Source organism: Sebastes umbrosus, chromosome 22 (genome assembly GCF_015220745.1).
Source record: "Sebastes umbrosus isolate fSebUmb1 chromosome 22, fSebUmb1.pri, whole genome shotgun sequence".
Taxonomy (NCBI): Eukaryota; Metazoa; Chordata; class Actinopteri; order Perciformes; family Sebastidae; genus Sebastes; species Sebastes umbrosus.
Window position 1 is genome coordinate 780085 of NC_051290.1, and position 144179 is coordinate 924263.

At 39.1% G+C, this 144179-nt stretch overlaps 5 protein-coding genes and 1 long non-coding RNA gene across 9 annotated transcripts; 5 read left to right on the forward strand and 1 right to left on the reverse strand.

The window, feature by feature from the left end:
• The first annotated feature begins 2161 nt into the window (after window positions 1-2161).
• Window positions 2162-7481, forward strand: LOC119481785 (lecithin retinol acyltransferase-like). Its single transcript, XM_037759010.1, has 2 exons — window positions 2162-2950; window positions 6922-7481. Exons 1-2 carry the CDS (start codon window positions 2273-2275, stop codon window positions 7072-7074), a joined length of 831 nt encoding a protein of 276 aa, XP_037614938.1. The 5' UTR covers window positions 2162-2272; the 3' UTR covers window positions 7075-7481.
• A 1596-nt stretch (window positions 7482-9077) lies between these two features.
• LOC119481788 (lecithin retinol acyltransferase-like) lies at window positions 9078-14827 on the forward strand. Its single transcript, XM_037759021.1, has 5 exons — window positions 9078-9550; window positions 9696-9801; window positions 11076-11150; window positions 11730-11882; window positions 14375-14827. The coding sequence occupies exons 1-5, from the start codon at window positions 9363-9365 to the stop codon at window positions 14528-14530; spliced, it is 678 nt and encodes a 225-aa protein (XP_037614949.1). The 5' UTR covers window positions 9078-9362; the 3' UTR covers window positions 14531-14827.
• Window positions 14828-15352: 525 nt separating this feature from the next.
• Window positions 15353-37209, forward strand: LOC119482095 (zinc finger protein 850-like). Its single transcript, XM_037759499.1, has 10 exons — window positions 15353-15681; window positions 18840-18973; window positions 21006-21113; window positions 21475-23712; window positions 29292-29304; window positions 30797-30930; window positions 33247-33354; window positions 33729-34329; window positions 34834-34966; window positions 35471-37209. Exons 2-10 carry the CDS (start codon window positions 18881-18883, stop codon window positions 36303-36305), a joined length of 4263 nt encoding a protein of 1420 aa, XP_037615427.1. The 5' UTR covers window positions 15353-15681; window positions 18840-18880; the 3' UTR covers window positions 36306-37209.
• A 768-nt stretch (window positions 37210-37977) lies between these two features.
• Window positions 37978-49303, reverse strand: LOC119481805. Its single transcript, XR_005205272.1, has 3 exons — window positions 49293-49303; window positions 42172-42173; window positions 37978-38165 (listed from the first exon to the last, which is right to left on the reverse strand). It is a non-coding gene; the product is annotated as an uncharacterized LOC119481805 (long non-coding RNA).
• LOC119481794 (lectin-like) lies at window positions 41902-45381 on the forward strand. The gene is made up of 6 exons (XM_037759033.1): window positions 41902-42108; window positions 42249-42357; window positions 42441-42565; window positions 42658-42792; window positions 44079-44187; window positions 45167-45381. Exons 2-6 carry the CDS (start codon window positions 42288-42290, stop codon window positions 45232-45234), a joined length of 507 nt encoding a protein of 168 aa, XP_037614961.1. The 5' UTR covers window positions 41902-42108; window positions 42249-42287; the 3' UTR covers window positions 45235-45381.
• On the forward strand, window positions 47327-64579 carry rbm46 (RNA binding motif protein 46). 4 transcript variants are annotated; one of them, XM_037758947.1, is made up of 12 exons: window positions 47384-47419; window positions 47536-47600; window positions 49468-49650; window positions 50008-50188; window positions 50421-50577; window positions 51169-51298; window positions 53818-53915; window positions 55201-55645; window positions 58455-58654; window positions 59245-59347; window positions 62790-63045; window positions 64034-64579. In XM_037758947.1, exons 2-11 carry the CDS (start codon window positions 47576-47578, stop codon window positions 63041-63043), a joined length of 1776 nt encoding a protein of 591 aa, XP_037614875.1. In that variant the 5' UTR covers window positions 47384-47419; window positions 47536-47575; the 3' UTR covers window positions 63044-63045; window positions 64034-64579. The 4 variants fall into 4 exon arrangements, with proteins under 4 accessions (XP_037614876.1, XP_037614875.1, XP_037614874.1 ...); XM_037758948.1 differs by lacking the exon at window positions 47536-47600 and having other exon boundaries at window positions 47327-47419; XM_037758946.1 differs by lacking the exon at window positions 47384-47419 and having other exon boundaries at window positions 47440-47600.
• Window positions 64580-144179: the final 79600 nt, after the last annotated feature.

Here is a 144179-nt window from a genome sequence, read left to right on the forward strand (position 1 = left end):
CTCTTTGGCCCTCACTGCATTAGACTTATATACTATATACTGAGACTATAAACTGTGTTACCTTCATCACAATGATCACATGTTTTGCGGCTCCAAACATATATTTAATTATTTTCTTTGCCTAAAATGTCCCTCTTGAGAGTAAAGCTTGAGCCCTGTTTAGACCGATTTGGGTGTTTTTGTGTTGCTGCAGTATCACCTGTGAGCAGGAAGTTAATCCATCTTTTGTCTGGAATAAGCTGCAGGTTTTATCCTCTAAATGTTTCCTCCCCAAACGGCTGGAGAGCATTCACACACACACACACACACACGCCGGCCGTCCTCTCACGCTGTCAATCAGCACCGTCTTCACTCAGTCGGGGTCACATCAACACACATCTCATCCTCCTGCAGTCATTCAACACCAGTCAGCGGGGGGGTCCATAATCTAAACCCTTAATCCCCCAAAGTCCTCCTCTTCTTCTTCTTCTTCTCTTTAAGGGAAGAAAAGGCAGCAGGGGGGTGAATGAAGTTTGTTAAAAGCAGCTTCAGTCCTCAATGTAGCAAACCAGTGAATTACCCATCATGCTCGGGGTGTGGCGTCCCTCCAGCAGCATTCAGACGGTTGGACTTCCTGTTCTCTTCTTCATCTTCGGCTGCATTGTGATGAAGTATTAGTTTTCTATCCTTTCACCATCGCCAGTAGACGAGGAGCCTTTCTGTTCGATTTTTATTCTGGTTCAAAATCAGAAAACACATTTATATATTGTATATTTATATATTATATATTTATATATCTGTTACTTATTCGAACTCGGGAACGACTAACTGGGAGCGATGTTGGAGCTCTGCTTGGATGGACAGAACTTAACTGAGTAGTTTCTATCAGACAGGAGGAACATGGACTTTGTAGCTCTATAGTGAGTGTTAGTGGAAGAAGACATGTCAGGCTTTAGGTCGCTGACGGTCGTCTCTGTTTAAAGCTGAGTCTGCAGTTCAAACAGTGTGTGTGTGTGTGTGTGTGTGTGTGTGTGTGTGTGTGTGTGTGTGTGAAGCCATTTGGTGGTTTTGGGGGAAGATGAACCGCTGTGACCTCAGCATTGCTCCGTTTGAGTATCAACCACTCGCTGCAGAGTTCCCATGATGCTCCACACTCACGTCTGTGTGTGTGTGTGTGTGTGTGTGTGTGTGTGTGTGTGTGTGTGTGTGTGTGTGTGTGTGTGTGTGCGTGCGTGCGTGCGTGTGTGTGTGTGTAATTTGCTGTGGTGGAAATTCTGAGTGCATTTGGTTGGCTTAGTGGTGGAGGCCGTGTGTGTGTGTGTGTGTTGTTCTTCTGTCTTTGTGGGGACCGGTGTTTGAGTTCAGACCTGCAAAGTAACCGGCATTACCACGGTTTATAACACGGCAGTGTTGAATACTCCGTTCTGATTCTGGCCGCGGTCGGAGGACGCGGGGGAGACCGTAGCTTTGGTCTCCAGGACCGGAGTCTCTGCTCCTCTGCTCCTCTGCTCCTCTGCCTGCCTTCACTCACACACCACTCTCCTTCTCTCTCTCTCTCTCCACCTCTCACGTGCATGCTGCTCACTCCACACTGCAGAAGAGTTAGTTTAGCTCTGAGAATATCTAGTGAATGTTCAGTGGACGTTTGTGCAGAAATAACTGCTGCAGCTCCTCCAGACCAACAGAGGTTTCCCGTGTCTTGTGAAGTGACGGGGCTCCGCAGAGAGAAACGTTATCGTCTCCGACCAAAACTCCGGCGTCTCCCCCGTTCCCTCCGACCGCTCTCTCAATTCAATTCAATTCAATTTCAATTCAATATGCTTTATTAACATGACTGTTAGGTGAACAATATTGCCAAAGCGTCAGTTCAATAATAAATATATATATTTTTTTAAAAAGAACAAAATAAAAACAAAAACATATATATATACACATATATACAATTTATTAAGCAAATTACAATATATAGATATTTAAAAAGAACATGCATGAAAATGGAAGAAAACAATAAAGAAATAATTACATCAATAACAATATATTGCAATATCAAATGATAAATGTAAAAAAAACAACAAAAAAACCCCCAAAAAAACATGAAGTCAGTCTCTCTCCTCCTCATCCAGTCCATCATGACGTCACGCGGTTCTCCTCCTCCTCCTTTTCCTCCCTGGAGGAGGAGAAGTCTTCAGAAGAGGAGAGAGGGAGAGGACCAGAAGACAGGAATCAGACGCGCAGACACATTCTGTCTCTCTCTGTAGTTGTTCTTCTTCTCTGGTGTTTTCTTTTCTTCATCATGTTGGACACGCTCACCTTCCTCCTGGAGAAGCTCTTCCTCCTCGCTCAGCTCCATCTGTCCAGCCTGCTGCCTCCAGGCGGCTCAGAGCGCGCAGAGAAGCCGCTCATCAGGCGCTCTGAGCGGGATGAAGCTCCTCCGCAGCCCGCTGGAGCCGGACCCGGAGCTGGAGCAGCTGGACCTGGAGCTGGATCTCCTCCTGTCCGGTTCCAGCGCGGAGACCTGCTGGAGGTCCCGCGGACGCTCTTCACCCACTTCGGCATCTACCTGGGCGAGGACCGGGTGGCTCACCTGATCCCGGACTTTCTCCCGCTGCTGCTGCCCGGAGACAGCCAGCAGGTCCAGCAGATGGTGACCAACACCCGGCTGCTGCTCGGGGTGCTCTCCAAGAGAGCCTCCATCCGGGTGGACTCCGTGGAGGACTTCGCGTACGGAGCCGGGATCCTGTTGAACTCCATGGACCGGACAGTGGACCGGACCATGGACCGGACCATGGACCTGGACCTGGACCAGGACCGGGTGGTGGACCGGAGCTGCAGCCCGCTGCCCGGAGAGGAGGTGGCCCGGCGTGCGGAGCTGCTGGTCGGTTCTGTGAACTACAGCCTGCTGTGGAACAACTGCGAGCACTTCGTCACCTTCTGCCGCTACGGAACCGCTCAGAGTCTGCAGACCGACCAGGTGAGAAACACGATGCACCAGCTTTTACGCGCTTTTACGCACGCGGTTGGAGGCGCATGCTTTGATGTAGCTTTTACGCGCAGAGGTTCATTCATGGTTTATTTCATAGGGACCAAAACAATGTACATAGACAACTGAAATACTGCTGCTGGTTTACAAAGCACTAAATGGTTTAGGGCCAAAATACATTTCTGATCTTCTGCTATGTTCTGAACCATCCAGACCTCTCAGGTCATCTGGATCAGGTCTGCTTAGTGTCCCCAGAGTCAGAACTAAACATGCAGAAGCAGCGTTCAGTTGTTATGCACCAAATATCTGGAACAAGCTCCCAGAAACCTGCAGGACCAACTCCAACTCTGAGCTCTTTATAATCAAAGCTTCAAACTTTCCTGTTTGCTGCTGCCTTTTATTAAACCAGATAATGATCTGATACTGAACTAGAGCTTTTACTCCCTAGTGTTTGATTCTATTTTAGCTTCTATCCTAGCTTTTATTTTTAGCTTGTTTTTATTTTCTAATCTTTAATGTTTTTATGTTTTTATAACTGTTTTAATTATGTCTTAATGTTCTTTTGCACTTTGGCGCAATGTTCTTGAATGTTTCTGTAAAGCACTTTGAATTGCCCTGTTGCTGAAATGTGCTCTACAAATAAAGCTGCCTTGCCTTAAAAACAGCTATCTGATGCCAGCATCATAGTGTGCTTATGGATAGGATGCTAATTTGCAACACCTTTTCCCAAAAGGACTTTTTGTGAAAATAAGAGATTAAAACAGGAATGGGTACAGGAAAATAAAGAAATGCTGACTTTGTTTTAGACATTTTTCTGTTTTTTTTTACTTTTTTTAGAAATTTTTCTGACTTTTTTTTTTTTTTTTACTTTTTTTAGACATTTTTCTGACTTTGTTTTTTGTTTTTTGTTTTTTTTTACTTTTTTTAGACATTTTTCTGACTTTGTTTTGTTTGACATTTTTCTGACTTTGTTTTAGACATTTTTCTGTTTTTTTTTTTTTTTTTACTTTTTTTAGAAATTTTTCTGACTTTTTTTTTTTTTTTTTACTTTTTTCTGACTTTTTTTGGACATTTTTCTGTCTTTGTTTTTTTTACTTTTTTAGACGTTTTTCTGACTTTTTTTTTTTTACATTTTTTGTACTTTTTTTGGACATTTTTCTGACTTTTTTTAGACGTTTTTTTTACTTTTTTTAGAAATTTTTCTGACTTTTATTTTTTTTTACCTTTTTGGCAATTTTTCTGATTCTTTTTTTGGGACATTTTTCTGACTTTTTTTCAGAACCACCACCAGTTGATTCTGAATTCAGGACTTTAAAGGTCCCATATTGTAAAAAATGCACTAAAACGGAGCGTTTCAGACAGAGGGTAAATACAGGTATATTCAGGCAGACAGTATGAGGAAAATAAAGTTTTTTTTTAACATTACAGCATGTAAACATGTTCTAGTAGAAACACAAAATAAGTATGAACCTGAAAATGAGCACGATATGGGACCTTTAACTTTGCATCTAAATCCTCTGCACATTTTCTAGTGAAGCTACACTTTCACGGGAATACATCTGCGCTTTTACGCGCCACACGAGCTCTGACAGAGAGTCCTGCTGCAGGAGGTCTCTGTGCAGCAGCCTCGTAAAATGCAGAAAGCTTGTTCTGTTCTGGTTTACGTTGTAATTTCAGGCTGCTGTTCAGATCCGGGAGGTGCTTTTATTTTCTGCACCAGGTCTTTAAAATGTGTTCAGTTTTTAGGGAGCATAGAAGAATGAAAATGAAAACATGGCTCACCAAAACATCAGATAATAAATACATTATGATAGTAGGCTAAATGATGACGTCTGAACTGGACCACAGGAAACCACAAGTTGGGACATAATTAACTTTAATAAAATAAAAAAAACAACAACACTCTAAAAGTCACCAGATGTTTCTCCAAGCAGATGTGATAAAGTAGTGCGGTTTTCAGATGAAGATTGAACATTTCAGGTGATAAAAGCTTAAAAACAAAGAGGCCAAACTCCTCCTCCCTCCTCCTCGCAGCTTTAAGGGGCCAGCGGTTCTGTTTTTTAAACGAGAGGAAAATCTGGGTCGCTCCTCGGAAAACTCCTGAGAACAAGAGCTGCATTCAGACCGGAGCCGCCTGCCAGAAACCAAACAGCAGCCGAGTCAGACTGATGATGATGATGATGATGGAGGAGGAGGGCTCCAGTTTGTGGCTCTCATCTATTAGCATACATTCGGGTCACAGAGGCAACCAGCAGTTTCTCTGACAGACCCTGAAATCTGCTCCGATGGTGTTTCCAGAATCCTCGAAGACTCTTCTAACCGGATTCTGTCGGATTCAAAACAGATTGGAACCTTCTGAGTCGCCACCATCTTGGTCTTCATTTGGAAACAGAGCAGCGTATTCTCTCTGACAACGGTTCCTGTGATATCTTTACCAAAGAGTTATTCCTCCTTTGTCGTTTGTTTTCCTACGAAAGTCCAGCAACACGTTGCGTGCACACGGTCTTTTCAAAATAAACTTCCGACTTCACCGGAAACTACTTGGTTAGGGTTAGGACAGAAAACCAGCTGTTTAGGAGAAAACATCACGGTTGGGCTTAAAATAAATACGTGAACAAAGTAAAACACGTACGGAAACAACTATGGAAAACACGTCACAAATAAAACACGGGTCTCCTGCTTAATAACACATTGACAGGAGAAGCAGAGCTAGACAGCAGAGCTAAAGCTCTAAAGGGGGGGTGAGGGGGCGTGGCGCGCTTCGCCGTCCTGCAGCAGCGAGAGTTTTCTCTGATCAAGTTTCACTTCCTATACTTGCTAACCTAAACATCTGACCTGCCTGCAGTCTGGCAGCCTTCATTAGAGAGAGGGGGACGGGGGGGACAGGGGGGACGACAGGAGCTCTCACCGGGACCTCGGGGGGGCCTCGAGGGGGCCTCGGGGCCTCGGGGACCTTGGGGGCCTCGGGGCCTCGGGGGACCCGACAGGAAAATGAACAACAGCTCAATTCGATTCCCGGTTCTTTTCCTAGTTATTAGTAAAGGTTTGATAGAAGTATCACATGGTCTTCATCAGCTGCTCATTTGTTAGTTTAAAGGTTAAACATCAAAGTTCCTTCTTGAACTACTTGTTAGTCAAAAGCTCCAGAAAAAGCTTGTAAGGGAACTTTGAGTTAGGATTGTTTTCATTCATCATTTGTCCTAATTTGTGCTGGATGAGATTGAGCCAACTGATATTCTTTGAGACAATTAAAATAAATACATAAATAAATACATACATTTAAAAACAAATATGAAATAAATGCAAAGATAAATAAATACATTTTAGAATAAAAATAAATACATAAATAAATAATAAATACAAAAATAAAAAAAACATTTTAAAATAAAATAAATACATACATTTAATAATAAATATAAGATAAATGAAAAATAAATGCAAAAATAAATAAATATTTTTTTAAAAAAAATACATACATTTAATAATAAATATAAGATAAATGCAAAAATAAATAAATACATTTTAAAATAAATATCAATAAATAAATACATACATTTAAAAAAAATAAAATAATAAATAAATACATACATTTTAAAATAAAAAGATATATATAAATAAATATATATTTAATAATAGATATAATATAAATAAAAAATAAATGCAAAACAATACAAATTAATAAATAAAAGGGAAAAATTAAACAGAAGAGTTAATAAATAAGGGAATTAACAATAAACAGAAAACAAAGACAATAACTAGGGCTGTTTGATTTCCATTCATAAATACATACATACGTTTGCATAAAGCAACATATTTGTCCTCTCCCATGTTGATAAGAGTATTAAATATTTGACAAATCTCCCTTTAAGGTTCATTTAGAACAGATCAAAAATGGGATTTACTCTTTTAGTTGATTGACAGCCCTACATATTTTATATTAATTTAATTTCCACTTCTTCCAGTTCTGTGAGTGGCTGAAGTCGCTGATCCGGGACCAGCGTAACGTCGTCCTGACGGCGCTGCTGGGACTTCTGTCCATGGCGTGTTTGGGGATCTCCTGCAGCACCGCCTTGCCTTCCCTCCTCATCCCCTTCACCCTGTGGATGGCCTGCTAGAAGCTGCAGGACGACACTCATTCACCGCCGGCCGGCTAACTGCGGGCTGAGTCGCCATGTTGGACGACTGACAAACAGGAAGTAGTTGACTGTCCTCCCACGTTTTATTGCTGATGACTCAATAGGGACTGCTGCACCATCCGGACGTGATTTCCTGTTTGATGAGAGTGAGCAGAAGAAGAAGAAGAAGAGGGTAGTTAACAGGCTGCTTCTCAACAGACGACCTTCAAACCGCTGAATGCTCCGACTTTAAACTTTGACCAAAGAGGCTCTTGTGTAAATATCTGTAGATATCCTTCTCGACCTGATTGTTTCCAACAGTCACAAACTTTTGTACAGAATTTATTTTTTAAGACGCTGTAACACTTTATACGTGTTTTCTATGTGAATAAAGGGAGTGGACTCAGCGCTTTCTGTGATTCTCGTTGATTGTTTTTGGTCAACAAACAGCTCATCATCAGCATCAGTACTTTACGTTACTACAATCTGGAGCTCCCAATTCACATTTTCTTTCTCTTCTTTAAACTTTACCTTTATTTTAACAAAATTATGATTTTTAATCAGCGTTTGACGTAAAAAAAAATACAAAATACTGAGAAAATCGTACCAATAATATCTGAAAAATCTGATTCAAACAGAATCTCAAATCACATTCAAATATAATAATAATAAAGCGGATAAAATCCATTTATTTGAGCCATGGAAAGCAACATAAAGCTGAAAAGATAAACACAGTTTAAATATATTGTAATTAATATATATTAAACTGCATTTACTTCAGAAAAATAGACATAAATACATTTCTTTTTTCTGCTCTTTGGTATATGAAGAGAATTCATAAATAAAGATATTAGCACTCTATAAAATACTTAATATAATGATGAAAGGATTCTTTAGCAGTAAACAGTAAATGTTATAATCATATACTGAAGGTTTCAGTCGTCCGGTGATCTGCAACCTTTAGCTCCATCTACTGGCACACTGTAGGAACTACAACAACATGTCATCTAGAGCTCGGACTATATGTCCCATGTGTACTTGCAGGAAACATGCACCTTTCCATTTTTCTTCCTTCATTGCAGAAAATCCTAAATCCAGATATGATAAAATATAAGAACAAAAAGAGGAATTTTATTGATAATGTTTTTCATTACACTTTTTATTTTATTTCATTTTAGATTTTTATATTTAATTTTATGAATTTTGTTTTATTACACTTTTTTATTGAATTACATTCTTATTTATTTTATTTCATTTTAGATTTAATATTATTAATTTTGTTTTATACACTTTATTTTATTAAATTCCTATTTATTTTATTTCATTTTAGATTTTTATATTTAATTTTGTTTTATTACACTTTTTATTTTATTACATTCTTATTTATTTTATTTCATTTTAGATTTTTAGATTTAATTTTATGGATTTTGTTTTATTACGCTTTTTATTTTATTACATTTTTATTTCTTTTATGTCATTTTGGATTTTATATTTAATTTGATTAATTTAGTTTTATTACACTTTTTATTTCATTTAGATTTTTTAGATTTTATTTTATTAATTTAGTTTTATTACATTTTGTATTTTAATACATTTTTATTTCATTAATTTTATTCAACACATTTTTTATTTTATTGCATTTTTATTGCATTAATTTTATTTTAATACATGTATTATTTTATTAAATTTTTATTTATTTTATTTCATTTTTGATTTGTTTGTATTTTATTTGATCAATTTTGTATTACCTCTTTATTTTATTTAAATACATTTTGTAATTTAATTTAATCTATAATTTCATTAATTTCATTTTAATACATTCTTTATTTTTATTTTGTTTTAATATATTACATTTTATTTTATTTTACCTTATATTTTTCTTATTTTTTATGATTATATATATATATATACTTTTTTATACTTTTTTTTGTTACATTGTATTTCGATGATTAATACAATCCAGGACTTTTACTTGTAACAGAGTATTTTTACATCATGGTATTACTACTTTTACTTCAGTAAACGATGTGCATACTGCCATCGTCTACCACACCTGTCCACCAGGTGTGTTGGAGACAATATTCATTTTGACATAATCCTTCTTTTTGGACTCATTGGTTGGCAGAATTTAAGAAATGCTGATCCTGGAGCAGCCTGGAGAAGCCCGGGCAGCGTTCACTAATCCCCTCTGAGCCCCTCCCACCCTGAGAGTGAACCCAACTATAAGGAGACGGCCTCGCTCTCCTTCTCCTTCTTCTTCTTCTCCTTCTTCTCCTCTTCCTGTCACCATGTTTCCTCTGCAGCTGCTCGCTCTGCTCTTCATCTCCACACCGAGACCCAGGCCAAGGGAGGAGGAGGAGGAGGAGGAAGAGGGACGGACAGACAGGAAGTACGAGCTGTCTCTGAGGAGGGGAGACCTGCTGGAGGTTCCCAGGACTCTGTTCACACACTTTGGGGTTTACCTGGGGGGAGACAGGTGAGAACACTTTGGGGTCTACCTTTACCTTCCTTTCTCCTATGTCACCTTTTTCTTTTCCTTTCCTGTCCTCTCTCCTATGTCACCTTTTTCTTTTCCTTTCCTGTCCTCTCTCCCATGTCACCTCTTTCCTTTCCCTCTGCAGAGTGGCTCACTTCATCCCAGACATCCTGCCCGTCGTCTCCAGTGACCAGTGCAGAATCAGACAGATGGTCACCAACAGCCGGCTCCTACTGGGAGTACTGGCCAAGGTACCAAAGCTCCCATCATCATCCACAGTTCTGGAGGCAGCACGGAGAGCAGAGAAAGACCTTTTAAACTTATTTAGTTGTGTCTTTAGGGACGTGAGGCTCGTCTTTTTCTTCTTATTGATGCGTAATAATCTTCTCTTAAAACACAAGTATGTCAACAGTGGTGGAGGAAGAACTCAGGTCCTTTACAAACGCAACATTAGAGTGGAAACATCGTCTCAGAAAGGAGGAAAGATGAAGATAGTCAAAAAGATTCCTCTGGGGTAAAAAACTGTTCATGGTTTCAGATAATTGTTTCACGGGGAAAAAAAATGAAAATATATAAATATAAATATAAATATAAATACAAATTTTAAAATTTAATTAAATTAAAATAGAAATAAAATAAAATAATAAAATTTAATTTAATTTAATTTAATTTAATAAAAATACAAACACAAAATTTAAATTAAAATTAAATATAGTAAAAATTTAAATTAAAATAAAAAAATAATACAAATTTAATTTAATTTAATTTAATAAAAATACATAACACAAAATACAAAATAAAAATAAAAAACATAAAAATAGAAATTAAGATAAAATAAAATATAATACAAAATAAGACTAAATTAAATCTAAATTTAGATTTAAACATAATAAAAATGAAAATAGAAATAAAATAAAATAATAAAAATTAAATTAAATTAAATCTAAATTTAAATTTAAACATGATACAAATTACAAAAAATAGAAATAAAATAAAATAATAAAAATAAGATTCAATTAAATTAAATTCAAACATAATAAAAATAAAAATACTTAACACAAAATACAAAATAAAATAAAAATAAAAACATAAAAAGAGAAATAAAGATACAAAATTTAACATAATCAAATAAGATTAAATTACATATAAATATAATAAAAATAAAAGTAAAAATAAAGATTAAATTGAAATAAAATGAAATACAATCAAATTAAAAATACAAATAAGATTAAATTGAATTACATTTATAAAGAAAATACAAAATAAAATAAAATAATAATAAAAATAGAAATATACTGGTAATATTTCCTGATCGTATCTCTTAAGAAAAGTACAATTTTTCCCTCAGAAATATGGAGCAAAAGTAAAAAGGTTGTAAAATAGAAATACTCAACAGGACCTCTAACTCAGTAACTAAGTAACTAACTAACTAAGTAACTAACTAAGTAACTAACCCCAGTCGGTTATGATGTGTGTTCTTTCTGCAGTATTTAAAGAGGATAACTGTGCTGTGTGTTGTCCTCAGTGTGGCAGTGTGAGGGTGGACTCGGTGGAGGACTTCGCCTACGGATCACAGATACTCGTCAACACTATGGACAAGGTGACTCTGGTGTTAGAGAGGGTAGTACTCGCTCCACTCGTTGGGTTTCACTTTCAGTTTCTGGCTGTAAACTCAGGAGAAAAGAGATCAAATCAAACCAGGAACTCATTCTGGAGAGAAACCCAGTCATAGTTTCTCTACTGCTACTTTTACTTCTAGTACACTTTGTACTATTTCTGTTTTAACTTGGGTAAAGGTAACAATACAATAATGTGGAAGTACTCCACTACAAGTACAAGATCTGCACTCTCACTCTTCCTGTACTTAAGTACTGACGTATTATCAGCCAGATGTAAAGTACTCATTATGTAGAATATTATATTATTACTTTTAGATACTTTGTGTACTTCTGGGTGGATTAGTACTGCATCATATCATGTTCAAATAAATGTAGTGAAGGGTAAAGTACAATATTTCCCCCTGGAGTAGAAGTATAAGTAGCAGAAAGTGTAAATACTCCAGAAAAGTACATCAACTTTGTACTTAAGGTGCAGTACTTGAGCAGTGCCAGTAGTAGTAGTAGTAGTAGTAGTAGTAGTAGTAGCAGTAATCCAGGTAACCGTCCTCCCCTCTGAGCAGGTGTGCAGCCGCCCGGCGCTGCAGGCGGAGGAGGTGGCGAGGAGGGCGGAGAAGCTGCAGGGTCACGTGACCTACAGCCTGCTGTGGTATAACTGCGAACACTACGTCATGTACTGTCGCTACGGCACCGTCGTGAGCTTCCAGACGTTTCAGGTACTTCATCACGTACACACAGGGTCCCTGTAGAAACACCTGGTTTATAGACGTTCATCATGTTACCTGATGTGTTGCTGGCATGGTGCATATTTCTAAATTAATTTGTATTATTACCAATTAGAAAACCTGGTGCGGAGTAGTACTCCAGAAATAATGAGCACACAGTACTCGAAATCCGGCTGAAAAGATCTAACTTTATTTAAAGACTGTGGTTACAAAAAATATAAACCTGATTAACCTCATTTATTCTAGTTAGCTGAACTTTTGACCTATAAATCATCTATGAGAAGTACTACCACCTAGTATGGGAAGTACTACCCCCTAGTATGGGAAGTACTACCACCTAGTATGGGAAGTACTACCCCCTAGTATGGGAAGTACTACCCCCTAGTATGGGAAGTACTACCACCTAATGTGGGAAGTACTACCCCCTTGTATGGGAAGTACTACCACCTAGTATGGGAAGTACTACCACCTAGTATGGGAAGTACTACCCCCTAGTATGGGAAGTACTACCACCTAATGTGGGAAGTACTACCCCCTTGTATGGGAAGTACTACCACCTAGTATGGGAAGTACTACCCCCTAGTATGGGAAGTACTACCACCTAGTATGGGAATTACAACCCCCTAATGTGGGAAGTACTACCACCTAGTATGGGAATTACAACCCCCTATTATGGGAAGTACTACCCCCTAGAAAGGGAAGTACTACCCCCTAGTATATGTAGAATAATGTAGCTTTTGTATATAATTATTGTATTTATGTTTCTTTAACCTGCTCTGTATCGCTAAGTCAGATTCCTGTGTACATTCTGATCTGAATCAGGGTCAGATCTTTAAAGGACTGTCTTATACTGTATATACTCTACTGTATACTGTACTGTATATACTCTACTGTATATACTGTACTGTATATACTCTACTGTATACTGTACTGTATATACTCTACTGTATATACTGTACTGCATATTGTATATACTCTACTGTATATACTGTACTGTATATACTCTACTGTATATACTGTACTGTATATACTCTACTGTATACTGTACTGTATATACTGTACTGTATATATTGTACTGCATATTGTATATACTGTACTGTATATACTGTACTGTATATACTCTACTGTATACTGTACTGTATATACTGTACTGCATATTGTATATACTCTACTGTATATACTGTACTGTATATACTGTACTGTATATTGTATATACTCTACTGTATATACTGTACTGTATTCTCTTCCTGCCTCCTGTTGCACATGTTCTGGTTTCCAGCAGCACAAACTGACCTTTAGCTGTGATTTGTTCACTTCCTGCTGCAGATTAATGCTGATCACAGATCACATTAATCGGGTTTAGCCTCCTGTTGCAGCAACAGTCAGGTTCAGTGAAAGCTCTGTTGTTCCTGTGGTTCTGCTCTCGGCTGCAGACGCTCGTCTCACCGCAGCTTCTGATTGCACGTGTGATTAAAAGCGAGACAGACTGTAACTGCGGAAGAAACACGACTCTGTGGTTTTAGGCTGATGAGGAGGATGAGGAGGAGGATGAGGAGGAGGAGGAGGAGGAAGAGGAGGAGGAAAACTGAGGAGATAAGAAGGGCAAAATCTCACAGCTGACTTTAACAAGAAAAGTGACAAATAACTTGTTTAAAAACCTAAAACCTGAGTCCAGGTAGTAAATGCAGTACCTGTGAGGGTTTCTGGACAATATCTGTCATTGTTTTGTGTCGTTAATTGATTTACAATAATAAACATATACATACATTTTGCATAAAGCAGCATATTTGTCCTCTCCCATTTTGATAAGAGTATTAATATAATAAATAAATATTTTAGCACTCTCATCCCAACTGTTTGGCCCACCATTACTGGTATTTATCATTGTATTTATTATTATTACTTATTTTATTATTATTACTTATTTATTTATTTATGCATTTATTTATGCATGCAGAGAGAGAGATTTATGTATTTTTTATTTTATTTTTCATTTGATTTAATTTGAACATTTTATTATATATTATATCATATTTTTTATATATATATTTTTATACTTTTTATTTTTTTAATTTTTTGTGTGTAGAAATACTCTGTTACAAGTAAAAGTCCTGCATTCAAAAAGTATGAAACTATAAGCATAACAATATTTACTTTAAAGTAGCAAAAGTAAAAGCACTCATTCTGCAGAATAATCTATATTATATTATTGTATTAAAATGATTGATGTTGATCACTTTAATGTTGCAGCTGGTAAAGGTGGAGCTCATTTTATTGACTTTATATACTGCTGCTAGTTTAATCTGTAATAATAATACATGTATTATCATAGTGACAATAAGACGGTGTAAGTGCTCCATCTACTGGCTGCTTATTGATCATGTTCACTTCTTGTTGTTATGGAGATGAGTTGAACTGGTTGATCATTCTGGAAGATGTAGTTTGTGTTGACACTGACCTCTCTTCTTCTTCTTCTTCATCAGTTCTGTAAGACAGCGAGGAAGCTGTTGCTGAGTCGGCGTGTTGCCAAGGCGACGGCGGTGCTGGGTGTGTGTGTGCTCCTCTACCTCGGGGATGTGACCTCCTGCTCTGCTGGACTGGCCATCCTGCTGCCCTTCCTCATCTGGATGGCTGCATGAACACATCAAACTGAGAGTGAATCATCAACATCAGGATGTGTCTTCATGTCTACACATGAGAAGAATCTGTAAAAGTGACACAAGTCTAATGAGTATTGTATTTTTGAGTTTTTGCTGCTATAATCATACATTTACTGTAATACTGTTTCTCTGTAACGCTGTTTTAATCTTCAAAAAGAAGCATTTAATAGCTTTTTATTAAATAAATCAAATCATAAAAAATGTGGAAATGTCTTGAAATATAAAATCTAAAATAAAATAAAAAATGTAAAATAGAAAAAAAAGTTAAATAAATAAAACAGCAAATCTAAAATCGATAAAATAAAAAATATTAAATGAAAAAAGAAAAATTAAACGTAAAAATAATAATTATAACATTAAAAATATATAATAAAATATATTCTATGCATATAAAATAAAATATAAAAATTCAATTCAATGGAAAAATAAAATAAAATACACCCCCCCCCCTTCTTGCTCTTATATGTTACCATATTTGTATAAATGATTTTCTTCAATGAAGGCAAAAAATGAAATAATAAAAATGGAAAAGGGGAAACTCTGGTGAGATGTTTAAGGTTCGGCATTGATCTCGAATAGTGAAGGCAAAGAGTAAAGAAGCAAAGAGACAGAGGCTGCCTTCTGCGTCTCAGAGCGACGACTGATATAAATATATGACATTCCTCAGTGAGCATTTCAGTGCTGGTGGCGCAGTGGAGTAAACTCCCGTCTGTCATGCAAGCTGTGATTTTGGTATGACTTCGAATCCCGTAAGACCTGACATTTTTATTCATTTTTGTTTTTCTTAAAGGGATGAAGAGTTCTTCTACGTGACACATGTTTACTAAAACAGGCTCCAAAGACGAATATGTGTATTTAAAACACTTTTATTATCTTACAGGAAGAGCGAAAAATCGTAACAAGCGCGAGCAGAATACAGCGACACGTTTCACCAAACCAGACCAATCCGGTATGTTGGAACATTGTAATGAAATACTAAACAAAGAGGCGGTCACGAGGACAGCTACGTATTCTCTTCCTGCTTTCAACAGCTGCCGTAACTACGACAACCATAGACTCATCCGGATGAAAGTCGCCAGTTAGCAGGGTCGCCTGATAAACCGTGACACCGGTGAACCCGCACAACTCAGGTAAACACTTTAACACTCAGGTAAACACTTTAACACTCAGGTAAACACTTTAACACTCAGGTAAACACGTTAACACTCAGGTAAACACTTTAACACTCAGGTAAACACTTTAACACTCAGGTAAACACTTTAACACTCAGGTAAACACTTTAACACTCAGGTAAACACTTTAATACTCAGGTAAACACTTTAATACTCAGGTAAACACTTTAACACTCAGGTAAACACTTTAACACACTCAGGTAAACACGTTAACACTCAGGTAAACACTTTAACACTCAGGTAAACACTTTAATACACTCAGGTAAACACGTTAACACTCAGGTAAACACTTTAACACTCAGGTAAACACGTTAACACTCAGGTAAACACTTTAATACTCAGGTAAACACTTTAACACTCAGGTAAACACGTTAACACTCAGGTAAACACTTTAACACTCAGGTAAACACTTTAACACTCAGGTAAACACTTTAACACTCAGGTAAACACTTTAATACTCAGGTAAACACTTTAATACTCAGGTAAACACTTTAACACTCAGGTAAACACTTTAACACACTCAGGTAAACACGTTAACACTCAGGTAAACACTTTAACACTCAGGTAAACACTTTAATACACTCAGGTAAACACGTTAACACTCAGGTAAACACTTTAACACTCAGGTAAACACGTTAACACTCAGGTAAACACTTTAATACTCAGGTAAACACTTTAACACTCAGGTAAACACTTTAATACTCAGGTAAACACTTTAACACTCAGGTAAACACTTTAACACACTCAGGTAAACACTTTAACACTTTAATACTCAGGTAAACACTTTAACACTCAGGTAAACACTTTAACACTCAGGTAAACACTTTAATACTCAGGTAAACACTTTAACACTCAGGTAAACACTTTAATACTCAGGTAAACACTTTAATACTCAGGTAAACACTTTAACACTCAGGTAAACACTTTAATACTCAGGTAAACACTTTAATACTCAGGTAAACACTTTAACACTCAGGTAAACACTTTAATACTCAGGTAAACACTTTAACACTCAGGTAAACACTTTAATACTCAGGTAAACACTTTAACACTCAGGTAAACACTTTAACACTCAGGTAAACACTTTAACACTCAGGTAAACACTTTAACACTCAGGTAAACACTTTAATACTCAGGTAAACACTTTAATACACTCAGGTAAACACTTTAATACTCAGGTAAACACTTTAACACTCAGGTAAACACTTTAACACTCAGGTAAACACTTCAACACTCAGGTAAACACTTTAATACACTCAGGTAAACACTTTAATACTCAGGTAAACACTTTAATACTCAGGTAAACACTTTAATACTCAGGTAAACACTTTAATACACTCAGGTAAACACTTTAATACTCAGGTAAACACTTTAATACTCAGGTAAACACTTTAATACTCAGGTAAACACTTTAATACTCAGGTAAACACTTTAATACACTCAGGTAAACACTTTAATACTCAGGTAAACACTTTAATACTCAGGTAAACACTTTAATACACTCAGGTAAACACTTTAATACTCAGGTAAACACTTTAACACTCAGGTAAACACTTTAATACTCAGGTAAACACTTTAATACACTCAGGTAAACACTTTAATACTCAGGTAAACACTTTAACACTCAGGTAAACACTTTAACACTCAGGTAAACACTTTAATACTCAGGTAAACACTTTAATACACTCAGGTAAACACTTTAATACTCAGGTAAACACTTTAACACTCAGGTAAACACTTTAACACTCAGGTAAACACTTTAACACTCAGGTAAACACTTTAACACTCAGGTAAACACTTCAACACTCAGGTAAACACTTTAATACACTCAGGTAAACACTTTAATACTCAGGTAAACACTTTAATACTCAGGTAAACACTTTAATACTCAGGTAAACACTTTAATACACTCAGGTAAACACTTTAATACTCAGGCAAACACTTTAACACTCAGGCAAACACTTTAATACTCAGGTAAACACTTTAATACTCAGGTAAACACTTTAACACTCAGGTAAACACTTTAATACACTCAGGTAAACACTTTAATACTCAGGTAAACACTTTAATACTCAGGTAAACACTTTAACACTCAGGTAAACACTTTAATACTCAGGTAAACACTTTAACACTCAGGTAAACACTTTAATACACTCAGGTAAACACTTTAACACTCAGGTAAACACTTTAATACTCAGGTAAACACTTTAATACTCAGGTAAACACTTTAATACTCAGGTAAACACTTTAACACTCAGGTAAACACTTTAACACTCAGGTAAACACTTTAACAATGAAGTCAAAGTGAATATAGAGTTAGCACGCTGAGCTAGCTCCATGCTAACAGCTAGTTAGCCTGTTAGCTTCGGCCTGCTAGCTGCTAGCGTTAGCATTAGCTCTCTCTAATGTGTGCTCCTGATCTCTGATTGAACCTCCAGACCAGGACCAGAAAACTGTCGAAAGATCTCAGATAAAAGTCAGAAAAATGTCCAAAAGAATTTAAAAAAAAAATAAAGTTGGAAAAATGTCTGAAAAGAATTCTGAAAATGTTTGAAAAAATATCCGAAGAAAGATTTAAAAAAAAAAACATTCTAAAAAATCTTTGAAACAATTCGGAAAAAAGTCAGAAAAATGTCTAAAAAAAGTCAGAAAAATCTCTGAAATAAATTCTTAAAAATCTTGGAAAAAAAGTGAAAAAAGAAAGTCAGAAAAATAATTCTGAAAATGTTTGAAAAAATGTCCTAAAAAGGTATATAAAAGAAAAACTCTGAAAAAAATCTGAAAATGTCCAAAAAATAATAAAAAAAAATCTTTGAAAATAAATCATAAAAATTTCCAAAAAAGTCAGAAAAATGTCCGAAAAGGTTAAAAAAAAAAGAAAGTCACAAAAATGTCTGAATAGTATTCTGAAAATGTTTGAAAAAATGTCCAAAAAAGGTAAAAAAAAAAAAAAAAAGATTTCTGAAAAATGTCCAAAAAAAAGTAAAACAAAAGTCTGAAAAGATTTACACAGTATTAATGTAACACACAAAAAAGAGTCTAATATCTAGCGTTAGCCTCTTAGCTCTTTCTAATGTGTGCTCCTGTTCTCTGATTGAACTTCCGGTCCACACCAGACCAGGAGCACGAGCAGGACCAAGAGCACTACAAGAGCGGAATGGAGGAGGAGCAGCGGAACCCGGACCAGCGGAGCTACAAGGTCCCCCGTAGACCAGCAGCAGGCTCGTCCTCTGATCCCACCGATGTTCAGGTCAGTGGTCATGACTTCATGGCTTCAAGTCGTTCATTTTGGAGACACTGACCGGAAACAACGCAGCTGTTCCTGACTGTTGTTGCTCTAAACAGTCAATTGTTGAACCTTTTCACCGTATTCCGGTATTTGGGTTCATCAGGCGACGAGACAGGAAGAGAAGACGTAGCTGTCCTCGTGAAGGCCTCTTTGTTTCATATCAGTGCTGAAGTGGGCCGGAGGCCTGAGGCCTGGACTACCAAGCAGGGTTTGGGGTTAGCGAGCTAACTTCCGGGTTAACCCTTCAGGGGTTTCAGTACTGGTGTCATGCGCTGTGTCGAGGCTTCGGAGCGCGTGTGGAGTAATTTAGGAAGTTTTTCGTGAAGCGCGAGGCTCGTATCGTTTTAGACCAATGGCGTCACTGAAGATTCCGTCCATATAGAACAACTACCGGACATGTGTTTTAAACAGACATATAACTGCCCACATTTGACATAAGTCCAAAATAATTTAAATGAAGAAGCGGTCTGAAAAATAAAACAGGCCGGTCGGTCCGACTTCCACGTTTGTCAAAGTCAAACTAGTGTCGTGTCGCTCGTAGAGCTGCAGCCTACTGAGTAGTTAGAAGCTTCATTCATAACGTTGATGTTCAAATTATTATTAATACCAAAACATGGCGTTCAGTCCACCTTCTCTTCTCTCTCTCAAACACATTCACAGCTCCTCGTCTCCGTCATCGTCTCAGTCTGAAGTCCAAAAGTCAAAATGTATTGAAGAAACATAGATGTAATTATTATTTCTATCATTGTTGTAGCGGCTGGGTCGGAGACACTTTGTTTGTTTCATATTTACACCGTCAGCTGGCTGTCTGAAGAACGGCAGAACGGACAGCCAGCGGACCACATAGTCACTGAATTTGACAAAAAGTGTATTATTGGATCAGAATCACAGCGGAGTGGAGGCATTTCAACTTTTGTATAATATAAGTTTATATTTAAGTTGTCTTGGCAACAATTCTCACAATATTAGGCTATGTAATATGCTCTTAATGAATTTATTTGGCATATTTCCTAACGGATGTTTTGGCCCATTTAATATGGGACGACTACACGGGATGGCGGCTAAAGCCGGTGTTATCGACGTTATCGAGCTTCAAACTATCGGGTCCAGCGGTAAACAAGAGAGAGGAATAAAAAGTGGAGACTCCTTACCTGTGAAGAGATCATAAAGTCAGAATATGTGTCCATTCCTCCATTATTTATATTCCTTTAGTCTGTAAAGGTCCACCGATCAAAAGAATCAAAACGGTTTGTCATAAAAATTCCTCCAAGTTGTAAATCTTGTCCTGTGAAGTCCACTAATAAATCCAGGTGTCCCCACCTTTCTCTGTTTAGTTTTCACCTCTTTTCTGTTTGGGCGGGCGGCTCGTTGCTGACGGGGAGCTGGGTTTTAACAGGATAAAGAGAGATGGTGCGTCGGCTAGATCAAATGAACCTTTCAGAAATAATGTTATATTATATTCAACAGCTTCATAGTGGTTTCAATAATCAGTCTGATAGGATTTCTCATCTTTGAGGAGTTTTGTGTGAAAGGAATTGAAGGGCCGTCCCAAATAGACGCCGGTTGAGTTCAGTGATTGAAGCAGATAAAAACCCGGCTATTAATCACAGTTTTACGGTATATATACAACACATACATATAGAGATGCACCGATACCACTTTTTTTCAGCCCGAGTACAAGAACTTACATTTGGGTACTCGCCCATACCGAGTACCGATACGAGTACTCCTCTGTGCCAAAAGACCCTCGTTAACAGCCAGCTGATAATGATAAATAATCGTGATCATCATTTTGGCCGTAATCGTTACACCCCTAATATAATACCCCTTATATGTTTATTGATTGTATGTTTATTGATTATATGTGGATTTATTGTATGTTTATTGATTAAATGTGTATTGATTATATGTTTATTGACTATATGTTGATTGATTGCCCTTTTTTCACAAGACAAAGTGTCAACAATAGTCTTTCTGTATTGTTATTTTACAGGTGTTGAAGGAGTGCTCCATCCCGCTGACACGTGTCAGGATCAGCAGTGCGATGTTGGCTGCGATGGACGCCGTTGGACGCTCAGCAGCTGATCCAAAAGGCCAAAAGGTCATCTGCAGGTTCATTTTCTTTGTTAGTTAAGGCCTTATATATATTAAAGAGTCCTCTTCTTCCTGAAATACTCTAAATTAAAATGAATTAGTATGCCGTACGTTAGCATGCGGGACAATTAATAATTGTGATAATTAATAAATGTCAAGGGGGCGTCTGTGGTGACCAATCAAACGTCTACAGAGGGACACGGCCCTCAGTTGGTTGTCACAGGTGGTAGTATATTAGTCAGACTGGAACATTGTGGATTATGTTCCACTGACATGTTTTAATGTTCTTTATGGTTCTAGATAGGTCGCTCCACCATGGCATCTCACTGACTCTCTCGCTCTCTCTGTCTGTATGTCTGTTGCTATAGAAACGGAGAGGAAGAAAGGGACTGATTCATCAGAGAGTTCACACTGGAGAGAAACTACACAGCTGTGATGAATGTGGAGCAGCTTTCACTACATCGGGTAGCCTGAAATCACATCAACGCATTCATACTGGAGAGAAACCCTACAGCTGTGATGAATGTGGAGCAGCGTTCACTACATCAGGTAACCTGAAATCCCACCAACGCATTCACACTGGAGAGAAACCGTACTGGTGTGACCAATGTGGTAAAACCTTTTCTCGGCATAGTTCCCTTAAAATCCACCAACGCAGTCACACTGGAGAGAAACCCTACAGCTGTGATGAATGTGGAGCAGCTTTCACAACATCAGGTCACCTGAAAGAACACCAACGCATTCACACTGGAGAGAAACAGTACTGGTGTGACCAATGTCGTAAAACCTTTTCTCAGGATAGTTCCCTTAAAGTCCACCAACGCATTCACACTGGAGAGAAACCGTACTGGTGTGATGAATGTGGAGCAGGTTTCACTACATCAGGTGAGCTGAAAAGACATCAACGCATTCACACTGGAGAGAAACCCTACAGCTGTGTTGAATGTGGAGCAGCTTTCACAACATCAGGTGAGCTGAAAAGACATCAACGCATTCACACTGGAGAGAAACCGTACAGCTGTGATGAATGTGGAGCAGCGTTCACTACATCGGGTAGCCTGAAATCACATCAACGCATTCACACTGGAGAGAAACCCTACAGCTGTGTTGAATGTGGAGCAGCTTTCACAACATCAGGTGAGCTGAAAAGACATCAACGCATTCACACTGGAGAGAAACCCTACAGCTGTGATGAATGTGGAGCAGCTTTCATTGAGTCACGTTCCCTTAAAGTCCATCAACGCATTCACACTGGAGAGAAACCCTACAGCTGTGATGAATGTGGAGCAGCTTTCACAACATCAGGTCACCTGAAACGCCACCAACGCATTCACACTGGAGAGAAACCGTACTGGTGTGACCAATGTGGTAAAACCTTTTCTCGGGATAGTTCTCTTAAAGTCCACCAACGCATTCACACTGGAGAGAAACCGTACTGGTGTGACCAATGTGGTAAAACCTTTTCTCGGCATAGTTCCCTTAAAATCCACCAACGCATTCACACTGGAGAGAAACCCTACAGCTGTGTTGAATGTGGAGCAGCTTTCACAACATCAGGTGAGCTGAAAAGACATCAACGCATTCACACTGGAGAGAAACCCTACAGCTGTGATGAATGTGGAGCAGGTTTCACTACATCAGGTTACCTGAAAGACCACCAACGCATTCACACTGGAGAGAAACCGTACTGGTGTGATCAATGTGGTAAAGCTTTTTCTCAGAGTACTAGCCTTAAAGTCCATCAATGTAGTCACACTGGAGAGAAACCCTACAGCTGTGATGAATGTGGAGCAGCTTTCACTGAGTCAGGTTACCTGAAAATACATCAACACATTCACACTGGAGAGAAACCCTACAGCTGTGATGAATGTGGAGCAGCTTTCACAACATCAGGTCACCTGAAAAGACATCAACGCATTCACACTGGAGAGAAACCGTACAGCTGTGATGAATGTGGAGCAGCTTTCACAGCATCAGATGACCTGAAACGCCACCAACGCATTCACACTGGAGAGAAACCATACTGGTGTGACCAATGTGGTAAAACCTTTTCTCGGCATAGTTCCCTTAAAATCCACCAACGCATTCACACTGGAGAGAAACCCTACAGCTGTGATGAATGTGGAGCAGCGTTCACTACATCGGGTAGCCTGAAATCACATCAACGCATTCACACTGGAGAGAAACCCTACAGCTGTGATGAATGTGGAGCAGCGTTCACTACATCAGATCAACTGAAAAGACATAAACGCATTCACACTGGAGAGAAACCCTACAGCTGTGATGAATGTGGAGCAGCTTTCATTGAGTCACGTTCCCTTAAAGTCCATCAACGCATTCATACTGGAGAGAAACCCTACAGCTGTGATGAATGTGGAGCAGGTTTCACTACATCAGGTAACCTGAAAGACCACCAACGCATTCACACTGGAGAGAAACCGTACTGGTGTGACCAATGTGGTAAAACCTTTTCTCGGGATAGTTCTCTTAAAGTCCACCAACGCATTCACACTGGAGAGAAACCGTACTGGTGTGACCAATGTGGTAAAACTTTTTCTCAGAGTGCTAACCTTAAATCCCACCAGCGCATTCACACTGCATCGTTGTGAACATGTTTCAGATGCCAGCTAGCTGTTTCCTCCTGCCTGCTCCCCATGCCCTGATAGCTGTGTTGTTGTATTCTGAGCTTCTCTCCACATTGAAGGCTGACCAACAGTAACTTCATGTTCTAAACAACATGTGTGTTTTCGTGGCTATGACTACATACTTGGACCACCAGCAACTTCCCAGTGGGACTCCGTTATGAGGCTGAACTGTCAGAACATCTGGAAGAGTCTTCCAGTCACAAGGAGGGAGAACCAGCCACAAACCTTTAAAAATCTTAAAGGTAAATTGTGGTTTATTTCAACCTGACGTATTTCAATGTTACCGTTGTGACTCTGTGGGTCACGCCAACTTTTCCCCCAGCACCTCTGTTATAGAGGTTCAGGGAAACAAGGACTGGTGCAGAACATTGATATCAAGGACAGCTGCTCGAGCCTCCTACAACTTTCAACTTTCAACTACAATTAACTGACTCGGTCAGATAAAGTGACAACAAGTTAGCGGGACCAATAGAGTCACAATGGACACATTCATGGGAAATGCATCAGGTAGAAATAAAGTGGAAGTTTCCTTTGACATATCTGCTGGTACACCCTAATGACAGGACATTCACCTCCGACACCAGAGACCATCTTTGAACAGAGACAAGCATTGCCAGAAATTAATTTTAACATAGAGGTAATGACGAAACATTTAGAAAATCTATTTTGACCATCATAGTGTGAAATAAAGTATTACTGCTGATCGTTATCGGCCGATTTTCAGTAAAAATATGCGATCGTGAGATCGGCATTAATGCTTTCTAGTCGCCGACTGCTGATAACTCTGTGAACAACAAATCCGTGTTGAAATCTGCAGGACGAGAGCTAGTTAACAGGAGATGCCATTGAGTTACATTATGATGCGTTCAGGCTCTATTCAGTAAAAATTAGTAAAAATGTGCACTGGCAGGGAGCTGTCAGAAGAAAATTTAATTTTGATAATTTATAATTGAATTACTTAATTTTTGTTACCTTATCCTTGGTTCATTATATTTTACAGTGTGATGTTTGTGATGTGAAAGAAAGAATAAGAGGCGTCTTGCCTAAAAAATGAGAGTTAAAGAACAGAATGTTCACTTTGAGGGTGTTCAAGCTGTTAGAAGTGATTTGACATGAGAATAGAAGGTTTTACATTAATTTTTACCTTTGTGTGTTTTTTACTTTTTGTTATCCTATTCATGTAATCCCATATACCAAGCATGTAATCAGCTTTGTGTTCTTATTGCTATAAAGAGGAATGTTTGTAGGCAGGTTCGTGTGCATAGACAAACATGTTGCTGTGTGTGTGGACATCGTGTGCCATGGAAAGTTTAAGTTGCGTGGTAACCTTAAATCCCACCAACGCATTCACTCTGCATCATTGTGAACATGTTTCAGAGCCTAGCTAGCTGTTTCCTCCTGCCTCCTCCCCATGCCCTGATATATGTGTTGTTATATTCTGAGCTTCGCTCCACATTGAAGTCTGACCAACAGTAACTTCATGTTCTAAACAGCATGTATGTTGTCGTGGCTACGACTACATACTGGCCTTTATACCTGTTATATATTTAGTTCTTTACCATGCATTAATCTGCTGAGTATTTTCTGGATGAATTGTTTGGTAAAGACCAGAAACTGTTGACTGTAGTCGACCCCCTGGGCCTGTGCCCCGTAGACCCGTTCAATAATCCATCCACGAGTCGACAGCTGGAGAAAGATCAAGGAGGACATTCACATCCAACACCAGAGACCATCTTTGAACAGAGACAGGGGTTACCATCTCCCCCTCCTGAATACAACCACTGTCACGTCAACGAATGTCCTCAGCCATAGATGTGGTCAAAAGAATGATTTTCCCTGAAATAATGAGTTTCGAATGATTTATTCCAGATGTGTTCCCATTATTGTTTTTATCTGCTTCATACATATTCTCTTGTTCTTATTGTTTCGTAGTCCAACATTATATTTTCCTCCTTTGTGTAGTTTTCACTGAATAATCTTTATTATACATTTATATTCACTGTTATTATTTTCTATGACTGAATGCTGTTTTGAATCTGTTGATGTTCTCATTAAATTAGTCGACACAATGAGATGCTTTGACTCCTCATTTGAAACCGTTTCCATCAATCAGTATTTGTTGAGCTGTTGTAATCGGCGTTGTCAGCATTAACATTGTTTTAGGACTAAGTCGTGAGCTAATTGGACTCATTATCATTAATGATCTTACAGCAGTCAGATAATAAATGACCTCAGTAGTTAAAGCCCACACAGCAGCTGTGACTGACATTTTAAAATGTTCCTAAAAGCAGAAGTGAATTAATCAACTTTAATAAATCTAAATATTTGTTGTGTGTGTTTAAAAGTATTTCATTTCTGTTTGTGTTGCTTTGAACTATACGGCTAACTGTCAGGCTAAGAGTTCCTGTAACTCTGACCCGACGGGAAAGCAATGATTTTATCTCTGATGTCGTATTATTTGACTTTATCAACCACTATCAGTCCAAAGATTAAAGTTTACAGAAAATCAATTGCATATATATACTTTAGTTGTCCGGGTTATGACAAATTGGTCACAATGTAATAAATATATATATATATATATATATATATATATATATAAATTGGTCATAATATATCATTGGGTGAACTGTCATCTGTAAAGTAACTAGTGATGTTACGTGGTGTGCCGAGGCTTCGGAGCGCGTTTCGAGTAATCCAGGAAGTTTCCTGCGATGCGCGTATCGGGGCTTGTATCGTTTTAGACCAATGACGTCATTGATGACATCCGAAGCCTCGCTGCCCGGCCGTACCGCTGACTGGTTCAGGAAATGGTTCAGACCTTCACTGGTTCAACCAATAACACTTTCCAGAAGTGACACAGAACACTAATATTACCCCTACTGCAATTATTATATTATATTACACTACAATACAATTATTGACCAAAGGATTGGTTTACACACATAAGATGCATTACTCACAAAACAATTACAGTTTATTATACATGTATCTTATAAACTCATAATATACTTACTAAATAGACATTTTATTATATATGATATATATACGTATATGTAAATTGATTACATGGTAATAGATTTTTTTTCATTGTTCACAGTCATTCCCAACAGCCTTTACTGGCGCGAGATACATTATATCACAGATCTGTGGTCCCAGTAGACCACAACCAGCACTGCTCCCAGTAGACCACAACCAGCACTGCTCCCAGTAGAGCACCTACACTTACACACCAAAAACTGACAAACTGACAATAACCTGATATTTTCAGGTGGATTTTCATTCATTCTCACTGTGCAATATCATTTTCCACTTGTGCAATTTTGTTAATAGTCTGTTTATTGTCAATACTGTATATAATGCTCCTATTTTTATACTTCCTATCTTTATACTTGGTTCATATTTTGTTACACTTTGTTTAGCTCTTTTTTTACTGTGTTAGCTGATGCATCTTGTTTTTTTGCACTATCCCCTTTGCTGCTGTACACTGCAAAGGTCCCCACTGCGGGACTAATAAAGGAATATCTTATCTTATCTTATCTTATCACATGGTTAAGATCATATCTGCCTGTTTTACACTATTTGACCACCAGGTGGTTTCGTGAGCACATGAAGCCTCGAGCAATGAACCCTTTTCCGAACCAATTTGCTGGAAAGCTTCAAAGCTTCATGAGTAAAAGTAACTACAGCTGTCAGATATATGTAGTGGAGTAAAAAGTAGAACATGTCCATCTGAGATGTAGTGGAGGAGAAGTAGGAAGTAGCGGGAAATGGAAATACTCCAGTGTAGGGACCCAGCATCTGGCTGGTTTCAAGTGACCTCATGACCTCAGTAACCTGATCCTTGACCACAGGACTCATCTCAGTCCTCATTGGCTACAGTAACATTTCACACCTAGGTGTGAAATTCACACAGAACAAAACCAGAGGAATGTTCTTTGTTCCTTCTTTTTCGACTCTTTCTTCTCATCTGCTCATCTCTCCTGACGTGCCAGAGGTGAGCTGCTGCGCTCTCTCTGCTCTTCATCTCCTCAACCCAGGCTGACCTGGTTGAGGTGAACGGCTCTCAAGTCCAGAACTTGCAAAACAGTTCTGGTTCTGATCAATGGCCTGTTAGGAAACAGCCATTGCAACCAAGGAACCAAACGGCAGACGACGCGAGTGCTCTGCCCTTTCCACCAGCTAACTTCAAGCTATCAAGCAAAGAAAGCACCAAACTAACAGCAAAGACGACCTCTTTGACTTGGAACCACAACTTCAACACATGGAATCACAAACCCTTTTCTTCCATGGATTGGTAACGTACTGGGCCTTAGCATTAGCAATCGCACAGGGCTGAGCAAGACTGTCCAACTTTGATTTCTAGAAAGTACTTGTATTGATTTGGTTTAATGTTATTCATTGAGTTTGACTGTGTTGATTTATCTGTATTTGATATCTGGGTAACTGGCTTCGCCACATCTGATGTGTTTAGTTTATGCTTCACATAGACAAGGTCTTGCATGCAACTAACCATCTTTTCTAACCCACTGCATATCTAACACACATTAAGATCACATACAGAAACTGTGAATTAGTTAAACATAAACATACAGCTTCAGATAATCTTAACCCACACATCACCCCCCTCTCTGTCCTTCTTCTCAGAAGAACAAAGAGGTCATGTGGTGACATGCTGATGGCCATCTTCGATTCCGCCATCTTCGATTCCGCCATCTTTGATTCCGCCATCTTTGATTCAGCCATCTTTGTAGTTTTACAGTGCCCGCCATTTTGTTTGTAGGCCATACAGACATTTTGAGACAAGAACCCATCTTGTTTCCCCCCCCCTCTCTCTCTCTCACACACACACACACACACACACACACACACACACTTTGTTTGGTTTGTTTAGTTTAGTTATTTAGTTAGATTAATATTGTGTTTTAAACCTTTATTATCTTGTAAATAAATGTTTGTGGAATATACATGCTGGTCTCTTTAATGTTGCACGAGAGTGAATAATGCCAACCTCTGCTATGTCAAGAACTCCGATATCCTTCAACCTTTACTATCTATTTTGGTTATAGTTATTAATTTAATTATTAATCAACGTTCCAAATTGATAGTTTAGCATATATAATGAGACTATATTAACGTTTTGGTCATTGGTCCCTGATTCCAGGGTGGTGCCCCGTTTATTATTAATGTTTATTGATAATCTTTATTAATATTAATAATTCTATTATTATTTATTAATTAATTTGCTAATAACCAAACCTACTAAAGTAGAGCCCCTACACCAGTAAAGTATCTTGAGTTAAGTTCAGTACTAAAGTACTAAATGTACTGAGTTACATTCCACCACTGAATAAAATCCTCTGTGTAGCTGTAGTTTCCCTTCTGATCACCAGGTGGAGACTTTCTGTAACTTTACACTGAAAAACCATACCGGAAGTACTTGTAACCGGAAGTGTGGTTGTCGGGCTGTTGACGGGAGAGTTGCTTTGTTAGCTGACGAGCATCTTTGATCCGTTTCGAGGCAGAGCTGCAGGTGAACCCGAACACACTCAGGTAAACACTTTAACAATGAAGTCAAAGTGAATATAGAGTTAGCACGCTGAGCTAGCTCCATGCTAACAGCTAGTTAGCCTGTTAGCTTCGGCCTGCTAGCTGCTAGCGTTAGCATTAGCTCTCTCTAATGTGTGCTCCTGATCTCTGGTTGAACCTCCAGACCAGGACCAGAAAACTGTCGAAAGATCTCAGAAAAAAGTCAGAAAAAATTCCCGACAAATGTCCATAAAAAGTAAAAAACAAAGTGGGGAAAATTTCCTTAAAAAGGTTTTAAAAAATGTCTGAAAAAAATTCTGAAAAATGTCTGAAAAGAATTCGGAAAAAAAAGTCAGAAAAAAGTAAAAAAAAAAAATGTTTGAAAAACGTCTGAGAAAAATGTCCCAAAAAAGTAAAAAAGAAAGTCAGAAAAATCTCTGAAAAGTCAGAGAACTCTGAAACAAAGTCAGAAAAATGTCCAAAAAAGTTAAAAAAAAAATCAAGTCAGAAAAAAGTCAAAAAATCTGAAAAAAATGTCAGAAAAATGTCCCAAAAAAGTCAAAAAGAAAGTCTAAAAAATCAAGTCAGAGAAATATCTGAAAAAACCTCCGAAGAAATGTCAGAAAATCTCTGAAAAAATTTCAGAAAAACGTAGAAAAAAGTAAAACAAAAGAAAAAAGTATGAAAATATCTTAAAAGATTAAAAAAAAAGTCAGAAATATGTCCAAAACAAGTTTTAAAAAGAAGTCAGAAAAAAGTAAAAAAAAAAAAAAGTCTGAAAAACGTCTGAGAAAAATGTCCCAAAAAAGTAAAAAAGAAAGTCAGAAAAATCTCTGAAAAGTCAGAAAACTCTGAAACAAAGTCAGAAAAATGGGCAAAAAAGTTTTTAAAAAAATCAAGTCAGAAAAATGGCCAAAAATCTCTGAAAATATTCTGAAAACGTTCAGAAAAGTAATGAAAATGTCAAAAAAATTAAAAAAAAAAAAAAAGAATCCTAGAAAAATGTCCAAAAAAAAAAAAATAAACTCTGACAAAATGTTAGAAAAATGTCAAAAAAAGTTTAAAATAAAATCAGAAAAATCTTTGAAAAAAATTCTGAAAAATGTCCAAAAAAAGTAAAAAAACAAAAACAAGTCAGAGAAATGTCCCAGAAAAATCTCTAAAAAAAACCCTGAAAAAAAACTCTGAAAAATGTCCAAAAAAAATAAAATAAAAGTCAGGAAAATATTCTGAACAATATCTGAAAAAAGTCAGAAAGACGTTCAAAAAAGTCAGAAAAATGTCCAAAAAAAGTAAAACAAAAGAAAAAAGTATGAAAATGTCTTAAAAGATTCTAAAAAAAAGTCAGAAAAATGTCCAAAAAGGGTCAGAAAAATGTCTGAAAAGATTTACACAGTATTAATGTAACACACAAACAGTCTAATATCTAGCGTTAGCCGCAGCTCTTTCTAATATGTGCTCCTGTTATCTGATTTAACTTCCGGTCCACACCAGACCAGGACCAGACCAGGACCAGACCAGGAGCACGAGCAGGACCAGGAGCACTACAAGAGCGGAATGGAGGAGGAGCAGCAGAACCCGGACCAGCGGAGCAACAAGGTCCCCCGTAGACCAGCAGCAGGCTCGTCCTCTGATCCCACCGATGTTCAGGTCAGTGGTCATGACTTCATGACTTCATGGCTTCAAGTCGTTCATTTTGGAGACACTGACCGGAAACAACGCAGCTGTTCCTGACTGTTGTTGCTCTAAACGGTCAGTTGTTGAACCTTTTCACCGTATTCCGGTGTTTGGGTTCATCAGGCGACGAGACAGGAAGAGAAGACGTAGCTGTCCTCGTGAAGGCCTCTTTGTTTCATATCAGTGCTGAAGTGGGCCGGAGGCCTGAGGCCTGGACTACCAAGCGGGGTTTGGGGTTAGCGAGCTAACTTCCGGGTTAAAGCCTGGTTTATGGAAACTTTATCACTAATAATAAAGTGATAGATATATGGAGATCTTTAAATTAGGATAAGAGACAGTTTATTTGGTTTAAGTCTATTGGAATGGCCAACATGTCAAACAGCCCTCCGAGTGATCGCTGTATTACGAGTATTAGGACCACACTGTGGGGAACAAAGCTGACATTACGAGGATAAAATCATAATATCAGGAGAAAAGAAGTCGTAATTTAATGAGAATAAAGTCATAAGTTTAAAGTAAACAAAGTCATTTCCTCCTCCACAGAAGAGTCAGTTTCCTCCAGCAGGTCCGTGGTTCTTTCTTCAGAATAAACTCAGTTTCTTTAACTATCTCTTCAAGGTCCTGATACTGATGATAATGTGCTGCTGATGAGCCGAAAGATGAAGTATTTGTGAAACCTAAACTAAAGTAGAACTTCAAAAGATGCTCCACGTTCCTCGTTTTCACACTATTTCACCTCTAAAATAACACGTACAATTTCTACTTTATAATATTATGACTTTTTTCTCTCAAACTTCTGACTTTATTCTTGAAATCTCAGATTTATTTATTTTTCTCAATGTGTGCTAATACTCCATCGTACTCTATAATAAATTAATCTAATCAAAGACTAATCAATCTAAAGGTTATTGGAAATTCAATGATCACTTGTTAACAAACGAGAAATATTGCAATGATATAAAGAAAATAATGGTGGACATTAAAAATGATGTTACATTAATTAATTTGATACAGAAATAGGAATACCTCAAATTCACTATCAGAAAATCCTCACTAACCTTCAGCAAAAAATGAAATGAGGAAAGGAAAGTTGACAAAAGAACTCCTCATATTATAGTATTATTATTATAGTTAAACTGGAGTGCAGAGGATAAAGAAGGAATCAATATCCTGTAATCTCACTTAGATATAATTTATCTTAACAAAGCACAGGGAGTAAATACAGTCCGCTCCAAAACTATTGGAACAGCGAGGCCAATTCCTTTATTTTTGCTGTACACTGGAAACATTTGGGTTTGACATCAAAAGATGAATATGAGACAAGAGATCAGGATTTCAGCTTCTATTTCCAGGTATTTACATCTGGATCTGTTACACAACTTAGAAGATTGCATCGTTTGTAATGGAACACCACATTTTTAGGTGAGCCAAAGCACAGGAGCAGATAGACTTAAAATAGATTAAAGTGAATAATACTTCATATTTAGTTGCAATAACTGCATCAAGCATGCGACCCACTGACATCACCAAACTTTTGCATTCTTCTTTTGTGATGCTTTTCCAGGCTTTCAGCGCAGCCTCTTTCAGTTGTTGTTTGTTTCGTTGGGTTTCTCCCTTCAGGCTCCTCTTTAGCAGGTAAAATGTAGCTCAATAGGGTTTAAGTCTGGAGATTGACTTGGCCAGTCTAAAACCTTCCTCTTCTTTTCCCTGATGATCTCCTCGGATGTTTTGGCAGTGTGTGTTTTGTGGTCGTCGTCTGGCTGCATGATGAAGGATCTCCCGATCAGTTCGGTTGCATCTCTCTTTAAATTGGCAGACTAAATCTTTCTGTAGATGTCTGAGTTCATGTTGCTGCTGCCATCGTGTGTTACATCATCAAAAAAGATCAATGAGCCCGTCCAAGAAGACGCCATGCCGTTACCTCCACCGTGTTTCACAGAGGAGCTCGTGTGTTTGGGATCTTGAGCAAAAATAAAGGAATTGGCCTCGCTGTTCCAATAGGTTTGGAGGGAACTGTATATTTTTAAATATTATGGCTGCCAATAGATTAAAATAGTTAATCAGGATTAACTGCATGATTGTCCATAGTTAATCTCAATTAATCACAAATTAATCTCACATTTTATCATTTCAAAATGCACCTTAAAGGGAGATTTGTCAAGTTTTTTTTAATAATAATGATAAATAATTGTGCAGCCCTAATGTATATTGATTATATGTTTATTAATTGCCCCTTTTTTTCACAAGACAAAGTGTCAACAATAGTCTTTCTGTATTGTTATTTTACAGGTGTTGAAGGAGTGTTCCATCCCGCTGACACGTGTCAGGATCAGCAGTGCGATGTTGGCTGCGATTGACGCCGTTGGACGCTCAACAGCTGTTCCAAAAGGCCAAAAGGTCATCTGCAAGTTCATTTTCTCTGTTAATTGAGGCCATATATATATTAGAGTCCTCTTCTTCCTGAAATACTCAAAATTAATATTAATTAGTGTGCCGTACGTTAGCATGCGGGACATTAACATGCGGGACAATTAATAATTGTGATAATTAATAAATGTCAAGGGGGCGTCTGTGGTGACCAATCAAACGTCTACAGAGGGACACTGCCCTCAGTTGGTTGTCACAGGTGGTAGTGCATTAGTCAGACTGGAACATTGTGGGTTATGTTCCACTGACATGTTTTAATGTTCTTTATGGTTCTAGGTAGCTCGCTCCACCATGGCATCTCACTGACTCTCTCTCTCTCTCTGTCTGTATGTCTGTTGCTATAGAAACTGAGAGGAAGAAAGGGACTGATTCATCAGAGAGTTCACACTGGAGAGAAACTACACAGCTGTGATGAATGTGGAGCAGCGTTCACTACATCGGGTAGCCTGAAATCACATCAACGCATTCATACTGGAGAGAAGCCGTACTCGTGTGATCAATGTGGTAAAGCTTTTTCTCAGAGTACTAACCTTAAAGTCCATCAACGTAGTCACACTGGAGAGAAACCCTACAGCTGTGATGAATGTGGAGCAGCTTTCACAGCATCAGATCACCTGAAACTCCACCAACGCATTCACACTGGAGAGAAACCGTATTGGTGTGACCAATGTGGTAAAACCTTTTCTCGGCATAGTTCCCTTAAAATCCACCAACGCAGTCACACTGGAGAGAAACCGTACAGCTGTGATGAATGTGGAGCAGCGTTCACTACATCAGATCACCTGAAAAGACATAAACGCATTCACACTGGAGAGAAACCCTACAGCTGTGATGAATGTGGAGCAGGGTTCACTACATCAGGTGAGCTGAAAAGACATCAATGCATTCACACTGGAGAGAAACCCTACAGCTGTGATGAATGTGGAGCAGCTTTCACTGAGTCAGGTTACCTGAAATCCCACCAACGCATTCACACTGGAGAGAAATCCTACAGCTGTGATGAATGTGGTAAAACCTTTTCTCGGCATAGTTCCCTTAAAATCCACCAACGCAGTCACACTGGAGAGAAATCCTACAGCTGTGATGAATGTGGAGCAGCGTTCACTACATCAGATCAACTGAAAAGACATAAACGCATTCACACTGGAGAGAAACCCTACAGCTGTGATGAATGTGGAGCAGCGTTCACTACATCAGATCAACTGAAAAGACATAAACGCATTCACACTGGAGAGAAACCCTACAGCTGTGATGAATGTGGAGCAGCGTTCACTACATCAGATCAACTGAAAAGACATAAATGCATTCACACTGGAGAGAAACCGTACTGGTGTGACCAATGTGGTAAAACCTTTTCTCGGCATAGTTCCCTTAAAATCCACCAACGCAGTCACACTGGAGAGAAATCCTACAGCTGTGATGAATGTGGAGCAGCTTTCACAACATCAGGTCACCTGAAAGAACACCAACGCATTCACACTGGAGAGAAACCGTACTGGTGTGACCAATGTGGTAAAACCTTTTCTCAGGATAGTTCCCTTAAAGTCCACCAACGCATTCACACTGGAGAGAAACCGTACTGGTGTGACCAATGTGGTAAAACCTTTTCTCGGCATAGTTCCCTTAAAGTCCACCAACGCAGTCACACTGGAGAGAAACCGTACTGGTGTGATAAATGCGGCGCAGCTTTCACAACATCAGGTTACCTTAAAGTCCATCAACGCATTCACACTGGAGAGAAACCCTACAGCTGTGATGAATGTGGAGCAGCGTTCACTACATCAGATCAACTGAAAAGACATAAACGCATTCACACTGGAGAGAAACCCTACAGCTGTGATGAATGTGGAGCAGCGTTCACTACATCAGATCAACTGAAAAGACATAAATGCATTCACACTGGAGAGAAACCGTACTGGTGTGACCAATGTGGTAAAACCTTTTCTCGGCATAGTTCCCTTAAAATCCACCAACGCAGTCACACTGGAGAGAAACCCTACAGCTGTGATGAATGTGGAGCAGCTTTCACTGAGTCACGTTACCTGAAATCCCACCAACGCATTCACACTGGAGAGAAACCCTACAGCTGTGATGAATGTGGAGCAGCTTTCACTACATCGAGTAACCTGAAATCACATCAACGCATTCACACTGGAGAGAAACCCTACAGCTGTGATGAATGTGGAGCAGCTTTCACAGTATCAGATCACCTGAAAGTCCACCAACGCATTCACACTGGAGAGAAACCGTACTGGTGTGACCAATGTGGTAAAACCTTTTCTCGGCATAGTTCCCTTAAAGTCCACCAACGCAGTCACACTGGAGAGAAACCGTACTGGTGTGATAAATGTGGCGCAGCTTTCACAACATCAGGTTACCTTAAAGTCCATCAACGCATTCACACTGGAGAGAAACCCTACAGCTGTGATGAATGTGGAGCAGCTTTCAGAACATCAGGTACCCTGAAAATACATCAATATGTTCACACTGGAGAGAAACCCTACAGCTGTGATGAATGTGGAGCAGCTTTCACTACATTAGGTAACCTGAAACTCCACCAACGCATTCACACTGGAGAGAAACCCTACAGCTGTGATGAATGTGGAGCAGCTTTCACTACATTAGGTAACCTGAAACTCCACCAACGCATTCACACTGGAGAGAAACCCTACAGCTGTGATAAATGCGGAGCAGCTTTCACAAGATCAGGTCACCTGAAAAGACATCAATATGTTCACACTGGAGAGAAACCCTACAGCTGTGATGAATGTGGAGCAGCTTTCACTACATCAGGTCACCTGAAAGAACACCAACGCATTCACACTGGAGAGAAACCGTACTGGTGTGACCAATGTGGTAAAACTTTTTCTCAGAGTGGTAAACTTAAATCCCACCAGCGCATTCACACTGCATCGTTGTGAACATGTTTCAGATGCCAGCTAGCTGTTTCCTCCTGCCTGCTCCCCATGCCCTGATAGCTGTGTTGTTGTATTCTGAGCTTCTCTCCACATTGAAGGCTGACCAATAGTAACTTCATGTTCTAAACAACATGTGTGTTTTCGTGGCTACGACTACATACTTGGACCACCAGCAACTTCCCAGTGGGACTCTGTTATGAGGCCGAACTGTCAGAACATCTGGAATAATCTTCCAGTCACAAGGAGGGAGAACCAGCCACAAACCTTTAAAAAATCTTAAAGGTAAATTTTGGTTTATTTCAACCTGACGTATTTCCCATAAATGTTACCGTTGTGACTCTGTGGGTCACGCTAACTTTTCCCCCAGCACCTCTGTTAGAGAGGTTCAGGGAAACAAGGACTGGTGCAGAACATTGATATCAAGGACAGCTGCTCGAGCCTCCTACAACTTTCCAAATTAACTGACTCGGTCAGATAAAGTGACAACAAGTTAGCGGGACCAATAGAGTCACAATGGACACATTCATGGGAAATACATCAGGTAGAAATAAAGTGGAAGTTTCCTTTGACATATCTGCTGGTACACCCTAATGACAGGACATTCACCTCCGACACCAGAGACCATCTTTGAACAGAGACAGGCATTGCCAGAAATTAATTTTAACATAGAGGTAATGACGAAACATTTAGAAAATCTATTTTGACCATATGCGATCGTGAGATCGGCATTAATGCTTTCTAGTCGCCGACTGCTGATAACTCTGTGAACAACAAATCCGTGTTGAAATCTGCAGGACGAGAGCTAGTTAACGGGAGGTGCCATTGAGTTACATTATGATGCGTTCAGGCTCTATTCAGTAAAACTGAGTAAAAATGTGCACTGGCAGGGAGCTGTCAGAAGAAAACTTGTTTCTTTAAACTGTCATGTATGAATTAATTGAAGCAATCATGATAGTATCATTCATATCATATATTCTCTATGTGATTTTTAACCACCTATTGGTATAATCATTTACTCATTTACATCTTTATTTCATTTCATTTTGATAATTTATAATTTAATTACTTAACTTTTGATATCTTATCCTTGGTTCATTATATTTTACAGTGTGATGTTTGTGTTGTGAAAGAAAGAATAAGAGGCGTCTTGCCTACAAAATGAGAGTTAAAGAACAGAATGTTCACTTTGAGGGTGTTCAAGCTGTTAGAAGTGATTTGACATGAGAATAGAAGGTTTTACATTAATTTTTACCTTTGTGTGTTTTTTGCTTTGTGTTATCTTATTCATGTAATCCCATATACCAAGCATGTAATCAGCTTTGTGTTCTCATTGCTATAAAGAGGAATGTTTGAAGGCAGGTTCGTGTGCATAGACAAACATGTTGCTGTATGTGTGGACATCGTGTGCCATGGAAAGTTTAAGTTGCATGGTAACCTTAAATCCCACCAACGTCTTCACACTGCATCGTTGTGAACATGTTTCAGAGCCTAGCTAGCTGTTTTCTCCTGCCCATGCCCTGATATATGTGTTATATTCTGAGCTTCTCTCCACATTGAAGTCTGCCCAACGGTAACTTCATGTTCTGAACAGCATGTGTGTTGTCGTGGCTACGACTACATACTGGCCTTTATACCTGTTATATATTTAGTTCTTTACCATCCATTAATCTGCTGAGTATTTTCTGGATGAATTGTTTGGTAAAGACCAGAAACTGTTGACTGTAGTCGACCCCCTGGGCCTGTGCCCCGTAGACCCGTTCAATAATCCATCCACGAGTCGACAGCTGGAGAAAGATCAAGGAGGACATTCACATCCGACACCAGAGACTATCTTTGAACAGAGACAAGGTTTACCATCCCCCCCTCCCGAATACAACCACTGTCACGTCAACGAATGTCCTCAGCCATAGATGTGGTCAAAAGAATGATTTTCCCTGAAATAATGAGTTTCGAATGATTTATTCCAGATGTGTTCCCATTATTGTTTTTATCTGCTTCATACATATTCTCTTGTTCTTATTGTTTCGTAGTCCAACATTATATTTTCCTCCTTTGTGTAGTTTTCACTGAATAATCTTTATTATACATTTATATTCACTGTTATTATTTTCTGTGACTGAATGCAGTAGGGCGGCACGATTATGGCCAAAATGCTCATTATTGATTATTTATCACAGTTATTCTTTGATTTTAGCGACAACATATTTTGACTGCAGTTTCACATTAAAATAAACAGAGCGCTGTTTTCACGTCCATGCTGTAATGCATTCCTGTTATTGTACAAATTAGGGCCCAACGATGTTGGAAAAAACTAGTTATTTCTGATATATATATATGTATATATATATATGAAAAAATACAGGAATATTCACCCTACCCCCTTTTGTTAGCTAGACCACTTTTTAGTTTATGAAAGTATGCTTTAAAGTCTACTCTCAGTAAACTATTAGTTTAATAGTTTTTACTGCAAGTATACTTTAATTTTTTTCTTATGTTAACTTATCCAAACATACTTTTCTGTAGTATACTTGTCGGTATAATCCAAGTATACTTAAGTATACTTTTGTTAGGTTTAACTCTGATAAGACATTGTGTACATACATTATGTGCACATAGCCTCCTGTAGTGGATATCATTTGGTACACTTTGGGTATCCAAGTGGACCAGATGGAGAGTCCTCCTGGTCCTATCCTGACTAAAACCTTTATAGAATCTATGTGCTTTGTGTTATTTATATCTGCTTTGGCTCAGTTGTAGTCAAGGAGTTGCTGAATGAATTCAGTGTATACTATATTAAAGTATACTCTCAGTAAACTACTAGTTTAATAGTTTTTACTGCAAGTATACTTGTAAGTTTTCTTTAAGTTAACTTATAGTACTTATCCAAATATAATTTTCTGTAAACTTGTCAGTGTAAGCCATGTATACTTGGACTTTTCTGTATACTTGCCAGGTACACGCAGACATTTCTGTATACTTGTCAGTATAAGGCAAGTATATTTAAGTATAACTCTGATAAGTACATTAAAGTAATCTGAAAGCATACTCTCTTAATTTAAGTTTAAAAGAAGTATACTAAAGCACACTTGATTAAACTTCTTTTACTTCTGTTCATTTCGGGACGTGAGACCGTTGACTAATATTTGCCGTCCCCACCTTTCAACTTCAAACATTGAGTGTTGTCAAAGTAAACTGTCACCTGAACTGAACTCCGTACCGACTTTATTATCTTACACAAAGAGAGAGAGACTGTAAATAAAAGAGGAGTCACTTCTGCTCTCTCTGTGGAGCCACACCTTATTTCTTGTGTTATCAGTTTTATCCAAATTCTAATAGAGGTGAAGCCCCGCCCCTTCCGGTGGACTCCATGGGACCTTCTTTCGGAAGAAATATGAACAGTAGTCAACGGCAAGAGACGCCAATTATTGCGCCATGAATCACACATATGATGTTTGTACATTTAAAAAAGAAATTTGCAAGTCAAGAAAGTCTGTAAAGTTTGTCGTAGTATCATTTAGTTTAGTGTGAAACCGCTCAGTGAACTACATCTCTCATGTCGCACAATATACGCCACCAACACTAGCTAACTAGCTAGCTAACGTAGCTATGACCACGTACAAACGATCTTACCTGATGTGTTTTATCCACCTTTACCAAAAAGAAGGTTAATCAAGTGTGCTATCAGTGGACTTTTTATGTACTTATCAGAGTTATACTTAACAAAAATTATACTAAAATATACTTCGGCTTATACCGAAAAGTATGCAGAAATGTCTAAGTGTACTTGGTAAGTATACAGAAAAGTCCAAGGATACTTGGCGTATACTTATAAAGTTTACAGAAATGTATATTTGGATTACGATACATGCTATAAGTTAACTTAAAGAAAACTTACAAGTATACTTGCAGTAAAAACTATTAAACTAGTAGTTTACTGAGAGTATACTTTAATATAGTATACACTGAATTCATTCAGCAACTCCTCGACTACAACTGAGCCAAAGCAGATATAAATAACACAAAGCACATAGATTCTATAAAGGTTTTAGTGAGGATAGGACCAGGAGGACTCTCCATTTGGTCCACTTCGATACCCAAAGTGTGCCAAATGGGTTTTCTACCTCTTGAAAGGGAATCTGGATATATAATACTCCTGATATCCACTACAGGAGGCTATGGGCACACAATGGAGCCTTTGGCCATGACGTTTACCCTGTGCATCATCACTTTCTACAATTGTGCATCATCACATTCTACCGTTGTGCATCATCACATTCTACCGTTGTGCATCATCACATTCTACCATTGTGCATCATCACATTCTACCGTTGTGCATCATCACATTCTACCGTTGTGCATCATCACATTCTACCGTTGTGCATCATCAAATTCTACCATTGTGCATAATCACATTCTACCATTGTGCATCATCAAATTCTACCATTGTGCATCATCAAATTCTACCATTGTGCATCATCACATTCTACCATTGTGCATCATCAAATTCTACCATTGTGCATCATCACATTCTACCATTGTGCATCATCACATTCTACCATCGTGCATCATCACATTCTACCATTGTGCATCATCACATTCTACCATTGTGCATCATCACATTCTACCATCGTGCATCATCACATTCTACCATTGTGCATCATCACATTCTACCATTGTGCATCATCACATTCTACCATCGTGCATCATCACATTCTACCATTGTGCATAATCACATTCTACCATTGTGCATCATCAAATTCTACCATTGTGCATCATCACATTCTACCATTGTGCATCATCAAATTCTACCATTGTGCATCATCACATTCTACCATTGTGCATCATCAAATTCTACCATTGTGCATCATCACATTCTACCATTGTGCATCATCACATTCTACCATCGTGCATCATCACATTCTACCATTGTGCATCATCACATTCTACCATTGTGCATCATCACATTCTACCATCGTGCATCATCACATTCTACCATTGTGCATAATCACATTCTACCATTGTGCATCATCAAATTCTACCATTGTGCATCATCACATTCTACCATTGTGCATCATCAAATTCTACCATTGTGCATCATCACATTCTACCATTGTGCACAGTATAACATCAATAAGAAAAACAACTAAACTGTATAATTTTGACTCCAAATGGAGTAGTTTTATTATAATAAAGAAATATGATCAAGTAGATAATAACAAATAAGATCAATAACAATGTAAATAAGATAAGAAAAAAATAATCCAAAGTCAAGTATGTACATTCAATATATTAAAAAAAAGTAAAAATACAATTTCTCGTCTGTTGATTTTGTAACTAAAATATTGAAATTGTTTCCAAACCAACATTGTTTAGACTAAATCCACTCTGAGTGTTGCTTTAGTCGCGTTAAGGCCTCGTCTTTTAGAAACTATTCAGAACAAAAGACCACCACAGCATTTTATGAAGTTTTTAAAGGCAGTGTTTTAACACAGAGCTCAGCCGGGCCCGGTACCGGGTTAAAGTGTTTGGGTTTAGTCACTGGGGGATAAAACAGAACCTCCGACTCACCTGAAGTGAGTTTCTGCTGATATCTTTTCTCCCACACACCTTAAACACATTTTCAGTTGCATGGGAATACTTTCCTCCTGTGTTTGTTCTTCTAATTAATCGTGTGAAAATGATCGGTTTGGTGACATTGGCAGAGCGTTGACATGTCCACGGGGCATGAGGGGTGAGTTTAAGAGTGAGAGGAAGAGACACCAGACAATCAGACGGAGGAGCAACGAGAAACCAGAACACATCTGTGGTGAGCTGCTTTTCCTCTCTCTCTGTATGTTTTAAGATATCAGAAGGAAGAAAATCTACCGACTCCTTTAAGAGGTGAATTAATAGGATGTATTGATTATGCTACCACCTTATAAGCGTTCACACATGTCACCTTTCCAGGTCATATTCCAGCTATGGAGAGTTAGTGAAGCCTGAGTCATGCGTCCAGCTGTGGTAACCGCTGTCCTGCTGTTGGTGGGCGTCCTGGACGCCGTGACGGCCCAAGACAGTAAAGTACTGCACCATCACCAACACATTACCGAACTAAAACCCAAGAACAACTCGGTCATTAAAACTCTTCTGTTCCAACAGTGCCTTCAGCCCTGGGCTTTTGTGAACGCTACCCAGATATGCCGTGTGATGGCGGTTGGATCCGCATCGATGACAAACGCTGTGCTAAATTGATCGAAACAAAAAAAACTTTCCAGGATGCACACGTGACGCAAACACACTCACACGGGCATCAGAAGAAGGTAATACATGTATCCTGGTGAATGCTTATCCTTGCTTGCATTTCTGCTGATTTCAGGAACACTGCGAGAACACCTTCGACGGTAATCTGGTGTCGCTGCACGGCGAGGACGAGATGATAAGCACGCTTTGTATGACCTTACGCGCTGACCCTCAAATCCAAACTGTTTGGATTGGAGGCAAAAAGTCAGGGGTAAGCAGTGAACGTCTCGTTGTGATCAGACTGATCGGCTGGTTGGTAACCCTCACCGAAAAGAAGGTTATTCAAGGGTGCTATTAGTGTACTTCATTTAAACTTAAAATAAGACAGTATGCTTTCAGGTTACTTCTTATGTACTTATCAGAGATATGCTTAACAAAAGTAGAGACAGAAAAGTCCAAGTATACCTGGCGTATCCTGACAAGTAAACAGAAATGTCTAAGTATACTTGGCAAGTATACAGAAAAGTCCAAGCATACTTGGCGTATACTGACAAGTAAACAGAAATGTCTAGGTATACTTGGCAAGTATACAGAAAAGGCCAAGCATACTTGGCTTATACTGACAAGTTTACAGAAATGTCTAAGTGTACTTGGCAAGTATACAGAAAAGGCCAAGTATATTTGGTTTATACTGATAAGTATACAGAAAAGTCCAAGCATACTTGGTTTATACTGACAAGTATACAGAAATGTCTAAGTGTACTTGGCTTATGCTTATTTTTTTTTGATAGGGTAGCCTATAAGAGGATGTGGGAGTTTGTAAATGTATGTTTTGATATTAATTTACTTTAAATCTTCAAGAATTTTCTATGTTTTTGCGTCCTCCGTTCACCGCGAAGGCATGCGGGAAAAACTAATTTTTTTAATTGTTTTTTATCTCATCACAAAACATCAAGTCAAATAGTCTCTTTATGTAATACATAAATCATCGGCTAAGTACTATAAGTTAAAGAAAACTTACAAGTATACTTGCAGTATCAAACTAGTAGTTTACTGAGTATACTTTAAAGTGTACTTTCATGAACTAAAAAGTGGGCTACAAGTATAGAACTAGTCAGTACAATACTTACACTTAAGGTGTACTTTTATAAACTAAAAAGTAGGTCTATTTAGTCGAAAGAAGTATTGAAGTACACTGTGTATACTTATAGTATAGTTGCAGTACAAAATAAGACTAGTTGTGTACTCAAAGATTAATATTCTTACACTTAAAAGTCTACTTTTATAAACTAAAAAGTGGGCGAATTTAGTCCCAAGAATTAGTTGTAGTCAGTACACTTACAACTAAATTACTAGTACATTGATATTAGTATACTTACTGCATAAGTATACTTGGGAAATATACTTGAACTCTACTTAAATTTACTTCAGAAAATAAACTTGCTACTTCTTCGTAAGAGAAACTAAGTGATGGATGGCTGAATGGGAGGAAAGAGCCTGATGGATGATGACATGTGTGTCACGTCATCACTGATCCTCCACCTTTGTGTTTTTCAGGGAGTCTTTACATTCAACGATGGATCTAAATTCAACTACCCTGCCTGGAAGATCGGTGAGCCGGACAACGCTGGTGGAGACCAGGACTGCGTCGAGGCGGACATGACGAGTAAGGAAAGATAGAGGCGTAAAGAAAGGGTGCAGTTATAAGAATGGATGGGGGGCCAAAATATTGACTTTTTTATATTATTTAGTTTTGTATAACATATTTTAGATTAGTTATATTTTATTTTGTTTTGTTTGCTTTATATTATTATATTTTATATTATATAATTTTTATTTTTTTAATGTTTTATTTTACGTTTCATTTGATTTAGTTTTGTTTAATTTAATTTTACATTTTTGTTTTATTTTGTTTCATTTTATATTTTTTTTTACATTTTTATTTTATTTCATTTTATATTTGTTATGTTTCATTTAGTTTTATTTGATTTAGTTTTGTTTTATTTTCCATTTTTATTTTAGATTAAGATGTTTATGTTTTATTTTATTTTATTTTATTTCAGTTTAGATTTTTACAAGTTTTATTTTATTTACATTTTTTCAGTTTCTATTATTTTATTATTTTTATTTTGTAGATTTTTATGTTTTATATTATTTAATTTTATATTATGTTTCTTAGATGTTTTATTTTTAAGTTTTATTTGATTTTGTTTCGTATTATTTTATTTTACATTTTTTATGTTTTATATGATTTTTTTTAAATATATATTTTAAAGTGTTTATGTTTATATTATTTTATTTTAAATTATATAGTTTAGATTTTTCTATATTTTATTTTGCTTTGTTTCATTTTCATTTTTAAAATTTTTATTTTATGTAAGATTTATTATGTTTTATTTTATTTTATATAATTTAGATTTTATATATTTTATTTTGATTTGTTTCATTTTCATTTTTTTATTTTTATTTTATGTCAGATTTAAATTAATTTACTATTAAATTAGTCACAGTGCTGCAATGACATGAACCTGACAGTAATATTAATATTTAATACATTTTCACTGACACAAACACCACTGAGTTTTTGCTGATTTTTCATGGTCCTGATGCCACTGAATGTGATGTTTTCTGTCTATTTTTTCCAGTGTGGGGATTCTGGAGCGATGCACCTTGCTCAGAGGTGAATTCCTTTGTATGTGCCAAGAACATGTGATCATCACCAGCTGATGTCACGTGTTCAATCAGCGTTGACATCGACAGCTGATCAGCTGATGTGCTGCAGATGGACTTGGTCTGTTTCCTGATAACCACTGCAAACACAAAACTCTTACATTTACTGCAATAAACGCTTCAGCATTCATGTTCCAGCGTCTTTGTTTTATTTGTGTTTATGTTTAGAAATATGAGTGTAGAAATCGTGTTCAGGTTCTTCCAGATTGTGGAAAAACAACTGTTCTGTAACAGATTTCATTCTGTGTTCACTTACCTCTTTAAAGGTCCCATATCGTGCTCATTTTCAGGTTCATACTTGTATATAGTGTTTCTACTAGAACATGTTTACATGCTGTAATGTTAAAAAAAAAACTTTATGAATATACCTGTATTCACCCTCCTGCCTGAAATGCTCCGTTTTAGTGCGTTTCAATGGAATTGCAAAGGAATTGCGTTGCTAGGCAACAGTTTGGGTCCATGTTGACTTCCTGTCAGCTGATGTTATCTACATACACTGCAACAGGAAATAAACTGGGACACATTTAGAACGTTTAAGTTTAAAACCGTGTGATGGTCTAAATATTGTATATTTGTGACATCACAAATGGACAGAAATCCTAATGGCTTGTTTCAAACGGGCAATTTCTGAATACGGGCTGTGTGTATTTCTCCGTATATTGAGCGTTTTGATAGTTTAACAGTATTTATATAGCACTTAAATCTGCTTTATAATATAAAAGACATACAAATCTCACTTTTTACAATATGGGACCTTTAAAGGATACATCTAATCATATTCTATTATGTCTATTTTCCAATCCATCATGGTTTTTTGGATATAGGAACTGAAGCTCACTCTGCTCCGTCAGCATTATAGCATGTAAATGTAAATATCAGTGATAATAAGACAGTGCAGCTGCTCCATCTAGTGGATGGTTATTGATCATGTTCAGTTATTGTGGAATCTGTTTTGAGAGGAGTTGATTCAACTGTATGATCATTTTGTTTGATCATTGAGTTTTAATCATCAAAATTAGATATTTAGGCTAGACATCTAATGGATTCTATAATTTTTTTTTAAAGCTTCCTGTGTATTTGGACCACGGGAACTACAGGGTCCAGAGACTGAAAGCTTTATCATTAAAAACTTGCACCATCTCCATTTTAATTGTTTGCCTTAATTGAAGAAAATCATAAATACAAATATGGTAACATATAAGAACAAGAAGGTGGATTTTCTTTTTTAATTTTATATTATTTAATTTTATATAACATATTTTAGATTAGTCATATTTTATTTTGTTTTGTTTGCTTTATATTATTATATTATATAATTTAGATTTGTTATGTTTTAATTTACGTTTTATTTGATTTAGTTTTGTTTAATTTAATTTTAAATGTTTTATGTTTTATTTCAATTAATTTTAGATTTTTTTTACGTTTTTATTAGATATGATTTTATATTTATATTTGTTATGTTTCATTTAGTTTTATTTGATTTTGTTTCGTTTTATTTTCCATTTTAATTTGAGATATTTATGTTTTATTTTATTTTATTTCAGATTAGATTTTTACAAGTTTTATTTTCCATTTTCATTTTAGTTTTTAGATTTTTATGTTTTATTTTATTTTATTTCAGTTTACATTTTACAAGTTTTATTTTATTTAAATTTTTTCAGTTTTATTATTTTATTTTATTTTATTCAATTTTAGATTTTTACGTTTTATATTATGTTTCTCAGATGTTTTATTTTTAAGTTTTATTTGATTTTGTTTAGTATTATCTTATTTTAAATTTTTTATGTTTCATATTATTTTATATGATATATTTTAGATTTTCTATATTTTATTTGGTTTTGTTTTATTTTAATTTTTAATTTAATTTAATTTTATGTCAGATTTATTATTTTTAATTTTATTTTTTAATTTTAAATTTTTTACGTTTTATATAATATATTTTCTATATTTATTTTATTTTTTTATTTTTCTTTATTTTATGTCAGATTTATTATGTTTTATTATTTTTTTTAATTCTACGTACGTATCTACATGTGGTCCCGCCTTCCGTGACCCCGATAAACGTTCTGATTGGCTAAAAGGACCCGCTCTTCATGTCAATCATAACTTCCGCCCCGTTGATTGGCTTAGAGCCGTATTTGGAGTAAATAGAGAAGTTTTCTTACCAGGTGAGTTTTTAAAGTTTTAATTGACGTCCGTCAGTGACATTATATAACATTATATAACATTATAACAATATAATATCATAACAATACATCTGAACTGTTGCTGGTTGATGTTTTAGTTCTGTTAAAAACAGAAAAAACGGTTTACTGAGAGAAGAAATGGCGGCAGACCGAATAAGAGCCGGTAAGAGAGTTTATATCTGAATGCTAACCGCTAAGCTAACCGCTAAGCTAACCGCTAAGCTAAATGTTGCTAACGATGTTTTTACTGCTTTAATATATTTATTAATCTATTCATAACTAACTAAGTGAATTCAGTCAGCTAAAGTTGAACTAACGAGTTAGCTACTTTAAGCCAACTTCTTATTTCAGTGATGTTGGAGCAAACAGGTGTTTTGATTTAGTGGATTTTATTATTTATTATTATATATTATATATTTGTCTCTGGCTCTGAAAGAGTGTGTCAGGTCAATTTATTTTATTGCATTTTATTTTAGATTTTATTTTTTAAATTTTTATTTCATTTTACATATTTATACGTTTTATTTATTTTTTATTAAATAAATAAAACGTGTATATATATGTGTATACATTTCATTTTATTTTATATGGTATATATTAGATTTATGTTTTATTTTATTTTTTTTATTTTAGATTTTAGATTTTTCTAAGTTTTATTTTCTTTTTTTTTCTTTCACATTTTATGTTTTTATCAACAACGCCAGCATTGGCCAACATTATAAATTATTTATATTATTATTATTATTATTATATTTATTTATTTATATTTTTTATTTATTTTATTTCATTTAATTTTACATTTTTCTACGTTTTATTTATTTTTTATTAAATAAATTAAACTTAATTTTTAATTTTATGTTATATATTAGATTTTTGTTTTATTTGATTTTCGATTTTTTATTTTAGGTTTTAGCTTTTTCAAAGTTTTATTTTATTTTATTTCCGTTTAGGTTTTTATAAGTTTTATTTTATTTGTATTTGTTTCAGTTGCTATTATTTTATTTTATATTATATCTTTTAGATTTGTTATGTTTTATTTTGTTTTGTTTTATTCTACATTAGATTTTAGACTCATATTGTTTTATTTTACATTATGTATTTTACAAGTCTTTATCAACATAAAATTTGAAGTCAAAGCAGTTTTTCTGGTTACACTAAAGTTAATTATGTCAGGTTTTGTTTTTTTCCCACAGTGATAGCAGTTGTGTGGCATATTATTCAGAATTTATCTTATTCTTCCTTTAAGGGAAAGTCATTTTATGGGCTTAAATGTGCTTAAATATTGCTTAGTACATTCAGCAAAACACAGTTATTTTGGTTGTTTTAAAATGCATTTTTATCATCTCGCTGTTGCATAGATGGAACCTCTGACACTCTACTGATTTCATATTTTCAGCCTCCTGTTTAGTATGAAATTACTTTTTAATTGGATTTAAAAATGCATTGAATATGTAATAAAATAACATTTCTTAAAAAAGCCAATTTAAAGTTAATCAGAGTTATTGTAGTAACTAGAGCTGCAACTACTGATTATTTTTTATATTGATTAATCTCTCCATTATGCCTTTAGTATATAAAATGTCAGAAAATAGTGAAAAATGTCCATCATAAGTTCTCAGAGCATCTCTTTGCGTGTTTAGCACATTTCAGAAGCTGGAAACAGCAAATATTTGACATTCTTTCCTTCATAAGTAGCAATTAATCAAAATGGTTGTTGATTGATATTCTGATTAATATTTTATTGATCTGGATGTTAATTATATAGACTATTTTTCTTTTAGCTCGTTGTTTTACACCTGATCAAATGTCAGAAAGTCAGATTACATTTTAAGGAGTTATGGCCACCAAATGAGACATGTTTGACTTCTGTGTTAGCTTGAGCACTGATGAATTCTTGATTTCTTAAACTTGAAGGCAGAATTTGTTTTGTCGTTAAATTCAGAAATCAAACCAAGTAATTCTTCCCAGCTGTAGTTTAGAGCATTGCAGGACCTGAATTTTGACAGTTAGCTGTTGTGTTTTTTGGACAGACGGAGACAGAGAGTCAGACGGAGACATGGACGGAGACTCGGGTAAAGTCAGCCCGCTGGTGGGCGAGGACGAGTTCAAAGCGTCCTGTGCCAAAGAGATGGCTCTGCTCGATCTGATGGAGAAGACGGGATACAACATGGTGCAGGAGAACGGACAGAGGAAGTATGGTGGACCGCCGCCAGGTGTGTGTGTGAAGACCATGAAAACAGGAAATACACCATGAAGAAAGCCAGAATCAGTGCTGTGTTATGATTAGGGCTGTCAGTCGATTGAAATATTTAATTCACCCGATTAATCGCATGATTGTCCATAGTCAATAGTGATTAATCACACATGTTTATCTGTTCAAAATGTACCTAATGCCCGGTTCAGACTACACGATATCAGCCCGATTATAGCCCGATACGGCCGTCGTAGGGGATCGGGAACGATAAATGAGTGTCGTGTGCGAAAATCGATCCTCTTATGTCGTGTAGTGTGTCATAGTACACGACAACCGTTCAGCTCTGAACAACAAAATCTCTTTTGTCCCGCCGCAGGCTGGGAGGGCCCGCCCCCGCCGCGGGGCTGCGAGGTGTTTGTGGGGAAGATCCCCAGAGACCTGTACGAAGACGAGCTGGTCCCTCTGTTCGAGAGAGCCGGCAGGATCTACGAGTTCAGACTGATGATGGAGTTCAGTGGGGAGAACCGCGGCTACGCCTTCGTCATGTACACCAACAGGTAACCCTTTGTATTGCGATTCGATATTACGATTTATTGTGATTTTTTTAAAAAACTTTTTTTAACATTAGATCATGGGAAAAAGTTGAATCATACACTTCTAGGGACTTATTTTTTTAAAAAAAATATTTTGAAAATGGGATTTGAGTGAGTGAGAGGAGCCATTAAGAAAACAAAGCGATTGCACCGTCCATCATTGTGATTAATGAAGTGTTGGTGACCGTGTGTCCAGAGAGGCGGCGCAGAGAGCCATCCAGATGTTGGACAACTCCGAGATCCGTCCGGGGAAGTTCATCGGCGTGTGCGTGAGTCTGGACAACTGCCGCCTCTTCATCGGCTCCATCCCTAAAGACAAGAGGAAGGACGAGATCATGGAGGAAATGACGAAGGTACACGCACTCACCTGCTCTCCTCACAGTCACATCGACAATATAACAACAATAACAACAGAAGAAGAAGATTCTAACTTACTGATATTTCAGAGTCGTGGTCGGGGCCGTAGATTCTAACTAATCTATTCTGGATGGCATCCCCCCTCAAATCGCCACTGGTAGTAACCATGGAAAGAGATCAGCTGTATAAAACACTGCAGGGAGGCTGTAGAGTAAAGTGATTAAAATGTGGAGTAAGATAATTGGATGGAGGTCGCTCTGCCTGAACCGCCAGCCTTTTCACATCCCCATGATACCAAATTAAGAGCTCCTCCAGGCACGAAAATCCTGAGAGAATAAATTAATTAGTAATAGGGTTTTCAGGACTGCATTGCCTTCAATTAACTTGTGGAAAAAGTTGCTTAAATAATCTTTAAAAACTTGGAAACTAAATGTACAAAAATAAGTTGACTAAAATACAATTAGCAGTGGAAAAGCAAAGTTTGTATTGGTATATACAGTCTTTACCTGCCTCCACACACATATAGGTTGTAACCATTTTCTACATGTTTCACTCTAATGTCATCGTCCTCTCCCTGCGTGTCCCAGGTGACAGATGGCGTGGTGGATGTGATCGTGTATCCCAGCTCCGTAGATAAGAGCAGAAACCGAGGCTTTGCCTTCGTCGAGTATGAATCCCACAAAGCGGCAGCCATGGCCCGGAGGAAGCTCATACCAGGTAATGCACACTGTGACTCTCTCTGCATCTGTCTGGTGTCTCCTCCATCACGTCTGTAGCGCTGACTCTGGGCCACTTCCTGTCTTTGTCCAGCAGAGGGAAGCAGAACTCAGAGCACTGCAGCAAAAAGCCTCAACTTGTGTGACTTCAGATGCACTCGTAATTTCCAGTTTATTAGGTACACCGAGCTAAAACTAATGCAGTCTAGTGCAACAGTCCTGCAGTAAATCCTGGATGTAGTTTGTGGTCTTTCTGTTAACACTTATTCATATAAATGTGAAGGACAAACTTAGAGAAACCATTAGTCCATTATTTAAATCAGCAGCTATTTTGTATTGAATAAGGAATTTTAAGTATAAATACCAAACAATTCCTCGTTACAGCTTCTTAATTTTGAGGATTTGCTGTTTTTCTTTGATTTATTTGATAGCAAATCAATAATCTGGGTGGTTTGAACTGAATTTTACTCTATTTTCTGGCTGACTAGTTAATTAATCAGGAAAATAATGTGCAGATTAATCTATAATGAAAATAATTGTTAGTTGCTGCCCTGGACAAAAGAATAAATGCAATCCAGTTCAACAGCAGCACAGACTTCATCCTTCTGCAGTTGAATCAACACAGAATGAACATTATATTATATATATTTGTTGTTTTAGACTGCGTTAGATTGAGCTCGGTGTACCTAATAAACTGGAGTGTTTATAGAAGTAGACGTTTTCTAGCTGCTGAGTTTTCACCACTTAATTAACCTCCTATACAGAATGATTATTTAGCAAAGTTTACTATCCACATGCAGAATGTGCTGCTGGATATCTATTGAGCTATCTGTGGTCTGTGCTGTCAAAAATCAATGAGCAGGACTGCAGTATTGGACTTTTACGTAATACAGTACATTGATTTGTGATGTATTGGCCACAAACACACTTTCCCATCTGGTTATTTGATCTATACACAGCAGGACATTGTTTAGCAGAGGGAGTAAACTCTCCCCTCCTGTGATCCATTTAAAGCTCATTTCCACTTCAAGGAACCTTTCCACTAACTCAGGAACCTTCCCAGAGTTTCCACGGGAGGAATCAGAGACTACATTTAATTCCTCTGACATACATTAGTTCCAGGCAGAGTAGCCAAAAGCTGTACTCAAGTAAAATTAGTCATCAAAATAACTACTGAAAAAATTAGGGATGCACCGATAACACTTTTTTTCAGACCGAGTACAAGTACTTAAGTTTCGCCGTCGATACCGAGTACCGATACGAGTACTTCTCTGTGCCAAAAGACCCTCGTTAACAGCCAGCTGGAGGGTGTGAGCGACATACGACAGGCTGGGGAGTCCCGCATACGAGGCGGTGCGCTGCAACCGGCTCTTTGCGATTAGGAGTACATGAGCACAGTGTCCGACCCGATACTGATATTGGTATCGGTGCATCCCTACGAGTAACTCAAGAAAAAACACGCTACTGTCTTTTTATTTGATGTGGATATGACTTTAATTATTTCAACCACAGACGATCTTCCTCAGGAAAAGGTAAAGAAGTGCACTTTATTTATTTGTATCATTATCTCCTGATTAGATGACCTGCCACATATACACCAGACAATACTCCCAGTGAAGTGAGCCGTCTGTTTCGACCGTTATCTATAAATCACATTAATGACGAGATTAGACGTGTCAGGATCTGTCTGATGGATCAGTAATTATTCAGAGCAGCACGTCTGACTGTCGGACACAAAAAGGAAACCTGCGGTGTTAAACTGCTCAGTGGGATTCTGTGTTTGCTGGTTGAAATGACAAACGTCACCGGTGGTAGATTACATCATATGATCTGTCCATTTTTCTTCCGTTAATCCGGGGCCGGGTCCAGCTCCTCCCGGACGATCCCGAGGTGATTATCAGCTGTAGCTAATTATTGTTGATAACTGAAATCTGAAATGAAACGTTGAGCTGTTTTCTGGTCTATATTCAGCCAAAGATAAACACATACATCACTCTAAAACACCGCAGTACAACCGCAAGTGGACTGTGTGTTTTTGTAGTGACTTAATTTTTTATTTCATACGTCTATTATTTTTTTTTTTTGTTAAACACACAATATGTAATTTCTGTCGCTAGAGGGCTCTCACTCAAAACAATAACAAAAGGAGTAGTTTGATGACGTCGTGAAGTAGCGCGGGATCATGGGAGTTGGCGTCTTCACCATTACAGATGAATATCTTATAATGTATAAACGTTTTATTCACGTTACGTCATTTCATCCCAATGAAATAGCCGCATGTAATGTTAATTTGCTGATTTACTATTTGAAGAGTTGACTGCCCATACAGCTAATGTTACTGTAACGTTAGGTAGCGTTTTGTGGAGAATTTCATAGCTCAGCGCTGTGATCCGTGGTCAAAACAATCATACTAAAAATATGATAAATTCAAGAGCGTGTTGTATGAGATTGTTTAAAATCTGAAGGTGTGTTGTCATTATAACTGTTGTGATGGTGTTGTGGTCCTGCTGTGCTCAACAGGAACCTTCCAGCTGTGGGGTCACTCCATCCAGGTGGACTGGGCCGAGCCAGAGAAAGACGTGGACGAGGAGGTCATGCAGCGCGTCCGAGTCCTTTATGTAAGATCCTGACGAGGTTGTGATTTGGGCTGGTTTCTTATTGAATTGAGCGGATTTGAAGTTGTGATTTGGGCTGGAAACCGTCGATCACTGGTGCCCACTTCAACCCCAAACTTTCTAAAAACCCCTTTAACTCAGGATCACCTTCGAATAACAAGGTGTCCTCCTGCGCTGCTCCGCTCTGCAGCCAGAGGTCGTCGTTTTAGGAGGAGAGAGGCCTCTGAAATATTCAGCAGGGTTGTTCAGATGAAAGGTGAGAGAGAGCGGAGCAGCGGGGAGGAGACTCCTCCAGGGGATCAATTACTGTGGAGGGCTGAGATGTGATCTGAGGGCAACAAATAGAAACCCAAAAGCACATTACAGTTGTGGGAGGGAGAGTATTTTTAGCAGGGGAGGCCCAGAGGTAAACAAAGCCCTGTGTGTGTGTGTGTGTGTGTGTGTGTGTGTGTGTGTGTGTGTGTGTGTGTGTGTGTGTGTGTGTGTGTGTGTGTGTGTGTGTGTGTGTGTGTGTGTGCGCGCGCGTGCGACACACACTGCTAACTGAGAACAACTTCCTCTGATTTTAAAGCAGATGTTTCATGTATTACTGATGATTTTATAAACAATGCTGTAGTATTTCAGCATGGTTTCCAGGCAGTACTCACTTACAGGATAATTCCAGTTAATCACAGCTTGGTTCTTATATTTTCACAGTCGATTAGTCGACTAATCGGTCGTTTTGGTCTCAGTCGACTAAGATTTCTTTAGGCGATTTGTCGACTAATCGGTCTTTGATTTTTGAATTTTGGTCTTTGATTTTGATTCAACCTTGCGAAGTGAAGAGAAGTGTTTCCTTAACAAAAACACGATTTTCAGATTTAAGTCTTAAAGAATTTCTGAGTTTTTTTATCATAAATTTCTGAGTTTAATCTCAGAATTTGTGTTTTTTTCCTCATAAATTTGTGGCTTTAATCTCTGAAAATTTGAGTTTTTTTTTCTCATAAATTTGTGAGTTTATTCTCAAAGAATTTCAGTTTTTTTTTCGCATTAATTTGTGACTTTAATTTCAGATAATTTATGTTTTTTTCGCATTAAATTTGTGACTTTATTATCAGAGAATTTCTGAGTTTTTTTTCCCTGAATATTACCCCCCTTCCGTAATTATTATTTTTTTTATACCTACAATGGTCCTATGTGCTGTCGTAGGTTTACATACTGAACTTGTGTGTTACATTAAGTTGTTGATGACAGAATCAAGTCAGAGAAATATTCTAGAAACAATAAAACAGTCCTGTCTTTGCTCCAGGTGCGTAACCTGATGCTGAGCACCAGCGAAGAAACTCTCCGTCAGGAGTTCTCCCGCTTCAAACCGGGCTCCGTGGAGCGCGTCAAGAAGCTCACCGACTACGCCTTCGTTCACTACCGCTGCCGCGACGACGCCGTCACCGCGCTGAGCCTCATGAACGGAGCCCAGATCGACGGATCCAGTGTGGAGGTGACGTTGGCCAAACCGGCTGGGATCAGAGAGGGGAGCGTGGCCGGGGGGAGGAGGTACAACAGCAGGGGATACCTGGGAAACAACCCAGCTGCAGGAGGAGGAGGAGGAGGAGGAGGAGGAGGTGGAGGGAACGGGACGTTTTACCTACACAGGAGCGATGGAGGGATGATGGGAGGAGCTGTAGACGCATGCTCCCCACTGAGAACAGTGCCCCTGCCGCCACGCCTGGGGAGCCCCTTCTACACAGGAGCAGGTGAGGAGGAGCTTCAATGTGTGTTAATTCTGATAATTGCTTCATTTGTTGTGACTGATTACTCATCATTTATTAACATGAATGCCAAGCATCTCAAATGTGAGGATTTGCTCCAACGCTCACAACACAAAGCACGTGAAGATATATGAATTTTCACTTTGGAGAAACCGTTCCTGTTTCGCCACCATAGTGTGAAAGTAAGAGCACTTTGTTCATGTGCAGCAAGAAAGATGGCAGAATATTAATCATGCTCATATGGAGCAGAATGATCATTTCCATTTTAGATATGACTGAGCAGCCTGCAGCCGTGCTCCTCATGAATACACTTGTTATACCGTAAAATCAATTCTTTTACTTCTAACTACTTCATGATCAAATATCACAGTATTTTCTACCGACTATCTTAACGTTGATAAAGTAAAGCTGTTTTGGGAGGACAGTTGTTGCTTTTGGAAGATCTTTACGGTAGAAATTTCTGGGTAGATTGTTGGCAGCAGATTACTAACTTTTTTTTTTTATCTAGGATGACATTTAGTCTCATATTGCAATACCATATGTTTCTATATTGTCCAGTTGCACATGTACAGAGGGGCAAAAGTTCTCCCAAAACTACAGGAACGTTTCTTTAGAGCATGATACCTGCTGCTTCTGCTTCTACGTGAACTCTACTGGTTCCTAATAAACACCAGTACTATACCGTTGTCTTGTTTTATAATGCATGCAGACCGGCTCTCTGTTTTTCTCCTGTACGTTTGAGCAGGTTTTTAACTTTGCCTTATCCACTTACAAACCACATCCATCAAGTCTTATTGATACAGCCGTGATAATAATCTGGTGATGGAGCAAAACTCTAGTCGCCTGCAGACATTTCTGAAAATGAGAAAAGTTTTAGAGTTAACTTTCCCACAAAAAGACTGTGAAATATTTGAGAGGAAAGATGTCATAGCAGTACTTGTACTACTACAATCGAGGGAGCGGGGGGATGAGAGGGACGTCTGAGAAGAGGAATTAAAGAATCACTTTGGGAGTTTTGGGCCAGATTTAAGATTGAGAAGGAGGGCCGGACCGAGAAAGAGATTGATGGGGATGAAGGGAACAAGAGAGGAAGAGCTTTAGAGGAAAGATGGAGATGATTCAGAGGGAGAAATGGATATATGGAGGGAGAGAAGCTATTTCTGTCCAGCAGCTGAGTGAATTTAAAGCTTCTCACTTTGACATTAATCAGTTAGAAGGACTGGAATTAACAGGAATTAAACAACAAGCTTTTCACAGGTGGAAAAACCAAGATCGCGACGGGCAAAATGCCGAACTCAAGGCTTCAAAACCGCAGTAGCTCTGGTCTCTTGTGTCACTTCTGGTTGCAAAAAAACAAGATAGCGACGGCCAAAAACTAAGAAGATGACGGACAAAACTCAAGAACTCAGGGATTCAAATCCGCAGTTTCACAAACCAATGGGTGACGTCATGGTGACTACGTCCACTTCTCATATACAGTCTATGGTCCAACTCTACTACAAACTAAGTCTAGACCAACTCTTTAAATCACTAGTTGAATCGACTCCTTCTCTAAACCTGTTTCCACTGCAGTAACATGCCCGACCTCAGGGAGTCCACAGTTTAAAATGTAATAAAATACAATGCTGACTAACTTTAGCGCTCCAGTTTAGCGCACCAACGGCATATCCACCACTTTGGTGTCATGACATATATACAAACTGTTCTTTGAGCCGTGTTTAGAGATTTGGAACAAACTGGATTAAAAAGGTTTCAGAGCCATTTTTACATCATACGGTTCCCCGCTCCCCGGGGGTCATGTGGCGGATTAATAAACAGGGAACAGAGGGGTGAAATATATCAATTCAGGAGCTCATTAGCTCAAGCAGCTCAGCAGCACCACGTGACTCCAGAACAAACTGGATGTTGTCAGACTGTCAGGACTTATGAAGTTGTTTCCTGCTGCAGAGCAAATTGTTCAACAGTTTAGTGAAGAGAAACGTGTGCAGGAAATGAGTCCCAACTAGATATAATAGAAAACACACAATTTGTTTTGATTATCTAAGTGTTGATATTCAGAAATCTTAAAAACAAGAACCCTAAATATGTTCAGAGGGCAGGAAGTAACAACAGTCGTCTCAGCTATTTATTCTCAGTAATTAAAATGTAAAATAGTTTAACAGTGATTTACTGATGTTCTCACGCAAACTGTTGAAACAGTAAACAACAAAATGAAAATTAATTATTTCCATTAACTGAAGCAAAGCAAACAGAGCAGCGTGCATTTGCATTTAATCATGGAAGCCAGAGTTTGTTGGAGCCATTTCAAGCTTTAAGATAACGTTCATATTATGTGTTGAAGACAAGGCATGTTGACATGGAAGAAATTCACTAATGAATGCACACCCCAGTTTGATTAATGATATAATTAGCATAACTGGATATGTTTCATATATCATGGTGATTACAGCAGCTCAAGTGTCTTGTTTACTGACAGCTAACGCTGCTGATATTTCATGAAGGACGGACGTACGGCTGCGACAGTCGAGCTGCTTTGATTAATGGTGGCGTTCAGGAAAACGTTGTAAACATGTGAAATAAAAATGTGGATTCATTCCCCTCGTTTCCTCTCGGAAATGACCAATAAATATCCAACAAACCATCCAACAATCTTACCAGAAATCGGACTGAATCGAGGTGCAATAAAACATTTTGGTTTGGACTCAGTTACAGTGAAACATCTTCACAGAGGTAGTGACGTTGGTTGAGAGAGCGCTCATGCTAACCCTGTGAGTGTTTGTCTTTGTATCACCAGAGGACTCGGACCGCTGTATGCTCCCCCTGTTTCCCGGCACTCCCCTCTCCCCGACCAGCCTGCTGTCTCTGAAGCAGGGTCAGATCGGCTCCGCCGTCAGTCTGCTCGACTTTTACTGCTGCAAAAGCCACTGGTCGCAGCCCGAGTACCACCTGTACTCCACACCTGGACACGACGGGAAGCCGCTGCTGCTGTACAAGGTCTGTGCACCAATCCCATTACACAGTTACACAGTTTAACCACTGCTTATCCACAACAACAGACCAGCGTTCTGCACATAAACAAGAGATTTATGTATGCAGTAATGCAGAGTGTTGTGCACCGTCGACTTGAATGAGGAGGTCAGGTATTATCTACGTCAGGACTACATCACTTCACCTAATTTCACCTCAGCTTACCTTACTTTGTTTCAACTTCTTCTCACATATCTTCACCTCAATGTGCTTTACTTCACCTTTACGTCACCGTGCCATACTTCACCTGACGCTGACACAACATGTGAATCACTTGACTCAAGTGAGGGTTGGCGCGAGGGTTGGTGTTCGCACCTTCTGTGCGGACCGCGAGATGGTCCTCTGCTAGGACGACGGCTGCCGCTACGTCCACCTTGCGGTGCCCACTCTGAGGTCCCGGCCCGGGAACCCCGCCAAGAACTCCACCACTCTCTCCCCTGCAGCTGAGCAGCGACCATGTGCCCTCCCTCCACATCTGCTTTCTAAACTAGTCGTTTAAACGTGAGGTAAATTAGTCATTAGGAACATCCCTTGTAAATAAACATGTGTGTCTGCAGGTGGTGATCCCGTCAACACGAAGCACCTACCTCCCAGACAAGCTGTGTGTGATGCTGGATGATGCCAAAGAGCTGGCTGCACAGACGACCCTGTGGAACCTGGGTACTGTCCAACACACACACACACACACACACACACACACACACATATATATATATACACAGAGCAGAGGGTATGTGGTGTGTGCAGCGTTCACATACATCCATCCATATATATGAGCCCCGTCTTGGCTGCTTGTTTGCTGGGATGTTGACTTGCTGTATGCATAAACACACTGTTTACTCTCGTGCCATATGCGTAAACGAGCCAGAGGTGAGGCAGTCTGTGCTGTATGGCTTCACACGGCCAGAGGAGCTTAACACGCTGGCACACCACCAACTCTCTGTATGGAAATCATTTCACATTTACAAGTCTGAAAGTAGGAGCTTTAGTTAACGAGGTTTTCCAAGTTTCGATGCAGTGATAAAGTTGGTAAATCATCAGCAGCAGCTGGCTTCAGAGGCCTGCATGGTGGACTTTTACAGCTGCTCAGTAAAGTCACGGTTTTCTCCTGCAGGAGGTGAGCTGTGGCTCTCCTGCAGACCGGTTTGAATATGTAAATGTGGCGCCCGCATGTAATATGTAGAGCTGTATTTGGTGATCACAGGATCCTGCTTGATCTCACGTTGAGTTGAACTGAGCCAAAGTGAGCTGGCTTTAGCTGTGTGATTCAATATTAACGATTTAACACTAAGCCATGAGAAAAAGTTGAATCATACACTTCTGGGGACTTTGTTTTATATGTCTGCTGAATATAATCCATCAATCTTATTTCCATAGATGTATTTATTTATATACAGTTCCCTTATTAACGCCTTATTTTGAAAACCAGACGTGTCTACTTCCTCTAACTTCTCCAAGGTGGTCTCTAGCTCTCCCGTCAGCTCCGTTCTCTTTATCCATCATGGTCAGCTCCATCGGGCCGTTTCAATGCATTTAACATAAATGTCAGTATCTGGGTGCTCTACAGTCGTAGCGTCGGCCCATTTGACCACGGAGATGAGAGCGACGGCCGGCTCGACCGCCACGTTACCGCCATACCATAACGTTTCCTGCTAACTTTTTTTCGGATATTTTGCAGACATTTTTCAGACTTTTATGCAGACATATATCAGACATATCTCAGACTTTTTTTGGACATTTTTTGGGCCATATTTTGTTAGCATGCAGCTTTAGGCGTGATGTCTAGCTCTGCTTTTCCTGTCAATGTGTGAAACCCAAAGTGTTTCCATCCTTTACTGGATGTGTAGTGTTTACCACGCTGGATTTAACATGTGAGGGTGCAGGTCGTATCCACGACGACCCTCCAACGTTTTCTGCTTTCTGAGGTTTGTTTTGGTTGACGGATACGGAACGGATATGACGTCACGTTACTCAGACTACCACAATAAAAGCGGTAACTTCCTTCTACCTCCACATAGACTCAGATGAAGCAAATATATTGATTCTGTGATCTTCTCTGTGATATGAGTGATTCACCTCTCGAGACGATGTAACCAGAGTTGTATGATGATGTTGATTGACACTTAAAACCACTGTACCTTGACTTCTTCTTCTTCTTCTTCTTCTGTTTGTACACTTGTGCGTATTGTTAACAGAGGCTACGTGATGTCTTCAGCTTGTGTTGCATTAAAAGGATGGAAGGAGTTTTTACTGCCAGTAGAGTCCATAAAGCAGAAGCACTGATGCTGTTGAACATAATGCAGTTCAGTTAGTACAGTATATACTGGATTTGATGGGTTACGATGTCGTAAAGGCAACTATTGTTTGCACAATAAACTGAGACCTTCTCAGTTTTATGAGCTGTTGATAACCCACTGCCTTTAGAAAGTGTGCAGTAGACAGTGGAGGAGGACACCATGCATTATAAAACGCTCTCTTTGTATTCACACACAACTGGACCTGTCCCAGCAGCCTGCAGCTAAAGCAGCACATTAATCTGCATTATTGCGTTTTTACAATCTAACCGTCATCATTAATTCAGATCCACATTATTGTTTCCTTCTTCTACGTTTACATTGTGCAGATAAAAGGAAATTAAACCGAGCTGGACGGCACAGAACTAAAATAACACGACGCGATAAAGAGGGAAATGTTGTTCCCTGCTTTTATTTGAGTTTCTCCTCTTCTCTGGGCTGATTGGAGTGGCAGAAAGTTTTCAGAAGTTCAGGCCCCTGCAGGCGCCGCAGCGTCCTTAATCACCTGGATGCGGCAGGAAGGGGACCGGTTTGGCAGCCGTGTTACGGTGGGAATTGTTTGACAGCTGCTACGACACAGTTCAGACTCTGAACCGGTGCCATCTGGAGCTCCCTCTGAGCCAATCACAGCGCCGCCTGCGCCAGCGTCTGTCAAAGCCTGGCTGCAGGAACTACGCGTCGTAGCTTTGAGGAGTTCTGTTCAAAATAATATATATATATATATATGTATTTAAAATAACATCACCGGCAGGGTGACGGCATGGAAACACATCAAGACTCCCTTGAATATTATTGAGGTGGTTGGTTATCTGCATTTAAACACCTGCGTCACTAAATCATACACAACAGCTTCCAGTCAGCTTGGTGACTACGTTCACATGCACAAAATATTTAATATTCATCATCAATAGTCATTTCATTCATTCATGTCACGTTGCTCTTGCGGTGTACACTAGGGCAATTTTTCCAACCGGCCACCGTCAGCCCACCAACTGGTGCAGCATGCTAGCTGTGTATAGAGTAGGGGTGTCACGATTCTCCAAATCCTCGATTCGATTTGACTTTGATTTTAAGGTCACGATTCGATTCCATTTTCGATTTAAACATGTCATTGTTGGACTATAGAGTCTTGATTCGTAAAGATCAACAGATTATTGCTTTTATGCCCCGACAACTGTCAATTACACTTTCAAATTCTTCTCAAGAAAAAGAACTGAACTCGAAAATGGTAAAATTTCTGGGGGAAAAACTCAGAAATTTACAAGAAAAAAACACTTGGATATTCTCTGAGATTAAAGTGGTAAATATACGAGAAAAAAATCTGAAATTTACGAGATTATAAAATCATAAATTTATGAGAAAACTCAAATTTACGAGAAAAAAATCTGGATATTCACTGAGATTAAAGTTGAGATCGGAAGCTGATTTCTGATGTAGAATCCTAATCGTGACACCTCTAGTATAGAGTGCATACAGTTTTACATACGTCTTTTAACAAAATGATTCACAAAACTGCCGAATATACTGTTGAACCTTTCACTAAAATAGAGCTGAAGTGAGTTTTCCTTATCTGAATCGAGGGTCTGAGGACAGAAGGTGTCGTATGCTGGACAGATCTGTGATTATTGGGCTATATAAATGATATAGCATATATATAAAAAGATGTACACAACTGCTCATTGTAGTAAGGCTTTTACATTCTTCCCTCCATCCTTTTCTCTATTCTTCACCTCCGTTTCTCATCATATCTACTGGACTCTTCCCATCCTGTTCTTCCTCCCTCCCTCCTCCTCCTCCTCACCTTCCAGACTCGTCCTTCCTGAGCGCAGCTTCCTGTGATTCTCCCAGCAGCCCCTCTCCTCCGCTCGCCGCCGCCCCCCCCTCCGCCACCAGTCCTGGGTTGCTGACCTGCGGCGGCAGAGCCTTCACCACCTGCCTCCCTCCACCTCCTCCGCCGCCCTCCCCCTTCACCCTCTCTCCCCTCTCCTCTCTGTCCACGCTCAGCCCTCCGGCCTCCCAAACACAGAGGCTCTACTTCAGCTCCCAGTCGCCTTTCTACTGACGGTGAGACGCACACAATGCAGAGTTTAGGTCACCACACTGTTAAGGTTATATACTACGACGGCGTATAACGGCTGTTATAAGTTAAAAAAATATAATAACGGAGCCGGGGGAGGGGGGTAACATTCCTAGAAAAAACTATTAAACTATTTAACTGAATTTGCGAGAAAAAAATTGAATATTCTCTGAGATTAAAGTGGTAAATTTATGAGAAAGAAAACTCAGATATACTGAGTATAAGGTGGTAAATTTGCGAGAAAAAACTCAGAAATTTGCGAGATTATGAAGTCATAAATTTGTGAGAAACAAACTCAAAATTATCAGAAAAAACTTGGAAATTCGGAGATTAAAGTGGCAAATTTACGAGAAAAAAACTCACAAATTTACACGATTATAAAATCATAAATTTACGAGAAAAAAACTTGGATATTCTCTGAGATTAAAGTGGTAAATTTAAGAGAAAAAAAGACTCAGAAATTTACGACAAAAAACTGATTAAAGTGTTGTGTGGATCTTTCAGGATCGTCACCTCGCTCCACTTTCCGAGTTTTTTACTCATAATTTCATGACTTTATAATCTAGTAGTTTAAATCCAGTAAACACCGGGACTCTGTCCATCACTCTGTCCATCACTCCGTCCATCACTCCGTCCATCACTCTGTCCATCACTACGTCCATCACTCTGTCCATCACTCCGTCCATCACTCCGTCCATCACTCCGTCCATCACTCTGTCCATCACTCCATCCATCACTCCGTCTATCACTCCGTCCATCACTCCATCCATCACTCCGTCCATCACTCCGTCCATCACTCCTCTCCTCTGATTCTTTTCATGCTGCACATTTCTCTTATGTCTGTTTGATATTCGCAGCGTTTCTGAGCAGATTGATGTCTTTAGTCTTTCAAGTGTTTAGAAGTCTTTATAGAAACACCCTCCAGCTGCTCTTCTCTCCATCCAGGGAAGTAAAGATGTAAACGTGTTGTTGCAGGAGGCCTTTTCTCATCTGAGACTCAGCAGTGAGGGCAAGAAGGTCCGAGGGCAAGAAGGAGAAAAAGGCAGGACATGTCTTCATTATTATGATTACCGCATATTTCCCAACAGTGTTTTTATCGGCACAGACAAACTTGTTCATGTCCTCCATCTGTTTGTTTCATTCCTCCCTCTGTTTTTAATCTCCGTCTGAGTCGAGGGGAGGGAGAGACCGATCGGCCGCTCAGCTTCTTCTCTCTATCTCTACCTCTGATTTAGAAACTCAAAGAGAGAACTGTTTAGATTTAACAAAACGGGACAAATCCAGCTGATAAAATGTCTCCTCTCGACCTCTGTTAAATGTCAGTGTCAGCCTCCTCCTCCTCCTCCTCTCTGCTTCACCTTAAAGTACCCATAATGCCCCAGCAGGGACACAGGTATCACATCCACACTTTGTTTTTATCGGGACGCACCGATCCGACTTTTTCAGATCCGATACCAGAGTTTAATTAATCAGCTGTATGCCTCGCTGTGTGGATGTGACTTCTGTTATATGTAAGGCAACAGGCTTTCCTAACTTTGTAAAACAAAATGTAACAAATAAATACATATATATATATATATATATATATATATATATATATATATATATATATATATATAAATTTACTGAATTATTTATTATTAAAAAAATAATAAAAAAATAAAATAAAGCAGCAACAAATTGGTCAAAACGTAAACAGGAATTTAAATTCTAGTATTTAATGTGTATTGTATATAAACATAGAATTGAATCGATCGGACCCGTTGTCACTGATATCCGATCCGGTAGTTTTTTAATTGCTTTCCATTTGGTTTCAGGTGAAAGATGGATATTTTTCTAACATCCATATGAGAACAAAGTTGTCGAAAATGTGCGATTTAGGCTACATCCACACTCGTACGTTTTAATTTTGAAACGAAAGGACGAGGGAAGTTTCAGAATAAATCTCCGTCCGTACGGCCACGCCTCAAAAAAACGCATATCACATGACCATTCACGTACGCTGGGCGTGCCCGATGTAAACAGGAAGCAGCGCTGAACACGGGAATCAATGCAAAGCGCTCGAATAATAGCTCCCCTCCTGAGCATGTAGGCGGTAGTAGCGTTATAAAATGCAGAGTTTAGCTACTCAACAGCTGCTAGCAGAGACAACGAGGTCAGCAACGCTTGTAACTCGTCATCCATGTTGACATTAACCAAAGAAAAGGTTCATGTGATGAAGGACACGTCATGACCGTGGGCATCTGCGTCATCTCCAGACTAAAACGCAACCCCGGAATTTTAAAATTAAAACGCGTTTTCTAACGGCGGAGTGTTAGAGTGGGACGCTAGGCGTGAACGTAACAGTTAGTTTTGCGTTTTAAATTCGTATCAGTGTGGATGAAGCCTCAGACATTAAAGACCTCTGAGCTGATCGTCTCCTCTAGAGTAAATGTCAAGTTGTTCAACCCTCGTCAGCATGAGGGTCGACTTATCCTTCTTCTTCTTCTTCTTCCAGAGGAATGTTTGTAGCTACGTGTTTGTGTTAACCTGGAGTTATCTGAGGGGAGGAAGGAGAGCGTCTGTCCACATTTTACAAACTCTTAATCTCCGTGTGACGAGAGTTTGACGTCATCTGAGGTGAAAAAACGTCCGACCTTCATCGAGGTCGACGGAGACGTGTTGTCCTAATTTGACCCACCCGCTTCGCCGCTGTGTGTTTTTTTTGTAAAAAAATCTGTGGATGAAGGGGAAGAAAAAAAAGTCTTTGAAAGAAGATTTAAGATGTTTTTTTACAGCGGACCTCTTTCTTGTTTGTGTTTTTGGTCCGATTTAAACCTCGTTCACGGAGAAGAAAAGAGTTAGAAGGAGGAGAAAACACCAGTAGACATGTTTATGGTTAAAAAAAAAGTGAGAAATTTAGATTTGTTTTTGTCTGGGAAGTTTAATCAACTTTAAAGTTTAAATTCTACACTATCATAAAAATATATTATATATAATATATTTAACTTTGACTACTATTAAGCCAACAAAATAGATAAATTAATGATGATATTCACCACCATTTCCACAGTAAACAAACTACATTCAAACCTTTTATTTTGGAAAACAACATTCACAGGAAATAATTGCACCAGTTGAAGCAGTTAAAAATCTGAAAATAATAAGTAATTAAAATAGTTTAGAGACTTTTTCCTTCTGCTCGTTGAGAGCTGGAGAGGAGGATGTTTATTTCTTTATCAGAGGGACTGAAATGAGAAGCAGAGCGGCGTCGCTGTTAACGTCGTTAATTTAAAAGCTGGACATTTTATCGGCACTTAGCGGTCGGTCGGATTAATCCGAGGAGAGTTTGGAGGTTAAATAAAGTGTCTGTTTTAAATGTGTTTGAAGTGGCGGCGGATCAGAGAGGAACAGAGGAGGAAATGATTTTTCTTTATGTTTATGGATTTGTTCAGACCGAGCAGCTCTTCTGGTTCAGCCTCTTTTGGAGTTTAAAATGTTTTTTTGTATATTTATTATACAATGATTTTAATGTCTGTCTCAGTGCTGGTTTTAAAGTTACTGAAGTTTTGTTCATTTTAATAGAAAATGCGTATAGAACGTTCTGTAAGGAGCTCCTCATGTTTCTCTACTTGACTCTGTTGATATTAGAGGAGAAGTTTATAATAACCAACATTTATAAACCGGTAAATTAATAGTTAATTAAACTTTTACTATAAACAAGCAACAAAATGCTCATAATGTTTACTAATTATTATTAATGCTATAATTTGTTACTATAACATTTTATTGTTGCACATTATAACATTTTATATACTATATATATATAAGTATTTGTTAATGATTAAGATATTATTTGTATTTTATATCTTGTTAAATGGTTAATAATTACTTTGTAAACCGTCTATAAACATTATTTAGATAAATAGTTAATACTTAATAATTAAATAATAATTTGTTTCTGGTCCATCTCTATCTCTGTAAAGTTTATACATGTTTTACAAACAATTTCCTAAATGTTTACATCATTAACAAATACTTAATATAGTATATCAAATGTTATAATGTGCAACAATAAACTGAATATAAACTGATTTACTAATGTAATCAGAATCTAATTGTTATTGTCTCTTATCAGCTATGATACTATATATATATATTATATATTATAAATATATATTATATAAATTTATATATAAATATCTATATTATTTATATATAATATATATATATATTTATTTATATATAAATAAATAAACAAATAAATATACATATTTATTTATTTTTTATAAATACATATATATATATATTATATATAAATAATATAGATATTTATATATAAATTTATATAATATATATTTATAATATATAATATATATATTATTTATATATAAATAATATAGATATTTATATATAAATAATATAGATATAATTATATATAAATTATATATATATATAAACTAATTGTTTCATATTACACAAATGAATGATAAAATAACATAAATTATAGCATTACTAATAATCAGTAAACATTATTAATTATCATTTCATTGTTTATTTACAGTAAAATAACTATTAATTAAGTTTAATTAATTATCAATTCATAATTTTTTAATGATGGTTATTATAAAGTGTTACTGAAGTTTGGAAAAAAGACTTTAAAAGTGACGGAGAGAATTTAATTATTTTACATCCAGGTTGTGATATTTGTCCTAACTCCAATCCAAACCACACTGTGCTGTGATTTATTGTAATCTGTTTTTAATATCAAATTATAATCGGTTTACTGATGCAAATTAATCCTAAAAATATATATATATATTTAAAAAAAATAAATAAATTAAAATTATTATTAACAAAAGCTAATCAAAACCAAAAGAAAATCAGGAAAGCATCACTAAAAGAAAAGATGTGTAAATAAATGAGACTATTTATTTCAGTTGTAACATTTAGAAACACCCACTTTAAACTGTTGTTTATTTTCTGTCATTGAGAAACACGGAGTGATGAAATGTGAGGCAGCTTTGTTTGGTCTTTAAGGACATTCACAGTGTTTTTGAAATAAATGTGTGTTAAAGAGTTTAAAATGTTTGTTTATTGTAATGTTAAAGTGTGTCATGTTAGAGAATCTTAGAGAGAAACTCAGGAGTTGATCTGGTGTCTCCGCTCAGCTTTCACATCAGTAAAGTTGTTCAGTCCACTTGTGACATCATCCTCGTGTGTTTGTGTATATCTGAGATCAGCTGTTCTAGTGGCGGAGCGTCATAAAACTCTTCATTTAAACAAAATAAAACTCACAGAAACCCGTCGTCGTTTCTCTTTCCAACAATCACCGACTCTGGTTCAGTCTAAACAAACTCATTTCATTGAGTTAGATGTGAGAATATGCCGCCTCTACACTCGGAGGTAGACCGTAAAACTAGCTAAATAAAATAACAAACGGCGCCTACTGTTGTCTAGATTTTAAGGAACCTCTCGCCTGCCTTCCTGCTTTATCAATCATGGCCGTGCAGTTCATCATTCCTATACATGTTTATTATTATATCTCTTAAAGGCCGGGTTGACGATGTTCTCCAGTCTCCACTATCTGTTCTATTGGTGGAAATCAATTGATCAAAAAGGACCGTAAAAGAGCCGTCATCTGTAGCTGCTGTAATCCTGTAAAAACGTCTACCAATCACTGCCTCGCGGTCCGCTTGGAAAGAACCAATCAGATGCCTCCCCGCCTCCCTGCTTGTACTCTACCCTTGGCGTGCACCAGCCTGAACTCGAAGTGCGTCGCCGCTGCCGCTGCACGTTTCCTGGAGAATGGAAGAGAAAAGTCAGCCCTGCAGTAACACTGCTGCGGTTACTGGTCATGAGGTAGCGTTGTTGAGTTGAGGTCCTCTCTCCGCTCTGCGTCTGTGATCGTCAACCCTATCTTAAAGTGATATGTTGACGACATGGCCATCTTAAATGAAGCTCAGTGGTGAGTGAGAGTGGTGTGAAAATGCTCGCCGCTTTGTTTGATGTACGTCTCATAACAACGACTCGTATACCTCAAGCCTCCAGGAAGAGCGCCGGTCGTTGGCGCCAATTTTTGTCGTGGCCAAACGGCGGTACTACAACCTCTTTGTCCGTCACGTGACGCCATTGCGCCCAAAAAGACTTATTTCTCTTCCTCCGTTCATGTGAATGAGACGGGAGGCAGAGTTAGCAAGCCGTGACGGCCGTGACCCCGTGACTCAGCGGACGCTACTGCGCCGGCTCCACGGGGCCAATGGATGCAGAAGATCACTCAGCAGTCGAGCCATTTAGGCTTCATGCTCCACTGAGCAGCTGTCATAGGAATGAACGCCGTATCCAGCTCTCTTTATGCATCCGTGGTGCAGAATGTACGTGCTAACTGGCCGTTGGCTGTCGTCTTCGCGTTGTGTTAGAGTGCAACTTTTTGGCCAAGACAAAGGAGACGAGAGGCGACGCTACCGCTAGTTCTTTGATGTCGGGTTGGTGTGTCGGGCGTTTTTTAATCGTGAGGGATTCGCTTCTGTTTCCAGATGTTCATCCTCCATCCTGACCTGGTTTTAAATCGTCCTCGCTTGTGCAAATTCATAAATGTGCATAAAAAGGTGGACAGAAACGTCCCTGTTCTAGTTTTATTTTCCTTCATCAGCCTTTTTTCTGTCTCTCTTTGACTCAGTGTTATAATCCCCCCCCCTCTGCTTGGTATTCTCCTGTCAGCACTCACAGCTCAACACCTTTGTTGTAATCAGGTCTGGTGTGTGTTGCTGTTTTTTTGCTGTGTGATGGTTAAAGGACATCAAAGAGCTCTTTTCTTCCTCACCTGCTGATGGAGAGAAGCCTCCGACTCTCTGAGTGTTTCTAATGGCTCCGCTGCTCCTTCTTATATCACCGTGACTTCATCCACACTTTGTACCATTCAGACGGATCTGGAGTAATCAGATTACTAACTCTCTATATATCTCTATATTCCAGCTGTGGCTGGTGTCGGTCATGAATCCAGATGTTGGTTTGTTATATTTCCAGCAGTTTAATGAAATGACTGTTTGTGCTTCACTGATCCTAATTAGAGTCTTGTTGTTCAGAGGAACCTGCTGACTCAACTGCTCCTCTTCCTCTTTAGAGGGTTTAATGTTTCACCTCCTGCAGGAGGATGAGGAGGAGGACCTGATCAGCTGATGTCAAAGGTCAGGGAATAGTTTTAGTATGGAGGTCAATGATGTAGTACAGTCCTCTCCTCCTCCTCCTCCTCTTCCTCCTCCTCCTTGTTTATCTTCCTCCTCATTTTTGTTCCTCTCCTGCTTGTTTATCCTCTCTTCTTCATTCTTCTCCTCCTCTTCCTCCTTGTTTTTCTTCCTCTTCTCTTCCATCTCGTGTCCTCCTCCTCCTCTTCTTCCTCCTCCTCCTCCTCCTCCTCCTCCTCCTCATTTTCCTTCCTCTCCTCCTCCTCCTCCTCCTCCTCCTCCTCCTCCTCCTCCTGCTTGTTTTCCTCCTCCTCCTCCTTGTTTTTCTTGCTCTTCTCTTCCTTCTAGAGAGAAGCTGTAGAAAGAGGAGGAGAGGAGGAAGTCTTGAAGCTGAAAAGAGAGAACAGGAAGAACTGGAGGGAGGACAGGTTGACAGGAGAGGAAGAGGAGGAGGAGGGGTGAGGAGGATCAACAGAGAGGAGGAGAACATAAACAAAAGGGAGGGAGGAGAGAAAAGCGATGAAGACGAGGGGGAGGTGCAGAAGTTAAACAGATGATGAGAATGGAAACGCAGCAGGAGAGAAGAAGAAGAAGAGGAGGTGTAATATTTATGTTGTGTGTGTGTGTCTAATTAAGTGTATGTCTTCCTCTTCCTCCTTGTTTTCCTCCTCCTTCTTTTCCCTCTCCTCCTCCTCTTCCTCCTCATCGTCCTTCTTCCTCTACCTCCTTGTTTTTGATCCTCTCCTTCCTCCTCCTCCTCCTTGTTTCCTTTCCTATCTTCCTCCACCTCCTCCTTGTTCTCTTCCTCCTCCTCCTCCTCCTCCTTGTCTGCCTTCCTCTCCTCCTCCTCGTCCTCCTTGTCTTCCTTCCTCTCCTCCTCCTCCTCCTCCTCCTCGTGCTCCTCTTCCTCCTCCTCGTTCTCCTCCTCCTCCTCCTCCTCCTCGTTCTCCTCCTCGTTCTCCTCCTCCTCCTCCTCCTCGTTCTCCTCCTCGTTCTCCTCCTCCTCCTCGTGCTCCCCCTCCTCCTCCTTGTCTGCCTTGCTCTCCTCCTCGTGCTCCTCCTCGTTCTCCTACTCCTCGTGCTCCTCCTCCTCCTCCTCCTCCTCCTCGTGCTCCTCCTCCTCTTCCTCCTCCTCGTTCTCCTACTCCTCGTGCTCCTCCTCCTCCTCCTCCTCCTCTTCATCCTGATGCTGTTATTCAGTAGTTTAACAGTGTATCAGTGTTTGTTTCTCAGTGAATGAAGAGAAACCTGTAAAATCACCTCGGATGTGTTTTAACTGAACCTGACTAAAGAGGTAGAAACTAAATCCTCCTCTTGTATCTTCCTCATCCTGAGGCTCCTACATCCTCTCCTCTTCCTCCTCTTCCTCTTCTTCAGGTGCTGTTAATAAACGTGCCTGAGCTGTAAATGTAACAGTCGGTTTCCCATCAGCCCCTTCTTTCGCGTTCGCCAGTGTTCGGGGGACTTGATGTAATTACAGCGTAACTCTCTCACATGGGAGAAGTTAATGAGCCCCGCTGGCCCACTGCTCTAATTCTACCTCCTCAAAGCTTCCACAAAAGTCCTCCAAAAAGCCGTCCTCTGTGGACGCCGCGGTTCACAGGAGCAGGCGAAGAAGAAGAGGAAGAAGAGACGTCACACGGGGATCAGTGAGCCGTCTCTTCCACCAATTTGTGCGTGAAGTCGTTGCTGTACAAATGAGACGTGGCAGGTTTGCACGGATTTAAAATCACATACTCCCAATTATTCCAAATCTCCCGGACGTCCCCGGGAGCCGTCAGCCCCCCGAGGGAGAGCGGCTTTCGTCTTCGCTCTGATGTAGGGATCGAACTCCGGGCTTTGAATTGAACCCCACCAGGCCTCTCTCCCTCTTTCAGCGCCGCCAGGATGTCCCTCTAAAGATAGACGGACGCGCTCTGAGGTTTACAGCGAGCGGCACCTTATCGGAATATGAAACAAATGTGCTCATAATAAGATCGTTTCTTTTCCCATTTCACTGTCCAGATTAGTCCGCCTGCAGAGGAAACACAGTAATGTACCTCCTGATGCTCATAATTCATCTTTAAAAACAAAACTGGAGGCGAGACGGTGACGGATGTGACCACCAAACTTTACTGACCTCCATAAAGTCTGGCGGCGCTTTTCATCCCCAGCGTGGACAAACAGGAAGACATTTATGTCCCCCAGAAGACGAATCCCAATGAGTCTATGTGGAGGTAGAAGGAAGTTACCGCTTTTATTGTGGTAGTCTGAGTAACGTGACTTCATATCCGTTCCGTATCCGTCAACCAAAACAAACCTTAGAAAGCAGAAAACGTTGGAGGGTCGTCGTGGATACGACCTGCACCCTCACATGTTAAATCCAGCGTGGTAAACACTACACATCCAGTAAAGGATGGAAACACTTTGGGTTTCACACATTGACAGGAAAAGCAGAGCTAGACAGAGCAGAGCTAAAGCTGCACGCTAACGTCTAAAAAAGGCCAAAATATGTCAGGAAAAAGGCGTATATATGTCTGCATAGAAGTCTGAAAAACGTCTGAAATATGCATGAAAAAAATGCCTGAAAAATGTCTGCAAAATATCCGAAAAAAGTTAGTAGGAAACGTTGTGGTATGGCGGTAACGTGGCGGTGGAGCTGGCCGTTGCTCTCGTCTCCGTGGTCAAACGTGCCGACGCTACGACTGTAGAGCACCCAGATACTGACATTTCTGTTCTCTGCATTGAAACGGCCCGATGGAGCTGACCATGATGGATAAAGAGAACGGAGCTGACGGGAGAGCTAGAGACCACTTTGGAGAAGTTAGAGGAAGTAGACATGTCTGGTTTTCAAAATAAGGTGTTAACAAAGGGAACTGTATATAAATAAATACATCTATGGAAATCAGATTGATGGATTATATTCACCAGAAGTATAAAACATTGCATGTCCCTTATAGATTAAAAAGAAAATCCCACTAATCTGTGAGGAGAATGTCTTTATTCTTTGATTTTTGGGTTGCTGGATAATCAATAATGCCTGTCAATGATCCTGATGTATTTGACTTCAGAACATCTCTGACTACATACATGATGCAAATCAAACATTCTTACTGGATTCATTTAGAGATTTTACAAATTAAAAGTCCCTAGAAGTGTCTGATGGTCTATGGTACAAAAGTTAACAAAAATCACAATACTTCTTTAGGTTTAGGCAACAAAAGCAGTTCAGTTTATGGAAAAACATGTTTTGTGGTTTCACACCGTCTTTACTGCAGCGCCTGACCTCCGTCATAATTACTACAGCAGCTAGAGGTCGCTGTTGTGGTTTTTTTATACCTTCTTTCTGTGATCTACCATGTGAATAGATGATACAACCTACTAGTGGGTCTAGTAGGCCCCTACTGACCCACATGTATGGAAGTTATAGTGACTGATGACGCCCATTTAATAGCCTGACAACCTGATTCAGAAACGTTATCGGTAATTAGAGCCGTGTTGTTATTTCCTTGTTTCTTTGAAGGCAGTTTTGTTAGTTATTAATTCCCACTGAAAACCGACTTTATTTTGAAGCTCTTTGTCCTCCCTGTAGAAGATGTGAAACACTCCTGCGGCAGCTTGTGTATGCAAAAATAAATCAGAAATACAAATGACTCGGCCTACGACGACGCCGCGGAGCTATATTTCATGTTTTGGGAGGCAGGTTATTCAGGTAGATGGATGAGAGGAGGGTGACCTCTGCTGGGAGCGGTGGAGGTCGACCGAGGCCTTCTGTCTGTGTCAACGATGCTCCTCGGTTTGTGCGGATACGGAGGCGGAGAAGATTTATAGTAACGGAACGAACCCCGACTGGTTCTTCATGCCGGTTCAGTTTATTTTTTTCCGGAGAGGGAAAACCAATAACACGATGAAGATGAAGATCGCCTTTAGGGTGTGAAGACGGCTGCATGAGGCTGGACCACACCGACAGATTTATCAACTCTTAAAGGACCCCGACACCCAAACAGCACACCACACACCACACTAACCGATTCACTCATGAAGAATCCCAACTAGGGATGCTAATTTAGATCATTTTTCTTAACCGATAACTGACCCTCGTTAACAGATTATTAACTGACAAGATTTGCGCCTCGCATGCAGCGGTGTACCAGCTGCAGGAGCACAACAGATATTCATTGACGGGAGTCTCCAGTTCCCCGTCCGGGAGTGTTAACTTAGCAGCTACGATGCTGTGTGTAGTGACGCGGACATGCAGCCACTTTCCCAGTAAAAGTCTCCACCGCACATGTAGTTTAGTTTAGCAGGTTGACAGCTATGTGTGTCTGCCCGGCGGAACGTTAGCGAGTGTCCAACAGACCGTGTGTGTGTTTGTGCTACGTTAGCAGCTCTATTATTGCCGGAGGCTTCGTGCTCGCCGCCGCCGCCACACGTAGTCTGTGTAACTTTAGCGAGTGTCCAACAGACCGTGTGTGTGTGTTGGTGGTGAGTGTGAGGTTGTTGGTGGCGTTCTAGCTGTGATCGTAGGTGTAGCAGTGTGTGGACAGTTTATTTGTCGGTGAATAAATGCTATGAAACTACAACTCCGAGACCAGAGTCAACTTCCTGTATCCTGCAACTCCGGCTCCGCCTCTTAAGGTGGACTGTTAAGGTGGACCAGCTTAACATAAACATTCTATTCTATTCGTGTCCCAGTTTATTTCCTGTTGCAGTGTATGCAAATAACATCAGCTGACAGGAAGTAAACATGGACCCAAGCTGTTGCCTAGCAACACAATTCCATTCCAATTCCGTTGAAATGCACTAAAACAGAACGTTTCAGACAGAGGGAGAATACAGGTATACTCAGACAGACAGTACGAGGAAAACAGTTTTTTTGAACATTACAGCATGTAAACATGTTCTATTAGAAACACTAAATACAAGTATGAACCTGAAAATGAGCACGATATGGGACCTTTAAATATTATACAACAAAACTAGGGCTATCAAAGTGAAGATAGTGGGATCATATGAAACTAGGAAACCTAAAGAATCCATCGGTACCAGCTCTATCTTTAAAACTGAGCCCGCTGCAACCTAAAAATCAAGAACGCGTTATTATCTCGTTAACTTTGACAGCCCTGGGAAAATGTACAGTAACTGTCGGCTCGGAGTTTAGAAAGATCAGAGATTAATGATGGATTCAGATGAGGTTACTGACATGCTGATGATGATGTGAGTGGCCTTTTATTAAAATCAGCCGTCAGTCTCTGATTCGATCGATACCAATCTGCTGGAGATTTCTGGTTTGATTTCCTACGATCAAACGTTGGATACTTGTTGTATATTTGTGTGGAGGCCTGAAGCTGTGGAGGGAGAACAGACGAGTCTGTAATGAGACCGCAGGGAGAAGCTCTTTAATGAACCAAACTCACACTGAGAGAGTTAAACAGGCGGAATAATCTAATAATCTACACCTGGATTATACCGTCAGTCAGTACCAGTACCACAAAGTCTCTCCTCATGTTTCTATGAAGAGAGATTGAACATCGTTGCTGCTAGACACTCTGAAAACACTCCACACATCCACCAATCAGCAGCCTCGACACCTTTAGAGTGACAGGCAGCGGTGTGATCCTGCTCCGAGGCGCCCGCCCCGCCTTTGACAGTAGAAATTGGCAGAGCGGGGCGTCCTCAGCGGGGGGGTGGCAGAATAAATGGCTGCCGGTCGGGGGGGCCCTGACAGAAATCTTTGAATGAAATGAGGGACCCTTAGGGCTCGTTGCCACGGAAACCTTAGGCTGCTGTGTGTGACACCCTGCCATGATGTTGTTGTGACGGCAGTTATCTACCGCTGAGCCGGACTCCAGCTCGGCTGCGGAGGACCGCGGGCTTTTATTTTTAGTTTTATTTGTCACCATCTGGAAGTTTACTGCCAGAAAAGTCTGACTTTCACAGTTTCTCATCCAACGAGCTGCTGCTGCTGCCACCATCACCACAACCAGCACCACCAGCAGCAACTGGCTCCGTTCTCTGACTTCACTCACTTGATTTCACATTTTAAAAAGGTCACCAAATTTAATTTTCTTTGTTGGATGGAGCTTTAATCCACTGTTTCAGCTCAGACACACAGAACCAGTCCTCTCTTTGCACACTAAACCCAAAACAAACTGCTGAAGTCATCATGTAATCCAACAGTGATTAAATTAGATCAATTCCATCAATAATGATTCAGTCAGCAACAATAAACAAAACATGAATCACTTCAGAATATATTAATGCTGACGTCTCATTATGAAATGAAAACTATGAAACTATGCACCGACGCACACAAAGAGAAGCCTTTTACCCTAATTGTGTGTCACCGGACACAAAAGTTTGTTTTGACGTCTTCCGGAGCGACCGTAGAGGACGAAGACTTGATGTTGTTACGGGACAACGACGAGCTTCTGTTGGACGGAAGATATCCTTTCACAGCAGTTTAATAATGTTGTACAGGAAAGACCTGAACTTTTAGATTTACTGAAGAAACAACATCTCTATGACCTCAACGACATTCTACTCAACACCAAGTATATCCACGGTTATCCAAATCCTCCACAACACCAACACATCTCTAAACTAAAGGTCGGTTAGGTCCAACTAAAAGTCCTACCTACCTGTCATTTACTCAACACCAAGAGTCCAAAAATGTACTTGACGCCCAAAATATCCACAACACCAAAACCTACGACATTTCTAATCTACTCGACACCAAAACTAAAGGTCGGGGAGGTGGGACTAGCGGTACGTGTCCAAAGGGGCGTTTTTTATCGCGAGGGGACGCGACGCTTCCCAACATTGGACGCTTGGTGTGCTGTCCCTAGAAACAAGGCACTCGGCTCCTGATTGGACGAACGCTTTCCCGCCGTTGGCTGCTGCTCTCAAACCGGAACCAGTATGGAGGCTCGTTTGGAAACTTTCTTCTCTTATTTCACGTAAATAGTTCACTGAAATGTGTTTCTGAAAACATTTTAGGCAAGAAATAATCCATTCAGTTGATGAATCTGTCTTATTATTTATTTTAAAAGATCCTCGGGAGTTTGGAGAGGCGGCGAGTCGCGTCGGACGCCCGTGATTTGCATAAAGTAGACGAGCCCTCAACTTTATGCAAATAAGGAGCGGGCGTCGTGACGCCTAGTCTCTCGAATCGCGACGCCACGCAACCAGAATACATTGCGCGGCTGCTTACATAGACAATGAATGGGGAGCGTGGAAAGCACGGAGGCTGTGGACACGTACCATAACAGTAGGTTTTCAATGTCATTCATGTACTTGACACCTAAAATGTACACTCAAAAAATGTACTCAACACCAACAGCTGAAATCTACACACCTAGGGATGCTGATAACGACCCTCGTTAACCGATTATTAACCGACAAGATGCGTGCCTCACGTCGGCTGTGTGTCTGCCCGGCGTAACGACACTCTGTCTGCCAGGATTAACGATGGCGACAGCTTTTTAATTAATTATAGATATTTCTTTTAACCGTTTTAACCGACAGTGTTAATCGGTTAAAATGCTTAATGTGGGTTAAACGGTTAATTATGAACATCCCTCGTCCAAATGGATCAAGTTCTGATCCCACCGGCTCTGTGATGTTGCTTTAAGTTGAGGAGAGTGACTGTTGAGCATCAGGATGACTCAGCCTTTAGCCTGCTGCTGATAAACAGAGCGGAGCGAGGGAATAATCAGAGAGAGAGAGAGGGAGAGAGAGAGAGAGAGAGTGGGAGAGAGAGAGAGAGAGAACGGGTCAGTTCACTCGATTAGGGCCAAAGTCTTTCTAAAGATGGATTTCATGGCGTCTCTGCATCATGGAGAGTATTGAGGTCACGTCTCTGCAGAACTGACCTCCGTCATGTTACAAGTAGAAGCTGCTTTAATACAGAAGATGAACGTTTTTACCATTTATATTTATATATAATGATTTTATGCTTCCTGCTGCTGTTCATTCATGATGACGCTGCAGTTTTAAAGTTTGTGATGAATGAATGGATTCCTGAAAGAGTTCTGAGTCTCAGACTGTACTACTAGTAGTACAACCTCATACTATACTAGTAGTACAACCTCATACTATACTAGCAGTACAACCTCATACTATACTAGCAGTACAACCTCATACTATACTAGCAGTACAACCTCATACTATACTAGTAGTACAACCTCATACTATACTAGTAGTACAACCTCATACTATACTAGTAGTACAACCTCATACTATACTAGCAGTACAACCTCATACTATACTAGAAGTACAACCTAATACTATACTAGTAGTACAACCTCATACTATACTAGCAGTACAACCTCATACTATACTAGTAGTACAACCTCATACTATACTAGCAGTACAACCTCATACTATACTAGCAGTACAACCTCATACTATACTAGCAGTACAACCTCATACTATACTAGTAGTACAAACTCATACTATACTAGTAGTACAACCTCATACTATACTAGCAGTACAACCTCATACTATACTAGCAGTACAACCTCATACTATACTAGCAGAATAAAGTCGTAATTTTACGAGAAAAAAAGTCGTAATGTTACGAGAATAAAGTCATAACTTTGCGAGAAAAAAGTCGTAATGTTACGAGAATAAAGTCGTAATTTTACGAGAAAAAAAGTCGTAATGTTACGAAAATAAAGTCGTAACTTTACGAGAAAAAAAGTCGTAATGTTACGAAAATAAAGTCGTAACTTTACGAGAAAAAAAGTCGGAATGTTACGAGAATAAAGTCATAACTTTACGAGAAAAAAAGAAAATAACACGTAAACTTACTACTTACTACTTTATAATATTAAGACTTTATTCTTGAAATCTCAGATTTATTTTTTCCTCAGTGTCATCCTAATACTCCGTCGTGCTGTCGTACCATAGACATACAACAATGATACATAAAAATGAAAATGTAAACAAAGAACAGTCATTCATTTCCATGTTTATAAATCCACATGGAGCCTCTGGAGAGGAGCTGAAGAGCTGCAGGTTGCTGACCTTGTTCTAGGAGAATAAAAGGGGGGAACATACAGTGAATTGAACTCAGACCCCTCCTCGTAGGAGAACATAAAGTGACAGTTAAAGATCCATAAATGAATAAAAAGGTCAGAGATAACAACGAGAGACAGAAAGCATCGGTCGGTGTGACATCACAGTTCATAATGAATGTGGAATATTTAATTAAAGATAACACAAAAGCAAGGTGTTGATCACACGTATGAGTTTCTGAGGGGGAGGGGGGTTTATAATGAAGTTTGGTGCTGATGTATGGAAGGAGACATAAAGAGAGAGAGAGAGAGAGAGAGCTGAAGGCAAGGTGAGAGCAGACAGGAGAGAATGACAATCCCTCGGGGGGTTAAAAGAGGACAAACCGATGCAGCCTTGAGAGGTGATGATGTTATTTATGACCACCTGACCTTGTCTGTCTATCGTTCATTCATCAAATCCCCTAAAACACACTCCCTCTCTCCGTCCATCACAGGCAGGTTAACCCTCCGAGACCCACAACACACCCGGTTTAGTCTTCTTTCTCTTAGGGGGTCTTTAGGTCAACAGTAGACGTCACATAGAAGTGGTGTACATCATCTGAAAGCTGAGAACCTGGAGATTAATCTGAGATGCAGCTCAGCTCTGTGAGTCAAGTTGTTCTAGTTATAAATAAAAAATAAACATGAATTAATCCATTAATAAATAAATTAAAATAAATAGTGAAAGTGCATAAGGGTTAAGGACATTGATAGAAGTATATGATGGCCATTCCCATGCTCTATTATGTCTTGTAGTCTCATAGTTATTTTACATACCAAAAGATATTTTATTTTTTCGGATATTTTGCAGACGTTTTTTCGCTTTTTTTTTTTTTCTCGCACATATTCCAGACGTTTTTCAGACTTTAGTGCAGACATATATCAGACTTTTTTGCACATATTTCTGCTTTTTTTAATTTTTTTGGTCATAATTCCGACATACTTTGTCCTTTTTTCTCCTTTTTTCTCCTTTTTTTAGACATACAGTATTTCAGACATTTTTTGGACATATTTCTGCCTTTTTTACTGACTTTACCGACCACGCTGGATTTAACATGGGAGGGTGCAGGTCGTATCCACGCTGACCCGCCAACGTTTTAGACTTTCTGAGGTTTGTTTTGGTTGACGGATGCGGAACGGATATGACGTCACGTTACTCAGACTACCACAATAAAAGCGGTCTTCCTTCTATCTTCACATAGACTCAGAAGAAACAAATATATTGATTCTGACATTAAAAACATCTATTTAGAAATTGTTAAAAATAAAAAATCGCAATACATAAGCGTTTTTTCCCCCATTCTACCAAAAACATCCCAATACATCGTCTCATTCTAACAGTCACGTTGTCGTCTGCTCTGTAACCTTTAGGAACAACACACTCCAGCAGAGCGCATCATAAATCACCTGCTGACACGACGCCACCGTCTCTCTGTGTATAACACACTCATTACTTCCCGTCAGCAGCGGTCCTGATTATGTTCCTGTCAGTCCCGCGGCGCTGCTTCACGCCTGCTCGTGCTCCTAAACGCTTTAAACCGGAGCCAAAGTGATCGACGGTGGGTTTTTAACGTCTGAAACGATGCAGGAAAACATGCAGTGTGTCTTCAGCGGGGGGACGTGAGTCACCCTGACACTTGAGTAGATGGAGTTTCCACTCCATTTGCCAAAAGTCAAAGTGCCGCAACCATCGGCGTGTGTTTACGGGCGCAGGCTCACCCGTCCGTCCCAGAATCCACCTCCAACTCTCCCTGAGATCCACCTGAGCGGCCTCACAAAACATGTCCCCAGTATACACCGAGCCGGAGCGTCCTCGTCTCACCCCGTCTCTCTGCGGCGGAGAGTCGGAGATCTGAAGTGTTTCTGTCTGTAGAGCCCAGACGTGTGTTGGAGGTGTTATTGCTCCGTCTCACTGCTGCTGACGCATGAGACCAGAAAGCTCCGAGATAACAGCCTGAGACGTCTCTTTGTTTCTAGTCGGGACGCCGCTGACGTCTCTGATTCTCTGCTTCCACCGCTGGATAAGAGACAAACAAAGAAATGTTCAGACCCTTTTTAAGTAAAAGTAGTAATACTTTAATGTAGAAAGACTCTGTTATAAGTAAAAGTCCTGATAAAGTTAAAGCTTCATCAGATGAATCGACTTGAAGGAGCCAAATTGAATATGTACGAGCTGCAAAGTCAACGTGGAAATAACGCAAATCTGTTTTAACGCCACTCATTTCTTTAACGCATTAATGCAACTAGTGGTTTTTAGGTTGTAACTGACAGTTTTAAAGCGAGAGTGAAGATACTGGTATCATATGAAACTATAAAACCTGATGAATCCATCGGTACCGACCATGTCAGACTAGCTGGTCATGAAGGAGGTTAAATAACGCTCCAAACTTACACTAAATGTTGTTGAGAAAAAACTGTCATGTCCATTTTCAAAGGGGTCCCTTGACCTCTGACCTCCAGATCAGTGAATGTAAATGGGTTCTATGGGTACCCACGAGTCTCCCCTTTACAGACATGCCCACTTTATGATAATCACATGCAGTTTGGGGCAAGTCATAGTCAAGTCAGCACACTGACACACTGACAGCTGTTGTTGCCTGTTTGGCTGCAGTTTGCCATGTTATGATTTCAGCATATTGTTTTATGCTAAATTTTATGCTAAATTTTTCAGACATCTTTTGGAAATTTTTTCAGACATTTGTTGGACATTTTTTTTTGACATTTTTTTGGACATTTTCCTCTAATTTTTCTGACATCTTTCAGACATTTATTGGAAATTTTTCTGACATTTCTTGAACATTTGTTCGGAATTTTTTTGGACATTTTTCAGACTTTTTTCTGACATTTCTTTGGACATTTTTCTGACATTTTATTGGACATTTGTTGAATATTGTTTGGACATTTTTTTTGACATTTTTTTTGACATTTTCTTTGACATCTTTTGGACTCTTTTTCAGACATTTTTCAAATATTTGTTGGACATTTCTTTCTGAAATTATTTGGACATTTTGGACCTTGTGAGGGTTTCTGGACAGGTTTATGTTGTTAATTGATTGCCAATAGTATGAAATACTTGACAAATCTCCCTTTAAGGTTCATTTAGAACAGATAAAAAATGTGCTTTTCAATTGCACATATGCATATCTTTCACAGCTTGTCATGTTGACAGTGAAATATGAAGCTACAAATCTGTGTTCTGACCCAAACTTTGACCATGTAGAGGTCATGAAATGGACGTGACCTCGATCTACAACCAACAAGAGTCCAGTATAAGATGCATCCTGCTGTCACTCTGTACCAGTCAAGACAAGCCGTCACTATTAAATCACTAATTTCATCATAGTTCGTGTCACTTTTCTGACGTTTCTTTGGTTCTTCAGTTTCCTGCTCTGAGGAATAAACTCTGAAAAACCACCAGCTGCTCCACTTAATGGAAATTAAAACACGGCACCAGCTGCTCTAAACCGCCTCGATAATCTCCGCCGCGAGCCGCCGAAAACCTCCGGATCTCCTGAGTTTGTCCCCCGCTGGGACCTGCCGGCCTCCCGCTGAGTCTCGGCTCGGGAAGACGACGTTTCTCTGCTGCTGCCGTGTGTTTCTGAGGGTTTACTGTCGGTTCTTACCGACCGTCAAACCTGTCACAACGTCCCAGTCCGTTACATGTACTGGGTTCCACTGGGGATCCATTAGAACCCAATCCGTTACATGTACTGGGTTCTACTGGGGACCCGTTAGAACCCAGTCCGTTACATGTACTGGGTTCTACTGGGGACCCGTTAGAACCACTCTTTCTCCCCAATAATACGTCATGTGTCATTTTCAACCTTAAAAATGTAATTTAGTACACACAATTTTCCCCTTTCCATTTCACCCCCTATTTATTTCCCTACTTATTTAGAAATATGCAGAAATAAATAGATAAATAAATGCATAAATACAGACTTTTGAAAATAAATATAAAGTAAATATAAAGTAAATAATAAATAAATAAATAAATACATTTAAAAATTAATGAAAGATAAATACATAAATAAAATAAAGGGAAAATTAAACAGAAGACTAAATAAATAAGGGGATTTATACAAAGGTAAATAAATAAAGAAGCAATACATACTTTAAAAAAAATAAAAAATATATAAATAAATAAAAGATAAATGCGAAAAAAAAAGTTTGAATAAATCAATAAAAGGGAAAATAGAAGAGTAAATAAAGCAGGGAATTAATACAAAGTAAATTAATAAAGAAGCAATAGATACTTTTTGGGATAAAAAATACATTAAAAATTTAAATTAAATGAAAAATAAGTAAAATTTAAAAAATAAATAAATACATTTAAAAATGAATAACCATTTTATTTTCAACCTTAAAAATTTAGTTTAATACACACAATTTTCCCTTTGCATTTCACCCCTTATGTATTTCCCCAAACTTATCTAGAAATATGAAAAAATAATTGTATAAATAAATGCATAAATACAAACTTTTAAAAATAAATTTAAAATAAATATAAAGTAAATAATAAATACATAATAAATAAATAACAAATTTAAACATTTAAAAATGAATGAAAAATAAATACATAAATGAATTAAAGGGAAATTTAATCAGAAGAGTAAATAAATAAGGGGATTTATCCAAAGGTAAATAAATAAAGAAGCAATACATACTTTTAAAATAGAAAAAGCAATAAATAGATAAGTAGATGCATCAATGTAGTTTAGTTTTCCTCTCAGTTGAATGTAGATGTAGATCTGCATCTTTAACTCATTCTCATTGAAACACGTCTTCCTGATAACGTGATCCATGCTGAGCTGAGAAGTGAGGTGGGAATCATTCTTTAAGATGCCAGAGAGGCGTGTGATTGAGGCGGTGATAAACTGGTCCTGAAGAGATGAGTTCAAACCGGAACAACAGAAGAAGAAGAAGATGGAGGCGGGGGATGGTGACTTGGGTGGCTGAGTTTTTACAGCTGCTGCTGCCAGAAAAACAGCCTCCACCCCGACGCTCTTTATGTCCTGAAAACATCACCGCCGCCGCCGCTAAAGAACACCAGAGCGGCGCTCCTCGGGGTGACTTTGACCCGCTCTGCCGAGATAACAGACAGCCACATCAATAAACAGCAGCTCCCAGAGACAAAAACACAACTTCAGATCTTTTCCTCCGGTACGACTTTATCAGGCTCCTCTGACGGGAAGGAAAACTGTTTAGCTTCTAACATTCATGCGTTGACCCAAATACCTCACACGGCGTCGTCTCCCCGAGTCGCTATCAGACATTTCCAAACCAAACGCCAATCTCCGGGGAATGTTTAGCCGTCCTATCGATGCATCGTAGTATCTGCGCCGCTAAAATAGATCCGCTTTGTGTACTCTGTAATCCCCCGGCGCTGTCTTATATCTCTATGGAACGTAAATATCTGTCAAGCAGAGATAAAAATAAGAGCTTGGTACATTTACAGGACTTGAGAAGTGGCGGTGGACAGCGGCGGGTTTACGTTGAGAAGTGCTGCTGCACTCGGTGGGCAAAAACATTCAAGTCAGCCTCCCAGTTACCAGATCATCTGGGATACATCTGGGCCTTAAACACAGCTGGACTTTTGTCCGACTTTTGTAAGACATTTGTCAGACATTTGTTGGTAATTCTTTTGACATGTTTTTGACTTTTTTTCAGACATTTTTTGGACATTTTTCAAACATTTTTCAGATATTTGTTGGACTTTTGCTGAACATTTTTTCTGACTTTTTTCCTGACTTTTGTCAGACATTTGTTGGACATTTTCTTTTACATTTTTTCTGACATTTGTTGGATATTTGTTGGACATTTTTCAAACATTTTTCAGATATTTGTTGGACTTTTGCTGGACTTTTTTCCTGACATTTTTCTGAAATTTTTCTGATATTTGTTGGACATTTTCTTTAACATTTTTTTTTCACATTTGTTGGACATTTTTCGGACACCAATAAGCCAATACTGTACCTCGGGCCAATACGGACTCCAATAGCTGGATCGGGTATCGCTGACAATGGGGGCCAATCTATTTAATTAAATTCTACGTTTATATACTTTATACTGTACGTTACATACAGGAATTTTAATTCCATAGTTTTGACCAATTTGTTGCTGCATTATAAAGGTTCACACTTGAATTGTAATTCCTACCAAGTTGCTGGTGCGCGATAAATTATTTTTAGGGCTGTCAAAGTCGACGTGATAATAACAAGTTAACGCAAATTCGTTTTCACGCCAGTAATTTGTTACACTTTTTTGTGGTAACATTTTTTTTTGTTGGACATTTTTCGGACAAATTTTTATTACTTTCTTTCAGACTTTTTTCGGGCATTTTTTTTTACCTTTTTTCTGACATTCTTTGGACATTTTAGACCCTGTGAGGGGTCTGGACAATATCTGTCATTGTTTTGTGTTGTTAATTGATTTCCCATAATAAATATATACATACATTTGCGTAAAGCAGCATATTAGTCCACTCCCATGTTGATAAGAGTATTAAATACGTGACAAATCTCCCTTTAAGGTTAATTTAGAACAGATAAAATCATGATTATATATTTGAATCGATCGACAGGCCGAGCAGTAGGTTCTGGGAAGCTGTTCCTTCCTCTACAGAAAGTAGAATCTTCCTCAGACTCTCCATCTCTCGGTGAAGGTGCCCTTGACAGTCAGATAAACGAGGTTGGGCAGCTGTGGGCGGCTCCCAGCAGAGAATCTGCCCGTTGGAGTTTAGTCACCGTTTCCTCCGTAAGCAGAGGTAAGCAGAGGGAAACAGAGGGAAACAGTGAGGCAGCGTGTCCCACTGCAGGTGATAAACTTTCACTGAGTGTTCCACCAACGTGTCAGCTTCACTGAATCTTCCACTCCGGCAAAAAAATAGAAATAAAGAGCTAATAAGGCGTCAGCAGCAACATGGCGACAAGACGACATCAGTGACGGCTATCTCTCAATTACCGCCGCTATCTGTTTGTTCCCGAGAAGCACAGACGTCTCCCAGAGTCCCTTGCTGCGACAGAACAGCTTCTCATTCAATCCTGGGATAGATATAAGCTCTTTATCTGCCTCATTTTCTTACAGGGATAAATAAACCCATGCACACACACACACACACACACACACACACGCACACACACACACACAGAAACAATAGCACAAACCCTGACGCAGCTGGAGGTTCGACACAAACAGCCGGAGGAGCTGAGAGGAAGCTGCTGGTTGAATACCCGTCAAAATAAAGGCGGCAAATAATCCTGGATGAGGGAACAAAGTCAGAAGTTCTATGGAAAGCGGCGGCCGGAGAGGACCGTCAGCCAATCAGCAGACAGAGTCCGGGATGAGACGATACGCTTATCTCCCGATTCAATACTATCACGATACCTGGCTGCCGATTCGATGTGTATCGTGATTTAATATTATGATTTATTGAGACTTTTGTTAACTTTTTTAACACCAGAACAGGGTCAGCAACCTGCAGCTCTTCAGCTCCTCTCCAGCGGCTCCCCGTGGATTCATACAAATGGAAATGAATAACTGTATTTTGTTTACAGTTTCATTTTTATTTATCCTTGTTGTAGGTCTATGGTACGACGGTACGACGGAGTATTAGGGCCACATCGAGGAAAAAAATAAATCTGAGATTTAGAGAATAAAGTCGTAATATTATAAAGTAGTAATTTTACGTGTTATTTTCTTTTTTCTCGTAAAGGTATGACTTTATTCTCGTAATATCACGACTTTATTCTCGTAATATTACGACTTTTTTCTCGTAAAGTTATGACTTTATTCTCGTAATATTACGACTTTTTTATCGTAAAGTTATGACTTTTTTCTCGTAATATTATGACTATTTTCTCGTAAAGTTATGACTTTATTCTCATAATATTACGACTTTTTTTCTCGTAAAGTTATGACTTTATTCTCGTAATATTACGAATTTTTTCTCGTAAAGTTACGACTTTTTTTCTCGTAATATTCTGACTTTATTGTGTAAATCTCAGATGTTTTTTCCCTCAATGTGGCCCTAGTACTCCGTAGTACATTGTCTCTTTGGCCCTCACTGCATTAGACTTATATACTATATACTTAGACTATAAACTGTTACCTTCATCACAATGATCACATGTTTTGCAGCTCCGGACAGATTGTTTTTTTTCTTTCTTTGCCTAAAATGTCTCTTTTGATAGTAAAGGTTGCTGACCCCCAGACTAGACCATGGAGAAAAACGTTGAATCATACACTTCTAGGGGCTTTTATTTTGAAAAATCTCTAAATTAATCCATTAAAAATGTTTAATTCTCGGCGTGTATGTAGTCAGAGAAGTCATTATCAAGTATTACTTATTTGACTTTATTTGTATTTAACTTATTTAAGATAAGTTAACTTCCTTCTACCTCCGTGTAGACTCAAACGAAACAATTATATCGATTCAGGCATTAAAAAAATTTATTAAAAATAACATAAAATAAAATCGTGATACTTTATAATAACCTTCATTTATAAATGGTAAATTAATATTTAATTAAACTTAGTTAATAGTTATTTTACTGTTAACAAACAATGAAATGATGATAAATAATGTTTACTAATTATTAGTAGTGCTATAATTCATATTATTTTAGAAAACTAGAAACCTAAGGAATCCAAGGCTTCTTTAAGGACATTTTTCAAACATTTTCTGATATTTTTCTGATACTTATCTTCTTTACTCGTCAGTGTGTCGGCAGTGTGAACACAGCTGTAGTTTAACAGATTAATCGTGTGTGTGTTTTTAATTAGGTGCCAGTTAGCTGCTGCTCTCAGAGCTTGTTCATTAGCTTACCTCAATCAGATTATTGATTCATTATCTGCAGCTGTGAGGACTCTTCTGTGTACCAGCTACCTGCTGTTCACAGCTCCGCTCTGTGTGTGCTGGATAATCGCTTTATTTTCTCTTTAACATTTAGCACATTAGACACGGACCTTTTAGGGACTCCGAATGTCGCATTTGATTAATTACAAATTTGTTTTACGCACCACGTAAAACTAAACTGACAAAGACTTTAAGGCTGTCCTGTGTCCGAAATCTAATATTAATTACTTAATATTTCAGTTTGCATGGTCGGGGCCGTAGATTCTAACGTACTGGTGTTTCAGAGCCGTGGTCAGGAACATAGATTCGTACTGGTATTTCAGAGTCGTGGTCGGGGCCATAGATTCTACTGATATTTCAGAGCCGTGGTCGGGGCCATAGATTCTGACTTACTGATATTTCAGAGCCGTGGTCGGGGCCATAGATTCTAACTGATATTTCAGAGCCGTGGTCGGGGCCATAGATTCTAACTTACTGATATTTCAGAGCCGTGGTCGGGGCCATAGTTTCTAACTTACTGATATTTCAGAGCCGTGGTCGGGGCCATAGACTCTTACTGATATTTCAGAGTCGTGGTCGGGGCCATAGATTCTAACTTACTGATATTTCAGAGCCGTGGTCGGGGCCATAGTTTCTAACTTACTGATATTTCAGAGCCGTGGTCGGGGCCATAGACTCTTACTGATATTTCAGAGTCGTGGTCGGGGCCATAGTTTCTAACTTACTGATATTTCAGAGCCGTGGTCGGGGCCATAGACTCTTACTGATATTTCAGAGTCGTGGTCGGGGCCATAGATTCTAACTGATATATCAGAGTCCTGTTTTGAATGCAGATCTCACACCTTTAAATCAATTCTGCTTTCAAAGCGAAGCAGCTCGTTTCACTTCAAACCTGGACTTTAAAAGAGATCTGCTAATGATAACAGAAGGACTACCTGTGGGTTTAAAGTGACAGAAGAAGGAAAACATGAAACAACATCGCGTTCGAGGCTCAAACGGCTTCGTTGCACCTCGACATGTATTCTTAAAATGTCTGGATGATAAAAAACAGTTCAAAAGGAGAAGTGTCAATTCATATGAGTGACTGGTCGAGATTAATCTGAGAAAAAATATATTTTTCTTTACGTCCCTGAGGGGGGAGTGTTTAATAATTGATTATAAGTTTGTAACAGCTTGAAATTTCTCATATCAAACATTGTGGAGGAACGTCAGAAGTGAAGAAGATGAAACGCGGTAATGAGAGGCGCCGATTACACAGCAGAGATCACGCTGCGCCGTACGACTGCGTCACAAACGGGGAGAGACAGAGGCGACGCTACAGAGGATGAGAATTCAGGATGTGTGTAATGAAGAGATTAGAGGATAAAGGTGGATCTGTAAATTTAACCTTCATCTGATTGTTGTACTCATTAAGTACAACAATATCACCTAACAGCAGTCTGACGGCAGTAAAAGTACTAGTACAACGTAAAAGTGCTGCAAAACCTTATGAAGTGAAAGTATGTAAATATTAAGGCTGTATATGGATTAAAATATTTAATCCTGATTAATCGCAAATTAGTCTCACATTTTTTATCTGTTCAAAATGTACCTTAAAGGGAGATTTGTCAAGTATTTAATACTCTTATCATCATGGGAGTGGACAAATATGCTGCTTTATGCAAATGTATGTATATATTTATTATTAGAATTCAATTAACAACACAAAACAATGACAGATATTGTCCAGATACCCTCGAAGGGTCCAAAATGTCCAACAAATGTATGAGAAATGTTCGAAAAATTTCCAAAAAATGTCCAGAAAGTGTCCAAAAAATGTCCGAAAACTGTCCAAAAAAGTTCCAACAAATGTCCAACAAATGCTAGAAAAAATATTCAACAAATGTCTGAAATATGTCTGACAAATGTTAAAAAAAGAAATTTCCAAAAAATGTCCAACAAATATCTGTCAGGTTCTGCATTTAGCATAAAACAATATGTTGAAATCATAACATGGCAAACTGCAGCCCAACAGGCAACAACAGCTGTCAGTGTGTCAGTGTGCTGACTTGACTATGACTTGCCCCAAACTGCATGTGATTATCATAAAGTGGGCATGTCTGTAAAGGGGAGACTCGTGGGTACACGTCTGGAGGTCAGAGGTTAAGGGACCCATTTGAAAATAGCTGTGCCAATTTTTCTTCGCCAAAATTTAGCATTAATTTGGAGCGTTACTTAGCGTTCTTCTCAACATGCTAGTATGACATGGTTGGTACCGATGGATTCCTTAGGTTTTCTAGTTTCATATGATGATGATGTATCTTCACTCTAGTCTACTATTTGCGTTAACCCGTTATCAAATTTCTTCATACAAGTTTGTAATCTTGAATAGGTTGATTCGTGCTCTCATATTAGTTAATTTGTACACTCTAAATTTATAATTTTTGCTCTTGAATTTAATATTTTGTAGGTCCAGATCTGTAGTTGATGCTCTGAATGATTTAATTCACATTCTAAAATGTGTTAATTCACAAACACAAACTAGTAGTTTGAGCTCTCAAATGGATTAAAATGTGTGCACACAAATGAGTTACTGTTATCCTTGTCCTCTCAACACTTTGGTTGCACGGTCAGCATTTCTGGCCAGCTTTGGCTGCTATTAGTTGGGTGCAAATATACAGTGAAAGTTGTCAGGCAATGGGCAAATGTTTTAAATGAGCCACAGGTTTTTGACCAGCAAATGTCGAGATGCATGTTTTGTCTGTCATTGATTAAAGCTGATGCATCTGAGGGAGTATGTGCATCGCATTATGTTGGCTAGCTAGCTACGCTATAGTCTCCCTAGCAAACACTTCTACCTATAACAGCAATGTTAACAGGTCAAGTCAAGTGGATTTTATTTATTTAGCCCAAAATCACATATTGCCTCAGGGGGCTTTACAATCTGTACAGGATACGACACCCTCTGTCCTCTACAGTACGACCATCTCATTGCATGAGGAAAATCTCTCCCCAAAAAAAAACGTTTCACAGGGAAAACAGAAAAAATGGAAGAAACCTCAGGAACATCAGGTTTCCAAGGTTTCCTCCCGACAGCGATGGAGTTGGTTTTATGATATTACAGATATGTGTGGATGTAAACAATACCGTTTTATCTTTGACATCCTGTTAAAATAATTAAATGTTAGTGTCATTTGTGAGTCATTAAACTCGATGGATAAATTAATATATTGATTATTGTTTCAAGAGAAAAATATACAAATGTGTGTGCACAAGTTAATAAATTCGGAAAACAAATTAATGTGCGTCGGTGAAAATGAAATATATCCCGTTTAAATCACATCACAGTTTTTGAGGAAAGTTGCTGTAAACTCAGTAATTCTGGACCACACATTATCACAATACAACCTGGTGGGATTACTCTATATACAAACAATATAACCTGCTCTATTTCCTTTTTTTATGATTTCAAATCTAAACTTCTAAGCTTCAACTTATTGTCTGAAGATCAATTACAATGATTAACTAATTTAATCGAGTTCCCCTCTGATCCTATCCAGTAATTGTCTTTACACATTTCTTTGATGGCAACAGGGCAGTTTTCCTGCTCCATGTAGAAACAGCAGAGGTAAAACCAAACTGCTGGGCAGACTAAACCAAAATCCAGATGCCAACACCACACACTTGTCACTGTTGCTCAGCATTTGTGAGCGAATCAGACCAAAACAAACAACGCACACTGTAAACAACAACCACAGCACTCCTGTTATGGCCGTGATGGTGTGGAAAGCCCTCCGCTTTACCTGATCAACCCGCTCCCCGCTCACTTCCCCCGGCCCTGGACGAATCAGAACACAGAGAACAGAAAGGCTGCAGAAAGATACGACAATTAAAGAGAAGACAGATGGGCAGAATAATAGGATGATGTGAACATAAGGGAGGGGCAGACGTAATACACCACTCCATCCAAAGCACAGCAGCCAAACAAATACAATGCTGATATTTCGTATCTTGTCCCCTCCTGAATGTCTCAGTCCCAGGTAGATGATGGGGTGAACAACAGCCAGGTATCGATCCACACAGGTCAGGATGTGAAAGCACATCTGTCCAGACAGAGCCACATAAAACACATAAAACCCCACTAAAGCCACCTCTAAGTGACCAGTGAATATGCCACAAATGTAGGCCGTGCACCCAAATGCATAGATCAGATCCAGAGCAGCCATGTGGAAGGTGAATATGTCGGAGTGGCTCGTTGTCGCAAAGGAGCGCTGCTGCCGCCATCGTTGGTATCCCAGGTAGAGGACGAGGATAGAGAGAGGGACGAGGAGCAACATCCTAGTGACCGTGTAGGCAATGAAGATGAAAAATCCAGTTGATGAGACTGAGCAGTAGAAAGGGTACGAGGAAGTGGAGTTGAACGACGTATTGGTTGTCATGGTATTGCTTTTATGGAGAAAAAGGAGAAAGAAGGATCAGAAATAAATTAACTGAGACAATCAGAAAACATTCACCTTCATTTCAAAGACGGTTAAAGTGATTCAAAACTACAACACATTATTTTAGCCATTCATTGTACATTTTGTCATTTTGTGACTGCAGCAGCCCCAAGTCCATTTCCCCTGCTTCTTTCTGCCCTGCCCCCAGGCCGTCCACCTGAGCTGCTCTGCAACGCCTCTTATGTTTTTCCATACTTTTAAGTGTACTTTAAGTGTAAGAATAGTATTCTTTGAGTGCACAACTAGTTTACATCGAAGTTGTATTTTGTAAAGCATGTTATACTATAATGTGAACTATACTACAAGTGAACTTCTAGGTATACTGTTAGATTACTAGTTATATATGTTTAGCCCATGGTTTAGTTTATGAAAGTACACTTTAAAGTATACTCTCAGTAAACTACTAGTTTAATAGTTTTTACTGCAAGTATACATGCAAGTTTTATTAAATTGAACTTATAGTACTTGAACAAATCTACTTTTCTGCAAACCTTTCAGTAAAAGCCAAGTATACTTGGACGATTCTGTATACTTGCAAAGTATACTTGGACTTGTCGGTATAAGCTAAGTATACATAAGTATAACTTTGTTAAGTATATCTCTGAAGAGACTTGCTCCTTTTGCTGTTTGACTTGATGTTTTATGATGAAAATTAGTAAAAAATTAGTTTTTCTCTCATGCCTTCACGGTTAACGGAGAATAGAAAAACGTGGGAACATTCTTGATGAATTGAAGTAAATTCATATCAAAGCATACGTTTACAAACTCTCACACACTCTAATAGGCTACTCTATCAAAAAGTAAGCATAAGCCAAATATACTTTTCTGTACACTCGTCAGTATCAGCCAAGTATACTCAGACTTTTCTGTATACTTGTCAGTTTAAGCCAGGTATATTTAAGTTTATGTATACTTGTTAGTTTAAGCCAGGTATACGTAGACTTTTCTATAGTATAGTTTAAGTATATCCCTGATAAGTACATAAAAAGTAAACTGAAAGCATACTCATATATTTTAAGTTTAAAAGAAATATACTAATAGAGGTTTGTTGAGTTTTAAGTTCATAAAGATTCCAAAAAATGGTCATGGTGAGTGATACTTTTTACAGACATGGACACAGTGTTTGATAATATTCATGGAAAAGCAGTCATTTAATAACATTAACTGATAATCGTTGTGTAATTAAAGGACACCCACCTTGTCAGCAGTGTTTGTTTCTGGTCTTCAGCACGTCCAAACTCACTGTCTGCTATTCACTAGTACCTGATGCTAACTTATATTAATGCTTCTGTGTGTATTAATAGCACCCGTGTATAACAGACAGCAGCAGGACTGTGGGGTATTTTGCATGTTGCCAACCAAACCATGGATTTCGTGTAACTCTGTAATTAGGCAGACAAATTCTCTTTCCACATTATTCTTCCACAGTGAGGTCAGAGCGTAGGGTCGGCTACTGATAAGCATCACTGGTAGTGATCTAGAGTCTTGCTCGAGGATATTTCAGTCGTGCAGAGTTTGAAATGCAATAACTGGTTGGATTTGTGGGGTTTTGTGTTGCTTTAATTCAGGAGATGTAAATTTAAAATGAATGTGTTTTTCTTTTAGATGACGTTTGACAGGATTCAAATGGCCTGCAAACAAAGACTGGTGTTTATTCAAATTAAATGTTGAACTGAAGCCTCTGTGTGTACAGACAGTTTGGTGGAAATGTTCTGTCGGGTACTTCATAACAAATGTGTTCTACAAATAAATCTTTTATTATAATTGTAGTAAAGTCTGACCACGGCCAGGTTTGACTTAATCAACACCATTTTGCACTCTATTAATAAAATGAGTAAATGCAGTTGTACCCTTACAAAAAAGAAGTATACTTCAAGTTTATTTCATGAAGTAAACTTATGTATAGTTCAAGTATAATCCCAAGTATATTTCAGGTAATAAGTATACTAATATCAATGTACTTGTAGTATACTTGTAAGTGTACTACTTCAATACCTCTTGGGACTAAATTGGCACACTTTTTAGTTCATAAAAGTGTACTTTTAAGCAGCCCCAAGTCCATTTCCCCTGCTTCTTTCTGCCCTGCCCCCAGGCCGTCCACCTGAGCTGCTCTGCACCGCCTCTTATGTTTTTCCATACTTTTAAGTGTACTTTAAGTGTAAGAATAGTATTCTTTGAGTGCACAACTAGTTTACATCTAAGTTGTATTTTGTAAATCATGTTATACTATAATGTGAACTATAGTACAAGTGAACTTCTAGGTATACTGTTAGATTACTAGTTATATATGTGTAGCCCACATTTTAGTTTATGAAAGTACACTTTCAAGTATTATAGTACTTGAACAAATCTGCTTTTCTGCAAACCTTTCAGTAAAAGCCAAGTATACTTGGACTTTTCTGTATACTGGTCGGTATAAGCTAAGTATACATAAGTATAACTTTGTTAAGTATATCTCTGAAGAGACTTGCTCCTTTTGCTGTTTGACTTGATGTTTTATGATGAAAATTAGTGAAAAATTAGTTTTTCTCGCATGCCTTCACGGTTAACGGAGAATAGAAAAACGTGGGAAAATTCTTGATGAATTGAAGTAAATTCATATCCAAACATGTTTATATAAGGGCTGTGATTAATCGCAAATTAATCGCACTATTTTTCATCTGTTCAAAATGAACCTTAAAGGGAGATTTGTCAAGTATTTAATCCTCTTATCAACATGGGAGTGGACAAATATGCTGCTATATGCAAATATATGAATATATTTGTTATTGTAAATCAATTAACAACATAAAACAATGACAGATATTGTTGTGGAAACGGCTCAGAAACCCTCTTAGTGTCAATATTTTCAGTTTTTGGAAATTTTTCAGACAGATTTTCAGACATTTTTTCAGACATTTTTGCTCTAGGTCTCTGGTTTGTGGCTGTAAAGTTTCATGAGGCTGTGATTATCCTAGAGGTCACAACAAGGTCAGGCGCCTAAAGGGTTTTAACGGCTTGCTGTACATTATCCCGCTTATTACTAAGAAATCAATAATTTGACTCAAAAGCAATCCTCCAGAGTCCGAGGTCAGAACAAGCGCCCGTAGCAACGATCTGCCATACATAGCGACGGTCGAGGATTCAAAAAAGCCGTGTAACAAAAAAGTTATATTAAATTAAATAAGGAAGCTTTTCTGCTGCATTTATGGACATAACGACACGTTAATGTTTGCAGTCCATCTGAGGAACATCTATGAGAAACTAAAATAATGTCACAGATTCAGTCTCTCGTATGATTTCTCCAGGTTTTTACAGCATTAATGAATATTACCATTAACATGGAGATTTCCCACCAGACAGATCATTCAGTTTGTCCTCGACTCGTTCTTGACACGAGAGGATTAAAAGACTTTATTAGAAATAGCAGCAGGAGTCATTCACAGAACGATCTCTACACGCTGGATATCAGGATGTAATTAAAGGTTTGCTCTGGATCCCTCGGAGGCCTAATTTAAAGATGAATAAAGAATCTGAATGAGGACAAAGACCGATCCTCTGTCTGCTACCACCCTCAGAGAGTAGAAACTTATCTAATGACAACTAATTCACTTTATTCTGACACGTTCAATACTTTAAAAGGTTGTTTTCAGCACAGAAATGTGAAAGTTTGTAGCTGGACTTCCTGTTGAAGATCACTGAGGCAGTTACGTACTGAAGTAACGCCACTTCCGGAGTTATTTAAAGCCAAACCACGATCTTTTCCCTAAAGCTGACTAAGTCGTTTTGTTGTCTAAACCTAAAAGGAAGTTGTTTCCTGTGAAGACGGAAGTTTATTTTGAAAAGACTGTATGCATGTATTGAGTGGAAACTGACGCGCGTCGCTGGACATTCGTAGGAAAACGAACAAAAAAGGAGGAATAACTTTTTTTGTAAGATATCATACGAACTTCCTCGAAGTAAAATTACTGTTTTTGTGAATGGAGTCTGGTGGCTTTGAAGACAGCATTGCTTTCAGTTGCACGTCAGAAAAGGGCTGTCTGACGGCGAGGTAAAGCTGTGAACATATTCTCAATATAGCGTACACTTAAACTGATATTGATTTGTTTTAGGTGGCCAAAATACGTTTTCCCGACGGGGGAACTGAAGCCGTTATATCGCTCTCTTCAACGCCACCAGACTCGGAGGATCTTCTTTCAAGTGTACTGGTGCAATAATTTTTTTTGTTTATTGTTCCTTTAAAAAGAAGTCTTAATGCTCTAATGAATGCCCAAACATTCACGTTTGCAGCCTATAGTTTACTCAGAAGATCAACACATTTTGGCCTCTAGATTGCTCCGACATTTATAGTTTTTCTTGCTCCCGTGACGTTTCTCTCTCCAGCGGTGATGTATCACCCCAACGGCACACCAACTTCTCCTCCCTCCAGATTACATTTCAGGTTTTACTTCCTATTATCCAGATAAGATATGCAGATACAGATCACATTTTAATACCGGCTGCGTCTCAGGCGTACGGTCGCTATCCGACTGGAATCTGTCCGGCTGCATCCGACGGAGCTGAACCGAATTAAACGAGTGAAACTGGAATCAGTTTGTTACTCTCTCCAAGGTCACTTTCACTGATTCTTCTCACCGTGTGGATCTGTTTAATGAGCTTTTAATCACGTCACGTCACCGGTGACTGCTAAAAGCTTTTCTATTTGTTCAGTGACACTGGTGATTTATATGGAGGACGGAACCTGCCAAAATCAATGAATGAATAAATAAATGTGTCATTAAATTAGCAAAAATAATATTAAAAATAAATGTAGCCATTAATTAATTGATCAAATATGATATTGATATTTCTGATTTAATTTGCTTTTTTATTTTTTTGCTTTTATATTTATTCCATTATTTATTTACTCTTCTGTTTAATTTTATTTATTTATGTATTTATTTTTATTAATGTTTAAATGTATTTAATTTGCATTTATTTGTATTCATGTTTAAATGTATATGAATAAATTAATAAATTACTTTATGAATAAATAAATTAATAAATATGCCATTAAAAGTAGTATAAATAATAATAATTAATTGATAAGATGTGACATAAATTTATATTTCTGTTTAATTTGCTTTTTTATTTATTTGCCTTAATATTTATTCCATTATTTATTTACTCTTCTGTTTAATTTCCACTTTTATTTATTTATGTATTTATTTTTATGACTTTTTAAATTAATTAATTTAGTTTTATATTTATTTTAAATTGATGTATTTATTTTTGCCTTTTTCAATATTTATTTTTAAAGTTATATATTTATTTTTGTGTTTCAGCATTTATTTATTTATGCATGATTTTCCCTGAATATTTCACCCCATGTGCATTTTCCCAAACTTATTTATCTCTATTCTTTTCTTAGGTAAGGTAACGTAAATAAGGTAGAGAATGAAATATAAAATATACCTTATTAATATAAAAATAAATAGGTAAAAAATAAATGAATAAATTAAAATAAATGCAAAATTAAATAAATTGAAATGTTAATAAAAATAAATAAACAAATAAATAAAAGTGGAAAATAAACAGAAGAGTAAATACATAAGGGAATTAATACAAAGATAAATAAATAAAACGGAAATATCAATTCATGTAACTTTTTATCAATTAATGGCTACATTTATTTTTAATATTACTTTTGCTACTTTAATGGCTTATTTATATATTTATTTATTTATTTGTTTATTTATTTAATTATTTATTTATTTATTATTTTGGCAGGTTACGACCTCCATAGATTCAGTACAGTCGGCTGACCTTGAAGATTTGTTGTTAAATATTCGTATGCACTGAACCCCCTTTATTTTAAGATAAGATAAGATGGAGCTTTATTTATCCCGAGGGAAAAGTTAAGAGTGCCAATATGTCGTAGTCAGAAGAGTAATTATTTGTTTGGGCAGCGTCTCAGGTCTCCGTTAAAAACACATCATGCAGAACATTTAAAAAGCCAAATAATGAACTGCTGATGAAACCTGAAGGAACCTTTAATCTGACATTATCTTCATGGCATTTCTCCGTTATTATGCAGGAGGATCAACAGGAAGCCCGGCGGGAGACGGATGAGGGATGACACATGACAAAGGTCGTGGCAAAGGTCACGTGTCGGGATTCGAACCTTGCGACACGGAGGCCGCGGCGGTACGTGCCTCCCGAGTGACCCGTTAAACGTGTGGAGAAGAGTTGAAGTACGTATCACCACCTTCTGTTTCTCTTCTTCTTCTTTCTTCTTTGTTCTTCTTCCTGCCTTCATAACCTTTGTTGGGTGAGCCTTCGTCTGATTGGCTGCAGAGATAGCGGCGGAGGGAAAATGTCACGGCGTGATGGAGAGATACGAGGGCTCAGCTGGTGTGTGTTCAGGGTCGTCTTCTGAGAATCTGCACATCACATCTTTTATTTAAACCGTTGGTATTTTTGGGATGGAACGAGCGGAAACTGACACGTTGTTGCTGGACGTTCGTAGGAAAACGCACGAAAAATGAGAATACGATGACCTCTCGGGTCTCCAGATTCAATACTAACACGACACGAGGGTGACGATTTCATATGTATTGAGAGTTTTGTTAACTTCTTTACCACTAGACCAAAAAGATGAATCATACACTTCTAGAGACTTTTACTTTGGAAAGTCTTTAAATGAATCCAGTAAAAATGTTTGATTTGCAGCATGTATGTAGTCAGAGACGTCCTGAAGTCAAATATATCAGGATCATTGGCAGGAATTATTTATTATCCAGCAACCCAAAAATATAAAGAATAAAGACATTTCCCTCACAGATTAGTGGGATTTTCTTTTTACTTTATAAGGGACATGTAATGTTTTATACTTCTGGTGAATATAATCCATCAGTCTGATTTCCATAGATGTGTTTTGTATATACAGTTCCCTTTGTTAACACCTTATTTTGAAAACCTTTTTTTTGGACATACTTTGGCATTTTTTTTTGGCTTTTTTTTTCGCGATAATGTTTCTGGCTTTTTCACACTTTTTTCGGATATTTTGCAGACATTTTGTGTGAATGTGTGAAACCCAAAGTATTTCCATCCTTTACTGGATGTGCAGTGTTTACCACGCTGGATTTAACATGGGAGGGTGCAGGTCGTATCCACGCTGACCCTCCAACGCTTTAGACTCTGAGGTTTGTTTTGGTTGACGGATACGGAACGGATATGACGTCACGTTACTCAGACTACAACAATAAAAGCGGTAACTTCCTTCGACCTCCACATAGACTCAGATGAAGCAAATATATCCATTCTGGCATTAAAACATCAATTTAGGAATCATAAAAAACATGTACAGTACATCCTTCTACTTCTAGTTCCTTTAAGTGCTGCTCTCATCTCGCCTCGTGTGTCATTCAAAAACATGAGCAGGTCAAAGGTCACGTTAATGATATGAATGTCTTTGTTTAAGTCGGTCATGATGCCTCCTGCCTCGCCGCTCTGCGATGGACAGAACTGACCAATTAGCTTCTTCAGTTTCATGTCAGAGAGTGTGTGTGTGTGTGTGTGTGTGTGTGTGTGTGTGTGTGTGTGTGTTTGTCCTTGACTCTTCAAACACTTGATAATAAGTTTCCTGTGTGCATTCGTTAATCTGTCATGTGTTCATGTGTTCATTGTGTGTGTTCCAGGACGTAAACACATCAACCAAAGGTCATCAGGAAACCGACTGGCAATTAGCGACGGATCGTCGCCAGGGAGACGACGCCCGGGTGCCACGGCGACCACGTGTGTGTGTGTGTGTGAGCAACGTGGGCGGGTTGTACAACATGCTGGCGCTGCTGCTGGGATCAGGTCAGTGTTTGTTGTTTTGCTTTTTCTTTGGTTGCAGTTTTTTTTAATGCATATTCATCAAACATGAATATTAATGCTCGTGCATATTCATGACGGTCACTGTCGCCGTGCATCATGGGGGTTGGGAATCTTGCTGCGTTACAAGGCCACTCTCGTGCACCTGTGAGTGTATTTAAGTGTGTGTACATGCAGAGCGTTAAATAATCTCCAGTGGGGAGGGTCGGGGGGTGAACTAAATAATGAAAACGTGATGAAATCCAGAGAAACAGCTCTGCAGGAGCTCCTACCTGTGAACCTGTGAGGAGCTCATCCACTCTGCTCCTCTAACACCATCAGTTATCATTTTAACAGACTGAATGTAAATATATATATAAATATAAATATAAATATAAATATATGTATACATATGTATATATATATTAATATATATATAATAATATATTATTATTAATAATAATAATAATACAATTTAAAAATGTATTATTTTATTATATTCAAATTTGTATAATAATAATAATAATAATAATAATAATACAATTAAAAAATGTATTATATTATTATATTCAAATTTTCATAATAATAACAATAATAATAATACAATTAAAAAATGTATTATATTATTATATTAAAATGGTAATAATAATAATAATAATAATAATATTAAAAATTTACTTTATTATTAAATTAAAATGGTTATAATAATAATAATAATAAAAATTCTAAAATATTTTATATTATTATATTCAAATTGTTATATTAATCATAATAATAATAATAATAATACAATTAAAAATGTATTTTATTATTAAAATGGTTATAATAATTATAATAAAAATTCAAAAATGTTTTATATTATTATATTCAAATTGTTATATTAATCATAATCATAATCATAATAATAATAATAATAAAACCGTATACATCTTGTATGTTGGTTAGCAGCTTGTTCATTAAACCACCTCAGAAACATGAAAAGAAAAAGCTTCACTCTCTAAATTCTGATGCAGTTACATTATTAAAATATGTTAATACCAGACGAGGTGCCTTCATTAGGGCGAACACTAAATGACACCACTGACACTGGAAGTCTGTTCTACGTCGGCATTCTTCCCTCTCTGCTGCTCACGCTCTCCATCTTCGTTATATTTTCTACTGATATATGATATATGACTGTATATAATAATAATACTTTAGTTGTGTGTGTTTGGCTTTAAGTGTGACTGACGTATAAATGTTGGTGCTGTGAGACTGACAGCTGATACAGAGATGTGTGTGATGTCACTACACAGCTCTCTGTGAAGCTGACAGCGACTCTCATCATCACAAACACGCCGTTTGAACATTTGCTGATATACAGTATAAATAGTGAGCGCTTCAAACTGACAGCTTTATTGTTGGAGCTCTTTTTATTCACACTTTAATGCAGATTCGGATGTTTTTTAGCCACGTTAGCAGCAGGGATGACCTCTGTTCTGTCGTGACTGGAATATCTCAACAACTACTGCAGGGATTTCCATGAAATTTGGTACAAATATTCACGTTTTCCAGGAGTTGAATCCTGAAGACTTTGGTGATCCTCTGACTTTTCCTCTAGCGCCACCTTGAGGTTCACATTGGTGGTTTTGAGGGAAATATCTCAACAACTATTGGATGAAATACTTTGATTTATGATCAAATACCTGCAGAACTAATGACATTCAGCTGTACATTGTGTTCAAATGTATGAGAATATGATGCAGGGGTAGATCAGCAACTCCTGTGTTCCTCGAGGTAAAATGACTGTTTTTGTGAATGGAGTCTGGTGGCTCTGAAGACCACGATACAACAGCTTCAGTTCCACGTTAGAAAGGGCTTTCTCATGGCGAGGTAAAGTGGTGAAAATATGTTAAATATAGCATTCACTTTAAACTGATATTGATTTGTTTTGGGTGACTAAAATTTAGTTTTTCTGATGCTGTTATATCGCTATCTTCACAACCACCAGACTTCATTCACAAAAACAGTCATTTTCAGACACTCGGAACACAGGAGTCCCATTTACGGTAGCTTAACACTGATCGAATAAGATGGCAGGAGTAGAACCAACTGACTAATGGTGAATAAAAACCAGTGTTTGTATTGAAAGTTTGAGGTCCATTTTAAAACCCATAAATCTCCTCAGCTGGTGACCACATCGGCGTTCATCGCTGACTCTCTGCTGTATATTCTGATCATGTTGTGCAGTGAGGCAGGTTGGTTGATTTGACTGCCATGTTTCCAGCCATCAATTCCAACACCACAATATGGAATCAATACTTTCAGTCCATCGTGAGACAGAAATGTTAATGAGACACATTGAGTGTCACCACCCCGACATTTCCCCAGTATTGATTGATAGAAACTCTGTGTGTGATCCATGCTGAGAGGTCGTCCGATCTTTATTTAAACTTCACTCGTCCGGGAAAGATCGAGTCAATGCGCGCGTGTTGATCACAGTGCTCGTTACATAAACTCTCCGCCGGCCTTGACCGATGGGTCGGCACGTCGAAGCCTCCCGATGCTCGAGTGAAGCGGCAGATTACAGCGTCTGAAAACAGGATTAAACAAGACGGCGCTTTATTGATCCTGAGGTTTTATTAGAGTGCAGGACTCATGACTAAAGAGGTGGATTCCTACTGATACGTACAAGACGCCATAAAACAAAGCGGCTCCTAGAGACGGACATCAGGAATCACACAGAACTGGACCGGTTAATAATTGTTTCTTTGGATTTCGTGGTCTTTTAGTCCTTTTTTAACCTGGAAGTAACAAACAGTATATCACGGCCAGAAGACAATGGCAAGCTTCAGATTGGGCAGCCTGGTCTCCTAAAAATTATGTTCCCATACAACGAAACTGCATTGTCATTTACGCTATAAGGGGATGTATTTTCTCCTAGATTAGGTTAGTATTTGATGTATCACAAATATGTTTACCCAAAGTCTGTGTCGGGGCAGATGGACGGGTCAACTTGTGCAAGTACAAGGCAAAATTTTGCTTCCCTCTTGGTGTGAAAAAAAGTCAGAAAAATGTCTGAATAAAAGTTTTTAAAAAATTGTCTTAAAAAAAGTTTAACATTTTTTTGGGGAAAAAAAGTGAAACCAATGTCGGAAAGATGTCGAAAAAAAAAGTTAAAAAAAATGTCGGAAAATGTTTTAAAAACAATTGTCTGAAAAAAAGTTTTTAAGAAAATGTTGGAAAAATAGTAAAACAAATTGTCCGAAAAAATGTCTGAAAGATGTCGGAAAAAAAAGTTAAAAAAATTTCGGAAAAATTACTGAAATAAAAAAAAGTGAAAACAACTGTCTGAAAAATGTCTGAAAAAAGAGTTTTGAAAAATGTCTGAAAAATAGTTTTAAAAAAAATGTCCGAAAAAAAGTAAAAAAAAAAAAGTAAAAAAAATTTCAGAAAAATTTTGGAAAAAAAGTTTAAAAGAAATTGTTAGAAAAATGTCCAAACAAAGTTTTAATGTCAGAAAAATGAATTTTGAAAAATGTCCAATCAGCGTTGTTCTTATATCCTCGGACTGTCCACTACAGATGGGTGGGGTTGGCGTGCAGTTGTATAGATGTTGTCTGAGAGGTTGCCCACAATGCCAAACTTGGAAAACGCCTAATGTAACCGTTACACCTGAATGTCAACTGACTTCCACTTTGACTGTCAGTTTTGTGGCGCTCCTGATGAGTCGTCTCTCCGTAATGGGTTGGCTCTGTTTGAGAGAGGATGATGGGACTACAGACCTCGGCTCCTCCCTGAAGGGTTGTGTACTGCTGATGGGAAGGAAGCCATCACCACGAGCAGATTTATTGGCTTTTAACCTACAAATTGCCTCCTCTGTTTTCTCCGCAGTAATGGCTGATGGGAGGATTTCACTCAGTCTGATGCCCACTGATGGCAGCTCTAATGAACTCAAATACTTCATTTCACCCACGAGCGGCGGGCGAATATAAGGCTCTCTGTAATGTTCCTGAAAAATGCTCCTACCGGTGTCCTCCTCCTGCTCGTCTGAGTGAGAGTTTCTGACGTTAGGCTACGAACACTGTTAGATGTTTGTTCTGACATAATTGTGCAGTCAGAAGTCTTGCTGCCTTGAAGCCTGAAACATTTCAGGTCTGTCTGAAAAACACTCGTTTTCACTCCATTAAGCTCGAGGCTGCGCATCCTCCTCTTCGTTTGTCGTTACGGTATCGGTGTCGCCCAAATGTTCTCAAGCCTAATTATCTTCTACTTTAGGTGACTTTTTGTTTCGGTAGTGCAGTTTCAGCTCTCTTTGCCTCCAGAGTGATGCATCACTTTGTTGACCTTCTGCTAATCACGTTCATCCTTCACCCCTCAGGATTCTGATCTGAACCTTTTTCTTTACAGCTTTGTTGTGCTTTCCCCTCCATCGACTTTCATTTAAAACAACTTTTAGAGCACTAAATTCAATTTCCTGCAACATCACCAGAAGACCAAGGACATAGCGTAGCCTATTAGCACAAAACATTGGCAGTCTGTTATAAAAACCTGCTGGTAATGGACTGAAAATTGGGGATAATTAAAAATAATGAGCTATGTGGCAGCCATGTAATCTACTGACATCATGAAGCATCACTGAACAACAGTCTACAGCCATGCTAGCGGCTCTGTGAGGCCGTACTTAGTCGAGGTGGTGCTTTAAGGTCATGCTAACGACACTGACAATATGAATATGTTGATGTTTAGCAGGCTTAATGTCGTCACAGATGTCGTTTAAGATGTTTAAGAAGTTTGTTAATTAGCAATGAACACAAAGTACAACTGAAGCTGAGCAATGTCATTATTTCTGCAGATATAAAGGCGTAAACCAAAGAATTAAAATGTCTTTAAAACATTAAAATGACCTGATGGTCACTCCAGAGGATAAAGTCAGAGGATCACCAATGTTATTATAATTCATCCTGAGGGGAACATGAATGATGAACCACATTTCATCACAATCCATCAAATAGTTGTTGAGATATTTCAGTCTGGATCAAAATGGTAGACAAGTTTAAATTCATCATTGTTATCCAGTTCAAAGCTGTTGATTTGATATCACCAACATATTCCACTCGGTATCAATGCTGCTTTCCAGGGACGCCATGGCACATAGGTTAAAAATAATGTAAAGTCTGGCAGCTCATTCCACATCCTCTGTCAGAGCCTGCTGACATTGTAAGAGACTATATCAACTGCATACAAATTAATTCTGTGTTCAAAATGTCATTCTTAAGTATAAATGCTGAACAAAAGTGGCACGAGTACGCTTCCCTGTGGTGCACCATGATCTCATGGTCCAAGGTGGGATACACTATGTTGAAAATTAACGTACTGACTCCTTCTTTGAGGATAGAATTGAAACTAGGGCTGTTAAATATTTGTGCATTTGTATATTTGTAACATGTACCTTAAAGGGAGATTTGTCAAGTATGTAATACTCTTATCAATATGGGAGTGGGCAAATATGATGCTTTATGCAAACGTATGTACAAGCTAGTATGACATGGTTGGTAACAATGGATTCATCAGGTTTTCTAGTTTCATATGATGCCAGTATCTTCACTCTAGCTTTAAAACTGAGCCGCTACAACCTCAGAGAGATCGGTTGCGTTAATGCGTTGAAGAAATCAACGGTGTTAAAACAATTTTGCATTAACAATGTGTGATTATAATGTGAGTTTTATTTACTACGGACAGTCATGTGATATTTTAATCTATTGACAGTTTGGTGTCAGACCGCTTTGATTTAATTTGAATTAGGCTACACAGGTTTATACACAGTTTTAGTGTGTTTGGATGATTATGATTGGTTAAAGATCCGTAGGCTTCGATGTCATTCAACGTTCTATGACCTGGCGAAGACGTTACCACTGTATTACCATAACACTGGAAAGTCTCATTTCCCCCCCTATGCTAGCGCCACTAGCCTCGATGTTTTGAAAACTATATAAGAAAGAGCATTACCATGTCAGATCGTTCTCCTTTGATAGAGCTGATTAGTGTTATTTGATGAAACAGAATGATGTTTCTTTCAGATCGAGGATGCTTCCTCTGATCAGAGCTGCTTTTATTCTGGTGATCTTTCATTCTGCCAATTAGTGAAATAAAAGGCAGCGGCTGCATTGACGCATGATGTTCCTGTGCAGAGTTTACTCATCCATTTTATAGTAGAGGTGCCTCCACTTCGCCTGAAATGAAGAGCGCCTCTGCTTACATCAGAAGAAACTATTACACTTTTATGAAATATAGTATTTAGCTTATTAAGCATCAGGGAAAACAAGGGTGGGTAGTCTTCACCTCCTCCACTAACCAGCTTCTTGGGAGGAACCCTGCTGTGCATTAGAGTAGTCTCACACTTAGAGTAGTCTCACACCATGTTTAAACATTAAAGTCTTTGGATGTGTTGGTTTCAATATGAATACTAGTGATATCTACTCATAATTTGAATACGGAGACAGTTTTGGTTTAAAATATTTCCACTAAAACGTCTACAGCAGCACAACGAAGCGAACAATTCATCCCGCCAACAGGCCTCTCTGCTTTTCTCACCAAAACAAGTATAAGAGAAATAAAAGGAGTGATACCAAAGGGATCTTTTCAGACAGAAGTGGAAATGTCTGCTTTAAAAGTAACCTTACTCAGTGTATTTTAATCTTTGTATTCGGCTGTCGCCATCTTGGTTTTTGGTCGTCTCCATCTTGGTTTTTGGCCGTCTCCATCTTGGTTTTTGGCCGTCGCCATCTTGGTTTTTGGCCGTCTCCATCTTGGTTTCTGGCCGTCTCCATCTTGGTTTTTGGCCGTCGCCATCTTGGTTTCTGGCCGTCTCCATCTTGGTTTCTGGCCGTCGCCATCTTGGTTTCTGGCCGTCTCCATCTTGGTTTTTGGTCGTCTCCATCTTGGTTTTTGGCCTTCTCTGGTCTACACTACTGTAAAATGATATAAAATATATGAAATGTTGATGAGTTGAACCTCATTACCTCCTTTTTTTATTTTCCTTTTTTAAGAATTTCATTAATATGATAGCAAACACAACATACATTGATAGAAACAATAATTATTACCTATTATAAGACACAAATTAGACAAATAAGGTATGTACAAACCTTAAGCGGTAAAACAATGTCAAGAGTGTTTCTGACTATATAATGGCAAGATTATGAAACAATTATTTATTTATGATGTTAACATTTTCGGAAAGTTACTGTTTTGTCAACTCAACAACATTTATTTGTCAAAATGTCAGAACGACCTCTGGTTTTCTGTAGAAACCAATTCATGCCAACATCCTTGTGTGCAGATATCATAAGTTCAGTACATCTCTTCTGTTCTGATCCAGTGTCAGTCTCAGTCCCACTGTTCCCACGACAACAGCTCCGGTTCCTCCTCGTGATCCTCGGCCCAAGGGTGTGGAAATAAATTCATGAAACGGATCATGAGATGAAAAATGCTTGAAGAACGACGCTGGATATATTTAAGCCGTTCCACCTAGCAACCATCCTTCAAGGCCCTTTTTGTTCAGATTCACAAACTTTCAAGGATTTCTAGAGGCCTGGGAGTCCCACAGGTTTGGAGGACTTAGGCTTGAAGGGGTTTGGATTATTCAAATCCTCCTTTAGATATGTGTACACTGGTAGAAAGTCTCGTTTATCCTGCAGCTGCTCTGCTTCACTACCGCTGACTCCGGCACAGTCCCAACATGCAGACTCTCTGCATGTTTGTACTCTGTGATGCTCCAAATGGACACAACTGACCCACAATGCAATGCACAAAGGAAATAGGGAAGCTCCTACCGGTGGGAAACGATGAAATGTTGGTTTGATAGCTCGTCGAAGATCTTTGGAATATGATTTGGCTTTCTCTTTGTGAAATGTAATCGGCAGTGTCCAAAGTCGCAATTGAATGGGAAGCAGAGATATTTGGGTTGTTCGCGGTCGGCAGTCGTAGTTAGCTAATTTTATTTAGACCCAGCAGAAATGGGTTGCATATTATCAATCATCAGACTCCACGACTGGAGATAAATACTGTAGAAGTGGAATATCGGCCAGGAAACATAAGAGAGAACTATCTAGCGAGAGATGTGAGGTAGGCGGCTCACCATCGGCCCCGTATAGGAACATGGCTCGGCTGGTTGTATAGAAGTCTGATAGAAAATGAGTCTACTTCTCTCTTGATTTATTACCTCAGTAAACATTGTAAACATGAGTTTATGGTCTCAATCGCTAGTTTCAAGTCTTCTTCAATACAGGATGATGTTCATTTAGTAAATGATGGTCCCATTTAGCAGCCCGGTCTCCTACAAAAATCCTGTTCCCATACATCTAAACCACATTCTCGATTATGTTTTGATTATGTATTTTCTCCTGGATTACGGTCGCAGTTTTAAAGAGTTTTAAATGTGGTTAAAGTTGTAAAATTGAAACAAAACGAACGATTAACGATGTTAATGCCGGTTCAACAAACCCTACAGACAGGAGAGAGATACCTCCATCTCTGGTCACACTCACACACACTTCCTCCTTCCAGATGATTTGCAGTCACAACCTGTCCTTGTTTCTTAAGAGACAAAGTCTGGAAATTAATCCCACTGCTGGAGCCTGATATCAGAGCTGCACAGTGATCTATCTGTCCACTGCAGGCCGCATTTTCAAATCAAACCTTTATTTACAGGAAGGAAAGTCGCCCAAGCGTGAACACTTTTTGTCAGTCCTGCTCTGCTTCATATTTTTAACACCTTACAGAAGGAGCTGCCAAAGACCAACGAATGTTTCCCAAGTTTCTACTGTATTCTAAGAAGAAGATGAACCTTTATTAATAATAAATAATAATAACTTTATTATTAAGGTCGCCCACATGTTTATTCTTGGAAAATCAGCTTCCTCAAACCATTAAATCAAAATGTAAAATGACATTAACAGACGGTTTGTTGAACAAGCTTCACCTGAAATTTGAAAAGCTTTAATGTTTATTTACACGCATCTTAAAAAGCCAAAAGTTAAATGGGAAATGGAGAATAATGAAAAACACTTTTCAGTTTTTAATTTCAGGATTTGAACTTTCCTTCTTTCTCAGTTTCCTCTTTCTTTTTAAACATTTAGTTGTGGCCTGATTACCATGAATATTATTATAATAATTATATATTTGCCACTTCTTCCCTTTCAAATTGAATCCTAGTTAAAATGATCCTCCCGAGCTTTTGAGTTTAAGATAAAACCACAGATGTGTTTTCTTCGTCTGCTACATTTTAATTACTCATCCTCATTATCCCGCCTCCCTCCGTCCTAACTGATCAGCCGCCTCCATCGATAGCTACATGAAGATCATCCCTCTCGCTCTCCACCCCGTCATGGTGTTTAGAAGCTGGCTGATCTATGGGATAATCAATAGTTGAGCTCATTAATCTCCAGATTTAAAGAGGCGGAGAGAGTCCATTAATCATGTGGCCGTGGTTTCAGTGTCAGAGAGAGACAGAGTCAGAAACTCAAATTAGAGTTGTAATTACATGTGACCTGCTTCAGAGAGGAGGAGATGAAAGAGGGATGGAGCGACAGAGTTAGGGGGAGATGGTGGAGGAAGATGAGAAGCACAGCCAGTAGATCATATAGTTCCTGCTACAGATGCATTTTTTAAGAGTTTCAATCAATGACTGTGGTGTATTTCTCTTCTCCTTAAAGGTACAGTTGGGATGTTTTGAAGTGCTGGTGCTGTGGATGGATTTTAGACACCGAAAAACAATCAATATCACTTTAAGTTTATGTTATCTTTAGAATATTTTCAATGCTTTACCTCGCCGTCAGACAGCCCTTTCCAACGGGGATCTGAAGCTGTTATCTATGCTCTCTTCAGCCACCAGACTCCATTGAGAAAAACAGTCATTTGACCTCTCAGAACACAGGAGTAGCTGATCTACCGCTGCAACCATCGGTTTGTTTGTTTGTGTTATCTTTGGTGAATCCGTACCAGCACAAGAGCTAAGCAACGTACTGCTGTGGACGTATTTTAGACACCTAAAATACACTATATTTAGAATATTTTCACCGCTTTACCTCGCCGTCAGACAGCCCTCTCTGACGGGGAAACAAACTGCTGCTCACTGTAGTTTCTATCAAACAAACAGGAGGAAATAGGGACTTTGTTGGGGACTATTTTCAGCGGCAGATGAATCCACATGTGGTGTTCTAGTGGGTATTAAGCCTCGTACACAATGGGAACGTTAGTAGCGCGTGGCGGCTGCTGTCAGCTCTTTCTTTCTACATAGAGTTTGCCTTTTAATGTCCATTTCAATTCATTATAAATATCATTTATATTTATTTTAGACAGAGAAAGGTTCAGAAACGTGTGGTAATTTGTAAATAATAGTAATAATCCACCATTAAAACCCCGTACTATATTCATTCATGGAGCCGTGCAAGTCACTTCATATATTTCAGAATAAAAGCCTTGTGTTAACAAATGAAGGAATTCTGTCCACAGAAAAAAAACGCTTGAGGGCTTTTATTTTGAAATGAAAGCAGGAAGTGTTGCTTTAAAAATAAATCTTAATTTTTTTTCATGTCTGACATGTTCTACAGATATAGACATGTAAACTGTAGTAATGTAGCTGGTATGATGTCAATATACAGTCAATACATCACTTTCACTGTCTGTTGTTGCTGTGAACCGCGCGGCTCGCGTCACAAATAGGCGAGACCTCGAATCTCTAGAAGAGACGCAGCCGAGTCGTGTGGCTGCTCGAACCTGACAGCAAGATAAAAAACAACAGGTAACGTCGGCCGCCACGCGCTGCTGACGTTACCTGTGTGGACGAAGCGTTAGTGTCAGCAGGACGGTGTGTTAGTGGGACATTAAAATCGGTTTATGGGGAGGTCTACGGTTTATCGGTCTAAGGTTTATCGGTTTATTGGTTTATCGGTCTATCGGTCTACGGTTTATCGGTTTATTGGTCTACGGTTTAAAGGTCTACGGTTTAAAGGTCTACGGTTTATCGGTCTAAGGTTTATCGGTGTATTGGTCTATGGTTTATCGGTTTATTGGTCTACGGTTTAAAGGTCTACGGTTTAAAGGTCTACGGTTTATCGGTCTAAGGTTTATCGGTGTATTGGTCTATGGTTTATCGGTTTGCGGTTTATCGGTCTGTGGTGTATCGGTCTGCGGTTTAACGGTCTACGGAGGACTTTGTGTTGCAGTACTGCAGTCGGCCACCGGGGGAAGACTAGCAGCAAGAGAGTAGTAGTAGTAATATGTGTGTGTGTGTGTGTGTGTGTGTGTGTGAAGATAAAACTAAAAACCTATTAAGTCAAGTCTGATTATAATCCCAGTCTAACCTTCCGCACACTGGAGGTCATCTTTTCATCTACCAATCTCTCTCTCTCATACACACACACACACACACACACACACACTCAGTACATAATATGATTATCCTCACCACTGCATGGGCTCAGCTCCATCACATATTGAGCGCTGCGTGGACGGACTCTGAATATCCTGGTTTTATATTCATTTTTACATTCAAGCTTTGATCCACTCGTTCAAAGTTAATTCGTTTTTCTTTAATATCAATAAAATTAAATAATTCACAATCTCAAAGTAGGAATTCTTGTAAAATGTATTAAAGAAACGTGGTGATTAATTTCTATTTCCATTAACGATTGAATATCAGGAATTATAATTACACTGAATATTGATCAAATGAATTTATTTATTTGAGTTGAGAAGCAGCAATTCATTGAAAGTCATTTAAAACACCATAAAGCTGCTCCACTTCCTGTTCCTTATAAAGTTATAATAAATAAAGTAAAAGTATTGATGTGGCAGTAAAATGTCCCCTCACAGAGTTTTACTATTATATCTGATGTTCCTGTATATTATATATTCATTTATATTGTTGTTTTGAAATGTTTACACAGTGAGAATCATTTTCGAAAATAGGGACATTTATAGAAAGCAAAGACATTTTTAGACAGTCAGTATAATTTTAGAAAATGAGGACAGATTTAGAAAGCAAAGACATTTATAGAAAATAGGGGCATTTTTAGAACGTGAGGACATTTTTAGAAAGCAAAGACATTTTTAGAAAGTGAGGACATTTTGTGAAAAGAGGACATTTTTTAAAAAGTGAGGACATTTTTGTAAAGTTATGACAATTATAGAAATTGAGGACATTTTTGTGAAGTAAAGACATTTTTAGACAGTCAGTATAATTTTAGAAAATAGGGACATTTTTAGAAAGTGAGGACATTTTTTAGAAAGCGGAGACATTTTTAGAAAATGGGGACATTTTTGTAAAGTAAAGAAATTTTTAGAACGCGAGGACAGTTTTAGAAAGCAAAGACAGTTTTAGAAAGTGGAGACATTTTTGTAACGTAAAGACATTTTAGGACAGTGAGAATAATTTCAGAAAATAGGGACATTTATAGAAAGCAAAGACATTTTTAGGAAGTGAGGACATTTTTGGAAAGGAAGGACTTGTGGAAAGTGAGGACATTTTTTAAAAAGTGTGGACATTTTTGCAAAGAGAGGACATATCTGGAGAGCCGAGACATTTGTCTTGTTGCGAGTGTTGTGACTTTGTTTTGAAGGTTTTATTTTGAGTTCAGTTTCTGTCAGCAGCTGCAGGATTCATTCCACCAACAGGGTCCTCACTAGTATACATAAGTACCAACAGAAGTGAGAGTGTGTCGGAGCCATTCCTCACCTCCTACAGGCTCAGATAAAGTTTCTGTCTGAATAAATGATTCCTCCAAATGGTCCGAATACATGAATGTTAATGCAGCTGACACACACACACACACACACACACACACACACACGCACACACACACACACACACACACACACACTGTCTACTGACAGATGGGACGGGATGGAAAGAAAAGATAAATCTGAGAGAACGATGTTTCCAAAATGTGAAATCATAACTGATGTTTATACTGCTGCTCTGCTGGTTCTTCTTCTGTTTGTTGTTCTGCGTCGTGACTCAACACCATCCACTCGTCTCTTATACTGTTATTATTATTATTATTATACGTCTCTATTGGCCTGTCGTATAGACATGCTTTGTCCTCACAGCAGGTGGTAAACACACCGACCTTTAGCGTTCTACCGTCCCGCTGGCATCCCACAGCGAGGCCGTATGAGGCTGAATAGTGTCTCCTCACCTCTGAGCTCACGCGTCTCCTCCGTTCTGCATATTATGGTCTGTTTGTGTGACATCTGTCGCTGCTTGTTACCGACTGCACCGCGTTAACCTCTCGCTGCTGTTTAGCATCAGTGTGACGTCCTCCCTGCTGCTCGCTGTTTACTGACACACATTGCTGTTTCTGTTTGTTGATGTCCTCTGTCACCTCCAGCTGTTCACCTGCTCCGTCACCTCCAGCTGTTCACCTGCTCCGTCACCTCCAGCTGTTCACCTCCTCTGTGGAAGAAACGCTTCGAAAGGTTCTGTTCTGATATAAACAATTTAAGAGGTTATATATTTATTAACAGAGGTGGAATGGAACTGACGGAACTCTGTCTGCTACTTCAGCACCACGGACAGCGCCACAGATTCATCCATACGCAGCACAGTTACAGAGCCGTGGTCGGGGCCATAGATTCTAACTTACTGATATTTCAGAGCCGTGGTCGGGGCCATAGATTCTAACATACTGATATTTCAGAGCCGTGGTCGGGGCCATAGATTCTAACTGACTGATATTTCAGAGTCGTGGTCGGGGCTGTAGATTCTAACTTACTGATATTTCAGAGTTGTGGTCGGGGCCGTAGATTCTAACATACTGATATTTCAGAGCCGTGGTCGTGGCCGTAGATTCTAACTTACTGATATTTCAGAGTCGTGGTCGGGGCCATAGATTCTAACTTACTGATATTTCAGAGTCGTGGTCGGGGCCATAGATTCTAACTTACTGATATTTCAGAGCCGTGGTCGGGGCCATAGATTCTAACTTACTGATATTTCAGAGTCGTGGTCGGGGCCATAGATTCTAACTTACTGATGTTTCAGAGCCGTGGTCGGGGCCATAGATTCTAACTTACTGATATTTCAGAGCCGTGGTCGGGGCCATAGATTCTAACTTACTGATATTTCAGAGCCGTGGTCGGGGCCATAGATTCTAACTTACTGATGTTTCAGAGCCGTGGTCGTGGCCGTAGATTCTAACTTACTGATATTTCAGAGTCGTGGTTGGGGCCATAGATTCTAACTTACTGATATTTCAGAGTCGTGGTCGGGGCCATAGATTCTAACTTACTGATATTTCAGAGCCGTGGTCGGGGCCATAGATTCTAACTTACTGATATTTCAGAGTCGTGGTCGGGGCCATAGATTCTAACTTACTGATGTTTCAGAGCCGTGGTCGGGGCCATAGATTCTAACTTACTGATATTTCAGAGCCGTGGTCGGGGCCATAGATTCTAACTTACTGATGTTTCAGAGCCGTGGTTGGGGCCGTAGATTCTTACTGATATTTCAGAGCCGTGGTCGGGGCCGTAGATTCTTACTGATATTTCAGAGCCGTGGTCGGGGCCACAGATTCTAACTTACTGATATTTCAGAGCCGTGGTCGGGGCCATAGATTCTAACTTACTGATGTTTCAGAGCCGTGGTCGGGGCCATAGATTCTAACTTACTGATATTTCAGAGCCGTGGTCGGGGCCATAGATTCTAACTTACTGATGCTTCAGAGCTGTGGTCGGGGCCATAGATTCTAACTTACTGATATTTCAGAGCCGTGGTCGGGGCCATAGATTCTGATATTTCAAAGCCATTTTCAACAGCAGTGTATCTGGATGTGAGTCTTCTGGAGTATATATATTTACATATATATATACATATATATTATATGTGTTAGAAGTGTGTGCGGATGCTGCCGGATGGAGACAACAAAGTGTTTGATGTGAGTTTGAAAGGACCCGAACATATTTTATTCCAGGTGTCTCTTCCATCTCTCTCATCCTGTTTTAATGTTCATTCTGTTTCATTTCTGCTTCTTCTCGTTTCTGTTTACTTTGTCTTTCAACTCCGTCTCCTTCAGGAGGAACCGGGCTGTGAGATCTGGGGTCATTTAAACAGACAATAAATACACTATTAAACTATTTATTTACATGCATATATGGGTGTTTATATTAATGTTTATATAAGTTATATTTATTTAATGGATAGAGAACTTGCTGGGTTACGTTACCTTTGCTGTCATCTGTTTTTCAAACACATGCATGGAGGGGGAATAGGTTTCTTTTGGTCCTGTAGTGTCTGCAGAGAGGAGAAACACAGCTGAACACCGCTGTGAGCTGAGGCCTGGTGATGAGTGAAGCCCATGTAGATGATCAACTTCATCTGGCTCTGGCTCTGGCTTCATCTGGCTCTGGCTCTGGCGGCTGGGCAGCAACAGGAAACTGTTTATAGAGAGATTAAATTCCTCGTCTCTTTTTACTTTTTCTTTTTCCCCTCTCTCAGAAGCTCAGCGTTTTCTCCAATATCTCTTAAGACAGAAAGACAAACGAAAAGTTTCAGACTGATCTGGTTTGTGTTCTCTCTGCTGACGATGTTTATTATTATTATTATTATTATTATTATTATTACAGAATCCAATCCTCTGCTCCTCCTCTTCATTTTAATCAGCAGGAAGTGAGCTGGACTTTTATTTTGGCTATACGCTGACGTACCAAAATAAAAGCTTCCCAAGAGATGTTTCTTGTTGTAGTTATGGACATGTGACAAAACGCTGAGTCACCCCGGCGGCCCCTTAAGAGTCGTTCTAGAAATTAACTTTTACAGCATTTCTATGCATTTTAATCAGGTTTTTATGGACAATTTGGTCCTTTTGTTTCTCATTTTTATTGAGTCGTGAAATAACTTTTTGCTTTTCGCCTGTTGGCAAATAAAAAGCCCCTTTGTACCACTGAGGTTTGCTCTTGTTTTGAATCATAATAATAATTATAATACACACTCATGTTTGTTGAGCTTCAGGCTGTAAAAGTGAAGCAGCAGAAAATGGCATTTTCTTTTTTCTGATAATTGTCTTCAGGGATCGGGTAGATTGTTTCTTTGTTCACTCAAAATTAAGATTGAAGAATCAGACCATGATTTTCCATAAATAGATGTTTCGATGCATCTTTACTTCTTCTTCATCCACAGTTTGATTTTTAAGGTCAACATATCACAAAGATCGTTTTTATTGTAGTGCATTAACGAGGCGTATGGACACGTTGGGGTTACGGAGATGCCACGTAAAGACAGCAAGAACTGTGATTGGTCAACTGCTAAAAACCAAAATGGCAACTGCCAAAAAGCAAGATGGCGAATGCCAAAAACCAGGATGGCGACGGCCAAAAACCAAGATGGCAACTGCCAAAAACCAAGATGATGACGACCAAAAACCAAGAAGGCAACTGTCGAAATGCCGAAATCGAGGCTCCAAACCCTAGTCTATAAACCAATGGGTGACGTCCCGGTGACTTTTTCCACTTCTTATATGCAGTCTACGGTTGGGGAGCGTGTTTATAAAAACTTTCTGCGGTGTGAAAACTTTGAATTGTTAGTTACCTGCTGTGTTCCAACCTCTGACATCATTAATACAACACACACACTGTTTACTCTCCAAAAGCTGACAAAAACCCTCCATTTGGTTTGTGTGTTTGTTTGTCTGTTCACCCTCTGTCCAGCTCATTACTGATACTGAGAGGCTTCCATTTATCCTGCACACACACACACACACACACACACACACACACACACCCACCCACACACGCACACACACATGCTATCATTAGTGAGACAACCCAGTGTCTCCATTTACACGGGGCTGGTCCAACCAGCTGACTCTTAACCCGTCAGAAAGACACACACCAGTGAGCTGTGACTTCTATCTTTTCTAATCAACCCGCACGGCCACACTTGATTGATTTCTTTTTCTCTCTTTTATTGAAGCATGCAGACTGAAAATCACATTTTACTGAGCTGGAATAGAAGAGCGATGGCCTACATTACATAATGATTGGTAAGGGGGAAAATAGAGACGGATTAGGATGGATGGTGAATTGTGTCCTATAACTTATCACACTTCACGCCGTCTATTATGCAAATAGCCGATGATTAATTTAAGGAAACAAAGTAAACAGAACTGACCTTTTCAAATGCTAATTTGCTGGGAAAGCAGAAGATAAGGAGCATAAAGGTTGTATTGTGAAGCTCTCTGCAGGCAGTTTGAAGAAAAGAAAAGATTAATGTCATAATTGTGATAATTATCAGTCACAAAAACAACATTTCTGGGTTTTTTTTCACCCAAAAAGGTCTCACTAACTACAACAATATCAAGACTTTTAATATTTAGATTAAAAAATGTGCCTATGTTTGAATAAACAATCTAATCTGTGGTGTTCACTAAATCCAGGGCTACCTCGGGATTATAATTTTACTACTAAACCAGTTTGATTGGTACATGGTGGAAACTTGATAACACAAGTTTACAGTCATTTTTATTTCTGTAACAATTCAGAAACTAGTGTACGTGAAAGACCCAAAGCAAAGGACCACAGACCAAGCTTCAGTATTTGACCAATTGAGAGCATAGACAGTATATAAGAAGGATTGCTATTATGACGTCTCCATCTTAAGCATCCCCTGCTTTATGGTCTATCTGACTCTAAATGGGACCATCATTTACTAAATGAACATCATGCTGTATTGAAGAAGACTTGAAACTAGCGATTGAGACCATAAACTCATGTTTACAATATTTACTTCAGCATCATTGGCTTCACTTCTCCGACCCCGGAGGCCAGCTCCACTTCTTTTATATAGTCTACGGTCATGATTGAAGAGCGCCTGAAGGGCGATAGATCTGGATCTTCAGAGACCGTCCACACCGTTAACATTACTGATACAAACACCAGAGTTGTAATAAATCAGAATCATCCTTTAATAGGTTAAAACATGCAAAAGAACTCATCTGATAGTCTCACATTTGTATAATTATTCTTCTCATAAATCATCTTTATGTGTGTATCTGCTGTTTAACACCATTCATCATCTTTGTTGCTGCACTTTTCCAGCTTTAAAAACATCGGCACCATTTTTGCACTCATTTCTCATTTTGCCGGGAGCTTAGAGGCTTAAGTGTGCGTGCATATGGTTGAGTGGGAGAGAGGTGGAAATTGCTTTTGCCACGAGGAAAGGGGCGTTTGTGTGTGTGTGTGTGTGTGTACACACAGTGTGCATGTGTATGTACACACAGTGTGCATGTGTGTACACATAGTGTGCATGTGTGTACACATAGTGTGCATGTGTGTACACACAGTGTGCATATGTACGTATGCATTAATATATATAGTATATAGTTTGTGGCTGTATTTCATTCACAGCTCTCCGTCCGCCCTAAAGGGAAAAGTCAGTCCTACTTCAATTTATAAGGTCACACACCTTTTAAATGAACACATACACACACACACACACACACACACACACACACACACACACACACATCCACACACGCAGTGGGAGGCGTGACATTAAGACAGTGAAGAATGCCTTAACCCTCATGAATGCTAACTACTCTTAATCCTGTCCCTCGAGAAATCAGCTGCCAGGTATACTTTATGTCTCTATGTGTGTGAGTGTGAGTGAGCACATTGGTCTCTCTTCATGCCAAAGCTTCAAAATGAAATATATATTTCTGATTTCATTTTCCAGTCTGTTTATATTTCAGAGAAAAATAAATTAAAGCCGACACAGCAGCATGTTGCAAGTAGAATTAACATTTTGATTGTATTTGGCTTCTATTTGAGTTGTTTCTGTGTTTTCCCTTTAAAGTGTGCAGATTACTTTAAACTAGCAGTCTTGATTCTGATTGGTGGAGATGGCTACAGATTAACATAATCTTGATTCTGATTGGTGGAGATGACTACAGATTAACATAGTCTTGATTCTGATTGGTGGAGATGTCTACAGATTAACATAGTCTTGATTCTGATTGGTGGAGATGGCTACAGATTAACATAGTCTTGATTCTGATTGGTGGAGATGACTACAGATTAACATAGTCTTGATTCAGATTGGTGGAGATGACTACAGACTAACATAGTCTTGATTCTGATTGATGGAGATGGTTACAGATTAACATAATCTTGATTCTGATTGGTGGAGATGGCTACAGATTAACATAGTCTTGATTCTGATTGGTGGAGATGACTACAGATTAACATAGTCTTGATTCTGATTGGTGGAGATGACTACAGATTAACATAGTCTTGATTCTGATTAGTGGAGATGACTACAGGTTAACATAATCTTGATTCTGATTGGTGGAGATGACTACAGATTAACATAATCTTGATTCTGATTGGTGGAGATGGCTACAGTTTAACATAATCTAGATTCTGATCATTAGATAGACTGTATGACCATGACGTCCCCCATTTGTGGACTACGGTTTTGAAGCCGTCGTCATCTTGGTTGTTGGCCTTCGCCTTCTTGGTTTTGGCTGTTACCATCTTGGTTGTTGGCCTTCGCCTTCTTGGTTTTGGCCGTTACCATCTTGGTTGTTGGCCTTCGCCTTCTTGGTTTTGGTCCGTTACCATCTTGGTTGTTGGCCTTCGCCTTCTTGGTTTTGGCCGTTACCGTCTTGGTTGTTGGCCTTCGCCTTCTTGGTTTTGGTCCGTTACCATCTTGGTTGTTGGCCTTCGCCTTCTTGGTTTTGGCCGTTACCGTCTTGGTTTTTTATCCGTTACCATCTTGGTTGTTGGTCGTCGTCATCTTGGTTGTTGGCCTTCGCCTTCTTGGTTTTGGCCGTTACCATCTTGGTTGTTGGCCTTTGCCTTCTTGGTTTTGGTCCGTTACCATCTTGGTTGTTGGCCTTCGCCTTCTTGGTTTTAGCCGTTACCGTCTTGGTTTTTTATCCGTTACCATCTTGGTTGTTGGCCTTTGCCTTCTTGGTTTTGGTCCATTACCATCTTGGTTGTTGGCCTTATCCTTCTTGGTTTTGGCCGTTACCATTTTGGTTGTTGGCCGTCGCCATCTTGGTTGTTGGCTGTCGACATCTTGGTTTTTGTCCGTTACCGTCTTGTTTTTTGTCCGTTACCATCATGGTTGTTGGCTGTCTCCATCTTGGAGACACACCAGAACATTTCTGTGACGTGAAGCAGCTTCAGACTCCTAATCTGAAGCAATATTTAGTTTCTCTGAAGAGACACAAAGACGGTGTGAGGCTTCGCTGCAGGTGGCGCGGCTCTTTCATCTCCTGACAGACTAAGACATGGAGGGAGGCTGCTGTGGATGTGGGAATGCTCCTTTAGCTGATGAAATGGAGTATATGTACTTGAGACAGTCGCTCAGCATCAAAGAGGATCTGATCTTTGCTCCTCATATCGTTACCTCCCATGTTTCGCCACCAATAATCCTGTTATGCAACGACGAGAAATCACAATTATCACTCTGGTCTCCGGCTCTGCTCCTTCTGGTCCCCTCTCATTTCTTTTCATCTCTTTCTCTTCTTTCCACTCCTCCCCCTCCCCTAATGCAAAAAGAACAGAATCAAAGACCAAGAGATGCAGTAATCCATTACCAGGATCTTCCATATCTGCAACATGAAGCCAGTTTGAACCTTAATGGACGGATACTCTTCAAGCCTCACATTATGTCAGTTTATTTCCTGATTGTGTCTCCCTTAAAGATTTCAAAGAGGACTGAAATGGTTGCTTCCAGGCTTCCAAGTGAAGGTTCGGTCGCACAACTAGCTTCAAGTGTGATCTTTTAGCAGCAGATGACATGGCTTTGTTTTGAAGCACTTATAGCCAGAACAATAAATATGCAAAAACAACAGAACAGGATGTACCAGCAGGATTTGACATAAGCTTTGCTGCTTGTTATCACTGTTTTGTTTAATTTAATCTAATTTATTTCATTTGAAAGAGGGTGAGCAAAGGGACTTCTTTGATTCTTACTGATTTCTGAAAACAACTTTTCAGTGGTGAATTATGTGCATGCAGCACTTTTAGCGTCTCTTGTCTTGTTTCTATTTAAAATCTTGCTTTGCATTACTTGGTTTTGTTTCTGTTATTGTTTGACTTTTTGCTATCTACCTCCTTTTATGCCCTTTTTGTTTGAGTTTTTTTTTTTAATTCATTTGTACGCACAATAAAACAAAGCAGCAGAAACACAACAACAAAAGAGACGAAGTTGTGCAGGTGAGATTAAAAACAGGGCTTAAAACGGGGGCTTATAGAAGGAATCTCACCACAATAAGTCATATAATCAACTCAAGTAAACGAACATAAAATCCAACAGCAAATGTAAAGTAAGAAACATAAATCAAGCAGAAACATCAAATAAATAATATATATGTATGTATGAGGGGGGTCAATTATAGTCAGATATGATCAGTACGAATAGTTCGGTTCATCAGACAGGACCGAAGCCTATATTTGAGATTTAAAACAAACTGTGGATCTCTTAATGCTGGCCCTTTCAGTTTAGGCAACAAAAGTACTTGCTTAGGTTATTAGTCAACGTTTGGGACTTAAATACGGAAGGTACGCAGCAAAGTAGTCAATGTTTGGGACTTAAGTATGGAAGTTACGCAACAAATAAGTCAACGTTTGGGACTTAAGTACGGAAGTTATGCAACAAATTAGTCAACGTTTGGGACCTAAGTACGGAAGCAACGCAACAAATTAGTCAGTGTTTGGAACTTAAGTACGGAAGTTATGCAACAAATTATTCAACGGTTGGGTTAAAGTAACTATAAAAGTGGCGTTACTTAAGTATGGAAGTTACGTAACAAATAAACCAACGTTTAGGACTTAAGTACAGAAGTTATGCAACAAATTTGTCAATGTTTGGGACTTAAGTACGGAAGTAACGCATCAAATTAGTCAACAGTTGGGTTAAAAAACTATGAAAGTGGCGTTTTTTAAGTATTGAAGTTACGTAACAGATAAATCAACGTTTAGGACTTAAATATGGAAGTTACACAACAAATCAGTTATCGTTTGGGACTTAAGTACGGAAGTAACGCAACAAATTAGTCAACGTTTGGGTTAAAATAACTAAGGAAGTGGCGTTACTTAAGTACGGAAGTTATGTGACAAATAAATCAACGTTGAATTCTGGTTTCATACGGGACACGGACACCGGCCTCCTTTGTATGAACAGTGAATGAGAACAGATACACATAATAATAGACCTCTTTTTTTTTCTTAAGCGTGGCCTTCAGTTAGTATGATATAGATGTAATTACATTTTATTGATTAAAATAAGTCACTCTATTCAGGCTTATGGAGCTATTCTCCTTAAAGCTCAACATTTTAAACTATGAAAAGGCAACTTGCTGGACCGGAGGGATAACGATTCCCGTCTTGTTTTGTCTGCTTTGTGGTGAATAACGAGCAACGTGACCTTATTAGAGCGTGAGCTTTGACTGAATTAAAACTGCCATGACGGAGATTAATTCCATTAAAACATCTAAATAATAGCTCCAGTAATGTTTTTAATCACACGTCTGCAGGTCTGCACAGGCGTCAGATGGCATTTCAGTGCCCTCTCTGTGCCATGTTATCATAGTCATTAGTCTCCATTCAAATAGGAATTTATCAAATTAACTGCTTTAATATCCACCCACTTATCTTATCTTTTTATCCGTGTGGAGAAATCTGCTTCTACTTACCTTCCAATAATCTCAATTGAGGTAAAGGCTGCTTGTATGTGATTCATTTCAACTAAAATACCAAGGGGAAAAAATGACCAGGGAGTCAATTCTAAAAGTCCACCAACGTAAAAGTACTGCCACTCACAACAACACATAATCGATTCGTCTTTTCTGCACTTTTACAGATGATTTTCCCTTCAGACCAGAGCTGACCAACGGGTGCGGATCATGTTTTAGACTTCCATTGAATCTGAAGTTCAACATAATGACTCAGACTGAGTCACGACTTTGCAGCCAGCGGGGATGACTTTGTTTCCTAATGTGAACACATTGATGCTGAGACAGCACCTCCACCTGGATGAATCATCCTGGAGCTGCAAACTATCGACTTTCCAAGTAAGCACTGATTGTTTTTTTCGATTTATGTATTTCAATGTGAAGCAGCACTGAAAGTATTTTTTTAGTTGAATGTTTTCTATCCAATTTAGCCCAATTTAATCCAGAAGCCATCTCAGTCCTTAGAGTTGTAAAGACATCTATACAGCTGAAGCTGTTTCAGTTGAATGTAGTGTAATGTTTGGCTACGAGACAAGCAAGAACTGATTTGTTTTTGGTGGTGACGTAGCTGCTTAAGATTACAACTTAAGTTTGTCACTATTGCTAGTAAGGGCATTTTCACTATTCTTTGTACTGCACTTACATTGATGACAAAACAAAAAATCTTTACAAAACAAGGATTCAAGAAGAAATACGACAACAACCTCTGGTTCTGAGAAGTGAAGCCAACGCTGAAGAGCCTTAAACCTGCATTCTTTCTAATATCCAGCAGGTGGCGACTCCTCTGGTTGTATAGAAGTCTTTGAGAAAATGAGCCTACTTCTCTCTTGATTTATTACCTCAGTAAACATTGTAAACAGGAGTTTATGGTCTCAATCGCTAGATTCAAGTCTTCTTCAATACAGCATGATGTTCATTTAGTAAATTATGGTCCCATTTAGAGTCAGACAGACCATAAAGCAGGGGATGCTTTAGGGCGGGGCTACCTTGTGATTGACAGGTCGCTACCACGGCGTTGTCCGGTCTGGGAGTTGTCTGTGTTTTTGTTGTAGAACTTTAACCCTTTCACAGTGACATTTTGGTCGCCTAAAAACGTCTTATTCAGCGTCGTACTTAGCTCCACCCTCTTGTGTCAAATACCAAAATGGTTACGACCAAAAAACAAGATGACAACGTCCAAAAACCAAGATGGCGATGGCAAAAAAGCCAAGATGGTGACAGCCAAAAACCAAGATGAAGACGGCCAAAATGCCGAACGCGAGGCTTCAAAACCGTAGTCCACAAACCAGTGGGTGACGTCCCCGTGACTACGTCCACTTCTTACATGCAGTCTATGTTTAAAACGTTGTTGAATGTCCTTGTTCTGTTGCTCACACAAATCTTTTTAGTATTTCTTTTAGATATTCTACTGATCTGTTGATAAAAGTATCCCAAAGGAACCATATTTTTATTATCTTGTGTTTTCAACTTAACACTGCAATCCGCTTTTATGCTGACGATACCATCTTGTTTACCACTGGCTGTTCTGTAAGCCAGACTTTCTCCAGTTTACGATCTGATTTTATTGTCTTTTTTGTTTGTTTGTTGTAAGCTCTAGACTGAAAACAAAACGTGTACCTTTCACAAGAGCTAATCTTATTGATGTTCCCACATCTATCCCTGCTGTCATTTGAGATCTATCGGATAAAGTACAGCATTATATAACTACTTCAGATTTTGGTTGCAGCTGTCTGACACGTTAAACACATTGCTCAACAATTGAAAATTTAAATTGGATTCTTGTACTATAACAGCTTGTTTCTCCCATGAAAACATCTCCGGTACTTGTTGTCTTGAAAGTGAACAACCATGACAGCAGAAGGTCTCAGGATAACAAAGTCCTTCTTTGATGAGATTATAACAGCTTTACAGACTGAATCTTCTGGATTTATTCAAAAAACGTTGTGACATTGGGAAGCCAGGAGGAATGTCTGTTTCTAAGTAGAGAAAAGATGAGGCCATAAAGGAAACAAAGTTAATGAATTGACACCTCCACACACGCTGTATCCTCAGTGTTTTAGTATTCAGTAATGCAGTTCAGGTAATGATATTTTTTTCTCGGAAATGGATGTGCAGCGTTCTGAATATGAGATCTTTATTTCTTCCTTTGATTAATTTCGGTCCCCAAACAAAACCAGACATTTATGATTGTTAATGACAGCAGGTGTGAACGTCTGATCAGTATGCAGGAGACGCTTTCACTCTAAAAGCAGAGATGAAAGAAAGACGATTCACAATGAACGCGTTACTGGACACAGGAAGCTGTCTCTCACATGTTAAAGGCTTCTGGATGTCTATTTATGAGCTGCTGAGCCTTGTTGCAAAGCAGGACGTCAGCTATATGCATGACTGGCTGCCTTCGTATTAATGGATTTATTTTGAAAAGATGCAATCCAGTGAATATTGATTTTCCTCAAGTATATGTATATTTTACCGAAGCCAATTATCCATAGTCCGATGTTATCGACCCGCAGCCTTGGCTTCTCCCACACAGCAAATATTTTTTTTTGAATGAGCAAATATTGTATTGTGGTCTCATCACTTTAAAGATCGGACTCCTCCAGCTAGTGATAAACTGATACCACTTTTTTTTTTCAGACTGAAAACAAGTACTAACATTTGGGTACTCGCCAATACCGAGTACCGATACGAGTACTTCTCTGTGCCAAAGACCCTCGTTAAAAGCCAGCTGGAGGGTGTGAGCGACACACGGCAGGCTGGGGAGTCCCGCATACGAGGCGGTGTGCCGCGACCGGCTCTAGGTCTGCTTGGAAAGGCTCGGGGCGAAGGTGGCTCGCGGCCGCAGCTTTACAGCGCTCCCCGCCCAAACCTCGCCCCACTGGACGGGGCTCACTGCTCCCGGTGCGACTGTCGACCGGGGCGGACTGTCCTCAGTGCGCCCCAACTGCGTCGTGCCTCGGCCCACGTAAAAGGCGCCAGGGGTCTGTGGAGATGTCGGCAACCCACCCGACCCGTCGTGATCACAAACCAAGGAGCCTAACGCACGCGTGAGTCAAAGGGTGTGAGCAAAATCCTGTGGCGCAATAAGAGTGAAGGCCGGCACGCGCCGGCTGAGGTTGGATCCCGGCCCTGTGGGGTCGTGCGCAACGTAAGAACCCAGAGGATGGTGACGAGAGGTTAACGCCACGCTTCTGTAAAATGGTATGGTATCAGTACGAGTGCGAGTACATGAGCACAGCATCGGACCCGATACCCGATACTGGTATCGGTGCATCCCTACCTCCAGCAGCTCCCTGGTTGGTGATGCTGTTGCTGCTCAGGCACAAGACCATGCTCACTTTGAGTACATTACCACTAATCCGTTCACACCCAAAGCAAGTGTGGAAATGGATTTCTGCTGCATGCACCTGTTAATGTGTTAAAAAAATGCAAATAGAAAGAAAGAAGAAGGCAGTTTTTGGTCACAGACTATACAACCCATCAGTGTGAGCAAAGAGATGTCTAGAGAGTAGGGATGCGATTTATCGGCCGATATTCTCCTTGTTGACTTTCGACAAATAAGATGACATTCGCCGATGGCAGTGGCCGATGTTTATCTGTTGTGTTGCAGCAATTTTGGCGCCGGCTAAATGTTGTGTTGGTTCTTTGCGTACGGTCTCTGACAACAGTAACCAGATGCTGATTCAGAGAAGAAGCCGCTGGCTGGATACGACTCTACAAATAAAAGTGAAAGGAAAAGTCATCCGTGTGGGAGTAAGACAGTGTCTTGGAGAAAGATCAGCGACAAGAACGTTGTTGTGTTCAATGAAAAATGAATAAATTAATTAATCGATCGTGGATGGCGTCGTTCTCTCAGACAGATAAGAAAATAAAAATAAAACATGCTAAAATGCAAAATGCATAGACTCTACTCGAGCGGCCCGGGTGGAGCTACACATCTGCTTCCACGTGGCATTCTGCTGTTACTAGTTAATCGATCGTGGATGGCGCCGTTCTCTCGGACGGATAAATCAAATAAAAATAAAAAATGATGCATAGACCGAACAAATGCATCTCATGCTTTTAATCGCTTTTTCTTTGTACAGCAGCTGAAAAGGCTTTTGAAGCAGTTATTTGTTTTCAAAAAAAGAATATTTTTCATGTGAAAGAAGGTTACATTAAAGGTCGTTTTATAAATTAGTTTGATTGAATTTCTTCTCGTTCAAAGACAGCTCAGTTTATTTTTTTTTTATAATGAAGATGTCTTTGTATCCTTGGCACAAAAAGGGGACTGAATAACAACAACAACAAAAAAAGGCCAAATTGTTATTTTAAACATCTGTATCGACCCAGAGTTTTATAACCGGTGCATCCCCACTAGAGAGGACATAATGCGTACATACAGTATATTGTAAATATATATGCATTCCTCAGTCTGTCTATCACTTCTCCGCCCATGCAGCCTTCTCTCGGCACTCGTGTCATTTTTTTTAACTGAATAAACCCAATTTCCTTTCTATAATTGAAATGTGCTCTGTTTAACATGCCTTGCCTTTCTGCCCTGTTGGCTCTTTATTCTGTCTTATCCTCCTTTTCTCAGCTGTCCTACTTGGTAATCACTTTACTGTTCATCATTTAAACTCTTGTCAAGCTTCCTTTCCTTCTGACCACCCCTACCTGTCACCAAACTCTTATTTCCCATTAATTTCCATCACTCCATCTGCACTCCCCATTCTGATCTCCATTACTTCTTCACTGGTTTCTGAAAAGCTTAATTTCTTCCTTTCCTTCTGCATTCATTTTTCACCCTCGTCGTCCTCATTTTGTCCTCTCTTTCTCTCTCATGAAGAGAAATCATGTTTATTTCAGAGCTTATGCCGGATCTCTTACCAACGTACTAATGGAGCCTGAGTTTCTCTTTGTGTGTTTGAGAGAACTCTATATGTGTGCGATGATTTCATGCTCACTGAAAAGAAGTGCGGACCTCTGTCACCTCAATCTTGGAAAATTGCCCTTCAGGATTACGAATAAACGAGAAGCAATAATTACACAAAACAAGGTTTGTGTCGACTGAATGTGTTTGAGCTTCGGTGGCATTCTTTTATGTACATTTATGTAAATCGAGTTCCCCGATGGGAGAGCACGAAGATTCGCTTTAGGCAGCGACTAATGCAAAGTTGTATGGAATATATCTTTTAAACAAAAGCCTTTTCATTGGTGGGGGGCGCCTGTACATGTTCCCAGCTTATTAAACTCATTAAAAAATCAGAAACGGACAATCTCGTGATGAATTGCGGAGCCGTATCTCAGACAGTCGTCTCTTCATTTCACAGCCTTTGCCAATTAACTTCTTTTTGCTGCTGCAAATTGAAATGTTAAAAAGTCAAAATACTTTCAATGGAGCTTTTGTTGATCAATTCTTAAAATGTCTTTACTTACCACAGCACTTCTCAGCCCCCCCACCCTGGGGAAGAGGCAAATGTTGTGTGGCCTTTTTTAATTTGTGAACTCTTATTAGGCCTTTGTGAGGGGGAGTAAAATCATCCCTTTTTGGAGGCATCTCTTTATAACTGCTAACTGCATTTGTTCGAGAAGTTGTTGGCCTCCAATAAGAAGGAATGTTGTTGTAAATGTATGTAAAAAACAAAAAAAAAGGTCCAATTTACACACGAACATGCTGTTTCCAACACATCTTTACAGCATAATTAATCCTTGGAGGGAACCGCCTGAGTATCAGCCTGAAACCCAATCAGACAGGCAGAAAAACAGAGTGCCTCAGTCCTTCTTACACAAAGAAAAACAAACAAACTTGTGATCATTCGACTCGACGGAACTCATCTGAATCTTCAAGAGAACTCGTCCTGTCTTCTGGAACTCATCTGGATCTCAATGTGATCTAGTTCTGTTCTCTAGAATTCCTCTGGATCTCAACCGGAACTTGTTTTGTGGAACTCATCTAGATCTTGACAGCGATTAGTCCCATCTTCTCTAAGTCATCTGGGTCTCGACAGAAACGAGATCTTGACAAAAGCTAGTCCTGTCTTCACATACTCAATATATCTCAATGAGAACTGGTCCTGTTTTCAGTAACTCATTTGGATCTTGACAGGGATTCATCCTGTCTTCTCTAACTCACCTGGGTCTCCACAGGAACTCATCTGGGTCTTGATGGAAACCTGTCCTGTCATCTGTTCTACAGCTTGATCTCAACAGAAAGTAGTCCCCCATTCTGAAACCCATCTTGATCCCCATGGGAAGTATGTCTTTTTTTTTTCCAGAACTCCTCTGAATCTCCAGGAGAACTACTCTTCTAGAAGTCGTCTGGTTCGCAATGGGAACTAATCCTGTTCTATGGAGCACATCATGAGGAACTCATCTGGGTCAAGACAGGAACTAGTCCTGTCTTCTGCACCTTAACCGGATCTAGTCCTCTCTTCCAGAAATCATCTGGATCTTGAGAACTAACTCTGTCATCTGGAACACATCTGGATCTCGATGGAAACAAGTCCTGTCTTCCCGAACTCATCTATATCTCGAAGAGGACTAATCCTGGCAACAGGAACTCATCCGGATCTTAAAAAGAAGCTAGCTCTGTTCTTTGAAACTCACTTGACTTCATAATAACTAGGGATGCACCGATACCAGTATCGGGTATCGGGTCCGATACTGTATTCATGTACTCGTACTTGCAAAACAGATCCGATACAACGGCACCGATACCACTTTAAGGTGGTGTGCCCGATCCCACTGGGCCGGGATCCCAACTCAGCCGGGGCGCGCCAGCCCTCACTTTCATTGCGCCACTGGGTTTTGCGTGCACCCTCTGACTCGGGCGTGCGTTAGACTCCTTGGTCCGTGTGTCGAGACGGGTTGGGGGGGTTGCCGATAACGCTGCGGACCCCTGGCGCCTTTTACGTGGGCTGAACCCCGATCTGGCGGCACGGCGCGGTTGGGGCGCACTGAAGACAGTCCGCCGGTCGAGAAGTTGCACTGGGAGCAGGGGGCCCTCCCCGGCGGGGAGAGACGGCGCAGCGAGCCCGGACCTCGCTGCACCGTGGACAACTTTCCAAGCCGACCTAGAGCCGGCCGCCTCGTATGCGGGACTCCCCAGCCTGCCGTGTGTCGCTCACACCCTCCAGCTGGCTGTTAACGAGGCTCTTTTGGCACAGAGAAGTACTCGTATCGGTACTCGGTATCAGCGAGTACCCAAATGTAAGTACTTGTACTCGGTCTGAAAAAAAGTGTTATCGGTGCATCCCTATCTATAACGTATCGCATGAGGAAGTAATACAATATATTCCTGTATGGATATTTTGTCTCACCCCTACTCTCTACCACCATCATCGAAACACTAATGAAGGAACATTTGTTTTAGAAGAATAGTTTTAGTTCCTCCAGTTGAGTTCCACTGACCTTAATAATCAATACTGAGGCGCAGTGAAGCTGTTCTGGAGGCTCGTAGGGGACCAATTGATTTAGTAAAGCAAACTTAAAAACTCACCGTCAAGTGCTTCACGTTAGGAGATGGAGTATGCCAGGTGGTGATCTTTATTTATAACATGCAAAAATGAGGCTGCAGCTCTGATGTACATGGAAAAGCCTTGCATTAGCATGAAACTCTGTGTAACTCCGCTGCCATCAATGACCTCCAGAGTCTTCACTTCTGTGTTTAATGAGAGGCTGTTAATAACCAGCTTCAGGCCGGCGTTCGGAGTGCATTCAGAAAAAGTGCAATTTTCATCGAGTTTCTGATGCATGTAGCAAACATTATGATTAATTACACTTTGACATGAGTAGTTACTCATTAAGATTCTACAACATTGGACATTACAGCACTTCAGTGTAGTTCTGTGTGTGTGAGTGCGGTCATGGTACTTAGCTGTAGGATGGGATTATGTGCCTGTGGATAATTGGTCCATCATTGTCGGGGCTTAGGGAGATGACAGACAGCAGCTGTGCTGTCTTCTCTCTTCTACTTTTTTTTTCATCCATTCATCATTATCCTTCATTCTCTTAACTCAGCTGATCTTACATGTTTTATTCATATATTTCCCCCCCATCTTTCACATTTTACCTGCTACTATCCCCCATCTCTCTGTATCTTCCCCTCATTATGTCTCCTAATGATGTTCTGCCCACCTCTCTCCTCGTTTGTCTCTTTAATTAACCCCGCATTTTATCACTCTTCGTCTTCCTCTTCCTCCACCTCCACCTCCACCCACTCCTTTCTTCCTCCTCACTGAAATCGTGTTGTTCTATCCTCCCACTCCTCCACATCTATCATCTCATCCATCATCTGTCTCTCAGTTCAATCTAATGCCAGAACCAGCAGAATTATTTTATGGGAGGGATGTTTACAAGGATCACCACAGCAACCACATCAGGTGGCATCATTGGAAGTCCGATGGTGAATTAGCAAGTGCGTGAATAAATAGCCGGGCTGTGAACTAACAGTGAAGCTTAAGTAGCTTTGTTGTGTCTGTAGACCTCTTCAGTGACGCTCTAATGAGATTGATTAGTTTCCATACTGTGGCTCAGTGAACCAAAACAAAATTAACGACACTCAACATCATCATTTGCATCTAATTAGTGCGTTCACACTTTCCAGTTACTAATCTGAAGCCACTTTCACAATCTCCTAGCATGTGTGTGTTAAGCCGTTAAGTCTTTCTTAGTCTTCGTCCATTCCATCAAAGTCATGTTTAAAAGACACAACAGTTGACGGCTGATAGAAAACAGGATATGAACAGCGACCTCTAAGTCAAACAACAACCCCGTAGTCTCTGTTCTTCATTTCAGTGACTTAATGGTCATTAAGGTGCAACTTACTGATATTTCAGAGCCGTGGTCGGGGCCATAGATTCTAACTTACTGATACTTAAGAGCTGTGGTCGGGGCCATAGATTCTAACTTACTGATACTTAAGAGCTGTGGTCGGGGCCATAGATTCTAACTTACTGATATTTCAGATCCGTGGTAGGGGCCCTAGATTCTAACTTACTGATAAATCAGAGTCGTGGTTGGGGCCATAGATTCTAACTTACTGATATTTCAGAGCCATGGTTGGGGCCATAGATTCTGATATTTCAGAGCCATGGTCGGGGCCATAGATTCTAACTTACTGATACTTCAGAGTCGTGGTCGGGGCCCTAGATTCTAACTTACTGATATATCAGAGTCGTGGTTGGGGCCATAGATTCTAACTTACTGATATTTCAGAACAATGGTTAGGGCCATAGATTCTGATATTTCAGAGCCGTGGTCGGGGCCATAGATTCTAACTTACTGATATTATAGAGCCGTGGTCGGGGCCATAGCTTCTAACTTACTGATATTTCAGAGCCGTGGTCGGGGCCATAGCTTCTAACTTACTGATATTATAGAGCCAAGGTCGGGGCCATAGATTCTAACTTATTGATATTTCAGAGCCGTGGTCGGGGCCATAGATTCTAACTTACTGATATTTCAGAGCCGTGGTCGGGGCCATAGCTTCTAACTTACTGATATTTCAGAGCCGTGGTCGGGGCCATAGCTTCTAACTTACTGATATTATAGAGCCAAGGTCGGGGCCATAGATTCTAACTTATTGATATTTCAGAGCCGTGGTCGGGGCCATAGATTCTAACTTACTGATATTTCAGAGCCGTGGTCGGGGCCATAGCTTCTAACTTACTGATATTATAGAGCCAAGGTCAGGGCCATATATTCTAACTTACTGATATTTCAGAGCCGTGGTCGGGGCCATAGATTCTAACTTATATTATAAGGGCGTCCCCCTTAAATCTGGCCTACTGGTTATATGTATTTAGGTTCAGCCAATCAACTCCTAAGTGTTTAAGATGCTGATCATTTAATCTCAAGTGTCCAGGGTACGTTTGTTGCGTGTCATTCCTCTATTTCTCTCTCCTCTAACTTCATGTCATTCCTCTTTTGTGGGTGCTTAAAGCGCTTAAAAACTGACTTTGAAAACAGGTCACGGAAACGCCCCTAACCAGGTAACCCTGCTGCAAGGTGACGAGTTGAACACCTGAACCTTGAGAGGAGATGAAACATTTAGCCTCTTGGTTTCAGTCTTTGAGGGCTCATTATATCTAACGGAGTCGTGTCAGTCAGGTGGATCAGGGACGAAAGCATCGGTTCATAAACAGACGAGCCGATTGGCTGCCTGAACACCAAAACCTTTTATATGTTTTTTTTTATTTATTTCTGCATCGTATCTCTCATTCTATCTCTCTTTCTTCATGCTCACTTCACCTCTCTGCCTCTTTGTCTTCCTTGCCCTGCGATTTGACAGATTCTTGTGTAATAGAAGCTGACAGGGAGGGCATAGAGAGGAAGAATAACAGCAACTGTAGATGTAGAGAAACAAACAGTGAGAGAGAGAGAGTAAAACCAGGGAAGAGAAGCACGGTGACATTTTTCATGGTAGAATATGGAGCCTATAGGGGCCGTTAATCCACAGCAGAGCGCTGAGGCGGATTCACGGAGGCTACGAGGAGGCTGGCACATGTGTGTGAATGAGAGGCAGGGAGCTGATGAAACAGAAGCAAACATGACAGTTGTATTCTGTCTTTCCTCTGAAGGAATGCAGCTACTGAACCAAATGCCAACACTCACACAAACACACACTCACACAACCACACACACTATTTCCCGTGTCGTCTTCGCGGTGTAGTCAGGCTTTCACTCTGTAGGAGAAGATGTGGAGCAGAAACCAGTGAGAGATCTTCAAGCTATCAGGGGACAGATTCCTGTCTATTTTTATTTTTATTTTTATTTCCTCTGGCAGGAAAACAGTGGATATCTGGAGTCAGCAGGGATCACAGTGTTGTCTGAACATGAATCACAGCTGCTCTAATATTCTGCCATTATACAGTTTCTTTTTCTTGCAATCAGTTTGTCCTACATTAGCGATGCACAGCGTTAGACGACTACGGGCATCTGACAGTGTTGACATTGAATATAAAGATCAGATAGACGAGGAAAACGACTTTTAGTCAATAAAGATAATATATAATATATAATATATGTAGAGCTTTAGTAACATGAGATATTCATGTGAGACCGGGGGAAATATAAAGATTATAGGGGCCTTGCTTTCATACCGATATGGCTGTTGCCATCTCGGCTTTTGGCCGTCGTCATCTTGGCTTTTGGCAGTCACCATCTTGGTTTTTGGCCGTCGCCATCTTGGCTTTTGGCCGTCGCCATCTTTGCTTTTGGCCCTCGCCATCTTGGATTTTGGCCCTCGCCATCTTTACTTTTGGCCTTCGCCATCTTGGATTTTGGCCCTCGCCATCTTTGCTTTTGGCCTTCGCCATCTTGGATTTTGGCTATCGCCATCTTTGCTTTTGGCCTTCGCCATCTTGGATTTTGGCTATCGCCATCTTGGCTTTTAGCCGTCACCATCTCGGCTTTTGGCCTTCGCCATCTTGGTTTTTGGCCGTCGCCATCTTGGCTTTTGGCCATCTTGGTTTTTGGCCGTCGCCATCTTGGCTTTTGGCCGTCGCCATCTTGGCTTTTGGCCATCTTGGCTTTTGGCCTTCGTCATCTTGGCTTTTGGCCTTCGCCATCTTGGTTTTTGGCCGTCGCCATCTTGGCTTTTGGCCATCTTGGTTTTTGGCCGTCGCCATCTTGGCTTTTGGCCGTCGCCATCTTGGCTTTTGGCCATCTTGGCTTTTGGCCTTCGCCATCTTGGCTTTTGGCCGTCGCCATCTTGGCTTTTGGCCGTCGCCATCTTGGCCTTTGGCCATCGCCATCTTGGTTTTTGGCCGTCGCCATCTTGGTTTTTGGACGAATGTTGCGCGTGGAATTCCTCAGGGTGGCGATGGCCAAAAAGCAAGATGGAGACGTCCAAAATGCCGAACTCGATCTTATTGAGCATTTCAGTATTCTAACATTTGCTAATTAGCAGTAAACCCAAAGTACAGTTGAGGCTGATGGGAATGCCATTATAGTTTTGCAGATATTAGTTCATAAACCAAAGAACTGGTCAACATAATTAACATTTAACACAGATTAACATTTGTTTCAACATGTACTGTAGCTGCTTGCGCCCGTGCAGATAAGTAAAGGTGGAAGTAGCGTACATATTTTGCAATATGAATCAAGTTATTGTTCCATTAGTGTGCTTGTAGAAATATTCATGTTTGAAGTTAAAACTTGTTTCTTCTCTCCGGTTCTTTCTCATGCTCTTCTCCCTATTACTCCATCACAGATAATTTATCTTTACAGGCAGGAGGGATGAAATCTATTAAGTTCCTTGAAGCAGGGATAAACACAATTCAGAGTTCGGTCATACAGACGCTCACAACCACAGATATACAACCTTGCAGGCATGCACTCATCATCATACAGTACATTTAGATAAGACGGTCTCTAGTACACACACACACACACACACACACACACACACACAACAACACAAAGACATAGAGTACACACAGCGGAGCACACACCCACGCAGCTTAGAGATAACCGAATGAGGCAGAGTACGATTAGGTTGAAAGGTCACATCACGATGTGGTCAGAAAATAAAGCTGCAGGCGCTGAAAGTGGTCAACAGCTGCGAGATAAGATGCAACTGTAATGAGTCATGAGGAAACAATGACTGGAGAAAACGGGACAGCAGATTCAGCAAAACCTATAGAGCAGATCAAATAAACGTCATATTTACTATAACGGATGCTGACTTTTTCTCCCTTCAAGCGACTGTACAGACAAAACGGGATAAAAATCCCCAAAGTGAGAAACTGCACATCAATTTGAGCCTCTGACATCAGTTTGCTCTTACAGTCATGTAACTCTGCGTCATCGCCCGTTTTGACAAGATATGCCGAAAACTCATTTGACATTTGAAATGAAGGCTGCGTCTTTGACAGAGATTCTCTCAGCTCACAAACGTCCACGGCAGATTTACGTCCCCGTAGGCGAATCTTAATGCTCGAGGCTCTATAGGTACCTCTACTGTCAGCTGTGATGTGTCAGGGACGGCGTGTCGGTTTCCGCTCGTTACAGACAAACAGTCTCTTTTCTAAATAAACTTTGAACGTAAGTTTACTTTTACTTTTTAGGTTAACTTACTCTGAAATATCAGAGAGTTACAATCTATGGCCCCAACCACGGCTCTGAACTATCAGTAAGTTAGAATCTATGGCCCTGACCACGGCTCTGAAATATCAGAATCTATGGCCCCGACCATGACTCTGATTTATCAGTAAGTTAGAATCTATGGCCCCGACCACGGCTCTGATTTATCAGTAAGTTAGAATCTATGGCCCCGACCATGACTCTGAAATATCAGTAAGTTAGAATCTATGGCCCCGACCACGGCTCTGATTTATCAGTAAGTTAGAATCTATGGCCCCGACCATGACTGTGAAATATCAGAATCTATGGCCCCGACCACGGCTCTGCGTGCGTCAGAGAATGAACATTTGAAGCAGTTGTGTGTTTCGAAGCCCGAGCGTTCCTCACTGATCCGGACATTAGCCTCACTCAGAGCTCGTCACTTCCCCCGCTAGAAGGCGATCCGCTCACCGCCGACTCAGCTCTCTTCATGTTCGGCCCTCAACCCTCTGACATTTCCCGTCGCTAAGCAGATTATGGAGACGTATCTAGTGTATTCAGAGCCTTATTTATCCGCCGAGTCGACTCTGAGAGCGTAGCTATTTACAGAAGAAGAGGAGGAGGAGGTAGATTTCACTTCACTGAGACACACATTTCATATGTTTTCAGCTGGAACTGAGGATGAGACTCTGTTTTATATAAATGAATATTCAGTATATAAACAGAAATAATGTGTTTTTACGGGTTTAAAAGTGGACCAGTAAAATGTGTTCAAATTAATTTTAAGAACTCTTTATTCACGTGTGCTTCAGAGCTCAGGGTCAAAGTTGTTGATGGATTCCTGAGACATTTGGACTGTCTTCCGTCTCTCTCTGTAGAAAGCCGACCGGCCCGGTGACTCAACCCGTCACTCACAGAGTTTTCAGCAGCTGCAGTGAAGATTGATGACGGGGAAGAAAAAAAATCCAAAAGATCAAACTGTAAATGTCAAGCTTTGCTGTCCGTCCAGCAGAACGTCAGAAGTCATTCCAGGTAAAGAAACAACTCTAAACACTCCTGAACGACACCGACTCGTCACATCATTTATTTATTATTTATAATATTCTGTTGTTTGATTTGTCTTTTATCAGCTGCGTCTCATTTCATCTCAACCAGATCTGATGTTTTAAAGGTTTGTATTCGCTGCTGTGGACATTTTTTCTGTCTCTAATCCATTTGTCTTTGGGGTGGACTCACTCTACTTTTGTAGAGTGAGTCTTTGTGTGAAGGTCTGCATTAGTGTGTGTTGGACAGATTACCATTGTTTGTGTGTGTGTGTGTGTGTGTATGTATGTGCACGCTCTCAAATTTCTATCTTTGTGAGGACCAGTTTGACTTTTAGACCTTGAGAGTGAGGACATTTTTGAAAGTACAGTCTGGACATCTGTGAAAAGAAATTACATTTGACAAAGTCATGACATGTTTACAAATTGAGGACATCTTTGCAAAGTGAAGACGTTTTTGCAAAGTTAGGAAATTTTCGCGAAATAAGAAAATGTTCGCAAAATAAGAACATTTTCGCGAAATAATAACATTTTCTCAAAGTGAGGACATGATTTCGCAAATTGTGGACATTTTTTGCAAATTGTGGACATTTTTTGCAAATTGTGGACATTTTTTTTTTTTTTTTTTTTACATTTTTGCAAAGAGATAACCTTTTCGCAAATTGACGACATTTTTTGCAAAGTTAGGACATTTTGCAAAGCGAGGACATTTTCACAAAGCGAGGACATTTTCGCAAATTGACATCATTTTTGCAAATTGAGGACATTTTCACAAAGCGAGGACATTTTGACATTTTGAGGCTCCTCACTGGTAAATGTGCACACGTTAATTAATGTCATTATGAAGATTTATGATTGTGAACATCAATATTCACAATAAATCTTCTTTTTTCTGCTTTATGTGCATTTAAATAATGGGACTGACTATTCTGTGTTACATACTTCATCGTGTGAGTTTATAAGCTATCTATACGTCAGGACGGTTCCTCTACAGCCTCCTCACACAGCAGAGAGATGGCCTGTCTCTGCCAAACACCATTAAAGGCTGTTTAAACGGGGCTGATTGTCCATATCTGTGCGGTCGTGGGTGTTTTTGTGTGTCGGGCGGCTGCATGTTTGCTTCTCTTATCTCTCCGTTTCGGCGGCAGACAACATAACGCTGGGATAATGGGCAGATTGAGCAGCGATAGAGTGAAGGAGAGAGGGGACAAGAGTGACACATCTGGATACAAAACAGGAGGTAATGGAGGAGGTGTGGGGGACATCTTAGTCTGCTTCTATTTTCTTTGCACATCATCACCAACATAGCGAATGGGTGAAGAATGGAAATAGCTAAATTCAATAAAAAACACTCTCCAACGCTCCCAAACCAATTGTCACGCTTGTTAGATTTTAAGCAGTTTAGATTTAAATTGAAATGGAAACTCGTGAAGAGAAAAATAAAAGTGAAAGATGAACTAGAGATGACACTACGCTGGTTTAATAATTCAGAGAGGCCTGAAATTCGCCACTTGATGTCATCCCTCGCTGTGTTTCGCATGTATAAGGGCATCGGCTGCGTGACCGTTAGCTACTCAATGTTTTATTGTTTCAAAACATGAAACATGTAAATTAGACGAAGAAAAACATGAACACGGCGCTCACTGAGCCTCAGATGAAAATCTCTCCTCACAAAAGGGAGAGAAATAGAATATAAAATTGCAAACAGTAAAAGTGAATAACTGTGGAGAGATGAGGGGAGAAGATGTACGACGAGGAGGGCAGAAGAACTGATAACAGACGGATAAGTCTTCTCAAATAACAGCAGGCCTACGAGCTCTTGTTATGCATTGATAGTGATGTTTTATTGACTTCATTTTATCTTCAAAATGCAGCATCAATCACCTCGACAAGTAGAAACAGAGAAACCCCCCAAAGCAGAAACTATCAAAATATTATTACTAGGGCTGTCAATTGATTAACATATTTAATGCTGATTAATCGCAATTAACCTCACATTTTTTATCTGTTCAAAATGTACCTTAAAGGGAGATGTATCAAGTATCACAACTACTAAATTGTCCCTAAAAGTCCTGCAGGAAAATTCATTGTCTTGCAGAATATCTGCATAATTCCTAAAGGACTCCTTCACTGCTGAAACAAATCACTGAGGGACTTTTTATATTCTTAAGGGACTTTGTTTTTACAAAGAAAAGAGAATCATTGAGATGGACCAGCAGCTGGTTATCTTTCTACAATTATGTGAATACAGCAGGACATTTAAAAGATGAAATGATTCAGTCATACCATTGAAAAGGCTAGATAATGTTGAGATAATATTAGGGTTGTCAATCGATTGAAATATTTAATCACAATTAATCGCATGATTGTCCCGTAGTTAATCCCGTCAAAATGTACCTTAAAGGGAGATTAGTCAAGTATTTAATTCTCTTATCAACATGGGAGTCAACAAAAATGCTGCTTTATGCAAATGTTTGTATATATTTATTACTGTAAATCAATTAACAACACAAAACAATGACAGATATTGTCCATAAACCCTCACAGGTACTGCATTTAGCATAAAACAAAATGCTCCATCATCATGTCAGTTTTTTCCTCAACAACATTTAGCGTAAGTTTGGAGCATTATTTAACCTCCTTAATAACCAGCTAGTATGACATGGTTGGTACCGACGGATTCATCAGGTTTCTTAGTTTTATATGATACCAGTATCTTCACTCTAGCTTTAAAACTGAGCCCGCTACAACCTAAAAATCGCAAGTTGCATTAATGCGTTAAAGAAATTAGTGGCGTTGAAACAAATTTGCGTTAACTGCGTTATAATCGTGTTAACTTTGACAGCTCTAAAAACACACTTACTGGATAATTTATACAAAAGTCTGTTTATCAAACTGTTTAAATATATACATATTTAGCTTCTTAGTAACAAAATCTAACTAAATATTCTGCTTCAGTCCCTATTTGTTGGCGTTTAGCCTTTCAAAACCAACATTTTCACTGCTTTTTACAGCTGTCTTTAATTTCAATGTTAGGTGGGCTCCTTTTATGAGCCCTCAGGGTTTATTTCAACCCACCCGTGCATTTATTTATGTTATTATATATCTCTTCTCTTATGTTTTATTTTATTATAAGCACAAATAAAGAACTAAAGAACTCTTTGCTCTCTCGCTTGACGCACACAAAACAAAGCACTCTCCTTTATTAAAGGGGCGGTCTAGCAGCAATCTAACAACACCTTATATTACATTTATTTAATCACATTAAGAAAATACTTTGACAGCCCTGATTATTCCCCCTCTATGAATCGCCACCTGATCGTGGTGGAGGGGTTTGTGCGTCCCTGTGAACCCTGGGAGCTGTGTTGTCGGGGGCAGTAGCTCCTGGTAGGGTCTCCCATGGCAAAGTGGTCCCAGGTGAGGGGCCAGACTAAGAGCGATTCACACTGAAAATTCAATTAATGAATGTAAAATGAAAAGTTGAACAGCAGTTACTTAAGGAGTCACTCCTGAACCAACCATGTGTCTTAAAAATGGTGGCAAGCCTTTCTACCGAAAGCCCATTATTCAGAAACCGCAATAGTCCTTTAATTTATTTAACTTAGTTAAATATAAGTTAAATATGAGCCGAATTCAAAAGCATTTCTATAGGAGTCATACAAAGTCACAAGTTATGATCTAGGAGCGTCATCTGTGTAACGGGGAACCAACATCTGTTAAATTTAGCAATATGTTAATGGAGTCTGTAAAGTAGTAAGGTCGACCAGCTGGATGTCCCCAGGACATCGCCCTGCAGGCAGCGGAGAGACCGTCCATGGTCGGGTCGTGGAGGTCGAGTCAGTTGGTGAGTTTTTCTGGCATTAATTAATTTTGCTAGCTGAACAGTGAAAGTCATTAAACTTAACACATCTTACTTGTGTCACGGATTGTTCGATGACTCTTTAATTCCGGTATGGCTATCTAAAGTTACAGGAGTCTTGACATATTATTTTTGTATTCTTTTAGAGGAGGCTCACGTACAATACTATTAGCTTCATGTTAAAAAAAGGTTCAACTCTGAGGACATAAACACTCCAAAGAATAAAGGAACTTCACCATTTGAACCAGAAGGATTCAATCAATTCCCCAAACGGTCGAGCTGTTGGATCAAGTTTTGCACTAACTTTCTTCTCCTCCTTCACAGCGACCTCCTGACTGTTATCACCTTATGAAGTCGATATAGTCGACATGCTAGCAAACAGCTGCCTACTTCCATATCCAGCAGACGCAGAGCAACATGATCATCCCATCGGAGTGCCCATGATCAATGTAAGTCCGATATTCTCTCTCTTTTAGCTCTTTTTTGGTCTCTACCAACTCCTGATTAATATATGTGGCTGTTTAGCTGCTAAATGCTCCGCTATGTTCACCAGCTCACGCTGTTCTCATGCTCCGTCAGTTCCTAAACTTAACTAAGTAGGTTTTCTTTGCCTAAAACTAAGTAGTTTTGTTGCCTAAACCTAACTAAATAGTTTTTTTCCTTAATCTATCTAAGTAGTTTTGTTGCCTAAACCTAACTAAGTAGTTTTGTTGCCTAATCTTAACTAAGTAGTTTTGTTGCCTCAATCTAACTAAGTAGTTTTGTTGCCTAAATCTAACTAAATAGTTTTTTTCCCTTAATCTAACTAAGTAGTTTTGTTGCCTAAACCTAACTAAGTAGTTGTGTTGCCTAAACCTAACTAAGTAGTTTTGTTTCCTCAACCTAACTAAGTAGTTGTGTTGCCTAAACCTAACTAAGTAGTTTTGTTTCCTCAACCTAACTAAGTAGTTTTGTTGTCTAAACCTAACTAAATAGTTTTTTTTCCTTAATCTATCTAATTAGTTTTGTTGCCTAAACCTAACTAAGTAGTTTTGTTGCCTAATCTTAACTAAGTAGTTTTGTTGCCTAAACCTAACTAAATAGTTTTTTTTCCCTTAATCTAACTAAGTAGTTTTGTTGCCTAAACCTAACTAAGAAGTTATGTTGCCTAAACCTAACTAAGTAGTTGTGTTGCCTAAACCTAACTAAGTAGTTTTGTTTCCTCAACCTAACTAAGTAGTTGTGTTGCCTAAACCTAACTAAGTAGTTTTGTTTCCTCAACCTAACTAAGTAGTTTTGTTGTCTAAACCTAACTAAGTCGTTTTGTTGTCTAAACCTAACTAAGTCGTTTTGTTGTCTAAACCTAACTAAGTAGTTTTGTTGTCTAAACCTAACTAAGTAGTTTTGTTGTCTAAACCTAACTAAGTCGTTTCTTGTGAAGACTGAAGTTTATTTTGAAAGTACTCCATGCATGTAACGAGCAGAAATTGACACGTACGTCATGTGTTGTCGGACATTTGTAGTAAAACGCATGAAAAAAGAGGAATACATTTTGGTAAGATATCGTGCGAACCTCTCTGTTAGGATACGTTGACCAGCTGGTGTCTAACTGGGTCCGTCTGCTGTTTGGTTTCTGGTTTTCAGGTGTTCAGTAGCTTCATCAGAGCTTCTTTCATTAAAAATAAACAGTAAGAGTAAATGTGCCGTGAACCAAAACTAAATAATCCCTGCAAGAATTCATACTCTGTGCGGGTCTCAAAGAAGAGCATGCCGTCTGCTAGCAGCTAATTAATTAGCCAGACACTTTGTTTTTAATTCCTAGATTAGCCAACAGCAAACCTGCTGAGAGTTTGGCTTCTGATTTAAAAAACAACAGTGGAGAGGCGTTCAGGGTCTCATGTGGCGTTGCATCTTCCCACAATATAAGAAGGTACAACGAATGAAAACAAGTCTTTGTGCTGCTGTTACTTTGATGTCAGAGTAGAACTACCTGCAGCACATTAAAGGTCCATTAATTAGCTACCGGGCGAACGCAAGTGTCAGAGAGGAGTCTTGGGGGGAAGAAAAGGGGGGGGGGGGTGGATAGAGAGTGTTTTGATATAAAAAAAAAACAACTGACAGTCGTGTAAAAACAGAGTCAAGAAAAGACGAGAGAGATAAAAGGACGACCAATTCCCTTCATGTTTTCTTCCTCTTCCATTTCCAGCTCTGACCTGAGGGAACGCACACACAGATTATTGCTCCAAATATAGAAGACTTCCAGGCCTGGGAGGGTAACGCATACATGGAGCTGCTGTTATGTAATTAGGATACAGATGAAAAGATGTAATCACAGTGTTTTCATCCTTTGCAGTCCGTTAACAGTTTGTTATTGAACGCTTCCTTCAGTCGGCAATCACATGCTTGTTGTTCGTTCATATATGAGACCTGGTTTTATAGACTTTTGTTGTGTAATATTGTTGGTTTTTATCATCTTTAAGATGAATTTAAGGGAACAGATTTGGGTTCAGAAGACTCGTGAAGTCAAAACTGAAAATATGTGGCTGTTATTTCCTGTTTATACATTTATATCAATCTAACAAATACATTAATATGACATTGCTTATCAAGCTTTTTGGAAGTTTCATTTAAAAAAAATAAATATGGAAATACAATGTATTATGAATACATTAACATCACTTAGTCACATTTTTTGTCAGTCATACCTTATTATAGATAAAACTTGATGATCAGTTCTGGCATCTCTTAAGAACAATACTGACAGCTGTAAATAGCAAATAGGTTTTTGACTTCAGTGAACATGTTGTTTTTGAAAGGCTAAACGCCAATAAATAGGGATTGAAGCTAAATATTTATCTACATTTTGCTACTAAGTGCAAAAAAAAAATATATTTTTTAATAGTTTTACAAACAGACTTTTTTATAAATGATCCAGTAGGTGTGTTATTTAAGGCTGTCAAAGTTAACGCTACTAATTTCTTTAACGCATTAACGCAATTTGGGATTTTTAGGTTGTAGTAGGCTCCGTTCTAAAGCTAGAGTGAAGATACTGATATAGTAAACTATAAAACCTGATGAATCTAGGTTGTCATGAAGGAGGTTAAATAAAGCTATGAACTTG

What these genes read in the sequence shown, in the direction of transcription:
- LOC119481788 (XM_037759021.1), top strand. Translation starts at nt 9,363, where the DNA reads ATGTTTCCTCTGCAGCTGCTCGCTCTGCTCTTCATCTCCACACCGAGA. An exon ending in GTTTACCTGGGGGGAGACAG is followed by an intron (nt 9,551 to 9,695) that starts GTGAGAACACTT and finishes TTCCCTCTGCAG; the next exon opens with AGTGGCTCACTTCATCCCAG. An exon ending in TCGTCAACACTATGGACAAG is followed by an intron (nt 11,151 to 11,729) that starts GTGACTCTGGTG and finishes CCCTCTGAGCAG; the next exon opens with GTGTGCAGCCGCCCGGCGCT.
- rbm46 (XM_037758947.1), top strand. Translation starts at nt 47,576, where the DNA reads ATGGCGGCAGACCGAATAAGAGCCG. An exon ending in GGCAGACCGAATAAGAGCCG is followed by an intron (nt 47,601 to 49,467) that starts GTAAGAGAGTTT and finishes TTTTTTGGACAG; the next exon opens with ACGGAGACAGAGAGTCAGAC. An exon ending in TCATGGAGGAAATGACGAAG is followed by an intron (nt 50,578 to 51,168) that starts GTACACGCACTC and finishes TGCGTGTCCCAG; the next exon opens with GTGACAGATGGCGTGGTGGA.
- LOC119482095 (XM_037759499.1), top strand. Translation starts at nt 18,881, where the DNA reads ATGGAGGAGGAGCAGCGGAACCCGGACCAGCGGAGCTACAAGGTCCCC. An exon ending in CTGTTCCAAAAGGCCAAAAG is followed by an intron (nt 33,355 to 33,728) that starts GTCATCTGCAAG and finishes CTGTTGCTATAG; the next exon opens with AAACTGAGAGGAAGAAAGGG. An exon ending in AGCAGCTTTCACTGAGTCAG is followed by an intron (nt 34,330 to 34,833) that starts GTTACCTGAAAT and finishes TCACAACATCAG; the next exon opens with GTCACCTGAAAGAACACCAA.
- LOC119481785 (XM_037759010.1), top strand. Translation starts at nt 2,273, where the DNA reads ATGTTGGACACGCTCACCTTCCTCCTGGAGAAGCTCTTCCTCCTCGCT. An exon ending in AGAGTCTGCAGACCGACCAG is followed by an intron (nt 2,951 to 6,921) that starts GTGAGAAACACG and finishes CACTTCTTCCAG; the next exon opens with TTCTGTGAGTGGCTGAAGTC.
- LOC119481794 (XM_037759033.1), top strand. Translation starts at nt 42,288, where the DNA reads ATGCGTCCAGCTGTGGTAACCGCTGTCCTGCTGTTGGTGGGCGTCCTG. An exon ending in AAACTTTCCAGGATGCACAC is followed by an intron (nt 42,566 to 42,657) that starts GTGACGCAAACA and finishes TGCTGATTTCAG; the next exon opens with GAACACTGCGAGAACACCTT. An exon ending in TTGGAGGCAAAAAGTCAGGG is followed by an intron (nt 42,793 to 44,078) that starts GTAAGCAGTGAA and finishes TGTGTTTTTCAG; the next exon opens with GGAGTCTTTACATTCAACGA.